The sequence below is a fragment of the Microcaecilia unicolor genome, chromosome 1 (genome assembly GCF_901765095.1).
Source record: "Microcaecilia unicolor chromosome 1, aMicUni1.1, whole genome shotgun sequence".
In the NCBI taxonomy this organism is placed as follows: domain Eukaryota; kingdom Metazoa; phylum Chordata; class Amphibia; order Gymnophiona; family Siphonopidae; genus Microcaecilia; species Microcaecilia unicolor.
Genome location: NC_044031.1, coordinates 746,196,584 through 746,340,762, shown reverse-complemented (window position 1 = coordinate 746,340,762; position 144,179 = coordinate 746,196,584). Strand labels below are relative to the sequence as shown.

General features: G+C 47.6%; 1 protein-coding gene and 1 long non-coding RNA gene across 2 annotated transcripts in view; both read left to right on the top strand.

The window, feature by feature from the left end:
• LOC115460677 overlaps positions 1-7,014 on the top strand; it is a 10,834-nt gene extending 3,820 nt beyond the window's left edge. Inside the window, exon 3 of the long non-coding RNA XR_003940536.1 lies at positions 6,870-7,014. This is a non-coding gene — a long non-coding RNA (uncharacterized LOC115460677). The remainder of the gene's footprint in view (positions 1-6,869) is intronic.
• A 74,078-nt stretch (positions 7,015-81,092) lies between these two features.
• Positions 81,093-140,696, top strand: LOC115462494 (nuclear apoptosis-inducing factor 1-like). Its single transcript, XM_030192492.1, has 5 exons — positions 81,093-81,338; positions 85,636-85,710; positions 87,457-87,842; positions 88,402-88,604; positions 140,643-140,696. The coding sequence occupies exons 3-5, from the start codon at positions 87,461-87,463 to the stop codon at positions 140,694-140,696; spliced, it is 639 nt and encodes a 212-aa protein (XP_030048352.1). The 5' UTR covers positions 81,093-81,338; positions 85,636-85,710; positions 87,457-87,460.
• Positions 140,697-144,179: the final 3,483 nt, after the last annotated feature.

Sequence of the window (144,179 nt, the reverse complement as noted above, 5' to 3'; positions counted from 1 at the left end):
CTGGGAACTTTTGAGGAATATAGCCAGGCAGGGAGTTTGTATACCATCTATAACGAAGTCTCTGTCCTTGACCATGCAGCTGGCTGGACATTAGGTCATCGTATGTAATTGGTCCACAGGTATCATCTGACGCTTGGATACCAAAGGTTTGGACTGAAGAAAGTTCAGGAGTTCTAAGAAGATCTCCAGAAGAGAGACACACCGGAAGATTTACAGGTGAACAGAATGCTCGGAAGAGCCAGAGACTGATTTTCCTAACACCAGTGAACTGTGTGCCTCGTAACAAAAAAATAGTAACATAGTAGATGACGGCAGAAAAAGACCTGCACAGTCCATCCAGTCTGCCCAACAAGATAAACTCATATGTGCTACTTTTTGTGTATACCTTACCTTGATTTGTACCTGTCCTTTTCAGGGCACAGCCCGTAGAAGTCTGCCCAGCACTATCCCCGCCTCCCAACCACCAGCCCTGCCTCCCACCACCGGTTCTAGCACAGACCGTATAAGTCTGCCCAGCACTATCCCCACCTCCCAACCACCAGTCCCGCCTCCCACCACTGGCTCTGGCACAGACCGTATAAGTCTGCCCAGCACCATCCCCGCCTCCCGCCACTGGCTCTGCCACCCAATCTCGGCTAAGCTCCTTAGGATCCATTCCTTCTGAACAGGATTCCTTTATGTTTATCCCAAGCGTGTTTGAATTCCGTTACCGTTTTCATTTCCACCACCTCCCGCAGGGACAAACTCACAGTGTCTGCTCAGCTACAACCTCAGGCCTTATCTAAGACTGTGTAATCTACATTCAGATATACCCTGGGACTTTTCTGAACTGAGACTCGCTGAGACCTCAGCTCGAGTCAGAGGAAAAAAGCCACTTCTCTACCATTGGGAGTCTGTCACAGACGGCAAGGTGAGATCAGGATTTATTACCTATAGACGGGGAAAATTAGTCCTTAGTTGTCTGAGAAAGATAGGTTTACGGCAGGACTTTTGCAGCTGATAACTGTATTTGCATAAGGCGTGTGATAAGTTCTTATAACAATCATTAGGAATTCATGATTGTACTGGGTTGTGTAATCACTCCTTAGTGCATTAGGATAATCAGACGATAATATATTTGGTGATAATCTAATTTTATAGCAAATTATTTTTGTATTTTGCTTGGCACTTTGCTTCACAACTATTTATATATATTTTTCTACCTAATAAATAACTATATCTAATATAATAATTCGCACCGCCAACGTTCTAAACCTGACTCTGTGGCAGCGTGGCAGTGAAGCCATGTATTGTTCATAGGGTTCGTAATCGCACTCCAGATTACTGCCCCGCCCTCGAGGGAACTCTGTATAGTTGCCAGGGAAAGAAATGCGGCATCAGAAGAAGGGACCAACCACAACCAATCGCACTCGCTCTCAGTGCTCCGCCCTCGGAGGGAAGGGAAGGCTGCATATAATATTCACCCACCGGAAGTTCGTTCCCTCTCTCCGAGTTCCAGGATCGTCGTCCGTCCCCCCTCCCTCCCAATTCCAGGGTCCCCCCTCCCTCCCAGTTCCAGGGTCGTCGTCCCTCCCTCGGTCCCTTCCAGTTCCAGGCCCCCTCCCTCCAAATTTTAAAACTCATCCTGACTTACCTTGCGCGGTAAAAAGCGTGCAGGCTCGGCACTTACTTCAGATTTCCCTTCTCTGTCTCAGCTCTGGTCCTGCCCTCATTTCCTGTTTCCACAAGGGCAGGACCAGAGCTGAGAGACAGAGAAGGGAAAACTGAAGTAAGTGCCGAGCCTGCACGCTTTTTACCTCTGCTGCCAGCCGCCATAACCCCGACGAGGTAAGTCAGGATGACTTTTAAAATTCTGAGGGAGGGGGCCTGGAACTGGAAGGGAGGGAGGGATGGACGAAGACCCTAGAACTCGGAGGGAGGGATGACGACCCTGGAACTGGGAGGGAGGGGGGACCCTGGAACTTCCAGGAATCTCCAGGCTAGCGACCCTCTCACCTTATCCTCTAGTATTTCTAATCTCCTCCCCTCCATCATGTCCTCCAAGTCTGTCGACAAGGCTGTCTCCGCTTACAATACCACTCTCTCCTCTGCTCGGAACACCCTCGCACCATCCACCCCCCGTCCCACAAGGCATACTAATCCCCAGCCCTGGCTGTCCCCTTGCATCCGATACCTTCGCTCCTGCGCCCGATCTGCTGAACGCCTCTGGAGGAAATCTTGCACCCATACCGATTTCCTTCATTACAAATTCATGCTTTCCTCCTTCCAGTCCTCCCTATTCCTTGCCAAACAGGACTATTACACCCAATTGACTAATTCTCTCAGCTCCAACCCCTGTCGTCTCTTTGCCACCCTTAACTCCCTCCTCAAAGTGCCCTTCGCTCCCACCCCCCTCTCTCTCCTCAATCACTGGCTGACTACTTCCGCGACAAGGTGCAGAAGATCAACCTTCAGTTCACTACCAAGCCACCTCCTCCTCTTCACCCTTCAACCCACTCCCTCAACCAACCAACCCAGGCCTCCTTCTCCTCTTTTCCTGATATCACTGAAGAGGAAACCGCCTACCTTCTTTCCTCCTCGAAATGCACCACTTGTTTCTTTGACCCCCATCCCCACCAACTTACTTAACACCAACTCTCCCACTGTCACCCCCCCATCTGTCATATCATCAACCTCTCTCTCTCCACTGCAACTGTCCCTGACACCTTCAAGCACGCTGTAGTCACACCACTCCTCAAAAAACCATCACTTGACCCTACCTGTCCCTCTAACTACCGCCCCATCTCCCTCCTACCCTTCCTCTCCAAGATACTTGAACGCCGTTCACAGCCGCTGCCTTGATTTTCTCTCCTCTCATGCCATCCTCGATCCGCTTCAATCCGGTTTTCACCCTCTACACTCGACAGAAACGGCACTCTCTAAAGTCTGTAATGACCTGTTCCTTGCCAAATTCAAAGGTCACTACTCCATCCTCATCCTCCTCGACCTATCCGCCGCTTTTGACACTGTCAACCATGAGTTACTTCTTGCCACACTGTCCTCATTTGGGTTCCAGGGCTCTGTTCTCGCCTGGTTCTCCTCTTATCTCTCCCACCGTACCTTCAGAGTACATTCTCAGGGATCTTCCTCCACCCCCATCCCGCTCTCTGTTGGAGTTCCTCAGGGATCTGTCCTTGGACCCCTTCTTTTTTCAATCTACACCTCTTCCCTGGGCTCGCTGATCGCATGGTTTACAATATCATCTTTATGCTGACAACACCCAGCTTTACCTATCTACACCAGACATCACTGCGGAAACCCAGGCCAAAGTATCGGCCTGCTTATCCGACATTGCTGCCTGGATGTCCAACCGCCACCTGAAACTGAACATGGCCAAGACTGAGCTTACTGTCTTTCCACCAAAACCCACTTCTCCTCTTCCTCCACTCTCTATCTCAGTCGATAACACCCTCATCCTCCCCGTCTCATCTGCCCGCAACCTCGGAGTCATCTTCGACTCCTCCCTCTCCTTCTCTGTGCATATCCAGCAGATAGCCAAGACCTGTCGCTTCTTTCTCTTTAACATCAGCAAAATTCGCCCTTTCCTCTCTGAGCACACCACCCGAACTCTCGTCCACTCTCTCATTACCTCTCGCCTTGACTACTGCAACCTACTCCTCACTGGCCTCCCACTTAACCATCTACCCCCCCCCCTTCAATCCGTGCAGAACTCTGCTGCACGTCTTATATTCCGCCTGGACCGATATGCTCATATCACCCCTCTCCTCAAGTCACTTCACTGGCTTCCGATCAGGTACCGCATACAGTTCAAGTTTCTCCTTCTAACCTACAAATGCACTCAGTCCACATCCCCTCATTACCTCTCTACCCTCATCTCCCCTTACGTTCCCACCCGAAACCTCCGCTCACAGCACAAATCCCTCCTCTTAGTACCCTTCTTCACCACTGCCAACTCCAGGCTGCGCCCTTTCTGCCTCGCCTCACCCTATGCTTGGAATAAACTTTCTGAACCCATTCGCCAAGCCCCCTCCCTGCCCATCTTCAAATCTTTGCTCAAAGCCCACCTCTTCAATGTGGCCTTCGGCACCTAACCCTTATGCCTCTATTCAGGAAATCTAGACTACCCCAATTTGACTGCCCTATTTGACTGACTGTACACTTGTCCTTTAGATTGTAAGCTCCTTGAGCAGGGACTGTCCTTCTCTGTTAAACTGTACAGCGCTGCGTAACCCTAGTAGCGCTTTAGAAATGTTAAGTAGTAGTAGTAGTAACTGGGAAGAAGGGAGGGGGGACCCTGGAACCCGTTTCATTTCAATGAGAAACAGGCCTTTTTTTACTACTATATATATATATTCCGCCTGTGGCATTGTTCATTCCTATCACAACAGCTAGCTTGGCAGTGGGCTTCAGAGGTACACCCCTTAGACAAGAGTCCAGAATATTGCTATCTTGTAATGTTATCTGATATACATATAAGTACCTCTAGCATGCCTACAGTTGTCCATGCTATATTGGGATGAGAGGATGAGACAGTGAGGCATATTTTCAAAGCACTTTGGGAGGCTAAGTTCCATAGGTTTCTATGGAACTTTGGGAGGCTAAGTGCTTTGAAAATGAGCCTCACTGAGTGTGTTTTTTCTTTGTTGAGTTTTAGTTGAAATGCGTTAGCCCAAGATTCCATGATGTTCAGACTGAGCTTGATTTCATTGGTGATTTCTGTCAGTTTGTATTTATATGGAATGTATATTGTGACATCGTCTGCATAGATGAAAGGGTTGAGGCCTTGGCTGGATAAGGACTTGGCTAGTGGGGTCATCATTAGGTTGAAGAGGATTGGTGATAGTGGTGATCCTTGAGGTACTCCGCAGTCTGCTTTCCACGGTGGTGATATGTTTGATTTCACCTGATATGTTCTTGTGGTCAGGAAACCCTTGATCCAGCTAAGTATATTTCCCCCAATTCCGAAGTAGACTAGTAGTCTTAGAAGTATATTGTGGTTTACCATGTCGAATGCACTATACATGTCGAATTGGAGGAGAAGGATGCTTTTGCCTGTTGCTATTTCCTGCTTGAATTTGGCTAGGAAAGTGATTAGGACTGTTTCAGTACTGTGGAGGGGGTGGAATCCTGATTGGGATTCGTGTAGTATTGAGAATTTGTTTATGTAATCAATTTGTGTGCACACAATAATGTTACCGGTGTATCAAATCTTCGCTAGTATCGCTGCTCTCTTGCGTTCGGTACCTTGGTCTTCTCCACATCCACGTTTCTTCGGTTGGCAAGGTCAGCTCACCTGCTCAGGAACTCCAGGATACCTACTTCTCTGACTCAAAGAACTCAAAAAATGAAAATCCTGACTCCCTGTACTCGTTGTGTGTGCTAACCTCAATCAGTATTTTCTTTGGCAAGGGACCTTGTGGGCTAACTAAATTCAAATAAAAAGATAAGCAAGAGAAATTCCTATCTAGCCCTCCCAATACATGACCCCTTTTTTTTCGTTTTGTTATATACTCTCTACTCAAACTGATGGACTGATAAACTAAACCTCCTACAGGCAGGCCCTTAACTGCAGGCGCTCACAGGGCTCGAGGCTTAGGCTGGGCAGGCTCGCTTAGGTGTAGACACTCGAACTAGCAGGCTTCTGTGCTGGATCCTCCTGAAGCAGACACTCTAAAAAAAAGTTCTTTTGGAGTCTGGGTACTCATTGCGAGGGGGGGGGTGTCTCTCTGTCTCTCTCTTTGTGGGGCTTCTCCCCTTTCCAGATAGGCCTATTCTTTTCAGGACAGGCAGTCACACAGCCAGCTTTCTCCTCTCTGGACAGGCAAGCACACACATGGAGCGATGCGTTGGGTGGACTTCTCCGGGATTCAGGGCCCTTGCCACGCTGCTCTCTATTCAGCTCTGCACTGCTCCCAACACGTCTCAGCTCCCCAGTGTGGTCCCTCTTCCTCCTCTGCTTCTCTCTCTGCCTGAAGAATGGCCTTTGTGGCTACTGCTACAGCACCTCTTCTTGGCCCCAGCTCGCCTGTTCCCCTGCAGCTCAGCTCCTCTTTTGTCCCCGGCTCGCTCCAGACCCCCTTCTCCTCCTCCTCCTCCTCTGTTCCTGTCTGCTTTGGTGCCTGGCCCCTTACAGGCTGTTCTCTCTCTTCTTCTGGGGCTCGTCAGTGGGTCCTTCTCTTGCAGCCTGCAGCTCACTCCTGATTGGGTTTGATCTTCTTCTCCTCCAGCCTGCAGCTGCCTCTCTTGCCTGAGCTTGCCATTCTCTTCCCCTGCTTGCAGCACACTCCTGCCTGGATCTGATCTTCTCCTCTCAGAGCATGCTTGCAGCTTTTTCCCTTTGCCTGGGCTTGTCTTTCTCTCTCCCTCCCAGGTTGCCTCTGGCTTGCTATTCTTTTTCTGCTGTTCCACCCTTCCTGTCCCCTGGATTGGCTTGAAATTCGCGCCAATCTGTGGGTCAGGTTGCCTCCTGCCACCTCATTGGTCCAAATGCATGCCCTTTAACAGGTCCTGGGTCCTATTGTCCACCTTCCACACTACCCCTCAGCCTTGCTCCACATGCCCCTCAGACTCCCAGCTTTCCCTGGGGCCTCAGACAGCCAATCAGGAGCCTTGTAACAGACTTCACTGCACATCCCCCCACAGTTACAAACTCATAAAATTTAAACACACATCTAGCATCTATGGGCACCTGAGTTCTTAGTTTTATAACAGCGCTAGAGCTTTTTAAACACTTTAAACATTTTAATTAAAAGGTGTCAGTGCTGTTTCTGGGCTGCCCTGAGCCCTCTGTACCACCCTGTCCTCTGCAAGGTGCCCCCCTCTCAGGAAAAGGGGGGGCAAGGTAAAGGCTTCTTTTTATATATTTACAGTACAATGGCACCAAAGCAACCACCCACCCGCAAGGATAATTTCAGCTACCCAGAAATTGAACTACTGGTTCAGGAAATACAGAGGAGGCACAAGCATCTCTTTGCTCCCACGGGCCAGAGGCTGGCTGCTACAACGAAGCAGAGAGAATGGGAGGCAGTAAGGGACCGGCTCAACGCGGTCTTCCACTGTGACAGAGATGTGGAAGACTGCAAACGGAAGTGGCGCCGGCTGAGGCGTCATGTCAAGAGGAAGGCTGGTGCCAACCCCCCAGCAGATGACACTGATAACTTGACCCCCTTTGAGCGCATCATTCATGGGCTCTTACCCCAGGAGGGGATCCACAACATTGGGTCCCTTGACACATCAGCACAGCCTGAGGGCTCAGGTAGGTTCACCATTAGGAAGCTGGGGTATCTGTTGTGCTGCACTACACTCTGTTACAGAAGTGGGGGACAGTGTGCTGCTCAGTAGGGGAACGGGTGAGAACACCATATGCAATGCAAATCACTATTCATTACAGACCATGGCACTGGGAGTAGCAGAGGGGAGGGGAGAGGATTTCCAGCAATGTCTGTGTAGGTTACCACTGTTTCACAGCTTTGGGGGCCTTCCCCATTCCCTCCTCTTTTCCCAACCCCAAACTCTACATATCTCCTTCCCACACCTCTGTGCTATAGTCACTGTGTCCTCTGCACTCCTTCCAAAGTTCTATGTCTACCCACCTGCCTGTGTGGCTCTCTTCCACGTCATTCTCTGTAGTACACTGTGCTCCTCGTCTCCAGCTCTGTACCATGTACAATGACATCTGTGGCTTGCCTGCCAATCCCATTCCTCACCATCTCTTTGTTGGGTCTTTGCGTGTGGGGCTATGTATATGAATGCTGAAAAACAAAAGTGGGTTATTTTGACCAACACACTTCCTCCCCTATTGCTATGTAGGTGATGACGTCTTAATAATCCAGTTGAAGGAAGAAGCTAGTCCTAGTGGCCACCAGTCCCAGCACACAGAGCAGCAAACCAGTGGGCCTGCACAAGAAAGCACACAGGACCATGGGGTGGAACAACAGGACCCAGCAGCAGCAGTGCCAGCTCTCCCTCCACCACCTACAGCAGAGGCTCTCCCTCCACCACCCGCAGCAGAGGCTCTCCCTCCACCACCCGCAGCCTTTGCCGATGGTGGCACTAAAGTAGAAGAGGAAGAAGATGCAGAATGGGGGGCACCTCCTCAGCAGAGGCCATCCAGCCTCGCCACACAATTGCTGGGCCAGAATGTGCACATGGAAGACTACCGGCGCCAGAAATTGGAGCTGCAACGGGAAGCACTCCAGGTGCAATGGGAAGCGCTCCAGGTGCAACGGGAAGCGGTACAGGCCCAACGTGAAGTGGTACAGCAGCTCCAACGGCTAGAGCACAGCATCGAGGGCCTACGCCGTGACCTGAAAGCACCTAGTACAGCCCTGATGCAGCAACAAGTAGCGTCTACTTCCACCATTGCACAGCAACCACCCGCTAAGAAGAGGAGCTTGAGATCCTCAACCTCCCCAGCCACTGGTCCAGCAGCCACCACACCAGCTCCCCTTCTGGGTCCTGTGCCCAGGTTGCAGGGCAAGCCACAGACCTCAAGGTGGCCGGACTTCCACAGGGCAGCTGAGGCAGCAGGCTGCCTTGTGGACACAGAGGAGGAGAGTAGGAGCTCATCAGAGGACTCTCAACAGAGTTCCCCTGCAGCACCAGCTGCAAAGGAACACGGTGGGAGGGGTAGGAGGGGACGGGGACAGAGTCAGAGGAGGGGGCGGGGAAAGTGAGGGGGGGTGAGGGATGGAGGGAGGGGAATATGCACAGAGCGGGTGATAGTGGTGGGAGGGCGGGTGGTGGTGTGTAAATACTATGTCAAAGAAATAAATGTCAACTAACTTTCACACAAAACTTGTCTTGATCAGTCTTTGCCTGGCTCTAACCCCCAGCTGGTGTGCTCTGCTCTGTGGGTGGGAGGTGGAGGGGGCTCCTCATCCTGTTCATTTGGGGCCTGCTACTGTGGTGGCTGTGGCTCTTCTGGGAGGGCCTGTCCTCTGCGCATTGTCAAATTATGTAGCATACAGCAGGCCAGGAATATCTTTGCCACCTTTTGGGGGCTGTACAGGAGCTCCCCTGCAAAACGGTCCAGACATCGGAACCTGTCCTTAAGTTGTCCGAAGGTGCGCTCGATGATGCCATGGGTGGTCCGATGTCTACTGTTGTAGTTCTCCTCTGACCCTGTTTGTGGGTGCACTATGGGGTTCATGAGACAACGTCGCTGTGGGTAGCCTCTGTCACCTTTGGGGAGAAGCAGGATGAGAAAGATGAGTGTGTATTGTTTCGAGCAGGTAACCTGTGGAGGTGGGGGGGGGGGGGGAATAGTGGGTTGTGGAGCGAGCTGGAGGGAGACAGTGCTGGGGGTTGCCCGGTGGAGGAGGTATAGTTTGGGCAGATCCATGCTACACTTACCTAGGACCATCCGTCGGTGATCTCCCCTCGCTCAAACCTGGGGAAGATGCCTGAGTGCTGCAATATATAGGCGTCATGGATGGAACCTGGGTATCGGGCACACACGTCTAGAATCTCTTCCTGGGTGTCACACACAACTTGCATATTGAGTGAGTGGAATGCTTTCCTGTTCCTATAAGTGGCCTCTCGTGCCTGGGGGGGGGGGGGGGGGTCTGAGTGTGACATGTGTGCAGTCAATGGCACCTATGACCAAGGGGAAGCGAGCTACGGCGTAGAAGTCAGCCATGTTGTTCTGCAGAGCCTGGGGGGTGGTGGGGAATGTGATGTACTCAGAGGTGTGGGTAAGGAAGGCATCAAGGAACTGGGTGAGGCAGTTAGAAATAGAAGCCTGGGTGAGGCCCGTGTTCACAGATAGGACAGACTGGAAACTCCCAAGTGGCCAGAAAAAATAGAGAAGCAGTGAACTTTAGGTCACAGGGATGGGGTTGTTCCTACAGGTCTTGGCTGCAGGAGGGGTTAGAGCTGGTAACAAAGGTGCTGAATGGCAGCCCTATCAAAGCAGTACCTAGTGAGACACTGCAGGTCAGTGAGGTCTAGGAAACTGCTACGGGGCCTGAAAACTCTGGGGCATGAGTACCTCCTGCGGTGCCTCCCCTCTTCCTCCAACATGTAAGCCACCTACTACTACTACTACTATTTAGCATTTCTATAGCGCTACAAGGCGTACGCAGCGCTGCACAAACATAGAAGAAAGACAGTCCCTGCTCAAAGAGCTTACAATCTAATAGACAAAAAATAAATAAAGTAAGCAAATCAAATCAATTAATGTGAACGGGAAGGAAGAGAGGAGGGTAGGTGGAGGCGAGTGGTTACAAGTGGTTACGAGTCAAAAGCAATGTTAAAGAGGTGGGCTTTCAGTCTAGATTTAAAGGTGGCCAAGGATGGGGCAAGACGTAGGGGCTCAGGAAGTTTATTCCAGGCGTAGGGTGCAGCGAGACAGAAGGCGCAAAGTCTGGAGTTGGCAGTAGTGGAGAAGGGAACAGATAAGAAGGATTTATCCATGGAGCGGAGTGCACGGGAAGGGGTGTAGGGAAGGACGAGTGTGGAGAGATACTGGGGAGCAGCAGAGTGAGTACATTTATAGGTTAGTAGAAGAAGTTTGAACAGGATGCGAAAACGGATAGGGAGCCAGTGAAGGGTGTTGAGGAGAGGGGTAGTATGAGTAAAGCGACCCTGGCGGAAGACGAGACGGGCAGCAGAGTTTTGAACCGACTGGAGGTGCATTTAGTGCCTCCATTTCCCCACACTACAGGTGCAGTGCAGTGACACCAGTGCTCACCTCTCCCTACCAACTTGGTGAAACACAGCAGCAACAAACAGAAGCTGACACTCACTCTCCCACCACCAACAAACAATGCGGTCACACACAGCAGAGCCACACTGCAAGCACTCTCTAACCCACTACAATCTCTCCTGCGACACGCTCTAACCACTCTCCAAGCAGCAAACAGTCTTCACAAATACGCTGCAGCACTACACAGGACAAAGAGAAGGGGTAGGGAAAGCTGAAAAGGTAAAACACAAATGAGGCAGGTGAGAGTGAAAATGATCCGACTACGGCACACAGACAAAGGTAACAGGTACTCAACAAACTCTCAGCTTTCTCGCCCAACAATGCACTTGCCACTCTCCAACTGCACAAAATTGCTAATGGGTCTAAGCACGACTTACCCCTTACCCTGGTCACTTTTATTTCAGGTCTAACTAAGGACGTCCATGTTCCCACTCATACTAAACTATTTTGCTAGCCGTTATACGCTGGGGGCGCCCATCTCGTAACGCCGCCCATAACACGCCATAGATGGGCGTCCTCACTCTGAGGGCATCCTTTCAGCCGTTTCGATTATTGGATTTGGGCGACCTTCTTTCACGGGGACGCCCATGTGCCTTTGTGTTGCTTTTTGGACGCCCTTTTCTTTCGAAAATGAGCCTCATAGTGTGATGTGCTCTATGTACTATTTTCCATATACTCACTAAAGCCCTTAAGTAAAGTGGCTGACGATCATGAGAGTTAGGCCCCCAATCACCCCCAACCTTTCCCAAAAACAAAACACAATGATGGAGATCCCGTAGCCCCAACATATGCACCCCGTCTATATACATCCAAAAATAACAAAGACTGTTTGTACCCCCAAAATTCCCCCACCACACACTCAGGCAACAATGGAGACTTGACAGGCCAACATACCATAATATCATCACCCCATTCTCACATACAAGAACAGTGACTCAAGGATGAGAGATCTTCATGTTCCTGACATAAATCCCTAGGCCCTTCACGTGCCCCCACTCCATACCCATTGCCCCTAGGTCTTAATAGTAAGTACATATAAGTACATAAGTATTGCCACACTGGGACAGACCAAAGATCCATCAAGCCCAGCATTGTTTCCAACAGTGGCCAATCCAGGTCACAAGTACCTGGCAAGATCCCAAAAAAGCTCAATACATTTTATGCTGCTTATCCCAGAAATAGCAGTGGATTTTCCCCAAGTCAATTTAATAATGGTCTATGGACTTTTCCTTTAGGAAGCTGTCCAGACCCTTTTAAAACTAAGCTAACTGCCTTTACTACATTCTCTGGCAACGAATTCCAGAGTTACACATTGAGTAAGAAATATTTTCTCCGATTCGTATTAAATTTACTACTTTGTAGCTTTATCGCATGCCCTCTAGGCCTATTATTTTTGGAAAGCGTAAACAAATGATTCATGTCTACCCGTTCCACTCCACTCATTATTTTATAGACCTCTATCATATCTCCTCTCAGCCGTCTTATCTCCAAGCTGAAGATCCCTAGACGCTTCAGCCTTTCCTCATAGGGATGTCATCCCATCCCCTTTATCATTTTCATCTCCCTTCTCTGTACCTTTTCTAATTCCACTATATCTTTTTTGAGATGCGGCGACTAGAATTGAACACAATATTTGAGGTGCGGTCACACTATGAATCGATACAAAAGCATTATAACATCCTCACTTTTGTTTCCATTCCTTTCCTACTAATACCTAACATTCTGTTTGCCTTCTTAGCCGTCGCCGCAGCACACTGAGCAGAGGATTTCAACGTATCATCAACAACGACGCCGAGATCCATTTCTTGATCGGTGACACCTAACGTGGAATCTTGAATACATAGCTATAGTTCGGGTTCCTCTTTCCCACATGCATAACTTTGCACTTGCTCACGTGAAACATCATCTGCCATTTAGACGCCCAGTCTCCCAGTCTAGTAAGGTCCTCTTGTAATTTTTCACAATCCTCTTGCGATTTAACAACTTTGAATAACTTTGTGTCATCAGAAAACTTAATTACCTCACTAGTTACTCCCAACTCTAGATCATTTATAAATATGTTAAAAAGCAGTGGTCCAAACACAGACCTCTGTGGAACCCCACTATCCATCCTTCTCCATTGAGAATACTGACCATTTCTATCCTTTAACCAGTTTTTAATTCACAATAGGACACTACCTCCTATCCCATGTCTCTCCAATTTATTTTGAATAATCCTTTCGAATATCGACCAGTATATTTTTTTCCAAAAAAAGAGGTCCATAGTACAAAAAAATATTTGGTTGCAAAGCACATTCTTTAAGTACTAGGACCTGATACTCAACAGAATGTATCCAGTTAGGTCTATCCAGATAAGCCCCCCCCCCCTCACCAGGTCAAACTTGGATTCTCAGCAGCACTCTCGTGGATACTGCTACTAAAAATCTGGTCAGACCTCTTTGGCACTATTCAAACAGTGCCAAGGAGGCCCAGGGGCAGAGTCTGGGAATAGCCATGAGTTATCTGGGTAGCAGCAATACTGAGCCCGATATTCAGACTGCAGGAGTTAGCCCAGCAAACTTCCATGGTCAGTTTTGAGCTTGGATATTTAATGCCGCTCTATTTCCGGTGACCGGCATTGAATATCCAGTTTATTTTTGGTTGGTTCAATCTTAACCAGCCAAGCTGATATTGAGTGGTGGCCAGTTAACTTTGAACCGACCAAAGATAAGCTGGTATTCACATGGCCAAATATGGCTGCCAAACTAGCGCTGAAATTCGGCAGATAGCCGCTAACTGCAAATTTTCAGCAGATCATGGCCGCGCATGTCCCGCTGAAAATTTGTGGATAGCCAGTTATGAGGCATTGAACCAGCCAGGTGCTGATCCTGACTGGTTAAATGCTTTTGAAGATTAGGGGAATTCAGTCTACTAACCAGGTAACTATCTGGAAGAAGATAGGACAGAAAAAGGCTATCCTAATTTCATCTGGCTGCCAGTCTGTATATTGCTGGTATCCAGATAAATGCCAGTAACTGCGTTATAACCAGAAATTCAGCACCAGTATCCAGGTATAGCCTAGTGTGAATATTCAGGTATAAAAAGCCTGTGGTGGCCAGCAATTTTTGAAAAGCAGACAGCAGCAGGCTGAATGTTGATCTGCTAGTTCCTAAGTCATTAGCAACAAAATGGATTTTAGTTGTTCTTCAAAATCAGACCAAAGGACACCAAAGATGAGAAGTAAAACTTTTATTGATGATTTTTAATGATGACTGTTTCAGCTCAAACGTGCCTGCCTCAGGAGTCTCTTGACGATATGGATGTGACAATCAAAAATGGGAAAGTCATCAAAGACTGAATTGAAAAGGAGTCTTAACAAAAACCGTTTCAAAGTTTGGAAGTCTCAAACCGTTTGTCATTATCTGTTAGCTAATCACTGAGAATGCACAGTTTTGAGACTTCCAAACTTGGAAGGGGTTCTTTGTTAAGACCCCTTTGCAATTCATTCTCTGATGAGTGACACATTTTTAATAGTTACATTCACATTGTATATCATCAAAAGACGCCTGAAGCAGGCACGTTTGAATCGAAACACGGTGCTGTGTCAAGTCGTCATTAAGAATTATCAATAAAACTTTTACTTTGATATCCCTTGGTCTGATTTTGAGGTGCCAGCATCCATTTCCCACTCCTGTTCTTGTCTTGTGTTTCTTCCTGGGATTCTGGTGTTCTTTCCACGCTTGTGGATTATTTGAATTTTCAGTTGTTCTTAGCAGAATAATAAGGGGGTAGTTTATCAAGATGCTTATAGTCATAACATGCATTATATTCCCATAATGCACATTAATTTAAGATACCAGAGGAGACATCGTAATGAGATGCAAAGCATGCAAATGTTTGCAAATTGAATAACTCTGTAAATTGAATAACACAGCTTGCAATGAACACTGTAACCTGTGTTATTCCTGGAGAAATAATACCAGTTTTTAGCTGGCATTAATTTTCCTGGCTAAGAACATTGGGCCGCACTTAAAAACAGAAGCTGCCCCATCCTTTCCCCCCTAAACAGACCCCTGGCATCAGAGTCTCCTCCCCAATCAGAACCCTGCCACATCAGAACACTCTTCCCCCAATGACAAGCTCCCTCAGGCAGCTCCTACAGAATGACAGGGGGATGGGAACCCTCAGTAACCGCGGGGAAAGGGACAGGGACAGAGCTTTCAGGGACAGGGCGGGGACAGATCCCACAGGGACAGGGACAGAGCTTGCGGGGATGGGGCGGGGATAGATCCCACGGGGATGGGGATAGAGCCCACAGGGATGGGGACAGCCCATGAGGACAGGGACAGATTTTGTCCATGTGTCATTTTCTACTTTGAAGCCTCTTAATAAACTGGAGTGTTATTTATGCTTGAGTAATGCAGACGATATTTTGATTTTTTTGAAAAAACAAGCAGACATGCTGGCCACAACTAGCAAAATTTGCTTGGGGGATCCTGTATATCCTGCTACCAATACATCTTCTAAGAAGACATCTTGTATTGCAGGAATGACTGTGGAAGACAGGAGAGCTAGACTGAATTCCGAGATTGTTGATGACTTCTTATTTATCCACAGATTAAAAAATCTTAACAGTGCTTCATAGGGCATATTTCTCCCCTCTAGGTCATATAGAACTGGTTGTATTTTGTACCCCTGGACATTTTAACAGGGTGGATTAGGATTCCTTGGGGTAGTAGAAATCAGCTGTTGTTGGGATTGGAAGGGTAGAGGGGTGGTGGTGAGGAGGGTTATTATAGCTGCTCGCTGTTATTATTGTTTTCTATTTGTAATTTATACACAATAGTTGCACAGCATATTGTTCCTTTTTATACTTTAATAAAAAGATTTAAATATAAAATCGTAAGTGTTGAAGGCATCTGCAGATGAGGACAGAGCCCACGGGGACAGGGCGGGGACGGAGACAGAACCTGTGGGGACGGGGACGAACTTTGTCCCTGTGTCATTCTCTAGCAGCTCTGCACTTCCCACGGACCCCAGAGCCTACTCAGAGGAGATCCTGGAGGTCTAGGGGTGGGGTTCAGGAGTGGTCTCCCTCTGCTCCCACCGAGTCCTGCTCCAGGAACAATAAAGGCACTGATGAACCCTAGTGCTAGTCGTACCAGTTCTCAAATAATTTATTTATTTATTGCATTGGTAGCCCACATTTTCCCACCTATTTGCAGGTTCAATGTGGCTTACAGAGTTTGGTTATGACATAATCATTCCATGATTTCAGACACAATTAGTGATGTACAAAGATTAGGTGAGGGAAGAGAAAAGGAAGGTGTTAGGCAGGATATAAGGTGGACTGTAATAATTGGGTGAGTTGGTGAGGTAGTTTTGTACGGCTATGGGTTCTCTTTGTAGGCCTTGTTGAATAGATGTGTCTTCAGAGATTTGCGGAAGTTAGTTATTTCATCAATAGCTTTCAGGGCTGTAGGTAATGCATTCCACAACTGCGTGCTCATGTAAGAGACGGTGGTGGCGTGTATCAGCTTATATTTTAATCCTTTACAGCTGGGGAAGTGCAGATTGAGAAGTGAGCGAGATGATCTTATGGCATTTCTGGGAGGCAAGTCCACAAGGTTTAGCATCTGCGTGAATGATTTTGTGTACAATCGTGCAGATCTTGAATGCAGCTCGTTCCTATATTGGGAGCCAGTGAAGTTTCTCTCTTAGGGGTTTCACACTTTCATATTTGGTTTTTCCAAATATGAGTCTGGCGGCGGTATTCTGGGCTGTTTGGAGTTTTTTGATAGTCTGTTCTTTGCAGCCAGCGTATAGTGCGGATCCTTGGGGAACTCCACATTCAGGTATCCATGGGGGTGATGTGTCCGCCTTCGAGGTTACTCGGTATGATCTTGTGGTCAGGAATCCTTTGAACCATTCTAGAACTGTACATCCTACTCCGAAGTATTCTAATATATGTAATAGTATTCCATGATTAGAATCACTGCTGTTTGCTAAGAGCCAGCGGAGGACCAAGCTTGCATATTACACAGATCTTTGCATTCTCCATGGTTTCTGTGCCTGCGCACTCTCTCCTCTGCAGGGGTACAACTAAAAGAAGAGGTAAACAGAAAGCAATAAAACCTTGACTGCTGCTAGAGCAGTTCCTGTTTTTGCTTTATATATTTGGATTGGAAAGAACAGGTTTCATTGCATCAATCCATGGTTATGTCTCTCTCATTAAGCACTAAAAAGGAAATAGTATGCACATTAGGGTGGACACACTAACATGGAGATGAAAGGGTCTCACGGTCCATTGGTCACCCTGAAATTGCACAGTGCTAACGACTCAAAAATTGAGAATTTGTACTAAGTTGTACTAACACAATCAGTTGCGCCATTGACATTTTCGATAACAGTCAACAGGGCTAAGAGGTAACCGTGGGCTGCATGAGAGAGATAAGGGCGTCACAATGCTTGCCGACCGCAGCACTTATAAAATATAAGCACAAAGAGGTCTTTGACGGAGTCCTCCTTATTAAAATGTATGGAAGATTGCCAACAAATTTGTACTGTATGTGAAAACAATTTATAACCCAAGACTGCCCAAGGCTGACTATTTCCTAAGCTATTACCACGCAGGGCAATGATAAATGTACATTTTCATACAGGGTAATGCTGAAGACCAGAGCAATCACTGGATACTTAAAAGATCCGGGACACAGGCAGATGATTCTCCTTTCCCTGGTGAATGGAATGTGCTTGAAAAAGTAAATAAAATGCACAGATTTAAAACTTGTTTCAGATTTCATTATCACCTTGTGTATGATGAGCAGGATGGTTCATGCAGACGCGTGTACTTTGTTAAGGGACTTCTTAGAAATGTACTCTCTTATAATTTATTTAGTTATTAAGATTTATTAACTGCCTATGAAGAGTACACAGTGGAACTTTGATACAACATGCCCCGCAATAACATGAATCTGCATATAAAGCGATTGTGTCTTGGCTTACAAAACAACAGGGGAAGACCTCTACGCAGATCAGACAGAACAGGGGCGAACTGACCATTCGGGCAACCAGGCAGTGCCTGAGGGCCCAGAGGCTCTGCCTGGATGCCCATCATACACTACAGCCCTCCCTGGTCCTACCTTTAAAGGTGCAATGGTGTTGATCTAGTGGCCTCTGCAGGGGGATACATGTTCTTTCCTGCCTGTTGTGCTGCCGTTATACCCCCTGCCCGGCACCGCCATATTTAAAAAATGGCGGCCGATACTCCCTGTGGAAGTCTCATGAGACTGAGACCCACGTGATTACCGGGGGAAGTCTCAGCTGCCATTTTGAAAACACAGTGATGCCAGCAGGAGGGGGAATAGCGGCAGCACAGTGGACAGGAAAGAACATGCTCTCCCCCCACCCCCGCAGAGACCACTAGTCCACCAGGGCCCTTCAGGTAGGACCGGGGCAGCGGAGGGGTCGGCTGTAGTGATTGGGGGCGGCAGCACAGTGGTAGGGGGTTTCAGGCAGTGGTTGGGCGGGAAGCCCAGACTACCCTGAGACAGAACTCCAAAAAACTACAGGAAGTCACACAACTTCAGATGTATAGGGAGAGCAAGTAATCTTTATTCCAAAGCACCAACAGAAGATACTTAGCTGCCACTCTTTTTTTCCTTAGCAATTTTGTTAGACCCGATACAGGCGGTGTCATCAACAAGGTCACCGAGAGACATAGCTGGGCCAGAGACGGGGCCGCAGCAGTAGCCCCCCCCCCCCCAACACACACACACACACTTGGGCCACTGCCATCCTCTGCCTGCCCTGCCCCCTCACTTGGGCCGCTGCCCCCCCCCCCCCCCCGCTTGGGCCACTGTCATCCCCTGCTCCCCCCGACTTTGGCAGCTGCCGCCCCTGCCCCCTGATCTTCCTGTGACAGCTTCTCCCTCAGCCTGTCACTCTCCTGCTCCTGTGTGCCGGGACCCGAGTTATCATGTTGATGCAATGGGAGTAAAAACGGCAAGTACACACATAAGTGCATTTAGGCACTATTCTATAACTGGGCACCTAATTGTTCTTATATGTAACTTCAAAGGGAGCATTCCCATGGGAGGGGCATAGGTGGTCAAGCCAAAGTGAAGTAGAGGTTGACACAAGGACCAATCAACACAGGGAATGCTGCTTAAGGTACTTTATTGAAGACACTAGACACACTTGATCTGACACGGATACAACCCTCTTCCTCAGGGGTCACCAAAATTCTTTTAAAAGGCAAAAAATGCCCTTGTGACTGGTACAAAAAGAAGGTGAACACAGCAACAGTATCCAAGCATAAGATGCCAACAGAACGCAGGGCAGCATCTCAACCTTGTTTCCGTAACAGAGGGGCATAAGTGGGTCATAGGTGTTCCCATTATTTTAGCGTGTGCTTTATAGAATACTCCCATTTGAACATTAATTTGCAGTAGACATGTCCATCTATACCAGCCATAGACATGGCAGAAGTGGTTATGCCTAAAGTTGGTGCTTAAATGACAAATTATGCCAGGATATCATCCCATGGTTTTCAGTACCATCTCTATGCTGACAACTCCCAGATCTACCTCTCTACCCCCGAAATCTCAACCAGCATCCAGACCAATGTATCAGCCTGCCTATCTGATATCGCCTGGATGTCTCAAAGTCATCTGAAACTTAACATGGCCAAAACCGAGCTTTTCATCTTTCCCCCTAAACCCACCTCGCCTCTTCCCCCTTTCTCTATTTCTGTGGATGGCACTCTCATTCTCCCTGTCTCATCAGCTCGTAACCTTGGGGTCATCTTCGACTCCTCTCTCGCCTTCTCTGCTCACATTCAGCAGATTGCCAAAACCTGTCATTTCTTTCTCTATAACATCAGCAAAATCCGTCCCTTCCTCTCTGAACACTCTGTCAGAACCCTTATCACCTCTCGCCTAGACTATTACAACCTGCTTCTCACTGGCCTCCCACTTAGCCATCTCTCTCCTCTTCAATCAGTCCAAAACTCTGCTGCGCGACTCATTTTCCGCCAGAGTCGCTATGCTCACATTAGCCCTCTCCTTAAGTCACTTCACTGGCTCCCTATCCGTTTCCGCATTCAATTGAAACTTCTCTTACTGACATACAAGTGCCTTCACTCTACCGTTGCCAGTACCTCTCCACTCTTGTCTCTCCCTACGCCCCCCCTCGGATACTCCGTTCTGTGGATAAATCTCTCGTCTGTCCCCTTCTCCTCTACTGCTAATTCCAGACTCCATTTCATCTTGCTGCACCTCACACCTGGAATAGACTTCCCGAGCCTGTACGTCTAGCCCCGTCTTTGGCCGTTTTCAAATCCAGGCTAAAAGCCCACCTCTTTAACGCTGCTTTTGACTCCTAACCACTACTCACTTGCCCTGTACCCTTTTATCCCCACCCCTCTTTAATTCCCTTACCTCTTAGTTGTTCTGTCTGTTTGTCCTATTTAGATTGTGAGCGCTTTGAGCAGGGACTGTCTTTTCGTGTGTAGTGTACAGCGCTGCGTATGCCTTGTAGCGCTATAGAAGTGATAAGTAGTAGTAGATTCCAACAGATAAGGCATTCTAATGTGGCATTATAGAAAACTGGCCGAGCACCCTAATTTTAGGTACCTAAATTTGAGCATCTTTTATTGAATTGACCCGTATACCCTTAAGCCAGCAAATGGAGTCACTATTGTTCAATGGCTGTCAAGCTTTCCTTCCTTCATGTGGAATGAGACCTTCTTCTCCATAGTATTCTCAGCCCATTCCAGCTCAAAGAATGACAACAAGGTATGGGGCTTGAACCTGTGTCTTCTGTACACCGGGGCAGCTGCTGGGCTAAGAATGTATATGAACAATTAAGTATCAAACTCAAATTAGGTCAATTTCAGCAAATGTGGATTTTGCCCAGATTTGCTGGTGAACCCTGGCAGATTTTCCAGGCAACTGTTTGGATGTTTAGAAGATTCAGAGAGGACTTCAAGGTTTTGTAGAAAAATGCATCTTTTTCTATGAGTGGTGGTGTATCAATTCAGGCTTTTGGGTTTGTTGTAGGCTGGTGATGAACCATTTCTAAACAGGTTATAGGTATATCTAGTGGTGCTACAGAAATGATTATTAGTAGTTAAAAAATTGGAATTATGGTCAGTGAAGGAGGAGGACGACGCTGTTTGGAAGAGCTATATTACTATTGTTCATTGTACTTATTATAAAAAACTAGTAAAAAAGGCCTGTTTCTGACAGAAATGAAACGGGCGCTAGCAAGGTATTTCTCGCAGTTGCAGCTTGGCTTCCAGCCTCTCTCCCTGTCATGTGAATTACAGGGCCCCCTCCCAGTTGTCAGAGTTGCATGCTCCCCTGGTCTTGGAGTTGTTGCTGACCGTCCCTCGTTCTCTGTCGTCTGAGTTGCAGGACGCCGTCTGTGTCCTCCGAGTTCAAGGCCCTCCTGCTTCCCTGTCCTCTGAGTTCAAGGGCCAGCCCCTGGTCATTGGCTGCCTCGCTATCCTCCTTTACACGCGAGGGCAGAGCAATGGGAATTGAGTTAGAAACCAAGCCATGCAGACGTATAATGTTGGAGATAGAAAATATTATATAGGATTGTTGAAAAGAAAGGGAACGATGAAATAGTAAAATGTTTAATAGAAATATAATATTTGCTTACATTTGCAATATTTCGTTATCAACAATATTTTTTGTGAAAACTTTGTTACAAAGAAGGAAAAGCTTTCCTTGTTCAGGACCATCTAGGTGATGCATGTGGGAAAAAAGAACCCGAATTATAGCTACGTCATGCAAGGTTCCACGATAGGAGTTATGGACCAAGAAAGGGATCTGGGTGTCGTCGTCGATAATACACTGAAACCTTCTGCTCAGTGTGCTGCTGTGTCTAGGAAAGCGAATAGAATGTTGGGTATTATTAGATAGGTATGGAAAACAAGTGTGAGGATGTTATAATGCTGTTGTATTGCTCCATGGTGCGACCGCACCTTGAGTATTGTGTTCAATTCTGGTCGCCACATCTCAAGAAAGATATAGTAGAATTGGAAAAGGTGCAGCGAAGGGCGACTAAAATGATAGCAGGGATGGGACGACTTCCCTATGAAGAAAGACTAAGGAGGCTAGGGCTTTTCAGCTTGGAGAAGAGATGGCTGAGGGGTGACATGCTAGAGGTATATAAAATAATGAGTGGAGTGGAACAGGTGGATGTGAAGCGTCTGTTCACGCTTTCCAAAAAGTCTAGGGGGCATGCGTTGAAACTACAGTGTAGTAAATTTAAAACAAATCGGAGAAAATATTTCTTCACTCAATGCATAATTAAACTCTGGAATTCGTTGCCGGATAACGTGGTGAAGGCAGTTAGCTTGACAGAGTTTAAAAAGGGGTTAGATGGTTTCCTAAAGGACAAGTCCATAAACCACTACTAAATGGACTTGGGAAAAATCCACAATTCCAGGAATAACATGTATAGAATGTTTGTATGTTTGGGAAGCTTGCCAGGTGCCCTTGGCCTGGATTGGCCGCTGTCGTGGACAGGATGCTGGGCTCGATGGACCCTTGGTCTTTTCCCAGTGTGGCATTACTTATGTACTTATGACTTTTACAATTGCATCAAATATGTGTTACAGAGAGAGAGAGTGTATGAGAGAAAGAGTGAGTCTGTGTGCGAGACAGAGATAGAGACAATGTGTGAGAGTGTGTTTGAGAGAGAGAGAGAGAGAGTGTCTGTGTGATACAGAGAGAGTGTGTGTGTGTGTGAGAGAAAGACAGTGAGTGTGACACTGTGTGTGACAGAGTGACAGTGTATGTGAGACAGTGTGTGCCTGTGAGACAGAGTGACTGTGAGAGTGAATGTGCAAGTGTGTGAGTGTGAGAATGAGTGTGTGTATGTATGTATGTGAGACACTGAGTGTGAGAGTTTTCACATAGATACAGTGTGTGAGACCGAGTGTGTGTGTGTGTGTGTGAGACAGAGAGTGTAAGAGAGTATGTGTGTGATACACAGACTCTGTGAGATCGAGTGTGTGAGAGTGACTGTGACAGATAGAGTGAATGTGATAGCATGTGAGCGAAAGCGTGAGTGTGTGAGACAGTCTATGAGAGAGTGTGTGTGTTTTAGATAGTGTGTGAGAGAAAGAGTGAGAGAGTATCTTTGAGAGAGAGTGTGTATGTGTGAGACACATACAGTGAGAGACAGAGAGAGAGAGAGAGCGTGTTAGAGACTATTGTATGTGTGAGAGAGAATGAGTGACAGAGCGAGAGATAGAGTGTGTAACCAGGGACCTCTCTAGGTGCAGCCAAGGATAGAACAATCTCCTCCAGCCACAGGCTTCCGGTACAGTCAAGAAATAAATGTTCACCAGCAACTTCAATCTTAAGGACTTTATTCCATGCAGGTTTCTAGTAGACCTAATACACAGTTCCAACAGCAGTATTCACCTTCAATCATAAGCACATGTAAGCCACCTGAAAGTGGGTGGCAAATAGTCCCCTTTAAACGGTAGGCTATCAGCACATACCATGATTCAATACAGGCTCACAGTCGGCTGCAGACTGGGCTCTTTATCCAGTGCACAGTAACAGTAGTTCAATTCCAAATAAAAGCAGTTCATTCAGTTCATCATCACAGTTAAACCACAAAGCAGAAGTTTCTATCTTCTACTCTCTTTACCTTCATGATGGGTTCAATATTTTAGGGATTTCTCATACCCAAGGGATTCCACCTTACATCCGCTTCACTGGTAGATTCAATACTTTAGGGACCTCTCTTACCCAAGGGTTTTCAGCCTGCAAATACTTTTGGGACTTTCTCACACCAAAGGGATTTCACCCTGCCTCTGCTTCACTCTATCTACCCTCTTCTTCCCTTCTCGCTCTCCCTCTTCATCCCTGGGACTCCTTCCTACCTGCCTAATCAATCCCTGGCTTCTGTTCTCACAACCAATCATTCTCCTCTCATTAGCCTTCCCCACACCCACACCTGCTGAGTTAAGCATTAGACTAATGATGAGCTCCTGCACACAGGGTTTCCTATCTCTCTTTCCCCCTAGTGGCAGCCCATCTACACGTCCTGCTGCTTACACCCATGTCTTCTCCCATTGCAGCTAGGAGTCCAGTCCGGGTTCCTCATCTCACCTCCTGGCTCCTTGCCTGCAATGCCTTCTGGGACTTGCATTTCAGACTGAAACTGTCTTAATCCAACTATCCTGGATATGACACACAAGTGTGTGTGTGTGTGAGAGAGAGACAGTGTGCGAAACAGAGTGCATGTGTGTGTGAGAGTGCGAGTGTGTGTGTGACAGTGGATGTTTCTGAGAGAGTGTGTGTATGAGAATTACACTGTGTGCAAGTGTGTATATGAGACAGAGAGAGAGTGTGTTAGAGATTCAACTGTGTGCGAGTGTGTATGTGAGAGAGAGAGTGATAGAGTGTATTTGAGACACAGCGTGTGTGTGTGAGAGAGAGGCAGAGTTTGAGACAGTGTGTGATACTGTGAGAATGTGTGTTACAGAGAGAGACAGTGTATGAGAGAGTGAGTCTGTGTGAGAGACAGAGATAGAGACAATGTGTGAGAGAGTGTGTTTGAGAGATACAGTGTGTGTATGAGAGAGAGACAGAGTGTGTCTGTGATACAGAGAGAGTGTGTGTGTGTGAGAGACTGAGTGTGTGAGACAGTGTGTGACAGTGTGTCAGTATGTGTGTGATAGAGTGAGAGTGTATGTGAGAGAGAGAGGCAGTGTGTGCGAGTGTGTGTGTGATAGTGTCAGAGAGTGACTGTGTGTGAGAGTGAATGTGCGAGTGTGTGTGCGCAGGACAGAGTGAGACTGTGTGAGAATGAGTGTGTGCGAGTGTGTATGTGAGACACAGTGAGAGTGTTTTTCACACACAGTGTGTGTGAGAGACAGAGAGTGTGTGTGTGTGTATGAGACAGAGTGTGAGAGTATGTGTGCGATACATAGACTCTCTGTGAGACTGAGAGAGTGTATGAGACCAAGAGTGAGTGTGTGACAGATAGAGAATTAATGTGATAGAGTGTGAAAGAGTGTGTGAGACAGTCTGTGAGAGACAGTGAGTGTGTGTGTGAGAGAGAGAGAATAAGTGACAGAAATAGTGTGTGAGACGGAGAGGCAGTGTGTGTGTGAGAGACACTGTGTGTTTTACATAGATAGAGAGTGTGTGTGTACAATGAGACACAGATAGTGTGAGAGTGAGAAAGTGTATCTTTGAGAGAGTGTGTATGTGAGACAGTGTGTGTGAGACACAGTGGGTGTGTGAGAATTACACTGTGTGCAAGTGTGCATGCGAGACAGAGAGATAGCGACAGAGTGTGTGTGAGAGAGAGTGTGCCCCTCCTACTCTCTGGTCTCAGGACCCTCCTCCCCCCGGTCTGAGGACCCCCTCCCCCCTCCTCTCTCATCTCAGGACCCCTCCTCTCTTGTCTCAGGACCCCCTCCCCCATCCCACACTCCTCTCTGGTCTCAAGACCCCTCCTCCTCTATGGTCTCAGGACCCGCTCCTCCTGTCTGGTTTCAGGACCCCACTCCCCCCTCCTCTCAGGTCTCAGGACCTTCCCTGCTCTCTGGTCTCAGGACCCCCCTTCTCTGTGGTCTCAGGACTCCCTCCCCCCTCCTCTGTCATCTCAGGATCCCCATCCCATGTGGTCTCAGGACCCCCCTCCCACACTCCTCTCTGGTCTCAAGACCCCCCTCCTCTATGGTCTCAGGACCCACTCCTCCTGTCTGGTTTCAGGACCCCCCTCCTCTCAGGTCTCAGGACCCCCCTCTGGTCTCAGGACCCCCTCCCCCTTCCTCTCTGCTCTCAGAACCCCCCCCCCCCCCCCGCTCTGGTCTCAGGACCCTCCCTCTCTCCTCTCAGGTTTCAGGACCCCCTCCTCTCTGGTCTCAGGACCCTCACTCCCCCCTCCTCTCTGGTCTCAGGGCCCCACTCCCCCCTCCTCTCTCATTTCAGGACCCCACTTCCCCCTCCTCTGTCGTCTCAGGACCCCCTCCCCCCTCCTGTCATCTCAGGACCCCCACCCTGCGGCTCCCTCCTTCTCTGTCTGTGGCCTCCGACTTAAAGCAGAATATGTGCTGCTGCCCCTCGCCTTCGTTAGTGCTGGCTGTTGTTAAAACCTTTTTACCTCCTGCAGCGCCGGCAAGAGTGAAGGGGAGCACACACAGACGCCGCTTCACAGTGCCTTCACTTTCTGTTCTGTTGTTCCTCTGGTCCCAGCCTTCCGCAAACAGGAAATGAGGGTGGGACCAGAGGAACAGCTGAAACAGAAGTGAAAGCAAAGGCAGTCAGAAGCAGCGTCTGTGCGTGCTGGACTTCAGTGTTGCCGGCAGAGCGCAGAGCAGGAGGTAAAACGTTTTCAACAATAGCTGGCACTTACGAAGGGCTGGGGCACCCGCACATGTCCTGCTTGCAGTCGGAGGCCACAGAGAGAGAGGGAGGGAGGCGCTGGGAGGTGGAAATTGGAGGAGACGGGGGCGTGGTACTCGTATGGGAGTGGGGCCGTTGGACTGCAGTGGGCCCGGAACTCGGACGGACAGCAGTAGAAGGAGGGAAATAGGGGGTCATGGAACTCGGGGGGGGGGGGGGGGGCGTTTGTTTACTCACCTCACTTCCCATTGGTCTGCCCTATGATGTCATCCCCAGGGCGGACCAATGGGAACTGTGTTACGAACCCAGGCAGCCATACGGAGGTGCAAATTATTATATACGATGAATAAAGAAATATAATTTTTTTAAAAATGTACACCTTCTGGTGGGTCATCAAGCCAGAAGGGTTATTTTTTTTAGCCTACATCTTAAAGACCAGGCAGCTTATAGGCTTGTTATATCTGTATGGGACTATGTTTTCCACCTCCCAATAACTTTTGTGTCCTTTCTTAACCCAAAGTTTTAGGAAATCAAGGGATGTGTACTAGAAAGTGGACTCCATTAGTTCTGCATGAAACTTTCATTTAGAGGAGATCCTTGAAAGAACTCTTCAAAATGTGACCGAACAGTTATTTATTTATTTAAAACTAGCCGTTAAGCCCGTTAAAATGGGCGATATTTCCAGCTACCCTCCTCGCCGCCGCTCCCTCCCCACTTCGTGCCGGGCCCCCTGCACTGACCTGACAGTGCCTCTCACCTCCGTGTGAAAGCGCTGCAGGCAGCAGCAGAGAGGTGAGAGGCGCTGTCAGGTCAGTGCAGGGGGCCCGATACGAATGGGGGCATGAGCGGCGGCGAGGATGGGGGGAGGGTGGAGCTTGGTGCGCGCGATGTTCGTTTCCAGGCGGCAGCGTCCGACAGTCCGACTCCGTTTCCCTCTCTGTTCCGCCCTCTGATGTCATCACATCTTGACGCGAGGGCGGGACAGAGAGGGAAGTCTCTACTGTGCATTTGCAGGTGAGTCGGTCACTTGCCGTTTATATGTTTGATATTTATAGCACACATTATAAAACATATATACAAATAATAAACATAAAGTCACATAAAACAACACCAACGATGAACTCATGTATCATAAAAAAACAACATTAATCATATTTCAAACACAACCATCAAGGACAACCAAATGACTGCTGAAATAGGTAAGCTTCTAGTAGCTTCCTAAATAAAAAAAGATGATGTCATCTCTCTCAAATGAAGTGAAAGTTTATTCCAAAGTCAGTGTAGTGGACCACAAGTGAAAGTACTCAAAAGCAACGATGACCAAATCCTCTCTGTAGCAGTTCTGATTTGTGTTAGTCAAGACTTAGAATGAATGCAGACAGTTGAAGTAGCTGTGGTTCCAACGGATCAGACTTATTTACAGATGAAACAAGTTGCTCCATAGGTACAGTTTGAGCGTAGACGATGTATCAGTTATCTGTGCAGAACACAATGGATTCCACTTCAACATTCCATTTCACAAACCACAGATTTTATATCCCCGCTTCCTTTGAAAAACCTTCCCCTTTAGTGTAGGTTTAACTTGGATCTTTGGAATCCAGTAGACCAGTGTTCTCCATTCTGACCCTAAAAACAGTTGGCTGAAGTGCTCTTCAAATCCTGCAAAAATGCATCAACTTGCGGATAGCGCACTAAGGGGTCCTTTTAAAAGACACGCTAGTGTTTTTAGTGCGCACTAAAAATAAGCATGCGCTAAATGCTAGAGACACCCATATAGTTCTATGGGCATCTCTAGTGATTAGCGCACACTAAAAACGCTAGCGTGCCTTTTAAAAAAAAAAAAAAACTAAATGTTTGAAAAAATGAATGCCATACGCCAGGCATGAACAAAGGTTGGTATAGGGCAGGAAAAGGGCCTACTACGCCTGTGCCATACGTACATACATACAAGCAAAGGACAGGTCAAAAGTCAGGACTCATATTCATATTTAGATGCACATTGTACTGCAACGGTATGAAGCTAGAGTAGCATTTAACTCGTATAGACTTATATGTGTAAGTTTGAAATATTTTGCTGGCCCTCAGAGTTGTCTCATCTTCACATTGTGGCCCTTTGCACAAAAAAGGTTAGAGACCACTGCAATAGACCAACCATTGTCACATCTTAAATCAGATTTCAGAGAAAGGGTCTAGAATTTTAACGTGTGTGTGGCTTCTCTCTAGCTCTCTCAAGGAATGATTCTTCCCACTCATTCTCCAATGAATACTTCCCTTTCTTTAGAAAGTGATACACATGTTACTTCCAGTGGTATCATATAGAAAGATTTTATGCTACTTTTAAATGCAGAGATACTACATTATCCAGCTCCAGGCTGGAGATTTTAGGACAGTCCTGGATTTCTGACCACCTCATCCTGGTGCATTATGCAGCTATGTTTTAATTGTTCTTTGGTGTGACTGATTCCTTTCCCGTTATTTTGGCGTTCCTTTCTTTTTCATATGTTTTTAACTATTTTGTAAACTGCTTTGATTTAATTGTTAAAAAAACTGATTCATCAAGTGTAAATAAACATAAATTTGCAACCCTGATTTTAATGGGCAGGATCAGACACTACAAGTCCCACACTGCTTTGGAATCCAAGTTCAAAACCAGGGGTGTTCCAAAATCTCTGTAAGTTAAAGCTGCCAACTGGATCCAGTCCTGGGTTTACCCCGTTGCATACAGGGACATGTAGTTCTGATTTCCCCGTTGCATTCCCTAAGAAAAGCAAGACTACAAGTCCCAGCATGCACTGGAGTAAACCCAGGACTGGATCAAGCCTGTCCTGTGAATCTGGATCCAGTTGGCAGCCTTACTGTAAGTGTGAGTAACATCTGTACTCAATGGAAACAACGTACACACATGGGTACGTACTCTATTCAGGAATTCTGATCATTACTAGTTTTCATTTCTCTCTCCAATCTTTCCTTTTTTAGATTTTGCTCACATCTTTCTCAGTGAGCTACATTTATGGGCAGATGATCAGAAGCAAATGCACGTGCTAGAGGCTATTAGCCCCATACTAGTGCCTGCATATGCTACCGTCCCAAGATCAGATTTCCAGAGCGCGTGAAACAACGCGCTCATGGGCTCTGAACGCAGCTAGCATGCAAATGCATGCTAAACAGGGCTCTTAGCACAAGGAGAATGCAAAAGCATGCTAAGCAATTTCCTCCCCCAAAGATCAATGAGCAATGAGCCAAACATTGGCACGCTGTCTGCGGCAAACCCTACGCCAGCTCTGAGCTGCCATTAGGGTTTATATAATTCTTCATTTGGGGACAATGTTCCTTTATATTTATTCATTTTGTACACAAGTCCATGCGTATTTATACTCATGGTGTTCGACCATAATCTCATTACGATCAAATTTCATTTTATTTATGCTTTCATTTCATGGTCCATTTCAAAATGTGTTTAATTTGTTCTATACATCACAGCATGGTCTGCTGTTTTGTATTACAGAGTATTTGCACTACAGTGTAATTAATAATAATCATTTGTTTCACAGTAAAATACATCATAGTGTGGTGATTGGTTCATCTGACAATATATCACATCTATATAAGTTTTTGCTTACTGTATACATTTTTTGTTTATACATTTGTTGTTTTTAGACTATCTGTATGTGTTCTCCACCATATACTGCGTAAGTAATATCCTATACTTTTGTTTCACTAGGGCATTCATTATTATATACTTACATTTACCAATTCTTGCCAAACACCTTCTGTACACTGGTGTTTTTAAGTTCAGTCATCATACTATGGTCATACAGCAATCGCTGCTTTTTGTTTCATCTATTTGTGTTGTGCACTGTTCAACCCCAAAGCGCATGGGGCATCTAAATGGCAGATGACGTTTAATGTGAGCAAGTGCAAAGTGATGCATGTGGGAAAGAGGAACCCAAATTATAGCTACGTCATGCAAGGTTCCACGTTAGGAGTCACGGACCAAGGAAGGGATCTAGGTGTCGTCGTTGATGATACGTTGAAACCTTCTGTTCAGTGTGCTGCTGCGGCTAAGAAAGCAAATAGAATGTTAGGTATTATTAGGAAAGGAATGGAAAACAAAAATGAGGATGTTATAATGCCTTTTTATCGCTCCATGGTGTGACCGCACCTCGAATATTGTGTTCAATTCTGGTCTCCGCATCTCAAAAAAGATATTGTGGAATTAGAAAAGGTGCAGAGAAGGGCGACGAAAATGATAAAGGGGATGGGACGACTTCCCTATTAGGAAAGGCTAAAGCGGCTAGGGCTCTTTGGCTTGGAGAAAAGGTGGCTGAGGGGAGATATGATAGAGGTCTATAAAATAATGAGTGGAGTTGAACGGGTAGATGTGAAGTGTCTGTTCACGCTTTCCAAAAATACTAGGACTAGGGGGCATGTGATGAAGCTACAATGTAGTCAATTTAAAACGAATCGGAGAAAATGTTTCTTCACTTAACGTGTAATTAAACTCTGGAATTCGTTGCCAGAGAATGTGGTAAAGGCAGTTAGCTTAGTGGAGTTTAAAAAAGGTTTGGACGCCTTCCTAAAGGAAAAGTCCATAGACCGTTATTAAATGGACTTGGGGAAAATCCACTATTTCTGGGATAAGCAGTATAAAATATTTTGTACATATTTGGGATATTGCCGGGTATTTGTGACCTGGTTTGGCCACTGTTGGAAACAGGATGCTGGGCTTGATGGACCTTTGATAATACGGTCAGGGATGCCCAAATCCTGAAATTTGGTCGTCCTTAGACTTGGTCGTTTCTGATTTTCAGCGATAATCGAAACGAAGGACGTCCATGTTAGAAACAACCAAATGCAAGCCATTTGGTCATGGGAGGATCCAGCATTTGTAGTGCACTGGTCCCCGACATGCCAGGACACCAACCGGGCACCCTAGGGGGAACTGCGTGGACTTCATAAATTACTCCCAGGTACATAGCTCCCTTACCTTGTGTGCTGAGCCCCCCAACCCCCCCTAAAACCCACTACTCACAACTATACACCACTACCATAGCCCTTACAGGTGAAGGGGGGCACCTAGATGTGGGTATAGTGGGTTTGTGGTGGGTTTTGGAGGGCTCACATTTACCACCATAAGTGTTACAGGTAGGGGGGATGGGCCTGGGTCCGCCTGCCTGAAGTGCACTGCACCCACTAAAATTGCTCCAGGGACCTGCATACTGCTGTGATGGACCTGAGTATGACATCTGAGGCTGGCATAGAGGCTTGCACAAAATATTTTGACAATACACTCAACAACTATTGCACTTATATTTATCTTTATTACATCAATTAATCTCATAAACTTAACAATTATTGTCTAAAATCCCCATCCATTTATCATTCATTCATCCATTCACTCTAATTCAAATCTAATATCAAAAAACTGTTATCAAACTCTATAACATTAGAATTCCCGGAATCATGGTATCACATATAATTTTTTAACAAAATATACCATTTTCAATAGCAACACTGGTGTGAAACTTGTTAATTACAATGTCAGTCAAAGCACTTTTTCTTCATTACGATCTTATCTTAATCTGTTCATAACCTGATGTAAACTCCTGTAGCCGTGTGAAAATCAGTCCATTGATTAAGTCAATTACCCACCACAGTAGGTTTAAAGCGAAGATATATATCGTAAACCACAACTGATTTACTGTGTGCTGTAATCCTGAATGACAATAGTTCCATTCACCGTAACTCCACTCTTCACGGGACTAATGTTGAATCTTTTCCTTAAATATCAAACTGCTTCACTGAAGCTGTCCTCTCATTTGTTTACTGAAACAATTGTACACGGACCCTACACGATCGTGTTTCGCAAAATTTGCGTCTTCAGTATGCGCATGTGTGGGCGTCTTTTGAGGCGTTGCCACCAGCACATCCAGGATTGTTGAATGTTTGGCCACTTGTAGAGCCGGTAAGAGTTTACAATATCGGGTTTTAAAAGGGTTTAAACAATGTTTGAAAAATAAAAATGTATGTTATTATTGTTGTTTTACTTAGATTACTGACCCCTGAAGACGCAAATTATATGTGATACCATGATTCCGGGAATTCTAATGTTATAGAGTTTGATAACAGTTTTTTGATATTAGATTTGAATTAGAGTGAATGGATGAATGAATGATAAATGGATGGGGATTTTAGACAATAATTGTTAAGTTTATGAGATTAATTGATGTAATAAAGATAAATATAAGTGCAATAGTTGTTGAGTATATTGTATGAATTTAGTACAACTATTTATTGAATGATACCTTAGACAACATTGTGACAAAATATTTTGAAAGATGTTTTTTCAGGGTGGGAGGGGGTTAGTGACCACTGGGGGAGTAAAGAGGAGGTCATCCCCCATTCTCTCCGGTGGTCATCTGGTCAGTTCGGGTACCTTTTTGTGCCTTGGTCATAAGAAAAACACGACCAGGTAAAGTCGTCCAAACGTTCGTCAGGGACGTCCTTGTTTCTTTCGATTATGGGTCCTAGTGTTAGGCACGCCCAAGTCCGGTCTTCGCTACACCTTCGACACGCCCCCTTGAACTCTGTCCCTGCGACGGTGGGGGGTGTGGCTAGTGGTTGGGAGGCGGGGCTAGTGCTGAGCAGACTTCTACGGTTTGTGCCCTGAAAATGGCAGATACAAATCAAGGTCAGGTATACATAAAAAGTAGCACATATGAGTTTATCTTGTTGGGCAGACTGGTTGGACCGTGCAGGTCTTTCTCTGCCGTCATCTACTATGTTACTATCCTGCTTATTTTCGAACGAGAAGGCCGGCCATCTTCCGACACAAATCGGGAATTTGCCGTCCTTCTCCTAATGCCGGCCAAATCGGCATAATTGAAAGCCAATTTTGGCCGGCTTCAACTGCTTTCCGTCGCGGGGCCGGCAAACGTTCAAGGGGGCGTGTCGGTAGCATAGCGAAGGCAGGGGCGTGGTTAACAAATGACCGGCTTCGGCCCATAATGGAAAAAAGATGGCCGGCCCTGACGAGCATTTGGCCGGTTTTACTTGGTCCATTTATTTTTAGGAGAAAGTCTCAAAAAGGTGTCCCAAATGACCAGATGACCACCGGAGGGAATCGGGGATGACCTCCCCGTACTCCCCCAGTGGTCACGAACCCCTTCCCACACTAAAAAATAAAAATTAAAAACTTTTTTTGCCAGCCTCTATGCCAGCCTGAAATGTCATACCCACCTCCATGACAGCAGTATGCAGGTCCCTGGAGCAGTTTTAGTGGGCACTGCAGTGCACTTCAGGCAGGCGGACCCAGGCCCATCCCCTCCCCACCTGTTACACTTGTGGTGGTAAATGTGAGCCTTCCAAACCCCCCTCCCCCAAACCCACTGTACCCACATCTAGGTACCCCTCTTCACCCATAAGGTAGTGTTGTACAGGTGTGGGTAATGGGTTTTGGGGAGCTCGGCACCAAAGGGAAGGGAACTATGTACCTGGGAGCAATTTGTGACGTCCCCTGCAGTGCCCCCTAGGGTGCCCGATTGGTGTCCTGGCATGTCAGGGGGACCAGTGCACTACGAATGCTGGCTCCTCCCACGACCAAGTGGCTTGGATTTGGCCGAGTTTGAGATGGTTGGCTTCGGTTTCCATTATGGGCGAAAACCGAGGCCGGCCATCTCTAAGTCCGGCGATCTCGACATTTAGTTCGACCTAATTGTTGAGATTTGGCTGACCCCAACCGTATTATCGAAACGAAAGATGGCCGGCCAGCTTTTTCGATAATATGGTTGGCTCTGCCCCTTGCCAGAGCCGCCCTTAGAGATGGCCGGCCATCTTCGATTATGCCCCTCCACGTTACATAATGGGGAAAGCACATTTCCTGAATATTTCAGTACCCATATGTCCCACACTACTCCTGCTCGCTGAGCTGGTGCAGCACATCTCTCTAGGTACCCTGGTCATTTTAGATTTTAAAAATACGCTTTTTCCTGTTCACACTGCAATTTTTATTGCTACATTTGTACCCCCCCCCCCCCCCCCCCGCCCGCTTTCCCACTCATGGCAGGCTCAATGCGGCTTACATGGGGCAATGGAGGGTTAAGTGACTTGCCCAGAGTCACAAGGAGCTGCCTGTGCCTGAAGTGGGAATCGAACTCAGTTCCCCAAGACCAAAGTCCACCACCCTAACCACTAGGCCACTCCTCATAAAAAAAAAATCCAAAAAATAATTAATTAAATTTCCCAATCACTATCCTATAATTTTCCTAACATCCTCCTCCATCCTATTTCACCATTAAAATTCCCAAATGCGCCCCCAGAGATGCGCAGCTCCTTAAAACGTCTTCTAACCGCTTTTCCCCATAAAACACCACTAAATTTATTTTTCTTTTGGTCCAACCCTCCTAGCGTATCCAAATAAGACTCCTGGATACTCTGGTTAACCAAAAGAAATTTAAAACAATTTTTCACCGGGGCTCTGCCCAACACACACTTCAATTTAAAATTAACATTTAAATAACATAAGCTTAAAGGGCTTCTTACCTGCTTCCCCTTACATAATGCCTACCACTTTCACCCTTCAAATCCATCAAGGACTGCCATCAGAAATCCGTTTGTTTTTTTTAAGCCAAAGAAACTGTTTTTCCCTGACTTCACTTTCAGGCCTACAAAGTGCTTCAGAGCCATACTGAGCATGTGTGAAGTTTGCATTACCCAGTAATGCTCTGCTTGCCTTCACCCTCACTGATGTCTAACATTTGGACGTCCCTCCCTCCTGGTCTCTCTCAGCCAATCACAGCATGCTTAGCTGTTACTGGTAACAACTAAATGCGCTGTGAATGGCTGAGAGAGACCTGGAGGGAGGGACGTCCAAAAAGTTTTGATTTGGCCGTCCTCGCACATCCCGATCCTGGGGGGGGGGAGGGGGCGCAAGCTGAAAATAACCTTGGAGGGTCTGAGAGAACTGTGGTTGTGGTCAGTTCAGGCAGGTAAGAAAAACAGGGCTGTCCTTTTTTTTTTTCCTTCTTCATTGTCCTTCCTAATTGCCTGATGTAAGCCTGCCTTTAACATGCAAAGCAGTAAACAATGGAAATGTTACACAAGGGAAGAGCAGCAGCACTTAAATTAACTGGGGCTCTTTTCAGCACTCTTCCTCTTTTGAGGTTTCAGGCTGCTGACAAGTTTTCTGCTTGTCAGGGACGTCCTTTTTTGTTTTTTTTTTTTGAGTGAAGGACGTCCTTGGCATGTGAAAGTCTGCAATGATTATGGGGACCACTTTTTTTTTTTGAGTGAAGGACATCCTTGGCATGTGCAGAGCAGCCAGCATAACACATGGCTGCGCTATGCATGCTCAGCTGGCCGACTGGCTTGGAAGGAAATCCCATGCAAATGAGCTAGCAGCGACCAGCTCATTTGAATGTGATTTCCTTGATGCATTCCCGTTTCTTACTGATTCCCTAAGGAATCGGTAAGGGAAGGGCTTTAACATAGTAACATAGTAGATGACGGCAGAAAAAGACCTGCATGGTCCATCTAGTGTGCCCACGATAAACTCATGTGTATACCTTACCTTGAGTTGTACCTGTCTTTTTCAGGGCACAGACCGTATAAGTCTGTCCAGCAGTATTTCCCGCCTCCCAACCACCAGTCCCGCCTCCCATCTCCGGCTCTGGCACAGTCCCCGTATAAGTCAGCCCTCCCCTATCCTAGCCTCTCAACCACCAACCCCTCTTCCCCCCGATTTTTTAGTGCATCTACCCCACAGTCACAAACTTTCCCAGCTCTAGCCCTGAACTTCTCTGAAGCCACCCCCCCCCCCCCCCCGGGTGACTACCCCAAAAATGAGCCAAAATAAATCTGACATACCCTGTACTCCTCCAGACCCCTAAAAGAAACCAAAAATGCCTCAGACCGCCCCGAAGCCCAGTAAAGTTACCAGCAGCTCCGGGAAAAAGGTAAGAAAACTTTTATAACCCTATTACATACAGACTGGATGTGTTCTGGCTGTTACTTGCTTTGTTTAGTTGTGTTGCCGAGATCAGTCATTTAGGTTGGATCGGTGAGCATAGGCGCCGACTCCGTGGGTGTTGTGGGTGCTCGAGCACCCCCAATATTTCACCCACCGGAAGTTCGTTGCCTCCCTCCCTCCGAGTTCCAGGGTCGTCGTCCCTCCCACCCTTCCAGTTCCAGGCCCCCTCCCTCCAAATTTTAAAAGTCACCTTGACTTACCTCGTCGGGGTTACGGCGGCCAGCAGCAGCGGTAAAAAGCGTGCAGGCTCGGCACTTACTTCAGTTTTCCCTTCTCAGCTCTGGTCCCGCCCTTGCGGAAACAGGAAATGAGGGAGGGAGGAAGGGAGGAACGACGACCCTGGAACTGGGAGGGAGGGAGGGGGACCCTGTGGAACTCGGAGGGAGGAGGGACCCTGTGGAACTTGGAGGGAGGACCCTGTGGAACTCGGAGGGAGGGGGGACCCTATGGAACTCAGAGGGGGGGGGACCCTGGAGAGGAGAGAGTACCCTGGAACGGAGGGAGGGGGGACCCTGGAAATCGGAGGGAGGGACGGACCTTGGAACTTGGAGGGGGGCTCTGAAACTTGGAGGGAGGGAAGAGGAGGGGGTATGCACCACCTGTTAAAAAAAAATGTCAGCACCCCCAATCATTTTGAAAAGTTGGCTCCTATGTCAGTGGGGTATGCCTTTTCGAATAGATTAGTCTTTAGTAATTTACGGAAGCTTAGGTGCATAAGTACATAAGTATTGCCATACTGGGAAAGACCAAAGGTCCATTGAACCCAGCATCCTGTTTCCAACTGTGGCCAATTCAGGTCACAAATACCTGGCAAGGTCCCAAAAATGTACAAAACATTTTATACAGCTTATCCCAGAAACTGTGGATTTTCCCCAAGTCCGTTTAATAATGGTCTATGGACTCTTTCTTTAGGAAGCCATCCAAACCTTTTTTCAACTCTGCTAAGCTAACCGCCTTTACCACATTCTCTGGCAACGAATTCCAGAGTTTAATTACACATTAAGTGTGGTAGTACGTTGTCTTCACGGTTGTTGGTAGTGCGTTCCACACTTGTGTGCTTATGTAGGAAAAGCTGGATGCGCAAGTGGATTTGTATTTAAGACCTTTGCAGCTTGGGTAATGCAGATTTAGATATGTTTGTGTTGAGTTAGATATGTTTCTGGTTGGTAGGTCAATAAGGTTTTGAGGGGGTAAGCAAACATGTGGACAATGGGGAGCCGGTTGATATTGTATATCTGGATTTTCAGAAGGCGTTTGACAAAGTGCCGCACGAAAGACTCCTGAAGAAATTGCAGAGTCATGGAATCGGAGGTAGGGTATTATTATGGATTAAGAACTGGTTGAAAGATAGGAAGCAGAGAGTAGGATTGCGTGGCCAGTATTCTCAGTGGAGGAGGGTAGTTAGTGGGGTCCCGCAGGGGTCTGTGCTGGGTCCGTTGCTTTTTAATGTATTTATAAATGACCTAGAGATGGGAATAACTAGTGAGGTAATTAAATTCGCCGATGACACAAAATTATTCAGGGTCGTCAAGTCGCAGGAGGAATGTGAACGATTACAGGAGGACCTTGCGAGACTGGGAGAATGGGCGTGCAAGTGGCAGATGAAGTTCAATGTTGACAAGTGCAAAGTGATGCATGTGGGTAAGAGGAACCCGAATTATAGCTACGTCTTGCAAGGTTCCGCGTTAGGAGTTACGGATCAAGAAAGGGATCTGGGTGTCGTCGTCGATGATACGCTGAAACCTTCTGCTCAGTGTGCTGCTGCGGCTAGGAAAGCGAATAGAATGTTGGGTGTTATTAGGAAGGGTATGGAGTCCAGGTGTGCGGATGTTGTAATGCCGTTGTATCGCTCCATGGTGCGACCGCACCTGGAGTATTGTGTTCAGTACTGGTCTCCGTATCTCAAAAAAGATATAGTAGAATTGGAAAAGGTACAGCGAAGGGCGACGAAAATGATAGTGGGGATGGGACGACTTTCCTATGAAGAGAGGCTGAGAAGGCTAGGGCTTTTCAGCTTGGAGAAGAGACGGCTGAGGGGAGATATGATAGAAGTGTATAAAATAATGAGTGGAATGGATCGGGTGGATGTGAAGCGACTGTTCACGCTATCCAAAAATACTAGGACTAGAGGGCATGAGTTGAAGCTACAGTGTGGTAAATTTAAAACGAATCGGAGAAAATTTTTCTTCACCCAACGTGTAATTAGACTCTGGAATTCGTTGCCGGAGAACGTGGTACGGGCGGTTAGCTTGACGGAGTTTAAAAAGGGGTTAGATAGATTCCTAAAGGACAAGTCCATAGACCGCTATTAAATGGACTTGGAAAAATTCCGCATTTTTAGGTATAACTTGTCTGGAATGTTTTTACGTTTGGGGAGCGTGCCAGGTGCCCTTGACCTGGATTGGCCACTGTCGGTGACAGGATGCTGGGCTAGATGGACCTTTGGTCTTTCCCAGTATGGCACTACTTATGTACTTATGTACTTATATATCCCGGGGCTTCACCGTAGATAATTTTGTGGACCGTGGTACAGATTTTAAATCAATACGTTCTTTAATTGGAAGCCAGTTTAGCTTTTCACGGAGAGGTTTTGTGCTTTCAAATCGTATTTTTCCAAATATAAGTCTGGCTGCTGTGTTTTGGGCTGTCTGAAGTTTCTTTAGGATTTGTTCTTTGCATCCCGCATAAATTCCATTACAGTAGTCAAAGTGGCTTAGTACCATTGATTGTATCAGGTTACGAAATGTTTCTCTCAGGAAGAATGGTTTCACACATTTAAGTTTCCACATTGAATGGAACATTTTCTTTGTTGTGGATTTCACTTGGCTCTCTAGTGTTAAGTTGCGGTCTAGTGTAACACCAAGGATTTTCAGGTTGCCTGAGATAGGGAGGTTATGGTCTGGGATGTTGATGTGTGTGGGGTTGTGTAGGGGTATTTACCTGAGATCTCACCTTTGCTGGTCTGGGCCTATACAACCGCAAAGCAAAAAGGGGTTCACAATATCCATAAAATTGAACAGCGCAAAAGAAAGTGGAAAAGAAACCAACTTCAAGAGATCAATCCAAACTCAGGGTAAGATGCTCCAATAAGCAATTTTATTTGGACCCTACACGGTCCGTATTCCGGCTTTTAAAAAAGCCTTCATCAGTCTAGAAAATAACATATACATAATTAAATTTAATACATAAAAATTAAAATAGACAAGATATATAATACACTTGTGCCATGAATATATATTTTCTGAGGTATGTTTTTATAGAGTTTTCAAATAATTTTTTTATTTATTATTAATTTCTTTATTATTAATTTGTATTACTTCTAATCTCTTATCTCTGATGTATCAGTGGATTTATTGTAATAGTTATACAATAATTTTCATTTTATCGAATTACATCTACTCTATTAATTTAATATATCGAATGTGTAATTTTACATATTTTTTCTATATATGTTGTTTGTTTTGATTTTTAAACTTCTTTATATATCTTGTCTATTTTAATTTTTATGTATTAAATTTAATTATTATGTATATGTTATTTTCTAGACCCCTGATGAAGGCTTTTTTAAAAGCCGAAACACGGACCGTGTAGTGTCCAAATAAAATTGCTTATTGGAGCATCTTACCCTGAGTTTGGACTGATCTCTTGAAGTTGGTTTCTTTTCCACTTTCTTTTGTGCTGGGCCTATACAAGCCTGAACCATTCTTATAACAATATGGATTCTTCAGCCTGTGCCCTGAATACATCTGTAACTATCAGAATCTGGCTTTCTTGCCAAGACCAATTAATGCTGAGCATTTCAAGATTACTTCATGTGTAAACTAGTCGTTATCTCCTGGGAACTTTTGAGGAATATAGCCAGGCAGGGAGTTTGTATACCATCTATAACGAAGGCTCTGTCCTTGACCATGCAGCTGGCTGGACATTAGGTCATCGTATGTAATTGGTCCACAGGTATCATCTGACGCTTGGATACCAAAGGTTTGGACTGAAGAAGATCTCCAGAAGAGAGACACACCGGAAGATTTACAGGTGAACAGAATGCTCGGAAGAGCCAGAGACTGATTTTCCTAACACCAGTGAACTGTGTGCCTCGTAACAAACTCACAGTGTCTGCTCAGCTACAACCTCAGGCCTTATCTAAGACTGTGTAATCTACATTCAGATATACCCTGGGACTTATCTCTGAACTGAGACTCGCTGAGACCTCAGCTCGAGTCAGAGGAAAAATCCACTTCTCTACCATTGGGAGTCTGTCACAGACGGCAAGGTGAGATCAGGATTTATTACCTATAGACGGGGAAAATTAGTCCTTAGTTGTTTGAGAAAGATAGGTTTACAGCAGGACTTTTGGTCTGTGTATTCAGCTGATAACTGTATTTGCATAAGATGTGTGATAAGTTCTTATAACAATCATTCGGAATTCATGATTGTACTGGGTTGTGTAATCACTCCTTAGTTAGTGCATTAGGATTAGGGTTACCATATTTTGTCCTCTGAAAAAGAGGACACATGTTCCGCCCCCCCGCCCCGCCCCCTATCTCCCCCTCCCCCCCCCGGGTCAACTCCCCTCCCCTTACTTACTATCTACTGCCCTGGTGGTCTAGTGACCTCTTCGGGGCAGGAGAGAGCCCCCTCTTCCCTGCTCGGAGCTCTGTCCTTGCCCTGCATCCTGATGCTGTGACAGTCCCGGGATTCAAAATGGCCACTGAGAGTTGAAGTCTCGCGAGGCCGCTTCAACTCTCGGCGGCCATTTTGAATCCCGAGACCGTCGCAGCAACAGAATGCAGGGCAATGCAGCGCTATGGGCAGGAAAGAGGGAACTCTTTCCTGCTCCCAAGAGGTCACTAGACCACCAGGGCAGTAGATAGTAATTAAGGGGAGGGGAGGCTTGGATAGGCCCGCCGCCCGCCCGTTTCTCCAGAAATCTGGACAAACGGGCAGACTGGCAAAACCCGTCTGGATGCCCGGACATGTCCGGGTAAATACGGACGTATGGTAAACCTAATTAAGATATATTTGGTAATAATCTAATTTTATAGCAAGTTATTTTTGTATTTTGCTTGGCTCTTTGCTTCACAATTATTTATATACTAGTAAAAAAGCCCCGTTTCTGATGCAAATGAAACGGGGGCTAGCAATGTTTTCTTCTGTGTGCATGTGGGAGTGTGTGTGTCCCTGCCCTCTGTCTTCTCTTCCCTCCCCCCTCTGAGTCCTTCACTGTTACAGAGCCAGCGATTTGATTTCGTGCTCTGCTGTTTTCCTTCACTGACTGTGTTACAGAGAAGGTGGGGCAGACACTCATAGGGAAACCGGATATCTCGCCCCCTTCACACTTCCGGCTGGAGGCTTCATAGAACGTTGGTGTTGCCTTTTATATAGAGAGATATTTTTCTACCTAATAAATAACTATATTTCTCCGAGGACAAGCAGGCTGCTTGTTCTCACTGATGGGTGACGTCCACGGCAGCCCCTCCAATCGGAAACTTCACTAGCAAAGTCCTTTGCTAGCCCTCGCGCGCCCGCGCGCACCGCGCATGCGCGGCCGTCTTCCCGCCCGAAACCGGCTCGAGCCGGCCAGTCTTCTTTTGTCCGCACTCGGTACGGTCGTGTTTTCGCCGTGTCGAGCCCCGGAAAGTCGACCTCGCGCGTCCAATTTGTTTTGAACGTGTTTTTTTCCTTCGGGAAAGCTTTGTCCTAGTCGGGAAGTGCTCCGGAAACCCCCCGCCGGGTTTCGTGTAAATCCTCCCCGTACTTCCAGCTTTTTTGCCCCGGTAAGTTTTCTTTCGTCGTCGGGGTAGGCCTCTTTCGGCCTCGGTCGAGATTTTTTCTCCCTCTAAATTTGGTGCTTCAAATTTCGCCATTTCGGCTTTTGATTTCGCCGGCGTGATTTTTCCGCCCATGACATCGAAGCCTTCCAGCGGCTTCAAGAAGTGCACCCAGTGCGCCCGGGTTATCTCGCTCACTGATCGACACTCGTCGTGTCTTCAGTGTCTGGGGGCCGAGCACCGCCCTCAGAACTGCAGTCTGTGTTCCCTGCTTCAAAGGCGGACTCAGGTAGCGAGACTAGCCCAGTGGAACGTGTTGTTCTCGGGCTCTTCGTCGGCATCGGCACCGGGATCTTCGAGTGCATCGACGTCGTCAGCGTCCAGACCATCTTCCTCGGCCGCCCCTGCATCGAGTGCATCGAGGCATCGGGCCTCTGCATCGGCGCCGAGACATCGGATAGCTGCATCGACGTCGGTGGTACCAGGACCTCGTCTGCTGATGTCGTCGGACGGTGGTGCATCGGGTGGAGTGCAGGTGAGGGCTGTCCATTCCCCTGCTGGTGGCGGTGAGCCCTCGGGTGGGTCTCCGCCTACCCTGAGGGCTCCTGCGGTACAGCCCCCCCGAGATCGACCTTCTTCAGTCTCGGCCCCGAGGAAGCGACGGATGGATTCGACGTCCTCCTCGTCGGTGCCGGGGAGCTCCGGTGACATGCTTCGGAAGAAATCGAAGAAGCATCGACACCGGTCTCCTCCCCGTGTCGGCACCGAGAGCTCTGGGTCGCCGAGGGATTCGGCACCCAGCAGGCATCGGCACCGAGAGGACCGCTCACCCTCTGTTCAGGAGGTGTCGATGCGCTCCGCTCTGGACAGCCCGGAACAGCCTCCACGCCCGGATACAGGTACTGACGTCGACGCCTGCATCGACCTCTCAGCCTTTCTCTGCAGCCGCTCTAAACGAGAGCCTCCGGGCCGTTCTCCCAGAGATTCTGGGAGAGCTGTTGCGCCCTACCCCTCCGGTACCGGCGGTGCTTGCGCCACCGGTACCGTCGAGCGTGGCGCCGGCTGGCCCATCGCCCAGGTTGAGGTCCCCGACGTCGGTACCGCGTGCGGTACCGACCGCGGCCACCTCCCAGGAAGGCTCCCCGACTACGTCGGCGGAGGGAGCTTCGCCGATGCGGGCGAGGGAGTCTACCTCTCGACGCCCCCATCGTGGACGGGGTTCCACGGAGTCGAGCAGGGCGAGGTTGCAGACACAGGTCCGTGAACTTGTGTCTGACACCGAGGGTGAGGCCTCGTGGGAGGAAGAGGAAGATCCCAGATATTTCTCTGACGAGGAGTCTGAGGGTCTTCCGTCTGATCCCACTCCCTCTCCTGAGAGACAGCTTTCTCCTCCCGAGAGTCTGTCTTTTGCCTCCTTTGTCCGGGAGATGTCTACGGCCATCCCCTTCCCGGTGGTTGTGGAGGACGAGCCCAGGGCTGAAATGTTTGAGCTCCTGGACTATCCTTCTCCACCTAAGGAAGCGTCCACTGTTCCCTTGCACCATGTCCTGAAGAAGACATTGCTTGCGAACTGGACCAAGCCATTAACTAATCCCCACATTCCCAAGAAGATCGAGTCCCAGTACCGGATCCATGGGGACCCAGAGCTGATGCGCACTCAGTTGCCTCATGACTCTGGAGTTGTGGATTTGGCCCTAAAGAAGGCTAAGAGTTCTAGGGAACATGCTTCGGCGCCCCCGGGCAAGGACGCTAGAACCTTAGACTCCTTTGGGAGGAAGGCCTACCATTCCTCTATGCTCGTGTCCAAGATCCAGTCTTACCAGCTCTACACGAGCATACACATGCGGAATAATGTGCGGCAGTTGGCGGGCTTGGTTGATGCTCTTCCCCCTGAGCAAGCCAAGCCTTTTCAGGAGGTGGTCAGGCAGCTGAAGGCGTGCAGAAAATTCCTGGCCAGAGGAGTTTATGACACTTTTGATGTTGCGTCCAGGGCCGCTGCTCAAGGTGTGGTGATGCGCAGGCTCTCATGGCTGCGTGCCGCCGACCTGGAGAATAGAATCCAGCAGCGGATTGCGGACTTGCCTTGCCGTGCGGATAACATTTTTGGCGAAAAAGTCGAGCAGGTGGTAGAGTCTCTCCACCAGCGGGACACCGCATTCGACAAGTTCGCCCGCCGGCAGCCTTCAGCTTCTACCTCTACAGGTAGACGATTTTTCGGGGGAAGGAAGACTGTTCCCTATACTTCTGGCAAGCGTAGGTACAATCCTCCTTCCCGACAGCCTGCGGCCCAGGCTAAGCCCCAGCGCGCTCGCTCTCGTCAGCAGCGTGCGAATCAGCAAGGCCCCGCGGCTCCCCAGCAAAAGCAAGGGGCGAGCTTTTGACTGGCTCCAGCAGAGCATAGCCGACATCCAAGTGTCAGTGCCGGGCGACCTGCCTGTCGGAGGGAGGTTGAAAGCTTTTCACCAAAGGTGGCCTCTCATAACCTCCGATCAGTGGGTTCTCCAAATAGTCCGGCAAGGATACACCCTCAATTTGGCCTCTCAACCTCCAAATTGTCCACCGGGAGCTCAGTCCTACAGCTTCCAGCACAAGCAGGTACTTGCAGAGGAACTCTCCGCCCTTCTCAGCGCCAATGCGGTCGAGCCCGTGCCATCCGGGCAAGAAGGGCTGGGGTTCTATTCCAGGTACTTCCTTGTGGAAAAGAAAACAGGGGGGATGCGTCCCATCCTAGACCTAAGGGCCCTGAACAAATATCTCGTAAAAGAAAAGTTCAGGATGCTTTCCCTGGGCACCCTTCTCCCCATGATTCAGCAAAACGATTGGCTATGCTCTCTGGACTTGAAGGATGCCTACACACACATCCCGATACTGCCAGCTCACAGACAGTATCTGCGATTTCAGCTGGGCGCACGCCACTTCCAGTACTGTGTGCTACCCTTTGGGCTCGCCTCTGCGCCCAGGGTGTTCACAAAGTGCCTAGCTGTGGTAGCAGCGGCGCTTCGCAGGCTGGAGTGCACGTGTTCCCATATCTCGACGATTGGCTGGTGAAGAACACATCCGAGGCAGGAGCCCTGCAGTCCATGCAGATGACTATTCGCCTCCTGGAGCTACTGGGGTTTGTGATAAATTACCCAAAGTCCCATCTTCTCCCAGTGCAGAAACTCGAATTCATCGGAGCCCTGCTGGATTCTCGGACGGCTCGCGCCTATCTCCCAGAGGCGAGGGCCAACAACTTGTTGTCCCTCGTCTCGCGGGTGCGAGCGTCCCAGCAGATCACAGCTCGGCAGATGTTGAGATTGCTGGGCCACATGGCTTCCACAGTTCATGTGACTCCCATGGCCCGCCTTCACATGAGATCTGCTCAATGGACCCTAGCCTCCCAGTGGTATCAGGCCGCCGGGGGTCTAGAGGACGTGATCCACCTGTCCACGAGTTTCTCGAATCCCTGTATTGGTGGACGATTTGCTCCAATTTGACTCTGGGACGTCCCTTCCAAATTCCTCAGCCTCAAAAAGTGCTGACCACGGATGCGTCTCTCCTGGGATGGGGAGCTCATGTCGATGGGCTTCACACCCAAGGAAGGTGGTCCCTCCAAGAAAGCGATCTACAGATCAATCTTCTGGAGTTGCGAGCGATCTGGAACGCTCTGAAGGCTTTCAGAGATCGGCTGTCCCACCAAATTATCCAAATTCAGACAGACAATCAGGTTGCCATGTACTATGTCAACAAGCAGGGGGGCACCGGATCTCGCCCCCTGTGTCAGGAAGCCGTCAGCATGTGGCTCTGGGCTCGCCGTCAAGGCATGGTGCTCCAAGCCACATATCTGGCAGGCGTAAACAACAGTCTGGCCGACAGGTTGAGCAGGATTATGCAACCTCACGAGTGGTCGCTCAATTCCCGTGTGGTGCGACAGATCTTCCAGGCGTGGGGCACCCCCCTGGTGGATCTCTTCGCATCTCAAGTGAACCACAAGGTCCCTCAGTTCTGTTCCAGGCTTCAGGCCCACGGCAGACTGGCGTCGGATGCCTTCCTCCTGGATTGGGGGGAAGGTCTGCTGTATGCTTATCCTCCCATTCCTCTGGTGGGGAAGACTTTGTTGAAACTCAAGCAAGACCGAGGCACCATGATTCTGATTGCTCCCTTTTGGCCGCGTCAGATCTGGTTCCCTCTTCTTCTGGAGTTATCCTCCGAAGAACCGTGGAGATTGGAGTGTTTTCCGACCCTCATCACGCAGGACGAAGGGGCTCTTCTGCATCCCAACCTCCAGTCCCTGGCTCTCACGGCCTGGATGTTGAGGGCGTAGACTTTGCCTCTTTGGGTCTGCCAGAGGGTGTCTCCCGCATCTTGCTTGCTTCCAGGAAAGACTCCACTAAGAGAAGTTACTTCTTTCATTGGAGGAGGTTTGCCGTCTGGTGTGACAGCAAGGCCCTAGATCCTCGCTCTTGTCCTACACAGACCCTGCTTGAATACCTTCTCCACTTGTCTGAGTCTGGTCTGAAGACCAACTCCGTAAGGGTTCACCTTAGTGCAATCAGTGCATACCATTACCAAGTGGAAGGTAAGCCGATCTCAGGACAGCCTTTAGTTGTTCGCTTCATGAGAGGTTTGCTTTTGTCAAAGCCCCCTGTCAAGCCTCCTACAGTGTCATGGGATCTCAATGTCGTTCTCACCCAGCTGATGAAACCTCCTTTCGAGCCACTGAATTCCTGCCATCCGAAGTACTTGACCTGGAAGGTCATTTTCTTGGTGGCAGTTACCTCGGCTCGTAGAGTCAGTGAGCTTCAGGCCCTGGTAGCCCAGGCCCCTTACACCAAATTTCATCACAACAGAGTAGTCCTCCGCACTCACCCTAAGTTTCTGCCAAAGGTTGTGTCGGAGTTCCATCTGAACCAGTCAATTGTCTTGCCAACATTCTTTCCCCGTCCTCATTCCTGCCCTGCTGAACGTCAGCTGCACACATTGGACTGCAAGAGAGCATTGGCCTTCTATCTGGAGCGGACACAGCCCCACAGACAGTCCGCCCAATTGTTTGTTTCTTTTGATCCCAACAAGAGGGGAGTGGCTGTAGGGAAACGCACCATATCCAATTGGCTAGCAGATTGCATTTCCTTCACTTACGCCCAGGCTGGGCTGGCTCTTGAGGGTCATGTCACGGCTCATAATGTTAGAGCCATGGCAGCGTCGGTAGCCCACTTGAAGTCAGCCACCATGGAGGAAATTTGCAAAGCTGCGACGTGGTCATCTGTCCACACATTCACATCTCATTACTGCCTGCAGCAGGATACCCGACGTGACAGTCGGTTCGGGCAGTCAGTTCTTCAGAACCTGTTTGGGCTTTAGGATCCAACTCCACCCCCCGAGGGCCCTGTTTGTTCTGTTCCAGGCTACACTCTCAGTTAGTTGGTAAATTTTTAGGTCAATCTCAGTTATGTCCTCGCCGTTGCGAGGCCCCATTGACCAATGTTGTTGTTTTGAGTGAGCCTGGGGGCTAGGGATACCCCATCAGTGAGAACAAGCAGCCTGCTTGTCCTCGGAGAAAGCGAATGCTACATACCTGTAGAAGGTATTCTCCGAGGACAGCAGGCTGATTGTTCTCACAAACCCGCCCGCCTCCCCTTTGGAGTTGTGTCTTCCCTTGAAGTGTATTGTCTTGCTACATACTGGACTGGCCGGCTCGAGCCGGTTTCGGGCGGGAAGACGGCCGCGCATGCGCGGTGCGCGCGGGCGCGCGAGGGCTAGCAAAGGACTTTGCTAGTGAAGTTTCCGATTGGAGGGGCTGCCGTGGACGTCACCCATCAGTGAGAACAATCAGCCTGCTGTCCTCGGAGAATACCTTCTACAGGTATGTAGCATTCGCTATTCCACCTGTGGCATTGTTCATTCCTATCACAACAGCTAGCTTGTCAGTGGGCTTCAGAGGTACACCCCCTAGACAAGAGTATTGCTATCTTGTAATGTTATCTGATATACATATAAGTACCTCTAGCATGCCTACAGTTGTCCATGCTATATTGGGATGAGAGGATGAGACAGTGGGGCTCATTTTCAAAGCACTTAGCCTCCCAAGGTTCCATAGAAACCTATGGAACTTAGCCTCCCAAAGTGCTTTGAAAATATGCCTCAGTGTGTTTTTTCTTTGTTGAGTTTTAGTTGAAATGCGTTAGCCCAAGATTCTATGATGTTCAAACTGAGCTTGATTTCATTGGTGATTTCTATCAGTTTGTATTTATATGGAATGTATATTGTGACATCGTCTGCATAGATGTAAGGATTGAGGCCTTGGTTGGATAAGGACTTGGCTAGTGGGGTCATCATTAGGTTGAAGAGGATTGGTGATAGTGGTGATCCTTGAGGTACTCTGCAGTCTGCTTTCCACGGTGGTGATATGTTTGAGTTTGATTTCACCTGGTATGTTCTCGTGGTCAGGAAACCCTTGATCCAGCTAAGTATAATTCCAATTCCGAAGTAGTCTAGTAGTCTTAGAAGTCTATTGTGGTTTACCATGTCGAATGCACTAGACATGTCGAATTGGAGGAGAAGGATGCTTTTGCCTGTTGCTATTTCCTGCTTGAATTTGGCTATGAGAGTGATTAGGACTGTTTCAGTGCTGTGGAGGGGGTGGAATCCTGATTGGGATTTGTGTAGTATTGAGAATTTGTTTATGTAATCAATTTGTCTGCACACAATAATGTTATCGGTGTATGCTGCTCTCTTGCGTTGGGTACCTTGGTCTTCTCCACATCCATGTCTTTTCGGTTGTCGAGGTCAGATCACCATCTCAGGAACTCCAGGATACCTACTTCTCTGACTCAAAGAACTCAAAAAATGAAAAACCTGACTCCCTGTACTCGTTGTGTGTGCTAACCTCAATCAGTATTTTCTTTGGCAAGGGACCTTGTGGGCTAACTAAATTCAAATAAAAAGATAAGCAAGGGAAATTCCTCGAGGCTTAGGCTGGGCAGCTCGTTCCACAGGGCAGGCTCGCTTAGGTGTGGACACTCGAACTAGCAGGCTTCTGTGCTGGATCCTCCTGAGGCAGACACTCTAAAAAAGTTCCTTTGGAGTCTGGGTACTCAGTGTGGGGGGGGGGGTCTCTTTGTGGGACTTCTCCCCTTTCCGGATAGGCCTCTTCTTTACAGGACAGGCAGTCACACGGCCGGCTTTCTCCTCTCTGGACAGGCAAGCACACACACGGAGGGATGCGCTGGGTGGACTTCTCTGGGACTCAGGGCCCTTGCCATGCTGCTGTTTATTCTGCTCTGCGCTGCTCCCAACATGTCTCAGCTCCCCAGTGTGGTCCCTCTTTCTCTTCTGCTTCTCTCTCTGCCTGAAGAATGGCCTCTGTGGCTACTGCTACAGCTCCTCTCCTTGGCCCCAGCTCGCCTACTCCCCTGCAGCTCGGCTCCTCTTTTGCCCCCGGCTCGTTCCAGATCCCCTTCTCCTCCTCCTCTGTTCTGTCTGCTTTGGTGCCTGGCCCCTTATAGGACTCACCAGTTCTCTCTCTTCATCTGGGGCTCGTCAGTGGGTCCTTCTCTTCCAGTCTGCAGCTCACTCCTGCTTGGGTTTGATCTTCTTCTTCTCCAGCCTGCAGCTGCCTCTCTTGCCTGAGCTTGCCATTCTCTTCCCCTGCTTGCAGCACACTCCTGCCTGGATCTGATCTTCTCCTCTCAGAGCATGCTTGCAGCCTCAGGGTTGCAAGGTGGAAAAATTTTTTCCCACCCAAACAAGCCCAAATCCAGCCCAAAACCCGCCCAAACTCAAACCCCGCCCCCGCCCCCCCCCACCCCCCGCCATCACCCCGCCATCATCAACCCCGCCTCCCCCATCATCGGCCCCACCTCCCCCGTCATTGGCCCCGCCCAGAACGTCACTAACCCCGCCCCCTGCAGCCGAAAAACGCGCCTAAAAAACCGCCCAAAAGACACAAAAGAAGCCCAAAAAACCGCAACCCGCCGCGGGCAAAACTTTCCTGCGGCGGGTCGTGGAAAACCGCCCAATTGGGCGGTAAAACCGCCCACCTGGCAACACTGAGCCTCCTCCCTTTGACTGGGCTTGCCTTTCTCTCTCCCAGGTTGCTTGCCTCTGGCTTTTCTGCTGTTCCACCCCTCCTGTCCCCTGGATTGGCTTGAAATTTGCGCCAATCTATGGGTCAGGCTGCCTCCTGCCACGTCATTGGTCCAAATTCATGCCCTTTTAGCAGATCCTGGCTCCTATTGGCCACCTTCCACACTGCCCCTCAGGCTTGCTCCATATGCCCATCAGACTCCCAGCTTTCCCTGGGGCCTCAGACAGCCAATCAGGAGCCTTGTACCAGACTTCACTGCAAATCCCCCCACAGTTACAAACTCATAAAATTTAAATACACCTCTAGCATCTATGGGCACCTGAGTTCTTAGTTTTATAACAGTGCTGGAGCTTTTTAAACACTTTAAAATTTTAATTAAAAGGTGTCAGTGCTGTTTCTTGGCTGCCCTGAGCCCTCTGTACCTCCGTGTCCTCTGGCAGGTGCCCCCCTCTCAGGGAAAAGGGGGGCAAGGTAAAGGCTTCTTTTTTATATATTTACAGTACAATGGCACCAAAGCAAGCACCCACCCGCAAGGGTAATTTCAGCGACCCAGAAAATGAACTACTGGTTCAGGAAATACAGAGGAGGCACACGCATCTCTTTGCTCCCACGGGCCAGAGGCTGGCTGCTACAACGAAGCAGAGAGAATGGGAGGCAGTAAGGGACCGGCTCAACGCGGTTTTCCACTGTGGCAGAGATGTGGAAGACTGCAAACGGAAATGGCGCTGGCTGAGGCGTGATGTCAAGAGGAAGGCTGGTGCCAACTCCCCAGCAGATGACACTGCTAACTTGACCCCCATCGAGCGCATCATTCATGGGCTGTTGCCCCAGAAGAGGATCCACGGCATTGGGTCCCTTGACACATCAGCACAGCCTGAGGGCTCAGGTAGGTTCACCATTAGGAAGCTGGGGTATCTGTTGTGCTGCACTACACTCTGTTACAGAAGTGGGGGACAGTGTGGTGCTCAGTAGGGGAACACCATATGCAATGCAAATCACTATTCATTACAGACCATGACACAGGGAGTAGCAGGGGAGAGGGGAGAGGATTTCCAGCAATGTGTGTGTAGGTTACCACTGTTTCACAGCTTTGGGGGCCTTCCCCACTCCCTCCTCTTTTCCCAACCCCAAACTCTACATATCTCCTTCCCACACCTCTGTGCTATAGTCACTGTGTCCTCTGCACTCCTTCCACAGTTCTATGTCTACCCACCTGCCTGTGTGGGTCTCTTCCACGTCATTCTCTGTAGTACACTGCGCTCCTCGTCTCCAGCTCTGTACCATGTACAATGACATCTGTGGCTTGCCTGCCAATCCCATTCCTCACCATCTCTTTGCTGGGTCTTTGCGTGTAGGGCTATGTATATGAATGCTGAAAAACAAAAGTGGGTTATTTTGACCAACACACTTCCTCCCCTATTGCTATGCAGGTGATGACGTCTTAATAATCCAGTTGAAGGAAGAAGCTAGCCCTAGTGGCCACCAGCCCCAGAACACAGAGCAGCAAACCAGTGGGCCTGCACAAGAAAGCACTCAGGACCATGAACCACAGGACTCAGCAGCAGCAGCAGCAGCGCCAGCTCTCCCTCCACCACCCGCAACAGAGGCTCTCCCTCCACCACCCGTAGCAGAGGCTCTCCCTCCACCACCCGCAGCCTTTGCAGATGTTGGCACTAAAGAAGAAGAAGAAGATGCAGAATGGGGGGCACATCCTCAGCAGAGGCCATCCAGCCAGAGGAGGCAGCTACTGCGCCTCGCCACACAATTGCTGGGCCAGAATGTGCACATGGAAGACTACCGGTGCCAGAAATTGGAGCTGCAACGGGAAGCGCTCCAGGTGCAACGGGAAGCGCTCCAGGTGCAACGGGAAGTGGTACAGCAGCTCCAGCGGTTGGAGCACAGCATCGAGGGTCTACGCCGTGACCTGAAAGCACCTAGTACAGCCCTGATGCAGCAACAAGTAGCGTCTACTTCCACCACTGCACAGCAACCACCTGCTAAGAAGAGGAGCTTGAGATCCTCAACCTCCCAAGCCACTGGTCCAGCAGCCACCACACCAGCTCCCCTTCTGGGTCCTGTGCCCAGGTTGCAGGGCAAGCCACATACCGCAAGGTGGCTGGACTTCCACAGGGCAGCCGAGGCAGCAGGCTGCCTTGTGGACACAGAGGAGGAGAGTGGGAGCTCATCAGAGGACTCTCAACAGAGTTCCCCTGCAGCACCACCTGTAAAGGAACACGGTGGGAGGGGTAGGAGGGGAAGGGGACAGGGCCAGAGGAGGGGGCGGGGAAAGTGATGGGACATGCTGGGAGGTGGGGGGTGAAGGTTGGAGGGAGAGGAATATGCACAGTGCGGGTGATGATGGTGGGGGGGGGGGGGGGGTGGTGTGTAAATACTATGTCATAGAAATAAATGTCAACTTACTCTCACACAAAACTTGTCTTCATCAGTCTTTGCCTGGTTCTGACCCCCAGTTGGTGTGCTCTGCTCTGTGGGTGGGAGATGGAGGGGGCTCCTCATCCTGTTCATCTGGGGCCTGCTGCTGTGGTGGCTGTGGCTCTTCTGGGAGGGCCTGTCCTCTGCGCATTGTCAAATTATGTAGCATACAGCAGGCCAGGAATATCTTTGCCACCTTTTGGGGGCGGTACAGAAGCTCCCCTGCAGAACGGTCCAGACATCGGGACCTGTTCTTAAGTTGTCCGAGCCTGCGCTCAATGATGTCACGGGTGGTCCGATGTCTACTATTGTAGTTCTCCTCTGACCCTGTTTGTGGGTGCACTATGGGGTTCATGAGCCAACTTTGCTGTGGGTAGCCTTTGCTGTGGAGATTGAGGAATGTGCGTGATGATCTTTTTGCGTTCCTAATAGGCAGGTCTATAAGGTCTGACATGTAGGTCGGGGCTTCCCCGTAGACGATTTTGTGGACCAGGGTGCAAACTTGAGTCAGTGTAGTTTTTCTCTTAGGGGCTTGGCGCTTTCGTATTTCGCTTTCCCAAATATGAGTCTGGCTGCTGTTTTTTGAGCGGTTTGAAGTTTCTTAATGATTTGTTCTTTGCATCCGGCATAGATGGCATTGCAGTAGTCTAGATGACTTAACACCATTGATTGTTCTAGGCTGCGGAATACTTCCCTTGGGAAGAAAGGTTTGATTCTTTTAAATTTCCACATTGAGTAGAACATTTTCTTTGCTGTATTTTTCGCATGGTCTTCGAGTGTGAGATTTCGGTCAATTGTGACTCCCAGTATTTTCAAGCTGTCTGAGACCGGAAGTGTGTAGTCTGGGGTGATTATGGTATTGGTTTTGTTTGTGTTGTATTCTGAGGACAGGATGAGACATTGTGTTTTTTCTGCGTTTAGCTTTAATTGGAATGCGTCCGCCCATGAGTTCATTATTTGGAGGCTGTGTGTGATTTCATTTGTGATTTTGGTTATGTCTTGTATGAACGGGATGTATATCATGACATCGTCTGCATAGATGTACGGGTTGAGTCCTTGGTTGGATAGTGAGTTGGGTAGGGAAAGCTGAAAAGGTAAAACACAAATGTGGCACACAGACAAAGGTAACAGGTACTCAACAAACTCTCAGCTTTCTCGCCAAACAACGATTCAGCTTTCTCTCCCAACAACGCTCTCGCCACTCTCCAACTGCACAAAATCGATAATGGGTCTAAACACAACTTCCCCCTTACCCTGAGCGTCATAGTGTGATGTGCAATATGTACTATTTTCCATATACTCACTAAAGCCCTTGAGTAAAGTGGCTGACGATCATGAGAGAGTTAGACCCCCAATCACCCCCAACCTCTCCCAAAAACAAAACACAATGATGGAGATCCCGTAGCCCCAACATATGCACCTCTTCTATGTACATACAAAAATAACAAAGAGTGTTTCTGCCCCCAAAATTCCCCCACCACACACTCAGGCAACAATGGAGACTTGGCAGGCCAACATACCATCATATCATCACCCCATTCTCACATACAAGAACAGTGACTCAAGGATGAGAGATCTTCATGTCGCTGACATAAATCCCCAGGCCCTTCACATGCCCCCACTCCATACCCATTGCCCCAAGGTCTTAATAATAAGTACATAAGTATTGCCACACTGGGACAGACCAAAGATCCATCAAGCCCAGCATTCTGTTTCCAACAGTGGCCAATCCAGGTCACAAGTACCTGGCAAGATCCCAAAAAAGCTCTATACATTTTATGCTGCTTATCCCAGAAATAGCAGTGGATTTTCCCCAAGTCAATTTAATAGTGGTCTATGGACTTTTCCTTTAGGAAGCCGTCCAGACCCTTTTAAAACTCCGCTAAGCTAACTGCCTTTACCACATTCTCTGGCAACGAATTCCAGAGTTACACGTTGAGTAAGAAATATTTTCTCCGATTTGTATTAAATTTACTACTTTGTAGCTTTATCGCATGCCCTCTAGTCCTAGTATTTTTGGAAAACGTAAACAAATGATTCATGTCTACCCGTTCCACTCCACTCATTATTTTATAGACTCAGCCGTCTTATCTCCAAGCTGAAGATCCCTAGACGCTTCAGCCTTTCCTCATAGGGATGTCATCCCATCCCCTTTATCATTTTCATCTCCCTTCTCTGTACCTTTTTGTAATTCCACTATATCTTTTTTGAGATGCACATTAATTTAAGATACCAGAGGAGACATCGTAATGAGATGCAAAGCATGCAAATGTTTGCAAAACACCTCATTACTTTGTAAATTGAATAACACAGCTTGCAATGAACACTGTAACCTGGAGAAATAATACCAGTTTTTAGCTGGCATTAATTTTCCTGGCTGAGAACATTGGGCCGCACTTAAAAACAGAAGCTGCCCCATCCTTTCCCCCCTAAACAGACCCCTGGCATCAGAGTCTCCCCAATCAGAACCCTGCCACATCAGAACACTCTCCCCCAATGACTAGCTCCCTCAGGCAGCTCCTACAGAACGACACGGGGTGCGAACCCGCAGTAACCGCGGGGATGGGGACGGGAACAGGGCAGGGACAGAGCCCAAGGGGACGGGGACAGAGCCCACGGGGATGGGGCAGGGATGGGGACAGGGACAAATTTTATCTGTGTGTCATTTTCTACTTTGAAGCCTCTTAATGAACTGGACTGTTATTTATGCTTGAGTAATGCAGACAAAGATATTTTGATTTTTTTTAAAAACAAGCAAACATGCTGGCCACAATTAGCTAAATTTGCATGGGGGATCCTGTATATCCTGCTACCAATACATCTTCTAAGAAGACATCTTGTATTGCAGGAAGGACTGTGGAAGACAGGAGAGCTAGACTGAATCCTGAGATTGTTAATGACGTCTTATTTATCCACAGATTAAAAAATCTTAACAGTGCTTTATAGGGCATATTTGTCCCCTCTAGGGCATATAGAACGGGTTGTATTTTGTACCCCTGGACATTTTAACAGGGATTAGGATTCCTTGGGGTAGTGGAAATCAGCTGTTGTTGGGATTGGAAGGGTAGAGGGGTGGTGGTGAGGAGGGTTATTATAGCTGCTCGCTGTTATTATTGTTTTCTATTTGTAATTTATACACAATAGTTGCACAGCATATTATTCCTTTTTATACTTTAATAAAAAGATTTAAATATAAAATCGTAAGTGTTGAAGGCATCTGCAGATGAGGACAGAACCTACGGGGACAGAGGCAGAACCTGTGGGGACGAACTTTGTCCCCGTGTCATTCTCTAGCAGCTCCGCACTTCCCACGGACCCCCAGAGCCTACTCAGAGGAGATCATGGTGGCCTAGGGGTGGGGGTCAGGAGTGGTGTTGATCTAGTGGCCTCTGCAGGGGGAAACATGTTCTTTCCTGCCTGTTGTGCTGCCGCTATACCCCCTGCCCTGCACCGCCATATTTTAAAAATGGCAGCCGAGACTCCCTGTGGAAGTCTCACGAGACTGAGACCCACGTGACTACCGGGGGAAGTCTCAGCTGCCATTCTGAAAACACGGTGCCAGCAGGAGGGGGAATAGCGGCAGCACAGCGGGCAGGAAAGAACATGCTTCCCCCCCCTCCCCCGGCTGTAGTGATGGGGGGGGGGCAGCAGCACAGCGGTAGCGGGTGTCAGGCAGCAGATGGGCGAGGGGCCCAGACCACCCTCAGTACGCCCATGACACAGAACTCCAAAAAGGTTGAGGAAGTCACACAACTTCAGATGTATAGGGAGAGCAAATAATCTTTATTCCAAAGCACCAACAGAAGATGCTTAGCTGCCACTCTTTTTTTCTAAGCAATTTTGTTAGACCCCTGATGCAGGCGGTGTCTCTGCCAAAAAACACGGACCTGTGTCAGGTCGTCTTCTGTTGGTGCTTTGGACTAAAGATTATTTGTTCTCCCTGTATGTCTATTTTTAGATTGGGTGGCAGAGCCGGTGGCGGGAGGCGGAGATGGTGGTTGGGAGGCGGGGATAGTGCTGGGCAGACTTATACGGTCTGTGCGAGAACTGGTGGTGGGAGGCGGGGCTGGTGGTTGGGAGGCGGGGATAGTGCTGGGCAGACTTATACGGTCTGTGCCAGAGCCGGTGGTTGGGAGGCGGGGCTGGTGGTTGGGAGGCAGGGATAGTGCTGGGCAGACTTATACGGTCTGTGCCAGAACTGGTGGTGGGAGGTGGGGCTGGTGGTTGGGAGGCGGGGATAGTGCTGGGCAGACTTATACGGTCTGTGCCAGAGCCGGTGGTGGGAGGCGGGGCTGGTGGTTGGGAGGCGGGGATAGTGCTGGGCAGACTTATACGGTCTGTGCCCGGAAAAGGACAGGTACAAATCAAGGTAAGGTATACACAAAAAGTAGCACATGTGAGTTTATCTTGTTGGGCAGACTGGATGGACCGTGCAGGTCTTTTTCTGCCGTCATCTACTATGTTACTGTGTTTGGAGCTGTGTGACTTCGTTTACTTTTTTGGAGTTTTATCTTGTGTTGACTTCCCTTTTTTTACATACAGGGTTTTTTTTTGCCACATATCAATTTATGGTTCAGTTGGGTTCATGGTCTATTGAGCCAGCTATAACGCAACCCCGCATTTAACGCGATGACAGTTTATGGATCCCAATCATAGCGTTATATTGGGGTTCCACTGTGCAGGGGCTCTTTTACTACAGAATGTTACGCCCTTAATGCACAGTTAGCACATGCAAACGTATTAAAGCGGTTTGCAGTATTTTGTCTGTTTGGATGCGTAAACCAGCTCATTCCTGGTTATTAAAAAATATTTTTAGGAAGGGGCACATCATGGATGGAGCGTTGGTGTGGAAGTGTGAACCAGCTAGTGTGCTATCATTAATGTATGTTATCTGACTAATGCAGAGTTCATTTGAAAGCATTTAGCACCTCCTACATGGTAACAACAGCATACAACCTGCAATAAAATATATTTTAAAAATCCTCGAAAATTGCTGTGTTAAATCTGGGCTCAGCTTGTGGTAAAATCGTGCATAATCACGCATTAAACCCAGATTCCAGTGCATTTTAGTAAAAGGGCCCCATAGCTTGATATAAACTACTTATATAATAGCAACAGTATAACAATGACTGTCAAGCGTAATACAGTTAGAATAGTGAGATAAACTTAGATGGGCAAATTAAATCCTAATAATGTCTTATAATAGCAATAATCCCATAGTGTCAGGAATGTGCACATTTAAAACAGCACACCACAGTACAACATCTATACGTGCAGATGCTTACCAAAAAAATAGCTGATATTGGACTGTTGTGACAATTTTCTATCTGCAGTGTCAAAGGAACTGCAGCTAAATTGCAATTCAATCTACCAAAAGGACAGCCAGATAAAGAAACCTTAGTGTTGCAGTGCCAGCTACAGAGATTCTGAATTACATATCTCCCCCCACCGTCAACTCATCATATGAAGATTTAGCATTTTCCTTGTATACAAAAGGGCCTTATCTGGTTTAATAATATGTAATATACAATAAATTGGTTTGGATTGAAATAGTATAGTTTGTAAATAAAATGAACAGTAATATGCAATATGCCAGTAGTTGTGTAGCAGGAACAGCTTTGGTTAAACTTTCCAACAGCTGTGGTTCCAATACCACATCCTAATCCCCATACCCTGTCCCAGTAGTCCCTTCCCCAACAAGGTCACCGAGAGTCATAGCTGGGCCAGGGATGGGGCCGCTGCAGCAGCCCCCCCCCCCCCCCCACACACACACTTGGGCCACTGCCATCCTCTGCCTGCCCTGCCCCCTCACTCGGGCCACTGCCCCCCGCTCCCCCCACTTGGGCCACTGTCATCCCCTGCTCCCCCCGACTTTGGCAGCTGCCGCCCCTGCCCCCTGATCTTCCTGTGACAGCTCCTCCCTCAGCCTGTCACTCTCCTGCTCCTGTGTGCCGGGACCCGAGTTATCACGTTAATGCAATGGGAGTAAAAACGGCAAGTACACACGTAAGTATATTTAGGCACTATTCTATAACTGGGCACCTAATTGTTCTCATATGTAACTTCAAAGGGGGCATTCCCATGGGAGGGGCATTGGTGGTCAAGCCAAAGTGAAGTAGAGGTTGACACAAGGACCAATCAACGCAGGGAATGTTGCTTAGGATACGTTATTGAAGGCACCAGACACACTTGATCTGACACGGATACAACCCTCTGCCTCAGGGGTCACCAAAATTCTTTTTTAAAGGTAAAAAATGCCCTTGTGACTGGTACGAAAAGAAGGCGAACACAGCAACAATATCCAAGCATAAGATGCCAACAGAACGTAGGGAAACATCTCAACCTTGTTTCCGTAACAGAGGGGCATAAGTGGGTCATAGGTGTTCCCACTATTTTAGCGTGTGCTTTATAGAATACTTCCATTTGAACATTCATTTGCAATAGACATGTCCATCTATACCAGCCATAGACATGGCAGAAGTGGTTATGCCTAAAGTTGGTGCTTAAATGACAATTTATGCCATGCTTCCAACAGATAAGGCATTCTAATGTGGCATTATAGAAAACTGGCTGAGCACCCTAATTTTAGGTACCTAAATTTGAGCATCCTTTATTGAATTGACCCCTATACCTTTAAGCCAGCAAATGGAGTCACTATTGTTCAATGGCTGTCAAGCTTTCCTTCCTTCACGTGGAATGAGACCTTCTTCTCCATAGTATTCTCAGCCCATTCCAGCTCAAAGAATGACAACAAGGTATGGGGCTTGAACCTGTGTCTCCTGTACACCAGGGCAGCTGCTGGGCTAAGAATGTATATGAACAATTAAGTATCAAACTCAAATTAGGTCAATTTCAGCAAATGTGGATTTTACCCAGATTTGCTGGTGAACCCTGGCAGATTTTCCAGGCAACTGTTTGGATGATTAGAAGATTCAGAGAGGACTTCAAGGTTTTGTAGAAAAATGCATCTTTTTCTATGAGTGGTGGTGTATCAGTTCAGGCTTTTGGGTTTGTTGTAGGCTGGTGATGAACCATTTCTAAACAGGTTATAGGTATATCTAGTGGTGCTACAGAAATGATTATTAGTAGTTAAAAAATTGGAATTATGGTCAGTGAAGAAGGAGGAGGATGCTGTTTGGAAGAGCTATATTACTATTGTTCATTGTAATTATTATAAAAATGAATAAAGAAATATAATTTTTTTTAAATGTACACCTTCTGGTGGGTCATCAAGCCAGAAGGGTTTTTTTTTTTTTTTTTTTTAGCTTACATCTTAAAGACCAGGCAGCTTATAGGCTTGTCATATCTGTGTGGGACTATGTTTTCCACCTCCCAATAACTTTTGTGTCCTTTCTTAACCCACATTTTTAGGAAATGTTAGATAATCAAGGGATGTGTACTAAAAAGTGGGCTCCATTAGTTCTGCATGAAACTTTCTGTTAGACTAGATTTTTATCCAATATGATTTCAATTTGTAAGTTGTCATTTAAAGGAGATCCTTGAAAGAACTTTTAAAATGTGACTGAACAGTTATTTATTTAAAATATTTATAGCACACATTATAAAACATAAATACAAATAATAAACATAAAGTCACATAAAAAAACAACATTAATCATATTTCAAACACAACCATCAAGGACAACCAAATGACTGCTGAAATAGGTAAGCTTCTAGTAGCTTCCTAAATAAAAAAAGATGATGTCATCTCTCTCAAATGAAGTGAAAGTTTATTCCAAAGTCAGTGTAGTGGACCACAAGTGAAAGTACTCAAAAGCAACGATGACCAAATCCTCTCTGTAGCAGTTCTGATTTGTGTTAGTCAAGACTTGGAATGAATGCAGACAGTTGAAGTAGCTGTGGTTCCAACGGATCAGACTTATTTACAGATGAAACAAGTTGCTCCATAGGTACAGTTTGAGCGTAGACGATGTATCAATTATCTGTGCAGAACACAATGGATTCCACTTCAACATTCCATTTCACAAACCACAGATTTTATATCCCCGCTTCCTTTGAAAAACCTTCCCCTTTAGTGTAGGTTTAACTTGGATCTTTGGAATCCAGAAGACCAGTCGTCTCCAACACATGGCCCAAAGTCCTCCATTGTGACCCTCAAACAGTTGGCTGAAGTGCTCTTCAAATCCTGCAAAAATATATCATCTTGCCCACTCGGATAGCGCACTAAGGGGTCCTTTTATAAAGACACGCTAGTGTTTTAGTGCACACTAAAAATAAGCATGCACTAGATGCCAGAGACACCCATATATTCCTATGGGCATCTCTAGTGTTTAGCGCACACTAAAAACGCTAGCATGCCTTTATAAAAGACCCCCTAAATGTTTGAAAAAAATGATTGCCATAGGCCAGGCATGAATACTCTGGAGGAAAGGAGAAACAGGGGTGATATGATACAGACGTTCAAATATTTGAAAGGTATTAATCCGCAAACGAACCTTTTCCGGAGATGGGAAGATGGTAGAACTGTTGGAATAATGTATTGTATTTTACATGCATTGCCTGTCACCAATTTTTTCTCTGTGATTACTCTGTGACCTCTGATGTAAATTGCTTAGAGAGGTCACACCCATGCAACTTCCTGTGGGGGTTAGGCACAGCACATGGAGCTCATGATCTCTCCTAAGCTGAGAGGATCTATGGTGGTGTGAGCATCCATTACCATCTAAGCACATGGAAAGAGCTGATAATCCAAATGTATAGTATTATGTATATATAAGCCTGTCTGAATATAATCTAACTACAAACTGTGAGTAAACAGATGTTTTGTTACTTCAACTTTAAAGTGACTCAGCAGTGAATTATTCTGGGGTGTATGAGAGAGATGAAGAAAAGAAAGTAACATTTCTAAAGCTGAAGCTGTGTGTATAAAATCTGCTAATTATTTACTACAAATAATCCAACAAAAGGGTTATGGGCCCAGGCCAGGAATTGAAAAAGAAGAGAAATATTACCAGGCAGTAAAAAAGCCACATTTTTCTCTTAAGTTTTAAAAGAAAGATTCAGTCTGTCTCTCTCTCCCCCCACACACCAAACAGAAGGCTAAGAAAATGGCTGAGGGAGGAAATTCACCATTTTTCTACTCTCTCAAGGTGCCTAAATTAACTGAATTTAATTATCAGCAGTGGGAACTAAGATTCAGATGTCTCCTTCAAGCAAAGAAATTAAATATATGCTTAGACCAAAACAGAACAGCTGAAAATATGGCTGAATGGGACAATGCAAACTATTATGTGAAGTGCATGTTTTTGGAAGCTCTCTCAGAGAAACAAGCCATATTAGTGGAGGGAAAAGTTACACCAAAGGACATTTTATATAAACTGAGAACTATGTATGCAACTACATATGCAAAACAGCAACCAATTTGGTTGGCAGAGTTGAATGAAACCAAATTAAGGGATAAAAGTAAATGTAATGATCACATTATGCATCTTATGTCTTCATTTCAAAAGCTAGAACTTTCTGGAATTCCCATGTGTGATGCATTGAAAAGAGCATTTCTTTTTACCTCACTATCAAAGAAGTTTGATGTTTTTAGGTCTGTAAATGAAGCCATTGAAGGGCAATCTTTTGAACAGGCAGCATCAAAACTGAGGCAGGAATGCATAATTGATGATTCTGAGGAGTTGTGTTCTCAAAGCAAGTCAGAGAGAAATGAAACAAATTTCTTGGCAAAGAACAGAGGAAGGCGGAGCTATGGGAAAACTCCACCCAAGGGCAAGCTGATTTGCTACTCATGTGGAAAGGAGTGACATGTATCTAAATGGTGTAAGGAAACACAAAACACTCCCTCTAGCTCACCTAAGCCAATGGAACAAAAGAATTCTCCAACCAGGAAATGTATGAAAGACAATAATAAACATAAGAGCTTTCTAATGGCAGAAAAATCTTTGACTATGGTAAATAATAATTCAAATGAAAGTACTTGGATTTTGGATTCGGGGAGCACATGCCATTTAACCAATTGTAAGGATTTCTTTCAGGAAATGTGTCCAGAAGAAGGTATTCTTAAAACTGCAAACGCAGGGACTACTCAGATCCAAGCAAAAGGCATTGGATTCTTAAAATGCAAAGTGTCTAATGAAGTTAAAGAAATTCCTGTAAGTGATGTCTTGTATATTCCCCAAGCAGTTTGCAATATGCTTAGTGTATCTACATTAGATAAGAAGGGATTTGTGATTCATTTTGAAAACAGTAAGTGCACAATCTCTAAAAATGATGAAGTGTATGCTGAAGCTTTTATGCATAATGATGTTTATAAACTGAGCATTTCAGGTGAAGCCTCACATATGGCGCAAGTAAGGAAGAATGATGGTAAATGTAGTCTGGAAATCTGGCATCGCCGCCTGGGACATCGTGATTTTAAGGTGATCCAGGATCTTTACAGTAGGCAACTAGCCACAGGCATTCAAATCAGTGCAGGTACTGGTAAAATGGAGAAATGCATAGACTGTGTTACTCAAAAAGGTGTGAGACCCTCATTTCCTGCATACACAGGAAATAGGAGTAATAAAGTACTGGACTTAATACACAGTGACTTATGTGGACCGTTTAATATCCCATCATTGGGAAATAACAGATTTGTGCTAATATTCTTGGATGATTTCTCTAGATACTGTGTGGCCTATTTGCTGAAAGAAAAAAGTCAAGTCACAGACATGCTGAAGAAATACGTAGCCATGGTGAGCAATAAATTTGAAAGAAAACCAAAGGTTCTTCAGACCGACAATGGTGGTGAGTTCACTTCACAAAGCATGCGCACATTTCTAGAACAAGAGGCATTCAGCATATCACAACAGTAGCTTATACACCAGAGCAAAATTCTGTTGCAGAGAGAAAATTTAGGTCACTTGTGGAAATGACCAGATGTATGCTGTCAGATAGCAATCTCCCTAAAAGACTATGGGGGAAGCCATTCTCACAGCAGTGTACCTACAAAACAGAATGCCAACTAAAGGCGCTGAGCGCACACCACATGAGACATGGCATGGTAGGAAGCCAAACCTGTCACACATAAGAACATTTGGAAGTACAGCATATGCTCATGTACCAAAGCAAAGAAGGCATAAGCTGGATTCCACAACAGAAGGGGGCATTTTAGTTGGCTATGCTCCAGGACACAAAGGATATAGAATTTTGAATCTGAAAACTGGCATTGTTGGCATAAGACATGTTACATATTTTGATGAAAACAAAAGGGTTGATAAAGGCTGGATTATCCCAGATGAGCCTTATCATCCAGAATATGAAACTAGAACCATAATAGACATGCCAGTGTATATAAATGCCATACCAAGGCAGATGTCTGAAAGCAACTCATCTGTATCTAACGAGGAACAGGCAGAGGAAGCAGACACAGAAAGGATCATCGCAGGAGACAGTACAGTTGGAGAAGGGGAATCAATTGGAGAAGGACTCTCAGATTTAGAGGATGCGGAAAGGTTAGACCAACCTGTTGTCAGACGCTCATCCAGGGAAAACAAAGGTGTTCCACCCCCAAGACTGTCTTACCTAACAAAGTCAGCAGAAGCTCAAGAGCCCTTAACATGGGATGAGATTGAGAAAATGCCAGCAGAAGAAGCTGCTGAATGGCATAAAGCAGCACAGGAAGAAATTGATGCATTGCATAAAAATAATACTTGGATTCTTACAAAATTACCTCCTGGCAAGAAAGCTATAGGATGCAAATGGGTATTCAAGTTAAAAAGGAATGCACAAGGAAAAGTGGAAAGGTATAAAGCCAGATTAGTCGCAAAGGGATATCTTCAAAAATATGGAGAAGATTTTGATGAAGTGTTTGCACCTGTAGTGAAACACACGACAATCAGAACACTTCTGAGCATTGCAGTCTCAAAAGGCATGCAAGTCAACCACATTGATGTGAAAACAGCATTTCTTCATGGAGATATAACTGAAGACTTGTACATGGAACAGCCAACAGGTTTCATAAATACAAAACAAAGACAGCTAGTGTGTAAATTAAACAAAGGTCTTTATGGATTAAAGCAAAGTGCAAATGTTGGAATGACAAATTGCATGAAATATTGACAAATTTAGGATTTAAGCAAGGTGAAGCAGATAAATGCTTGTACACTAGGTGCAGAAATGGACAATATGCATACATTTTAGCTTTTGTTGATGATCTGCTCATTGCAAGCGAAAGTGAGCAAGAGTACAAGGACATTGTAAAATATTTAAACCTGAATGTTGAGATAAAAGAACTTGGTAATGTGTCATACTATCTTGGTATAGAAATTGAGAAACAAAATGATGGTTCTTATCTTCTAAGCCAGAAGCAGAAAATAAATGAGCTTATTGAAAGTTTAGGTATGCAAGATGCCCAAGTTGTAAGCACTCCCATGATCACTGATTTTCTGAAGGATGAAACAGTAAGAGAACCTTTACCAGATAACATCCAATATAGATCAGCCATAGGTAAGCTTTTATATCTAACTACCACATACAGGGCTGATATAGCAAATGCAGTAGGAATTTTGAGCAGAAGGGTCAGCTCACCTACCAAATCAGATTGGACTGCAGTTAAAAGGATGGTAAGGTATTTAAAAGGTACCATTGATTGTAAATTAAAGATTTCAGCCAATAGTAATCCAAAACTAATATGTTACTGTGATTCAGATTGGGCAGGGGATCATTCTGATTATAAATCCACAAGTGGATATGTGTTTATGTATGGAAATGTACAAATTTCATGGGCCAGTCATAAACAAAGTATTGTGAGTCTGTCTTCTACAGAAGCTGAATATGTGGCCGTATCAGAAGCATGCAGAGAACTGATGTGGATTGAAAAACTTTTGCTGGATTTTGGAATAGCTGAGCAGAGACCAATCCAGATAATGGAAGATAATCAGAGCTGCATCAGACTGTCACAGAATGACAAGGTTCAGTCACGCACCAAGCACATCGCAACGAAATATCACAACGTGCGAGCACTGGCAAAAGAAGGGGTCATCAGTCTAGACTATTGTCACACCAGTGAGATGACAGCTGACATCATGACCAAACCGTTACCCAGAGAACGTTTTGAGAATCTGCGAATAAAGCTTGGACTTTGTGTGAATTAATAATTGCATGACAGTTATGCATGAGAAGGGGTTTGTTGGAATAATGTATTGTATTTTACATGCATTGCCTGTCACCAATTTTTTCTCTGTGATTACTCTGTGACCTCTGATGTAAATTGCTTAGAGAGGTCACACCCATGCAACTTCCTGTGGGGGTTAGGCACAGCACATGGAGCTCATGATCTCTCCTAAGCTGAGAGGATCTATGGTGGTGTGAGCATCCATTACCATCTAAGCACATGGAAAGAGCTGATAATCCAAATGTATAGTATTATGTATATATAAGCCTGTCTGAATATAATCTAACTACAAACTGTGAGTAAACAGATGTTTTGTTACTTCAACTTTAAAGTGACTCAGCAGTGAATTATTCTGGGGTGTATGAGAGAGCTGAAGAAAAGAAAGTAACATTTCTAAAGCTGAAGCTGTGTGTATAAAATCTGCTAATTATTTACTACAAATAATCCAACAAAACAAACGAACCTTTTCCGGAGATGGGAAGATGGTAGAACGAGAGGACATGAAATGAGATTGAAGGGGGGCAGACTCAAGAAAAATGTCAGGAAGTATTTTTTCACGGAGAGAGTGGTGGATGCTTGGAATGCCCTCCCGCGGGAGGTGATGGAAATGAAAACAGTAACGGAATTCAAACATGCGTGGGATAAGCATAAAGGAATCCTGTGCCGAAGGAATGGATCCTCAGGAGCTTAGTCAAGATCGGGAGGCGGGGCTGGTGGTAGGGAGGTGGGGATAGTGCTGGGAAGACTTATACAGTCTGTGCCAGAGCCGGTGGTGGGAAGCAGGACTGGTGGTTGGGAGGCGGGGATAGAGCTGGGCAGACTTGTACGGTCTGTGCCAGAGCCGGTGGTTGGGAGGCGGGGCTGGTGGTTGGGAGGCGAGGATAGAGCTGGGCAGACTTATACGGTCTGTGCCAGAGCCAGTGGTTGGGAGGCGGGGCTGGTGGTTGGGAGGCGGGGATAGTGCTGGGCAGACTTATACGGTCTGTGCCCTGAAGAGCACAGGTACAAATCAAAGTAGGGTATACACAAAAAGTATCACATGTGCAGGTCTTTTTCTGCTGTCATCTACTATGTTACTATGTATAGGGCAGGAGTAGGGCCTACCACGCCTGTGCCATACGTACATCATACAGGCAAAGGACAGGTCAAAAGTCAGGACTCATATTCATATTTAGATGCACATTGTACTGCAACGGTATGAAGCTAGAGTAGTATTTAACTCGTATAGGCTTATATGTGTAAGTCTGAAATATTTTGCTGGCCCTCAGAGTTTTCTCATCTTCACATGGGGCGTAGCCAGACACCCAATTTTGGGTGGGCCTGGGCCCAAGATTGGTGGGCAGAAGTCCGCCTGTCCCACAAGTGATTTGGTCTCTTCCTCTGTTGCCTGCATGCTATACGGTCTCTCAAATATCCCCCCGACACCAAACACACATACCTTTTAAATAGCAGATTTTCACCAGCAGCAAGCAGCAACTAATACATGCTGCTCATGTTGGCCCCACAGCTATCCCTCTGATGCAACTTCCTGATTCCACTTAGGCGGGAATACATCAGAGGAAAGGCTGTGGGGTCAGTGCAAGCATACTGTATGTATCAATCACTGCTCAGTGTAGATGAAACTCTACTATTTACAAGGTATGCAGGAGGGACAGTTGTTAGGAGTTTTCGGCTGGGAGGGCTTGGAGATCCCTGCCAGCCACATCATAGGTATGCTGGCCACTGCTTCACATTGTGGCCCTTTGCATAAAAAAGGTTAGAGACCACTGCAGTAAACCAACCATTGTCACATCTTAATCAGATTTCAGAGAAAGGGTCTAGAATTTTAATGTGTGGCTTCTCTCTAGCTCTCTCAAGGAATGATCCTTCCCACTCATTCTCCAATGAATACTTCCCTTTGTTTAGAAAGTAATACACATGTTAGTTCCAGTGGTATCATATAGAAAGATTTTATGCTACTTTTAAATGCAGAGATACTACATTATCCAGCTCCAGGCTGGAGATTGTGGGACAGTACTTGATTTCTGACCACCTCATCCTGGTGCATTATGCAGCTATGTTTTAATTGTTCTTTGGTGTGACTGATTCCTTTCCCGTTATTTTTGGTGTTCCTTTCTTTTTCATATGTTTTTAACTATTTGTAAACTGCTTTGATTTAATTGTTAAAAAAACGATTCATCAAGTGTAAATAAAACATAAATTGCAACCCTGATTTTAATGGGCAGGATCAGACACTACAAGTCCCACACTGCTTTGGAATCCAAGTTCAAAACCAGGGGTGTTCCAAAATCTCTGTAAGTTAAGGCTGCCAACTGGATCCAGTCCTGGGTTTACCCCGTTGCATACAGGGACATGTAGTTCTGATTTCCCCATTGCATTACCTAAGAAAAGCAAGACTACAAGTCCCAGAATGCACTGGAGTAAACCCAGGCATGGATCAATCCTGTCCTGTGAATCTGGATCCAGTTGGCAGCCTTACTGTAAGTGTGAGTAACCCCTGTACTCAATGGAAACAACGTACACACATGGGTACGTACTCTATTCAGGAATTCTGAGCATTACTAGTTTTCTTTTCTCTCTCCAATCATTCCTTTTTTTTATTTTGCTCACATCTTTCTCAGTGAGCTACATTTATGGGCAGATGATCAGAAGCAAATGCAGGTGCTAGAGGCTATTAGCATACTAGTGCCTGCATGTGCTACCGTCCCATGATCAGAGCCCCAGAGCGGGTGATGCAACGCGCTCACGAGCTCTGAACGCAGCTGGCACTGGCATGCAAATGCATGCTAAACAGGGCTCTTAGCACAAGGAGAATGCAAAAGCATGCTAAGCATATTCCTCCCCAGTGATCAGCGAGCAACGCGCCAAACATCGGCACGCTATCTGCGGCAAACCGTACGCCAGCTCAGAGCTGGCATTAGGGTTTATATAATTCTTCATTTGGGGACAATGTTCCTGTATATTTATTCATTTTGTACACAAGTCCATGCGTATTCATACTCATGGTGTTCGACCATAATCTCATTAAGATCAAATTTCATTTTATTTATGCTTTCATTTCATGGTCCATTTCAAAATGTGTTTAATTTGTTCTATACATCATAGCATGGTCTGCTGTTTTGTATTACAGAGTATTTGCATTACAGTATAATTAATAATAATCATTTGTTTCAGAACAAACTATATCATAACGTTGTAATTGATTCATCTGATAATCACTTCGAAATACATAAGTTTTTGTTTACTGTATACATTTTCTGTTCATACAATTTTTGTGGATAGACCATCTGTATGAGTTTTCCATCATATACTGCATAAGCAATATCCCACAATTCTGTTTCACTAGGATATTCATTATTATAAGTTTACGATTAGCATTTTTTTTGCCAGATTCCTTCTGTACACTGGCGTTTTTAAGTTCAAAGTCATTATACCACGGCCGTGCACAGGGGCGTAGCTACATGGGGCCACGGGGGCCTGGACCCCGGTAGATTTGGCCCTGGACCCCCCTGCCGACGACCCTCTCAACCCCCCTCCCACCACCAACCCTCTCCCGCCGCAGCCGTCAGCTACCTTTGCTGGTGGGGACCCCAACCCCCAGCCGAGGTCCTCTTCTTCTGGCGCAGCCGCGTTGCTGGCTCATCTGCAAGGCTTCGTTCTGATTCTGTGAGTCTGACTCACAGAATCAGAACGAAGCCTTGCAGATCAGCCAGCGGCCGCGTTGCTGGCTGATGTGCAAGGCTTAATGTATAAAGAGAGGAGAAGGTTGGGTTGAAAGTGGAGCAGATCTTTAGTGTTTAAGGGGGGATCGGAGCTAATGTGGGCATGGTGGCTACAGCCCCCGCTCTCCAACGGACTTGCTGCAGGTTCTTCCCGTGCGGTTCTGTTGCAGCCGACCGACGCTCCGCCCCCCGGAGCTTCCGGACCATCGCCAGCAAGCTCAGGACCCAGCGGAGGTTGTGAGTGATGAGGCCAGGGAGAGCGAAGCAGAGGCTCACTGCAGCCGAGCCATGACGGAAAGCAACGGGACGGTGGCGGAAAGCCCCAGAGCCGGTGGCCGAGAAGTCAAGGTCGTGATTGTGGGCGATGGGGGCTGCGGGAAAACGTCTCCCCGAGGTGAGCATCTCGCTCGTGTCGTAGGACACATGTTCTTTCACTGTGGCGCTCTTGTCTGCGCACGTTAAATACAGAGACTGTTCAGTGCTGATGCTGCACAGAGGTTATTAGTAATGTATTACATTTTTAACATTATAAATGCAGACAGTGCTGATCCCACACGTTAGCACAGCAGGGGCGTACCTACGTGGGGGGGGGGGGGTAAAAAATGGCAGGGGGGGTCGGCTAAAATGTGCCCCCTCACCTCAGGCTCTGGACCCCCCTCCCTCCGAAGTCTGGCTATGCCCCTGGCAGTAATCACTGCTTTAGATTTCATCCATTTGTGTTGTTCACGGTTCAACTCCAAGGCTCTTGTGTAATTGTTCCCACTATATTGTATTACAGAGTATTTGCACTACAGTGTAATTAATAATAATCATTTTTTCACAATAAAATACATCATAGTGTGGTGATTGGTTCACCTGACAATATATCACATCTATATAAGTTTTTGTTTACTGTATACATTTTTTGTTTATACATTTGTTGTTTTTAGACCATCTGTATGTGTTCCCCACCATATACTGCGTAAGTAATCCTATATAATAAAACGCACCTGCATTCTTGCTCTCTGTATCCATCTCCTGAATTGACGTCACGTACTTCCGGGTGTGTCACAAGCAGAAGTGACCAACCACACGAGGTTTCTCGGCTTCAGAATGTTGGAGGTGCATTCTGTTAAATAGGATTGGTCAGTTCCTTGAAGCACAGCCAGAGCTCAGCATCCTGCACAGTAACGCTCAGCTGCCTCTCCGTGGGGTCTGCCCACCTGCAACTCGCTCTCCACGGCGCTGATCAGCTGATCGACACGGCACTGAGGTAGACTCTTCCCGCCGCCAGCGCCACTCTCCACGGGTCCAGCGCTCATTCTCTCGCCACGCCCACCCGAGACAACACAACAACGCACGCGCGCGGAGCCAATTACACCCTCGCACCAATTTAGCTTCACACAGTTCCCTTTCCCCTTCCCCTTTCAGATATGCCTGCGTCTCGCCAAACACAGCACCGCGTGGGCTACATCAAAGAATCGACCGCAAATCAGGTAAGATTTCAGTCTCCTCTCAGTTCAACAGTACCCCCCCCCCCAGGGGGGGGAATGGGGGGGAGGGGGTCCTGAGACCAGAGAGGGGGGGTGGAGGGGGTCCAGAGACCTCAAAGGGAGGGGAGGGTGATCCTGAGACCAGAGAGAGAGAGAGGGAGGGGGTCATAACCAGGGCTCTGGAGTCGGAGTCGTGGAGTCAGAGTCAGCAGCAATTTTGGGTATATTGAGTTGGAGTTGGAGTCGGCAAAAATGTACCGACTCCGACTCCTCATACATTTGAATAAAGTACTTCTCTGCTGTGAATAAAGCTTAGTACCTAGTTGTTTCACTAGTGTGAAGTCCAGCTGAACTATTTTGCTGGAGAGCTTCCCTCTGCTCAGTCTCCCTTTGCATTTCTTGACCTGCTGTAGAGCACCTCCTCTCTGACCCCACAGTGAACTTAAGCTCCAAGAGAAGATCATTCAGCACACACAGATAAGGCAACAGAGAGACTCCACCCAACTTCCTCTCTCTCTGCAAGAAGAGCTTTATATTTTAGTGGAAGTGGCACACCATTCACAATGGCAAAAAGAATGTCAGGAAACATGACAAAGTCTGCTGTTTATGAACACTTTACAATATCAACAGATGGGAAACATTATGTATGTCAATGTATTATAGAAGATGATGATGGTGAAAAAGCATGTGATGCAAAAATTAGCAGTTTCAGTGGTTATGAAAAAAATGCACCTACAAGAGCATCAAATTTAAAAAGACACTTGCAGCGTTTCCATCCTAAAGTGTTAGAAGCTGTGAATGAGAAAGATAGCAATGAAAACATTCCATCTACTTCAGGGTCAATAAAAGATCAGAAATCTACTGGAGACCAGACACAACTATCAAGATTTTTTACAGCTGACAAAGTTACTATAACAATGACACCAGAAAAATTCAAAAACCACATCATTGAAATGGCAGTAAAGAATAGTATACCACTATCTTTTTTTTTAACAACCAGCCTTTTTAGGCTTAAATGGAGAAATGGCTAAAAAGCTTGGAGTTTCTCTGGAACGAGAAAGTATAAGGAAACTTATACTTGAAGAGGCCAAATGTAAGAAGGAAGAACTAAGAAAAAGTCTGAAGGGACGTTTTGTCTTTATTAAAATGGATGCATGCACACGTCACAGAGTCAATTATTTTGCAATTAATGTTAGATTTGCTGATGAAAACAAAAAAACAATAACCCAGACATTAGGAGTAAAGGACACTCAGGCACATCATACCAGTGAGTATCTGCAGAAGTTAGTGGAAGGTGTTTTAGAAGATTTTGAAATTAAAAAGCAACACATTCTATGTATTGTAACTGATAATGCTTCAAATATGTTAAGCACAATTGAAAAAATGAAGGAAGTTGATGAAGAAAGCAGCATACAAATATCAGAAGATGACAGTTCTGCAATTCAAGAAAGCTGTGAAAGTTTGGATGATATTGCTGAAGAAGCATCTAAGCTTATTACCATTCAACATATGCGTTGTGCTGTTCATACTCTGCAACTAGCAATAAGAGATGGATTGAAGGATCGTCATGCGGCTACACTAATTAGCAAGTTGAGGAAAGTAGCTGTTGCAGCCAGGATCCCTAAAACAGAAGCTATTCTGAAGAGACGTGCTGGAAAAGGAGCCATTTTGGATCAAGCAACGCGCTGGGGAAGCACTTACTTGATGATAAAGCATTTGCTTGAACTAAAAGACTTTCTTGAAGAACTGGACAATGTAAATGTTTCATTAAAAGAAAACCAGTGGGCTCAAGTTACAGAATTAGAAAGGCTACTTTCTTACCCTTTGCTGTTACCAAGAAGCTGCAATATGAAGATTTAACACCTGGTAAATTCTTCTTGGAATGGAAGGGCTTGATATATAACCTTAACAAAAGTGGGGGGTTAATTGCTGATGGCATTGTATCTTCAATGAGGAAAAGAGAGGAGCTCTTGCTGGATAATCAAATTCTCTTAGCTGCTATTTATGTTGATCCAATGAGCCGAATTTTGTTGAGCAGTGACCAAATTGCTACAGGAAAACAGGCACTTTATGACATAGCAGTTCGCATGAAAGGGTTGCTACCTGAAACTCATAAACCACTGGATGAAGCTAAAGCTATAAAAACTGGTGGTAATGGTAACTCAGGTTCATCCTCTTCAAATGAAGAAGAGAATTTTCAAGCCTATTTGGACAAAATGGAAGCTTCAAAAGCAAAGCGATGTCGGTTAAGCATGGAAAAGCAACCTGTAAATGTCCATATAAAGAAATTCATGCAAGAGTTTTTTAAAGGATTAAAAGAAGTGGAAAAGTTTGACTGCTCATCAAAACTGACTATAGAAGAAGCCATCATTGTTTATCCAGAGATTGTCAGTGATGCAGCTAGAACCGTAACTGCAATGCCACCCACCCAAGTCAGTGTTGAAAGACTGTTTTCAGCACTGAAAATAATCAAATCAGATTTAAGGGCTTCTATGAAGGAGGATCTGGCAGAAGCAATTCTGTTTCTAAGAACAATATATTAGTTAATTTTGGATTATGTTTAACAGCTATTCTACAGCTATATATGCCAAGTTTAAATAATATATAAGTTGTTTTAGGTTTTCCAAATGTTTTTGGTTTATGTAGGTTAACTTTGATTTTGTTCTAGAATTTCCAAAGGATGTGGTTGTTCCAGATTTTTATACTTGCTAATGCTATGATGACTTTATACTTGATAAAAAAAAACCAATAAATATAACCTTGTTTTTTTATGTGTGTTTTTTTGTTTAAACTTTAGGATTAATGAATATTTATAGTTTCTTTAATAAATAAAATAAAAAGTCACAATGACATAGATTTTAAACCCAAATATTAACATGCAGCCTTGCATGCTGCACTCTTTCAGTCAACATGCAAAAAAAATACATATTAAAAACTGAGGAGTCGGGAGGAAGTGACGTCACCGGGAGAGATGGCAGCCTAGCTTGGAAGCTCCGTCTCCTCGCGCTATATTTCAGCTTTAAACAGCAATAAAAAACGGCAGCAAGCGTGAGAAAATAGCGATATCAGCTTATTAAATTCTCCCTTCAACAGAATTGGCGATGAGCAAAACTCCCGCTACACGCAAAAAAGAGAGTGAGCGGTCTGAGAAAATCATGGCGGGAAAAAGCGCCAAACGCCACGAGACACCAGAGCGAGCCTCGCATTCCGACTCCGAATCGGCCCAGTCTCAGGCTGAGCAGCGACACCCGCCCTCCAAAAAAGGTATCCCAACTGAACTGCGGAAGTTCTTAGTGAATATTCAGGCAGAGATAAAGCAGTCGAAGGATGAAATTCTGGAACGCATGGATTCTTTGAGCACAGATCTCCGTGAGTTGGGGGGGCGGGTGGAAGATGTAGAACTTAAACTAGAAGAATAGGCAGAGACACTGCTTAAACATAACGAGAAGCTGCTTGAACTGGACAAACACCGACTGGAACTAGAATATAAGATAGATGATTTGGAAAATCGAGGGAGGCGAAACAACCTTAGGTTTCGGGGGGTGCCAGAAGGAGGAGAAATAGAGAACGTTACACAGATTGTGCAGACGATATGTGCCTCTTTACTTGGCCCAGAAGCTGGAGAGAATACCGTGGAACTGGACAGAGCGCATAGAGCGCTTGGAGCTCGCAAAGAACAGCAACAGCGAGATATTATTGTCCGCTTCCACAAATATGAAACCAAGGAATTGATCATGACAAAGGCGCGGAAGGCGCAGAATCTGGAGTTTGGAGGCGCAAAGGTATTGGTGTATCAAGATTTGTCGCAATATACCTTGCAGCAACGACGACAAATGAAACCAGCCCTAGATATTTTAACAAAACATCAAGTGCAATACAGGTGGGGCTTCCCGTTTTCTTTGAACTTTACCCTGAAGGGTAGCAAATATCGTGTGCGATCCTTACAAGAAGCCTGGGAGGCCTTGCACGCGGCAGAGCTGGTGAACTCGGCTATCCCACCAGGTGAGCTGGCATCATCCACCATGGCTAAGCTTCAGGGCTGGCAAAGAACATCGGGGCGACGTGGCAACAATAAGAGATGATTGGACAGATTCCAGTTCAGAAAAAAGACATTTGGACTGAGTAAATGGACATAGATATATGTCATTCTGCCTGGTTCCCGTTGGTCTGCCAGGAGCTGTTCAAACAGGCGACCAAGTCTGGTGGATGACCAGCTAATTATTGCTGTGAGGTGAGGGTTATGGGACTATAAGTTTGATTGAATTGCACAAATGACATGATGTGGTTGGCCGAGGCTGGAAGTGTATAGATACACCTTATAGGAACTAACACTATGTTGAAGGGGGATGGACAGGGTTGTATACCATAACGGTTGAATGCTGGAATGCAACTGGGCGGGGGGAGGGGATGTCTGGCTGGGGTGTTGGGAGTGTTGTGACCCACTTACTCGAAACCCATCTAGGGGTTTTACACTCCTGGCTGGTGTAACAGTGGGGAGATGTTGGGGAGGGACTGGGGGAACGAGACGAGGGAGGGTTGTGGGGGGAGGGAAGACATAGGTAACAATTATTGCTATACTGACCTGTGCTGCTCACAAAGGGGATGTACATTGCTTTTATTCTCTGCAGACCTTAGCTTTTCTTTACACACTAGGACATGTGTCCTGAGCTGAAGATAGTCTCCTATAACGTCAAGGGACTTAACATGCCTCAAAAAAGACAGAAGCTCTATGGGGAACTCCACCGTTTAAAACCACACATAGTTCTATTGCAAGAAACACACCTGCGTCGCAAACACGAGAAATTTCTCTCCTGCCCTGGTTACTCAGGGGTCTACTGCGCATCCGGGGCGGATTCAAGGAGGGGAGGAGTGGCGATATTGATGCACTCTTCACTGGGGGCCCAGGTGACGCAGACTAAAAGAGACCCTGGGGGGCGTTTTTTATTTTTACAACTTACGCTAGACCAAGTAGTCCTCACGGTAGCATCAATATATGCCCCAAATTCTGGACAAGGGGAATTTTTTAACAAAATTCGAACCTTATTGGGGACCTTTACTACGGGGGCGCTTATACTTGGGGGCGACTTCAATGCCGTTATGAATCCAGGACACGACCGCTCTGGGGCAGTTAGGACGGAGGGGCACAAAGAAGCGCGATCGCTGGCCTCGTTGGCTTATTCCCTGGGACTCTTAGATCTTTGGAGACTGACACACCATACAGAAAGGGATTACACTTACTACTCTCCGGTACATGAAACATACTCCCGTATTGACTACATCTTCCTAGACACCACATTAGTGGAATTAGGCCCGGACGCTGGAATTGGTAGTATGACGATATCTGATCACGCCCCAATATGGGTCACTCTCCCAAACATTCAGACTGAAGTGAAAGACAGACGCTGGTCTCTGAACGCGAGCCTGTTGCAGGATGAGCAGGTGGTGGAGGGCTACAAACAGGTGTTTAAAGATTACCTCGACCACAACTTAGCTTCTGGCCCACCGTTGCATGTGGTGTGGGACGCTTTAAAGGCGGTGTCCAGAGGACACTTTTTGCAATTGGCTAGTACGCGTGCAAGGGCCCGTAGATCTCGCTTAAACGCATGCATAGGACGTATACAGGCACTGGAGCAACAGCACAAGGCTGGTCCCTCGCCACAAATCTGGGATGCCCTGTGTAGGGAGAGAATGGCGTTGGATTCGATGTACTCGGAACAACTTGAGCTAATAAGGGCGAGACAGGGTGTACAATCATATGAATTAACTAACAAAGCTGGGCGCCTATTGGCAATGCGATTGCGAAGACAGAAAGTGGATAGAATGATTAAGCAGGTGAAAGATAGAGGGGGTGGTTTGTTGCGTCATTCGGCACTCATTCGCCAGCGCTTCAGAGAGTATTATCAGAAGCTCTACGAGCAGGAGATTGAACCTCCTAGGGAAAAAATAGATAACTATTTGCAAGACAATGATCTCATCCCTTTAGCTAAACAACACCAGGAACTGTTAGAGAGGCCTGTTACACCTAAAGAGGTCCAGGAGGCGATTGGAGGTATGCCCTCAAACAAGTCTCCGGGGCTTGACGGCTTCCCCAACGAGTTCTACCGGACATTCGCCATTGAATTGGCCCCCTTGCTTGCAGATATGTTTAATCAGGTAGGGGTGGGAGGAAACCTGCCACGAACAATGCTGGAGGCCTGGATAGCGGTGATCCCAAAGCCCGGCAAAGATCCCACTGAATGTGGCTCTTATAGGCCTATATCTGTACTAAATGCTGACATTAAAATTCTGGCTAAAGTCCTTGCTAATAGGCTGGCACCGCTCATGCCAACCTTAGTGCACCCTGACCAAGTGGGCTTTGTTTCCTATCGAAAGGCGATGGACAATATCAGACGCACTTTAGATCTTATATACTTGGCCAAGCGAAACCAGAGACCATTGTGCCTCTTAAGCCTAGATGCAGAAAAGGCCTTCGACAGGGTCCACTGGCCCTTTATGTATAGGACCTTGGAGACTTTGGGGTTTGGCACACGTTTCAGGGGCTGGATACAAGCATTTTATTCCTTTCCCAGAGCTTGCATTAAGATTAACGGCAGTCACTCAGATTCATTTTCCTTGCATAGGGGCACAAGACAGGGTTGTCCTCTTTCCCCTCTTTTGTTTGCTATTGTCATGGAGCCATTTGCCTCTAAGGTTCGGAAAGATCCGCTGATTGCAGGGCCTACTGTGGCAGCGAGAATGCATAAAATGGCACTCTTTGCGGACGATGTTTTGCTGTATATTACCCGCCCCCACGACGCACTCCCTAGGCTTACTCAACTTATTGAGGAGTACTCTGTAGTATCGGGCTTTAAAGTCAACATGACAAAGTCTGAGGCCCTGAATATCTCTCTACCGGAAGATACAGTTGCAGAACTTAAAGCTGCTCATGCTTTTCGGTGGGCGGGTAGACACATTCGATACCTGGGGGTGAACCTCACTTCCAACTTGTCTGACTTATTCTCCGCTAACTATAAAGGCCTGGTTCGAGCCCTTGCGGCAGACATGGAACGCTGGGGTGATCTAGAGGTCTCCTGGTTCGGTCGTATAGCAATTCTTAAGATGAACGTCTTACCTCGAATCTTATACTTATTCCAGGTGCTGCCTGTAATGATGCCCAGACGATTTCTTGCCTCTTTGCAAGATAGAATTGTGCGTTTCGTCTGGGCAGGAAAACATCCTAGGCTGTCTCGTGCCCTGTTGTATCAAGGGAGACGTCGGGGAGGCCTGGCGGTCCCAAATGTCTTCTGGTACTATCGGGCGGCCCAAGGAAAGGTAGCTTTGGAATGGTATCAGGGATACCCGGACAGACAATGGGTGCACTTGGAACAACATTCTGCAGGTACGACACCGCTGGGTGCGCTTATGTGGCTACCAAAGCCATTTCGCAAGCTTGCTGAGAGCGTCTGTCCCTCGGTGGAGGTTACCCTTCACTATTGGGATAAGTTGTTTCCGGGGGGCAGGTGTACTTTGACACGTTTGGCCCCTATAGCACACAACCTGTTATTCCTGCCTGGGACGACGGAGGGCTCGGTCATGAGGTGGTACAGGGAAGGGCTACGAACATGGGACCAGCTGTTTGATGGAGACACTCTCCTTGAATTTGGAGAGCTGCAGTCACGAAACTCTGGGGTGTTGAGAGACGATTTTGCATACTACCAACTAGCTCACTTCCTTCGCACCAAGGCCGTTACTATGGTAATTAAGCGTACCAAAGGCTACTTAGAGGAGATATGTGAAAAGTTAACCACTTCTAGAGGCTTGATAGGCACACTTTACAAATATATCACTACGCAAAACCCTGTGTATGAGTGTCATAGGAGGGCTTGGGAGAGGGATTTGGGGATGACACTGGATGTGCCGGGGTGGGAGAGAATAGAACGTGAAGCGACAAGGGTCTCCATACACGTCCCGCTAAGGGAAAATGCTATGAAGGTGCTATACAGATGGTACCTTACTCCTGACCGCCTCCAGCGCATATACCCAAATACATCAGGACTTTGCTGGAGGGGGTGTGGTATGAGGGGGACGATGGGACACCTTTGGTGGAATTGTCATAAAGTGAGAGCTTTCTGGAAGGCGGTTCAAAACAGGCTGCAGAGCTGGTTACAAACACCCATTCCTTGGGCCTCGACGGTGTTTCTTTTTGCTGCAAAAGTAGAGGGCATGCCGGCTGCGCAGCATAAGCTGCTGAGGCAGGCGGTATGTGTTGCCCGAGTGACAATTGCACAGCACTGGAAACAACAGGGGGTCCCGTCGGTTAAGAGATGGCACAATAAACTGAAACATGTGTGCGAGATGGAAAGACTCTTGGCAGTCAGGAGACATCAAACGCACAAGTGGCATGATATATGGCAGTTCTTTGTTAATGCAGTAGGTAATGTTTAGAACAGGCACATGTGAGAAGTGTGAATGACGCACAGTGAGACAGTCGTGAAGGGCAGGGAAATAGAAGGGGGTGGGAGGGATTGGGTAGGTTTTAATAAAGGATGGAGGCGGTTGTTTAGATGGGGGATGGGGGGGGTAATGTTTTCATTATTAAAACAAAATAACAAAAAGTTGAAGTTTCTACAGTTATATTTCACTGTTGTACTGTGGCAGCAAACTGCACTATTTGGGTCTCATCTTGTCTGGACTACATTGTAAACATACCAGTGCAGAGCGATGAATATTGTATATTGTTTATTGCAAATTTTCAATAAAAGACTTCTTACAAATAAAAAATAAAAAAAAAACTGAGGAGTCGGAGTCGGAGGTACCATAAACTGAGGAGTCGGAGTCGAAGGATTTTTGTACCGACTCCACAGCCCTGGTCATAACACCGGAGAGGGAGGGAGGGGGGGCCTGACACCAGAGAGAGAGGGAGGGGGGCCTGACACTAGAGAGAGCGAGAGGGAGGGGGAGCATCTCTGTCACACACACAAACTCTCTCACAGCCAGTGTCTTTCTCTCTCTCACTCTCACACACTGTCTCTCACACACTCTATGTCTCACACTGTATCACATTCACTATGTATCACACAGTCACTCACTCACACACTCTCTTGGTCTCATGCACTCGATCTCACAGACAGTCTGTGTCACACACACTCTCTCTCTCGCACACACTGTATCTGTGTGAAACACACTCTCACACTCACTGTGTCTCACATACGCAATTGCACACACACTCATTCTCACACACACACTTTCTCTCACACAGACACACTCGCACCCAGACTCACTCTCTCTGTCACACACGCACACATTCACTCTCTCTCGCTCACGCAGTCACTCTCACATACACTCTCTCAAACATACACACTACGAGGAAAACCTTGCTAGCGCCTGTTTCATTTGTTTCAGAAACGGGCCTTTTTTACTAGTATCCTATAATTTTGTTTCACGAAGGCATTCATTATTATATACTTACATTTACCAATTCTTGCCAAACCGGGGCAGAGGGAGCAGGGAACCAGCGGAGCCGACACCCCCCCCCCCCCCCTTCCTACACCACTACAGTACTGCCTCCAGAAAGACTCTGTGTTATCAGCTGACTCCACAGATGTAAAACTTTTTTTTCTCTGCCAGCATAGAAAAAAACCTTCCTGTCAGTTCTCTTCTTCCTATCCTTCTCCCCTTTTACCCAAGCCGTAGTCAAGGAAACCACTCAGATGACATCATCTGTCCCTTCCGAGCCAATCAAACTCTCCAGCACTTAAGTTGCAGTTTGTGCTGAGAATATGGAATCCGACTTTCCCTGGTGTCAGCTCCATTTTAAAAACCACAAGTCCCACAGACTTTAATGGAAAAATCATTTCCTAAATATTTTGACACCCGCACATGTCATACCCCTCCCGCTCGCTGAGCAGGTGTAGCACATCTCTCCCGGTACCCTGATAACTGCAGAATTTAAAAATACATATTCCACCGACCGCACCGCGTTTCCCCCCCCCTCCCCAAAAAACAAAACAAAACCATAAAGTAATTCATAAAATTCTCTGGGTTACCATATGGCTCTAGAAAAAGGAAGACAGATTGAGCCAGTCTGGGTTTTACTTCCATTACTTTCAATGGAAGCAAAACCTGGACTGGATCAATGTGTCCTCCTTTTTCTGGAGCCATATAGTACATCCCCATCCTATATAACCATTGGAATTCCAAAACGCACCTCCAAAGATGCGCAGCCCTCTAAAACTGTGTATCTCCCTAAAGACAATTTAAAAACAATATTTTATTTTGGACAGATTCCCTTAGCTCACCCAAAAAGGACCCCCAAATGCCCGTACTATCAAAAAGAATCTAATTAATTAATCCTCACCAAAGCCCTGTTCAGGCCCAGATTTCAGGCCTACTCAGAGCTTCAGAATCTTACTGAGCATGTGCAGAGCTTGCCATTACCCAGTCATGCTCTCTGCCTGTCCTTCACTTAAAGCCAGCCAGCCATCAGGGCTGGTCATAAACACTTCCTGCCCCTAAAAATGTCCCAAAAGGAGCCAGGAGTATCATGCACCCCCTAATAGGGTCTCCAAATACACAAAAGGATTTAAAACTGGCCTCTGATCTCCTCCTGAATACATCTCAGAATGCTTAGGATCATCTCTGCAGCCCTGAAGACCCCTCCAGCACTCCAAAAGAAAAAGGTAACTTTTGTATTTTGTTTTTAACCATACTATACTCTCCAGTTCAACACCTTTAAGGTGTTCTCTCAGAGCAAGCCTCCCAAAACTTTACTGGCTCTTACCCAACTCAGGGGTAGATGCACTAAAAAAAATCGTTAAAGCCCTTCTCTTACTCATTCCATGGCTAATCAGTAAGAAACGGGCATGCAGCAAATGAGCTGGTCACTGCTAGCTCATTTGCATGGGATTTCATTCCAAGCCAGTTGGCCAGCTGAGCATGCGCAGAGCAGCCAAGCGTTATGCTGAAAAAAAACAAAAGTTGCCCCCATAATCTTTGCAGACTTTCACATGCCAAGCACGTCCTTCACTCAAAAAAAACAACAAAAAAAAAGATGTCCCTGACAAGCAGGAAACTTGTCAGCAGCCTGAAACCTCGAAAGAGAGAGTGCTGAAAAGAGCCCCAGTTAATTTAAGTGCTGCTGCTCTTCCCTTGTGTAACATTTCCATTGTTTACTGCTTTGCATGTTAAAGGCAGGCTTACAAAAGGCAATTAGGAAGGACGCTCTGAAGAAGAAAAAAAAAAAAGAACTTCCCTGTTTTTCTTACCTGCCTGAACTGACCACACCACAGTTCTCTCAACAGCCCCTCCAAGGTTCTTTTTAGCTTGAGTCCCCCCCCACACACACACACACACAGGATCCGGACATGTGAGGACCTCCCTCTCTCCAGGTCTCTCTCAGCCAATCACAGCGCATTTAGATGTCAGCTAAACGTGCTGTGATTGGCTGAGAGAGACCTGGAGGGAGGGACATCCAAAAAGTTTTGATTTGGATGTCCTCATAGATCCCGATCCTGGGGGAAGGGGGCGCAAGCTGAAAACAACCTTGGAGGGGCTGTTGAGAGAACTGTGGTTGTAGTCAGTTCTGGCAGGTAAGAAAAACACGTCCGAGAAGGACACCCATCACAAAAGCTGAAGGAAGACATCCAGCTCGTGTTAGGCACTTGGACGTCCCTGACAAGCACTTGGATGTTTTTTTTTCCTTCCGATTCCCGCGCAGCAGCCCCAACGTGAGTTGCAGACCTCCCGTTAGGTTTTCCACGGTACGGGGATCGGAAAACGGTAGTGCATCGCATCGCATATACATTATAATACTAATTTGCTCATCTGCATTCCGTTTTCGTTGGCTGCTACCGTGACAGGAAACTGCCCTTTTGTGCATGTCCTGGTTTACTACTTATTTATTTATTTTTATTTATTTTATTGCATTTGTATCCCACATTTTCCCACCTATTTGCGGGTTCAGTGTGGCTTACAATACATTGTAAATAATGGAAATGCAGTTAGTTACAATCAGTTATGTATTCCATTGTGAGAAGTTAAGCGAGACAAAGTCAAGGTGTCGTTAGGGAATAGGTCAAGGAAAAGAACAATGGAAAGAGACAACTGGAAATCGGTAGGGTGATAAAACCTTAGCAAAAGGATAGAACCAGTTTAAAAACCACGTTGCTGGCTTGTTAAGTTTAGTGCATCTAGCCCTCAGTTTCTGTGTCTCTTAGACCTCCCTTATATAAAAACAAACCCTTTTTTTCTATATTGAGGGTATTAGGACAACTTTTCTCCTACCTGAGCAGCTTTCTAACCTCCCTTCACTATCAAGCCAAACTGTAACCCTGGAAACTAGAATTGAATGACATCATCTGTCCCTCTGGAGCCAATCAAAACCTTCACCACAGATATTACAGTTTCCACTGTAAACATGGAACTTGGAATTCCCTGCTGTCAGCTCCATTTTGAAAGCAAAAAGTGGGAGGCGGGGCTAGTGCTGGGCAGACTTCTACGGTCTGTGCCCTGAAAATGGCAGATACAAATCAAGGTCAGGTATACACAAAAAGTAGCACATATGAGTTTATCTTGTCGGGCAGACTGGATGGACCGTGCAGGACTTTCTCTGCCGTCATCTACTATGTTACTATCCAGCTTATTTTCGAAAGAGAAGGACGCTCATCTTTCGACACAAATCAGGAGATGGGCATCTTTCTCCCGCGGGCGCCCAAATCAGTATAATCGGAAAAACATTTTGGGCGCCTCCAACTGCAGTCGGTTGCGGGGACGAACAAAGTTCACGGGGGCGTGTTGGAAGCGTAGTGAAGGCGGGACTGGTGCGTGTTTATCGGCCGAGAAGAGATGGGCGTCCTCTGCCGATAATGGAAAAAAGAAGGGCGAGAATTTGGTCCACTTTATTTGGTCCTTTTTTTTTTTTTAGGTTCAAGTCACAAAAAAGTGCCCGAACTGCCCAGATGACCACCGGAGGGAATCGGGGATGACCTCCCCTGACTCCCCCAGTGGTCACTAACCCCCTCCCACCCTAAAAAAACAACTTTAAAAATTTTTTTTGCCAGCCTCTATGCCACCCTTAAATGTCATACTGCGGTCCATCGCAGCAGTATGCAGGTCCCTGGAGCAGTTTTAGTGGGTGCAGTACACCTCAGGCAGGCGAACCCAGGCCCATCTCCCCCCCCCCCCCCCCCCCCACCTGTTAACTTGTGGTGGAAAATGGAAGCCCTTCAAAACCCATCAGAAATCCACTGTACCCACATGTGGGTACCCCCTTCACCCCTTAGGGCTATGGTAGTGGTGTATTGTTGTGGGGAGTGGGTTTTGGGGGGGCTCAGCACCGAAGGTAAGGAAGCTATGTACCTGGGAGCAATTTGTGAAGTCGACTGCAGTGCCCCCTAGGGTGCCCGGTTGGTGTCCTGGCATGTGAGGGGGACCAGTGCACTACGAATCCTGGCCCCTCCCACGACCAAATGCCTTGGAGTTGTTCGTTTTTGAGGATGGGCGCCCTTAGTTTCCATTATTGGCGAAAACCGAGGGCGCCCATCTCTACAGCCGGCGATCTCAGCATTTAGGTGGACCATCTCTAAGATGGAACGAAATGTTGAGATTTGGGCGTCCCCGATCGTATTATCGAAACGAAAGATGGACACCCATCTCGTTTCGAAAATACGGTCAGCCCCGCCCCTTCACGGCGCCGTCCTCGGAGATGGGTGCCCTTAGAGATGGGCGTCCCCGATCGAAAATGCCCCTCTATGTTACATAGCCTATAATAGGGAAAGCACATTTCCTGAATATTTCAGTACCCATGTCCCACACTACTCCCGCTCGCTGAGCTGGTGCAGCTCATCTCTCTAGGTACCCTAGAGATTTTAAAAATACGCTTTTTCCCATTCACACAGTGTTTTCCTAAAAAAAAGTCCAAAAAATAATCAATGAAATTTCCCAATCACTATCCTATAATTTTCCTAACATCCTCCTCCATCCTATTTGACCATTAAAATTCCCAAATGCGCCCCCAGAGATGCGCAGCCCCTTAAAACTCCTTCTAACCGCTTTTCCACATAAAACACCACTAAATTTATTTTTCTTTTAGTCCGACCCTCCTAGCTTATCCAAATAAGACTCCTGGATACTCTGGTTAAGCAAAATAAATTTAAAACATTTTTTTCCCGGGGCCCTGCCCAACACATACTTAAATTTAAAATTAACATTTAAATAATATAAGCTTAAAGGGCTTCTTACCTGCTTCCCCTTACATAATGACTACCACTTTCACCCTTCAAATCCATTCAGGACTGCCATCAGAAATCTTTTTCTTTTAAAACAGCCAAAGAAACTGTTTTTCCCTGACTTCACTTTCAGGCCTACAAAGTGCTTCAGAGCCATACTGAGCATGTGCGAAGTTTGCATTACCCAGTAATGCTCTGCTTGCCTTCACCCTCACTGATGTCTAACAAGATTGCCAGATGGGCGGTTTTCCCGCCCAATTGACCCGCTGTAGAAAATATTTGACCGCTGCGGGTTGCGAGTTTTTGGGCTGCTTTTATTTTTGCCGGGCAGTTTTTTTTTCTCTGCCGGATGCGGTTTTTCACCCTGCGGGGGGCGTGGTTAATGACGTCGGGGGGGGGGGGGGTGGTTAATGACGTCGGGGAGGGGGGTGGTTAATGACGGGGGCAGGGTTGGTGACGGCGGGGGTGGAGCTGATGATGACGGTGGTGGAGCTGATGACGGCGGGGGTGGGGTTGATAGCGGGGGTGAAGCTGATGAGGGTGGGGCGGAGTTGATGATGGCGGGGGTGGGGGTGTGTGGTTTTTGTGCTGGGAAAATTATTTAAATCTGGCAACCCTGATGTCTAACCAGACACAGTGACTGGGCACAAACTTTCCCAGCTCTAGCCCTGAACTTCTCTGAAGCCAACCCCCAGAGTGACTAATCCAGAAATGAGCCAAAATAAATCTGACATACCCTGTACTCCTCCAGGCCCCTAAATGAAACCAGAAATGCCTCAGACCGCCCCTGAAGCCCAGTAAAGTTACCAGCAGCTCCGGGAAAAAGGTAAGAAAACTTTTATTACTACTTCATAACCCTATTACAAACGGACTGGATGTGTTCTGGCCGTTACTTGCTTTGCTTAGTTGTGTTGCCAAGATCAGTCATTTAGGTTGGATCGGTGGGGTATGCCTTTTCGTATAGATTGGTCTTTAGTTATTTACAGAAGCTTAGGTGGTCGTAAGTTGTCTTCACGGTTGTTGGTAGTGCGTTCCACAGTTGTGTGCTTATGTAGGAAAAGCTGGATGCGTAAGTGGATTTGTATTTAAGACCTTTGCAGCTTGGGTAATGCAGGTAAATGAAGCAGGTTTCCAAATACATCAGGCTTCCAATAAAGCAGGTTACTCTCACCTCCAACACCCTTCCAAACCCTCAGGAGCTGGCCATCCCTGCCTTGGAACTCTCCCACTCCATGGAGGCTTCTCCCCCCTCCTGGGATTTCTCTCCCCTATGATCTACCCCTCCTTCCATATAATCCATCCAATCATCTTCTTCCTTCTCCATGGGCCCCTCTCTATACCAGCTGGGCCGCATGGTATATTGATTGCGTATCCAGGGGAACTGAGCTTCTTCCCTCTGCCTCCCCCTGGTGGGGGATGAAATTATAGGCTCAGCCTGGCTATCCCCCTGGCTCCCTCTGCTGGAGCTGGGAATCCATTCCCTTGTTTCCAGATTACTCTCTGCCTTCCTCCTTGCAATGGCTTCTGTACTTGTATTTCAGGGTCTAAATGCTTCATCCTAGCCACCCTGGCAGTAGCCTTGTCACAAGGGCCCTTGCCACGCTGCTCTCTATTCAGCTCTGCACTGCTCCCAACACGTCTCAGCTCCCCAGTGTGGTCCCTCTTCCTCCTCTGCTTCTCTCTCTTCCTGAAGAATGGCCTCTGTGGCTACTGCTTCAGCTCCTCTCCTTGGCCCCAGCTCGCCTGTTCACCTGCAGCTCGGCTCCTCTTTTTCCCCCGGCTCGTTCCAGACCCCCTTCTCCTCCTCCTCTGTTCTGTCTGCTTTGGTGCCTGGCCCCTTATAGGACTCACCACTTCTCTCTCGTCATCTGGGGCTCGTCAGTGGGTCCTTCTCTTCCAGCCTGCAGCTCACTCCTGCTTGGGTTCAATCTTTTTCTCCTCCAGCCTGCAGCTGCCTCTCTTGCCTGAGCTTGCCCTTCTCTGCCCCAGCTTGCAGCACACTCCTGCCTGGATCTGATCTTCTCCTCTCAGAGCATGCTTGCAGCCTCCTCCCTTTGCCTGGGCTTGCCTTTCTCTCTCCCAGGTTGCCTCTGGCTTGCTATGCTTTCTCTGCTGTTCCACCCCTCCTGTCCCCTGGATTGGCTTGAAATTTGCGCCAATCTATGGGTCAGGCTGCCTCCTGCCACCTCATTGGTCCAAATCCATGCCCTTTAGCAGATCCTGGCTCCTATTGGCCACCTTCCAAACTGTCCCTCAGGCTTGCTCCACATGCCCCTCAGACTCCCTGCTTTCCCTGGGGCCTCAGACAGCCAATCAGGAGCCTTGTAACAGACTTCACTGCACATCCCCCCCCAGTTACAAACTCATAAAATTTAAACACATCTCTAGCATCTATGGGCACCTGAGTTAGTTTTATAACAGTGCTGGAGCTTTTTAAACATTTTAACTAAAAGGTGTCAGTGCTGTTTCTGGGCTGCCCTGAGCCCTCTGTACCTCCCTGTCCTCTGCAAGGTGCCCCCCTCTCAGGGAAAGGGGGAGGGCAAGGTAAAAGCTTCTTTTTTTATGTTTACAGTACAATGGCACCAAAGCAAGCACCCACCCGCAAGGGTAATTTCAGCGACCCAGAAATTGAGCTACTGGTTCAGGAAATACAGAGGAGGCACACGCATCTCTTTGCTCCCAGGGGCCAGTGGCTGGCTGCTACAACGAGGCAGAGAGAATGGGAGGCAGTAAGGGACCGGCTCAACGCGGTTTTCCACTGTGGTAGGTATGTGGAAGACTGCAAACGGAAGTGGCGCTGGCTGAAGTATGATGTCAAGAGGAGGGTTGGTGCCAACCCCCCAGCAGATGTCACTGCTAACTTGACCCCAATCGAGCGCACCATTCATGGGCTCTTGCCCCAGCAGGGGATCCACGGCATTGGGTCCCTTGACACATCAGCACAGGCTGAGGGCTCAGGTAGGTTCACCATTAGGAAGCTGGGGTATCTGTTGTGCTGCACTACACTCTGTTTTACACAAGTGGGGAACAGTGTGGTGCTCCTCAGTAGGGGAAGGCGTGAAAACACAACATGCAATACAAATCACTATTCATTACAGACCATGGCACCAGGAGTAGCAGGGGGGAGGGGAGAGGATTTCCAGCAATGTGTGTGTAGGTTACCACTGTTTCACAGCTTTGGGGGCCTTCCCCACTCCCTCCTCTTTTCCCAACCCCAAACTCTACATATCTCCTTCCCACACCTCTGTGCTATAGTCACTGTGTCCTCTGCACTCCTTCCACAGTTCTATGTCTACCCACCTGCCTGTGTGGGTCTCTTCCACGTCATTCTCTGTAGTACACTGCGCTCCTCGTCTCCAGCTCTGTACCATGTACAATGACAACTGTGGCTTGCCTGCCAATCCCATTCCTCACCATCTCTTTGCTGGGTCTTTGCGTGTGGGGCTATTTATATGAATGCTGAAAAACAAAAGTGGGTTATTTTGACCAACACACTTCCTCCCCTATTGCTGTGCAGGTGATGACATCTTAATTATCCAGGTGAAGGAAGAAGCTAGCCCTAGTGGCCACCAGCCACAGCACACAGAGCAGCAAACCAGTGGACCTGCACAAGAAAGCGCACAGCACCATGGGGTGGAACCACGGGACCCAGCAGCAGAGGCTCTCCCTCCACCACCCGCAGCAGAGGCTCTCCCTCCACCACCCGCAGCCTTTGCCGATGTTGGCATTAAAGAAGAAGAAGAAGAAGATGCAGAAGGGGGGGCACCTCCTCAGCAGAGGCCATCCAGCCAGAGGAGGCAGCTACTTTGCCTTGCCACACAATTGTTGGGCAAGAATGAGCACATGGAAGACTACCGGCGCCAGAAATTGGAGCTGCAACGGGAAGCGCTCCAGGTGCAACGGGAAGTGATCCAGGAGCAACGGTTAGCGCTCCAGGTGCAACGGGAAGCACTCCAGGTGCAATGGGAAGCGGTACAGGCCCAACGTGAAGTGGTACAACAGCTCCAACGGCTGGAGCACAGCATCGAGGGCCTACGTCGTGACCTGAAAGCACCTAGTACAGCCCTGATGCAGCAACAAGTAGCGTCTATTTCCACCACTGCACAGCAACCGCCCGCTAAGAAGAGGAGCTTGAGATCCTCAACCTCCTCAGCCACTGGTCCAGCAGCCACCACACCAGCTCCCCTTCTGGGTCCTGTGCCCAGGTTGCAGGGCAAGCCACAGACCTCAAGGTGGCCGGACTTCCACAGGGCAGCCGAGGCAGCAGGCTGCCTTGTGGACACAGAGGAGGAGAGTGGGAGCTCATCAAAGGACTCTCAACAAAGTTCCCCTGAAGCACCAGCTGCAAAGAAACACTGTGGGAGGGATAGGAGGGGACAGGGCCAGAGGAGAGAGCGGGGAAAGTGATGGGGCATGCTGGGGGGGGGAGGAGGGAGGGGAACATACACAGAGCGGATGATGGTGGTGGGAGGGGGGTGGTGGTGGTGGTGGTGGTGGTGTGTAAATACTATGTCATAGAAATAAATGTCAACTTCCTCTCACACAAAACTTGTCTTGATCAGACTTTGCCTGGCTCTGACCCCCAGCTTGTGTGCACTCTGCTCTGTGGGCGGGAGGGGGCTCCTCGTCCTGTTCATCTGGGGCCTGCTGCTGTGGTGGCTGTGGCTCTTCTGGGAGGGCCTGTCCTTGCACATTGCCAAATTATGTAGCATGCAGCAGGCCAGGAATATCTTTGCCACCTTTTGAGGGCTGTACAGGAGCTCCCCTGCAGAATGTTCCAGACATCGGAACCTGTTGTTAAGTTGTCCGAAGGTGCGCTCGATGATGCCATGGGTGGTCCGATGTCTACTGTTGTAGTTCTCCTCTGACCCTGTTTGTGGGTGCACTATGGGGTTCATGAGCCAACTTCGCTGTAGGTAGCCTCTGTCACCTTTGGGGAGAAGCAGGATAAGAAAGATGAGTGTGTATTGTTTCAAGCGGGTAACGTGTGTGTGTGTGTGTGTGTGTGTGTGTGTGGAGGGGGGGGGGGGAGGAATAGTGGGTTGTGGAGTGAGCTGGAGGGAGAAACTGCTGAGGGTTGCCCGGTAGAGGAGGTACAGTTTGGGCAGATCCATGCTGCACTTACCTAGGACCATCCGCGGGTGATCTCCCCTCGCTCAAACCTGGGGAAGATTCCTGAGTGCTACAATATAGGCATCATGGGTGGAACCTGGGTATTGGGCACACACGTCTAGAATCTCCTCCTGGGTGTCACACACAACTTGCATATTGAGTGAGTGGAATGCTTTCCTGTTCATAAGTACATAAGTAATGCCACACTGGGAAAAGACCAAAGGTCCATCGAGCCCAGCATCTTGTCCACGACAGCGGCCAATCCAGCCCAAGGGCACCTGGCAAGCTTCCCAAACATACAAACATTCTATACATGTTATTCCTGGAATTGTGGATTTTTCCCAAGTCCATTTAGTAGCGGTTTATGGGCTTGTCCTTTAGGAAACCGTCTAACCCCTTTTAAAACTCTGCTAAGCTAACCGCCTTCACCACGTTCTCCGGCAATGAATTCCAGAGTTTAATTATGCGTTGGGTGAAGAAACATTTTCTCTGATTTGTTTAAATTTACTACACTGTAGTTTCATCGCATGCCCCCTAGTCCTAGTATTTTTAGAAAGCGTGAACAGACGCTTCACACCCACCTGTTCCACTCCACTCATTATTTTATATACCTCTATCATGTCTCCGCTCAGCCGTCTCTTCTCCAAGCTGAAAAGCCCTAGCCTCCTTAGTCTTTCTTCATAGGGAAGTCGTCCCATCCCCGCTATCATTTTAGTCGCCCTTCGCTGCACCTTTTCCAATTCTACTATATCTTTCTTGAGATGCGGCGACCAGAATTGAACACAATAATCAAGGTGCGGTCGCACCATGGAGCGATACAACGGCATTATAACATCCTCACACCTGTTTTCCATACCTTTCCTAATAATACCCAACATTCTATTAGCTTTCCTAGCCGCAGCAGCACACTGAGCAGAAGGTTTCAGTGTATTATCGACGACGACACCCAGATCCCTTTCTTGGTCCGTAACTCCTAACGTGGAACCTCCCCTCTTCCTCCCCTCTTGTAGCGCTATAGAAATGCTAAATAGTAGTAGTAGTAGTAGTAGTAACCTTGCATGACGTAGCTATAATTCGGGTTCTTTTTCCCCACATGCATCACCTTACACTTGCTCACATTAAACGTCATAAGTGTCTTCTCGTGCCCGGTGGGGGGGGGGGGGGACTGAGTGCGACATGTGTGCAGTCAATGGCGCCTATGACCGAGGGGAAGCGAGCTACGGCGTAGGAATCAGCCATTTTGTTCTGCAGGGCCTGGGGGGTGGTGGGGAAAGTGATGTACTCAGAGGTGTGGGTAAGGAAGGCATCAAGGAACTGGGTGAGGCAGTTAGAAATGGAAGCCTGGGTGAGGCCCGTGTTCACAGATAGGACAGACTGGAAACTCCCAGTGGCCAGAAAAGATAGAGAAGCAGTGATCTTTAGGTGCACAGGGATGGGGTTGTTCCTACAGGTCTTGGTTGCTGGAGGGGTTGGAGCTGGTCACAAAGGTGCTGAATGGCAGTCCTATCAAAGCAGTACCTAGTGAGACACTGCAGGTCAGTGAGATCTAGGAAACTGCTATGGGGCCTGAAAACTCTGGGGCGTGAATACCTCCTGCGGTGCCTCCCCTCTTCCTCCAACATGTAAGCCACCTGTGCATTTAGTGCCTCCATTTCCCCACACTACAGGTGCAATGCAGTGACACCAGTGCTCATCTCTCCCTACTAACTTGGTGAAACACAGCAGCAACAAACAGAAGCTGACACTCACTCTCCCCGACAAACAATGTGGTCACACACAGCAGAGCCACACTGCAAGCACTCCTGCCACACCCTCTAGCCAATCACTCTCCAAGCAGTCTTCACAAACACGCTGCAGCAGTACACAGGACAAAGAAACAAACTACCAACAGGTAAGGGAATGAAATATGAACTTGGGACAGTGAATGGACAGGGATTGGGAGAGGGGATGGGGAGATAGAGGAAGGAGTAATGGTGTCTGGGTTTGGGGGCTTGAAGGGGTACGGAAAGCTGAAAAGGTAAAACACAAGTGAGGCAGGTGAGGATGAAAACGTTCCAACTGTGGCACACAGACAAAGGTAACAGGCACTCAAAAAACTCTCAGCTTTCTCTCCAAATAACGCTCTCGCCACTCTCCAACTGCACAAAATCGCTAATGGGTCTAAACACGACTTCCCCCTTACCTTGGTCGCTTTTATTTCAGGTCTAACTAAGGACGTCCATGTTCCCACTCATGCGAAACTATTTCGCTAGCCATTATACGCTGGGGGCGCCCATCTCGTAACGCCGCCCATAACACGCCCCCTGTGGGGACAACCATAGATGGGCGTCCTCACGCTGAGGGCATCCTTTCAGCCCTGTTTCGATTATTGGATTTGGTCGACCTTCTTTCACGGGGACGCCCATGTGCCTTTGTGTAGCTTTTTGGACGCCCTTTTCTTTCGAAAGTGAGCCTGATAGTGTGATGTGCTCTATGTACTATTTTCCATATACTCACTAAAGCCCTTAAGTAAAGTGGCTGACGATCATGAGAGTTAGGCCCCCAATCACCCCCAACCTCTCCCAAAAACAAAACACAATGATGGAGATCCCGTAGCCCCAACATATGCACCCCTTCTATGTACATACAAAAATAACAAAGAGTGTTTGTGCCCCCAAAATTCCACCCCACACACTCAGGCAACAATGGAGACTTGGCAGGCCAACATACCATCATATCATCACCCCATTCTCACATACAAGAACAGTGACTCAAGGATGAGAAATCTTCATGTCCCTGACATAAATCCCTAGGCCCTTCATGTGCCCCCACTCCATACCCATTGCCCCAAGGTCTTAATAATAAGTACATAAGTATTGCCACTCTGGGACAGACCAAAGATTCATCAAGCCCAGCATTCTGTTTCCAACAGTGAGGTCACAAGCACCTGGCAAGGTCCCAGAAAATACATTTTATGCTGCTTATCCCAGAAATAGCAGTGGATTTTCCCCAAGTCAATTTAATAATGGTCTATGGACTTTTCCTTTAGGAAGCCGTCCAGACCCTTTTTAAACTCCGCTAAGCTAACTGCCTTTACCACATTCTCTGGCAACGAATTCCAGAGTTACACGTTGAGTAAGATATATTTTCTCCGATTTGTAATAAATGTATTACTTTGTAGCTTTATCGCATGCCCTCTAGTCCTAGTATTTTTGCAAAGCGTAAACAAATGATTCATGTCTACCCATTCCACTCATTATTTTATAGACCTCTATCATATCTCCCCTCAGCCGTCTTGTCTCCAAGCTGAGGAGCCCTAGATGCTTCAGCCTTTCCTCATAGGGATGTCATCCCATCCCCTTTATCATTTTCATCTCCCTTCTCTGTACCTTTTTGTAATTCCACTATACCTTTTTTGAGATGCGGCGACTAGAATTGAACACAATATTCGAGGTGCGGTCGCACTGTGAATCAATACAAAAGCATTATAACATCCTCACTTTTGTTTCCATTCGTTTCTTACTAATACCTAACATTCTATTTGCTTTCTTAGCCGTCGCCGCAGCACACTGAGTAGAGGATTTCAACGTATCATCAACAACGACGCCGAGATCCCTTTCTTGGTCGGTGATTCCTAACGTGGAATCTTGAATACATAGCTATAGTTCGGGTTCCTCTTTCCCACATGCATAACTTTGCACTTGCTCACATTAAACATCATCTGCCATTTAGACGCCCAGTCTCCCAGGCTAGTAAGGTCCTCTTGTAATTTTTCACAGTCCTCTTGCGATTTAACAACTTTGAATAACTTTGTGTCATCAGTAAACTTAATTACCTCACTAGTTACCTCACATAAACTCTAGATCATTTATAAATATGTTAAAAAGCAGTGGTCCAAACACAGAACCCTGTGGAACCCCACTTTCCATCCTTCTCCATTGAGAATACTGACCATTTAACCCTACTGTCTGTTTTCTATCCTTTAACCAGTTTTTAATCCACAATAGGACACTACCTCCTATCCCATGACTCTCCAATTTCTTCTGAATAATCCTTTTGAATATCGACCAGTATATTTTTTTCCCAAAAAAGAGGTCCATAGTACAAAAAATATTTGGTTGCAAAGCACATTCTTTAAGTACTAGGACCTGATATTCAACAGAATGTATCCAGTTAGGAGTGGCTTCTATCCAGATAAGCCCCCCCCCCCCCCCCCCCCCTCACCAGGTCAGACCTCTTTGGCACTATCTAAACAGTGCCAAGGAGGCCCAGGGGCAGAGTCTGGGAATAGCCATGAGTTATCTGGGTAGCAGCAATACTGGGCCCGATATTCAGACCGCGGGATTTAGCCCAGCTAACGCCCATGGTCGGTGCTGAGCTTGAATATTTAATGCCGCTCTGTTTCCGGTGACCGGCATTGAATATCCAGTTTATTTTTGGCTGGTTCAAACTTAACCAGCCAAGCTGATATTGAGTGGTGGCCAGTTAAGTTTGAACCGACCAAAGATAGGCTGGTATTCACATGGCCAAATATGGCCACCAAACTGGCACTGAAATTCGGCAGATAGCCGCTAACTGCAAATTTTCAGCAGATCATGGCCCGGCCTGTCCCGCTGAAAATTTGTGGATAGCCAGTTATGAGGCATTGAATCAGCCAGGTGCTGATCCTGACTGGTTAAATGCTTTTGAAGATTAGGGGAATTCAGTCTACTAACCAGGTAACTATCTGCAAGAAGATAGGACAGAAAAAGTCTATCCTAATTTCATCTGGCTACCAGTCTGTATATTGCTGGTATCCAGATAAATGACAGTAACTGCATTATAACCAAAAATTCAGCACCGTTATCCAGGTATAGCCATGAATATTCAGGTATAAAAAGCCTGTGGCGGCCAGCAATTTTTAAAAAGCAGACAACAGCAGGCTGAATGTTGATCTGCTAGTTCCTAAGTCATTAGCAACAAAATGGATTTTAGTTGTTCTTCAAAATCAGACCAAAGGACACCAAAGATGAGATCTAAAACTTTTATTGATGATTTTTAATGATGACTGTTTCAGCTCAAACATGCCTGTCTCAGGAGTCTCTTGACGATATGGATGTCACAATTAAAAATGGGAACGTCATCAAAGACTGAATTGAAAAGGAGTCTTAACAAAGACCGTTTCAAAGTTTGGAAGTCTCAAAACCGTTCGTCATCATCTGTTAGCTAATCACTGACAATGCACAGTTTTGAGACTTCCAGACTTGAAAGGGGGTCTTTGTTAAGACCCCTTTGCAATTCATTCTCTGACGGACACATTTTTAATAGTTACATTCACATCGTATATCATCAAAAGACTCCTGAAGCAGGCACGTTTGAATCGAAACACGGTGCTGTGTCAAGTCGTCATTAAGAATTATCAATAAAACTTTTACTTTGATATCCCTTGGTCTGATTTTGAGGTGCCAGCATCCATTTCCCACTCCTGTTCTTGTCTTGTGTTTCTTCCTGGGATTCTGGTGTTCTTTCCACGCTTGTGGATTATTTGAATTTTCAGTTGTTCTTAGCAGAATAATAAGGGGGTAATTTATCAAGATGCTTATAGTCATAACATGCATTGTATTCCCATAATGCACATTAATTTAAGATACCAGAGGAGACATCGTAATGAGATGCAAAGCATGCAAATGTTTGCAAAACACCTCATTACTCTGTAAATTGAATAACACAGCTTGCAATGAACACTGTAACCTGTGTTATTCCTGGAGAAATAATACCATTTTACCGTCCCTGATGGTATTTTCGAAACGAAAGATGGACATCCATCTTGTTTTGAAAATACGGGTTTCCCCGCCCCTGGATTGGGACTTTTGCAAGGACGTCCAAATCGAAACTTGGACGTCCCTTTCGAAAATGCCCCTCCTCGTATACACGATCATCACCTGGTTTAAATAATGTACTATTAAAGTATCTACTTTTGTTTTTTATGCTTTTTAAATTTAATATTATGACATGATACTCCTACTCATTGACAAATGGATATATTGTTTCATGGTACACTATCTATAGATACCATTTTATGTTTATTTGGAGATACATGTTCAATCATGTCCTTCTTTGATTATTTTCATCAAATTTTATTATTCTTACTCCCCTGTAAGTTTTCAACAAATATGTATGTTTAGATATTCAATCAATATATCGTTTATTTTATCTAATTGTATTTATTTTGTATCATTCCACACCCTTTTATATCTTTAAGTTTTAATATATTTAATGTTCTGTAGACCCCTGAGGCAGGCACTTAATACCGAAACACGGTGCCATGTTGGGCCTTGTATACAACAATAATAAAGTGTTTTTGCTATCGATAAGTCATGTGTCCTTGATCTCTCTCCAGCCTTCTCCAGCTTCAAACTATTGTTAGCTGACAGAGTCCAGTATCTCTATAAGCTTTTATAAATATTAAGCTTTCAACTTCCTTCAAAATATCAGATAATTTTGCTCCATTCAGATGCCATTTGGCAAATAAATTCTAACTAAATGGTGCCATGATTTGGAATACACTTCCTAGCCCTAGCTTTTATGGCAATTGTTACAGCAGGAGCATAAAGCAACTCCTGCTGAGATGATCACAGAGTTCTTGTAATTTCACTCCTTTTCAGCAATAAAGATAAATTATTACCTGCATCATTTTTTTAAATAAATTAAACACCAGACGTATATATTTGAAAGTGACACGCTGTTTGATGGGCAGCCAGTGTAGTTCTTTCCTAACCAGTTCTTTCTCTTAACACCCTTCAGCAACGATCTCTACATAGTTGCCTGCACTTTCTGTGTTAATTTTCCTAACTTGTAGAAGTCTCGTTCCTCTCTTCCTTCGGAGCCCTTTTACTAAGCCACGATAAAAAGTGGCACACGCTACTTTTAGCACACGGGGTTCCCGTGCACTGAGGCCACTTTTAGCGCTGCAGTAAAATGGCTGCATTTTACTTTTTCATGTAATGGCCATGTGCTGATTGTAGCCTAGTGGTTAGTGCAGCGGACTTTGATCTTGGGGAACTGGGTTTGAGTCCCACTGCAGCTCCTTGTGGCTCTGAGCAAGTCACTTAACCCTCCATTGCCCCAGGTACAAATACATACCTATATATACTATGTAAACCACTTTGAATGTAGTTGCAAAAGCCACAGAAAGGTGGTATAGCAAGTCCCATTTCCCTTTCCGTATTTGAGATTCTATATGGAATGTTGCTAGTGGAGGAGTGGCCTAGTGGTTAGTGCAGTGGAACATGGAATGTTGCTACTATTTGAGATTCTGTTGCTTCTATTGGAGATTCTACATAGAATGTTGCTACTATTGGAGATTTTACATGGAATGTTGCTACTATTTGAGATTCTACAGGGAATGTTGCTATTCCACTAGCAACATTCCATGTAGAAGCGTACGTGCAGGACGTCAGACTCACAGAAACAGAAGCCTGCACGGCCGCATTGCTGATCTGCAAGGGCAGGCTTCTACATGGAATGTTGCTAGTGGAGGAGTAGCCTAGTGGTTAGTGCAATGGACTTTGATCCTGGGGAACTGGGTTTGATTCCCACTGCAGCTCCTTGTGACTCTGGGCAAGTCACTTAACCCTCCATTGCCCCTGGTACAAAATAAGTACCTGAACATATGTAAACCGCTTTGAATGTAGCTGCAAAAACCTCAGAAAGGCAGTTTATCAAGTCCCATTTCCCTTTCCCTATTTGAGATTCTACATGGGATGTTGCTACTATTTGAAATTCTACATGGAATGTTGCTATTCCACTAGCAACATTCCATGTAGAAGCCTGCCCTTGCAGATCAGCGACACGGCCGCACAGGCTTCTGTTTCTGTGAGTCTGACGTCCTGCACGTATGTGCAGAACATCAGACTCACAGAAACAGAAGCCTGCGTGGCCGCATTGCTGATCTGCAAGGGCAGGCTTCTACATGGAATGTTGCTAGTGGAGGAGTAGCCTAGTGGTTAGTGCAGTGGACGTTGATCCTGGGGAACTGGGTTTGATTCCCACTGCAGCTCCTTGTGACTCTGGGCAAGTCACTTAACCCTCCATTGCCCCTGGTACAAAATAAGTACCTGTATATACTTTGTAAACCACTTTGAATGTAGTTGCAAAAGTCACAGAAAGGTGGTATAGCAAGTCCCATTTCCCTTTCTCTATTTGAGATTCTACATGGAATGTTGCTAGTGGAGGAGTGGCCTAGTGGTTAGTGCAGTGGAACATGGAATGTTGCTACTATTTGAGATTCTGTTGCTTCTATTAGAGATTCTACATAGAATGTTGCTACTATTGGAGATTTTACATGGAATGTTGCTACTATTTGAGATTCTACATGGAATGTTGCTAGTGGAAGAGTAGCCTAGTGGTTAGTGCAGCAGACGTTGACTGTGGGGAGCTGGGTTTGATTCCCACTGCACCTCCCTGTGACTCTGGGCAAGTCACTTAACCAGTGGCATAGCCACAGGGGTCTGAGCCCCCCCCCCCCCCCCCCCAAAAAAAAAAATTTCCTCTGGGTTCCTGGCTTTGCTGCTGGGGGTCCCCAACTCCTGCCAGCTGAAGCGCTGTCCTGTTGCCTGCCCTGCTCTGTCTTCTCCTCACATCCGGCACACTCCTTTTAGTGAAACTGAGAATGCTCAATTTCACTAAAAGGAGCGTGCAGGACGTGAGGGGAAAATAGTGCAGGGCAGGCAACGTGGCAGTGCTGGAGACCAGCACTGGACATGGCTTTAGCTGGTGGGGGTTGGGAACCCCCGCCAGACAAGGTATTTGCTGCAGCAGTGGGTGGGGTGCAGCAGGGGGGGCAGCGGCGGGGTGGCTGGCCAAATTGTGCCCCTCCACCTTGGGCTCTGGCCCCCTCCCACCGCAAGGTCTGGCTATGCCTGCACTTAACCCTCCATTGTCCCCAGGTCCAGGTGGTGGGAGACAGGGCTAGTGGTTGGGAGGCGGGGCTAGTGCTGGGCAGACTTCTACGGTCTGTGCCCTGAAAATGGCAGATACAAATCAAGGTCAGGTATACACAAAAAGTAGCACATATGAGTTTATCTTGTTGGGCAGACTGGATGGACCGTGCAGGTCTTTCTCTGTTGTCATCTACTATGTTACTATCCAGCTCATTTTCGAAAGGGATCGCTGGCGATCTTCCGACACATATCGGGAGATCGCTGGTGATCTCCTGATCCCAGTCAAATTGGTATTATCGAAAGCCGATTTTGGCCGGCCCCAACTGCTTTTTCATCGCAGCGCTGGCCAACCTTCAAGGGGGCGTGTTGGTAGGGTAGCGAAGACGGGGCGGAGGCGTGGTTACGGGATGGCCGGCTTCACCTTATAATGAAAAAAATGGCCGGCTCGAACGAGCATTTCGCCGGCCAGACCTGGTCCATTTATTTTTAGGACCAAGTCTAAAAAAGTGCCCCAACTGACCAGATGACCACCGGAGGGAAGTGGGGATCACCTCCCCTTACTCCCTCAGTGGTCACCAACCCCCTCCCACCCAAAAAAAAACAAACTTTTTTTGCCAGCCTGTATGCCAGCCTGACATGTCATACCCAGCTCCTTGACAGCAATATGCAGGTCCCTGGAGCAGTTTTTAGTGGGTGCAGTGCACTTCAGGCAGGTGGACCCAGGCCCATCCCCCCCCCCCCACCTGTTACACTTGTGGTGGTTAATGTTGAGCCCTCCAAAACCCACTGTACCCACATGTAGGTGCCCCCCTTCACCCCTTAGGGCTATGGTAATGGTGTAGAGTTGTGCGGAGTGTGTTTAGGGGAGGATTTGGGGGGCTCAGCACCCAAGGTAAGGGTGCTATGCACCTGGAAGCTATTTTTGTTTTGTTTTTTAATTTTTAAGTGCCCCCTAGGGTGCCCGGTTGGTGTCCTGGCATGTCAGGGGGGCCAGTGCACTACAAATGCTGGCTCCTCCAACGACCAAATGCCTTGCATTTTGCTGGGTTTGAGATGGCCGGGCCCGGTTTCCATTATGGCTGGAAAACGAAGCCGGCCATCTCGTATAAACCCGGTGAGCGATTTGGCCGGTGCCAAGAGTATTTTGAAAATACGCTTGGCTCCACCCCCTCGCCGAGCCGGCCCCGAAGATGGCCGGCGCCGTTCGATTATGCTCCTCCATGTAAACCGCTTTGAATGTACTACTACTACTACTATTTAGCATTTCTATAGCGCTACAAGGCGTACGCAGCGCTGCACAAACATAGAAGAAAGACAGTCCCTGCTCAAAGAGCTTACAATCTAATAGAAAGGCGGTATAATCAAGTCCCATTTCCCTTGGCTGTTAGTGCAGAAGCCTTTACTGCCACCTATTTACAAGGTAGTAATTGGGAGGCACAAAGCAGTGTACCTGCGTTACCTGATTAGTGCAGCCATTGGCGTACTACCGCGGAATGCCTTGGCATGTGCTAGTGCCTACTGTAGCTTACTAAAAGTGCCCTTTTGTTTTTCCTTGACCACTTGGAAAGCAGCGTGTTGCTAAATGGCGGAAGATTGATCTTACGTAAGTTTTGTACCTCCATGTTAATAGAAATGGACAGGGATGTGTTTCCAGGACTTAACTCTCAGCCTCCACCTCACGCATTCATCCCATGTCCTGCTTTTCTTATATAGATTTTTCTGTGAGGCAATGATTTAGCTGTTCTTACAGCTGTACCCAATTAGATATGGTGATCTGGCCTTCAATGACATTGTACCTATTAACCCACCTTTCAGACTTTAAATTATTTCCCTGATTCACCTCAAATGCTTAATTTATCTGTCTTTCTTGATTAGATCTATAAATTCCTCCTCCCCCCCAAAAAAAGAGGGGGGGGGGCTAAATACTTCCACTCAAAAATGTAATAAAGTGAAAGCTATTACCACAGGGAACAATAACCTAATAACGAGCTGAGAGTCATATTACAGTGTTAAATATTTTTCATTTTTGAGAACGTTTGTGATAATTTTTGAAAAGCATCAGTGTAAGAAGGTTGATGAACATGTGTACATAAGTAATGCCACACTGGGAAAAGACCAAGGGTCCATTGAGCCCAGCATCCTGTCCACGACAGCGGCCAATCCAGGCCAAGGGCACCTGGCAAGCTTCCCAAACGTACAAACATTCTATACAATCAAGCCATTGTGACATCACTAATGAGGTTGGCTCTTATTGGTGGAATGAGCCACTATGACATCACAATAGGTTAAATCACTGCTCTATGTAATAAAGTGAGCCAAGTAGAGGACATAAGTACATAAGTAATGCCACACTGGGAAAAGACCAAAGATCCATCGAGCCCAGCATCCTGTCCACGACAGCGGCCAATCGAGGCCAAGGGCACCTGGAAAGCTTCCCAAACGTACAAACATTCTATACATGTTATTCCTGGAATTGTGGATTTTTCCCAAGTCCATTTAGTAGCAGTTTATGGACTTGTCCTTTAGGAAACCGTCTAACCCCTTTTTAAACTCTGCCAAGCTAACCGCCTTCACCACGTTCTCCGGCAACGAATTCCAGAGTTTAATAAAGCGTTGGGTGAAGAAAAACTTTCTCCGATTTGTTTTAAATTTACTACACTGTAGTTTCATCGCATGCCCCCTAGTCCTAGTATTTTTGGAAAGCGTGAACAGACGCTTCACATCCACCTGTTCCACTCCACTCATTATTTTATATACCTCTATCATAAAGGTCATAAAGCTGTAACACGTAATGTAATTAAAATCAGCGAGTTATCTAAATTTCAACATGTGCTATTCATTTATGTGTATTATGTGACATGATAATTATAGTATCTAAGGGGCCCTTTTACTAAGGAACATAGGTGCCTACGCGCATACAATGCATGTCAAATTAGAACTACCGTCCGGCTACCGCATGCACCTGGGCAGTAATTCTAATTTTTATGCGCATCCAATACGCATGTCCGAAAATATTTTAAAATTTCTACTTCCATGGCGCTAATCGGGCGGTAATTGGCAGTGTATGTGCACAGATGATTATCGCCCTGTTAACGCGTGAGACCTTACCACAAAGTCAATGGGTGGCAGTAAGGTCTCAGGCCCAAAACGGATGCACGCCAATTTTTATTTTGTCGCACGTCCATTTTTGCCCCCAAAAAGTGGCCTTTTTTGCAGGTGCGCTCAAAAATGGACTTGCCCGCATCCAATGCATGCGTCTACACCAGCGCAAGCCATTTTTCAGCGCACCTTAGTAAAAGGGCCCTTAAATGTCCAAAAGTTCTTAAAGTATCCAACACATGCAAAAGTGCATTTCCAATCATGTAAATCTAATTAAAATCAGTGAGTTATCAGAAACAGTACTACAAATCATGAGACCAGGGCCACCGAGAGACTGGGCCGGGCCCCGCCTCTGCCGCCACCCCCGAGGTCATCATCGTCGCTGCCCCCCCTCCGTCCACCACCGGGCCGGGCCCCCCTGAATTCAAATCATAGCGCCTCACCTCGACCTCGCTCCGTGTGAAAGAAGCGCAGCAGCGGCAGTCTGCAGATCGCCTCCCTTTGGGCCTTCCCTCCCTGTGTCCCGCCCTTGTCAGACATAACTCCCGCCCCGCCTCCCCCGAGATCGCCACAGCCACTGCTTCCCCGTCCCCCCCCCCCCCCCCCGAGGTCGCCGCCGTTGCTCCCCCCTCCATCCGCCACTGGGCCGGGCCCCCTGCATTGAAATCGCAGTCTCACCTCCGTGAAAGCAGCGCTGCAGGCAGCAGAACGCCTCCCTTCAGCCCTCCTTCCCGCCTTGTGTCCCGCCCTCACGGAAGTTACGTCAGACGAGGGCGGGACACTGGGGAAAGGAGGGCCGAAGGGAGGCGTTCTGCCTGCAGCGCTGCTTTCACGGAGGTGAGACTGCGATTTCAATGCAGGGAGCAGGCAGTTGACGATGGAGGGCGGGTGAGACTGTGGCGCCAGGCCCCCCTTGGAGGCCTGGGGAATTTTGTCCCCCCTGCCCCCCCTCTCGGTGGCTATTGGCATAGCCAGACCTCGGCGGGAGGGGGGTCCAGAGCCCAAGGTGGGGGGGCCCCAATTTAACCCGCCTCCCCCAGCCGCTGACCTTCCCCCGCCACTTTTGACCTGCCGCCGCCGCAAGGTACCTTTGCTAGAAGGGGTCCCCAACCCCCGCCAGCCTTAGTCTTCTTCAGCGCCGGTCTCAACCACGTTTCCTGATCTGTGCTGTCACTGAGTCCTGACGTCCTGCACTTTTTTTAAGTGAAACAGTTTCACTTAAAGGAACGTGCTGGATGTCAGGACTCACAGCACGGATCAGCGAATGCGCCGGAGACAGGCGCTGAAGAAGACTAAAGTTGGAGGGGGTACCTTGCAGTGGCGGCAAGTCGAAAATGGCAGTGGGGGGGGGGGGGGGTCAAAAGTAGAGGGTGCCAGGACTAAATCTGTGGGGGCCCATGCCTCCGTGGCCCCACCTAGCTATGCCCCTGTGTTAAAGCAGTGAATATCCGGGTATAAGCAGTCATCTGGAAGTTAACCAGGCTCCGGCTGATATTCAGACCAGTTCCTGAATAAATTTATTGCATAAAGTTTGGAAGCCTTTTTGCTGTACTAACTTCCCTCCATTTTAAAAAGTCATGCTAGAGACTGCTGAGCAGAAATGCCGACCCAGCCCATTCTGGGCTGTGTTGGCATTACTGCACAGCAAATGCTAACGTAGCTTTGTAAAAGGGGGGAGGGTATGCGGTTACTTAGGGGCCTTTTACTAAGCCGCATAGGCGCCTACGTGCACCCAACGTACGCCAGTTTGGAACTACCGCCTGGCTACTGCATGGCCTGGGCAGTAATTTCACTTTTTACATGCATCCACTACGTATGCCGGAAATTTTATGGTATGTGTCGCTAACCGGGAAGTAATCAGTAGTATACGCGTGCCGATTACTGCCCGGTTAATGCGTGAGACTTTACCACTAAGTCAATGGATGGCGGTAAGGTCTCAGGCCCAAAATGGACACGTGCCAATTTTTATTTTGCCGCATGTCCATTTTCAACCCCCCAAAAAAGGCCTTTTTTGCAGGCGCGTTGAAAATTGGGCCTGCGTACGTCCAATACATGCGTCTACACCAGCGCAGGCCATTTTTCAGCGCACCTTAGTAAAAAGACCCCTTAGCCTGTTATCAGTCTGAAAATTACCACTAACTGGTGAAGTAAGTGTTCTATACATGTTCCACCCCCCCCCCCCCCCCCCAGCCCACGTCTAGCCTAACTGGTTAGGAGATGGCTGGTTAGTGACGATATTCAGTGGTAGAAACTGGTTAAGTTGTGCGGAATATCATAGGCCGGGTCACTCAGCAGGGTTTGATGCCTGGTTAAACCCTTTTGAATATCGGGCCGGGTTAACTAGACTGTGCCACTGAATATCGGCACTGATCGCCCCCACACTATCAGAGCAGTGCTGGGGTGGTCTGGGCCAAGGAGGAGCTGGCTCTTATCTCCGCATAGGCAATATTCAGAGCCAGTTCCCGGACAGTTAACAGAGCAGATAGGACCGCATAAAAAACAGTCCTATCTTTGCCCGGTTACCTATCCGGGAACTGGCCCTGAATATTGCCTATGCGTAGATAAGAGCAAGTGCATCAGTGCATGCTTTTGACGCACACTGAGGGCCCCCCCCCCCCCCCCCCCTTTTACAGCAATGGGTAAAAGGCTATCTTTCTTTGAGGAAAAGAAATGACCACGTGGTAAGTGAAACGCTTGCCTCGTGGCCATTTCAGGGGGAGCACTTGCCATCACCCACTGAGGTGGCGGTAAGGGCTCCTGCACTAACCGTGGTATCCGGGCAGCACACAGTAGTACCCGATTGCTGCCGGGTAAACACCAGCGCTACAAAAATAGAAAATATTTTTGTAGAGCCGTAAATGGTGCGCACTTTGGGTGGGAAGTACTATCAGGTTCCTGTGGTAGCCCGGCAGTAGTTCTGGATTGGCCATGGCAAGAGTATTGCCACGCACCAACCCTTTAGTAAAAGGGCCCCCTCAATGTTATAGATGCAGGCAGATGCACAAAACCAAATTAGTGCCAATTTACTTCAATAATTGTTAAGGCCAATTAATTGATAGCTAATGGCTTGTTAACCAATTTAGTTGTGCACACATCTTAGGTCTGCACTGAACACTATTTGGCTAATAATAGACATTATTCCATGTTAGTCACTGACCCTACATGCACTAATTCCCAAAGCTGCAATATTTATTTATTTAGATTTTGCTCACATCTAAGTTTGTACCTGAGGCAATGGAGGGTTAAGTGACTTGCCCAAGATCACAAGGAGCAGCAGTGGGATTTGAACCAGTCACTTTGGGATTATAAGACTGGTGCTCTAACCACTAGGCCACTCCTCCACTAGCAACATTCCATGTAGAATCTCAAATAGTAGCAACATTCCATGTAGACCAACACTCCATGTAGAAGCCTGCCCTTGCAGATCAGCAACGCAGGCTTCTGTTTCTGTGAGTCTGACGTCCTGCACATACGTGCAGGACGTCAGACTCACAGAAATAGAAGCCTGTGCGACTGCATTGCTGATCTGCAAGGGCAGGCTTCTACATGGAATGTTGCTAGTAGAATAGCAACATTCATTCCATGTAGAATCTCATTCATTCCATGTAGAATCTCAACTAGTAGCAACATTCCAGAATCTCCAATAGTAGCAAAAGCAACATTCCATGCCCAAGATCACAAGGAGCAGCAGTGGGATTTGAACCAGCCACCTCTGGATTGCAAGACCAGTGCTCTAAACACTAGGCCACTCCATCCTATCACTAACCCAAACTTCCAGTGTAAAGATCTGTAAGCCTCAGTGATACTGTGCCATTGACATTGTCATTTCTATAAAGATGTGCTCTCGTGCCACATTATAGTTTATTACGGAACGCCCAGGAAGTGGCATAACTAATCATACTGACTGATAGAAGAGAAAGGGAAGTGAAAATGCATGACCACACCTGTAAAATGAAAATGCGTTTATAAATTATAATACAAATTTTAGTTATGGTTCAGCACATCTCAGGCACAATTCCCAGACTAACTTTGTCAAGCGCATTCTGTCTGAAACAGCCTGAACAGAGGCAGCTTAGAGAAAAAAAAAAAAGCTTTCTGGTGGAAGGAAATGCGACATCTCCACTCTGTGCTACATGACAAGATATTCCATTTCATGCCTCGGCAGCCAAAGGAAGGGAATAGATTTTTCTACAAATAATTTTAAATTATGGAATCCATCAGAAGAAATAAATGACCCAAAAAGATAGCAACTTAGTAAATGACGGCAGATAAAGACCTGAACCGTCCATCCAGTCTGCCCAACAAGATAAACTCATTTTACATGGTATGTGATACTTTATATGTATATCTGAGTTTGATTTGTCCCTGCCTTTCTCAGGGCACAGACCATAGAAGTCCACCCTGCACCGGTTTTATTCTCCAAATACCGGCGTCGCCACCCAATGTCCACTAAGATTCCATAGATCCATTCCTTCTAAACAGGATTCCACGCATGTTTGAATTCCATTACCGTTTTCATCTCCACCACCTCCCGCAGGAGAGCATTCCACGTATCTACCACCCTCTCTGTGAAAAAAATACTTTCTGACATTACTCCTGAATCTGCCCCCCTGTAACCTCAATTCATGTCTTCTAGTTCTACCATCTTCTAATCTCCGGAAAAGGTTCGTATGCGGATTAATACCTTTCAAATATTTGAATGTCTCTATCATGTCACCCCTGTTTCTCCTTTCCTCCAAGATGTATATGTTCAGGTCAGCAAGTCTCTCCTCATACAGTTTGCAACGCAAATCCCATACCATTTTCGTAGCTTTTCTTTGCACCGCTTCCAGTCTTTTTACATCTTTAGCCAGATACGACCTCCAAAACTGAACACAATACTCCCAAGTGGATCATTTTTCAAAGATAATTTTTCCTCTTTACTTTCCTTAAAATAGTTTTCTGATTTGGAACTTTCTTATCGGTATGACATTAACCAGGTTTTCTCTAGCTCTGGAATATAAAAAGACTCTTGTTAGAAAGGACCTCCATCTGGGTGTTGATCTCCCTAAGTCAATTAAATTTAAAGTCAGTTAAAAATGATAAAGGGGATGAGACGACTTCCCTATGAGGAAAGGCTAAAGCAGCTAGGGCTCTTCAGCTTGGAGAAAAGACAGCTGAGAGGAGATACGATAGAGGTCTATAAAATAATGAGTGGAGTGGAATGGGTAGACATGAATTGCTTATTTACTCTTTCCAAAAATACTAGGACTAGGGGATACGCAATGAAGCTACAAAGTAGTCAATGTAAAACAAATTGAAGAAAATATTTCTTCATTCAACGTGTAATTAAACGTTGGAATTCTTTGCCAGAGAATGTAGTAAAAGCAGTGGCGTTCCTGGGGGGGGGGGGGTGCGGTCCGCCCCGGGTGCACGCCGCTGGGGGGGTGCCGTGCACGCCTGTCCTCCGTTGTTCCATGCTTCTTCTCTGCCCCGAAACAGGTTACTTCCTGTTCCGGGGCAGAGAAGAAGCATGGAACAACGGAGGGCAGGCGTGTGCGGCACCCCCCCCCCCCCCCAGTGGCGTGCACCCGGCGGGGGGGGTCCTTCGTGGGGGTGTCCTTTCGCCTGGGGGGGGTCCGCACTGCATCGGGGGGGTGCTGCACCCGGGGGGCGGGGCGCATCGGCGATCCGCCCCGGGTGCCAGCCCCCCCAGGAGCGCCACTGAGTAAAAGCAGTTAGCTTAGCGGGGTTTAAAGGAGGTTTGGATAGCTTCCTGAAAGAAAAGTCCATAAGCCATTATTAAAATGGACTTGGGGAAAATCCACTGCTTATATCTAGGATAGGCAGTATAAAATGTATTGTACTCTTATGGGTTCTTGCCAGGTGCTTGTGACCTGGATTGGCCACTGTTGGAAACTGGATATTGGGCTTGATGGAACTTCGGGCTGGCCCAGTATAGCAATACTTATGTACTTATGTAATGTTTACCCTCATTTTCCCTGGGGGAAGATTTGCATTTTCACTGTTCTAGATTGGCTATAGAGAGAGTCATTAAAACTGCATGGCCTGTCTTATTTCAGTTGTGACTAGTTTCCCACAGGGATAAATTAAGATATGGTACAAAGAAAGAGAATACAAAGGGAAGAGGTTTTCTGAAAAGTATTCCAGCCATGATGCAAAGTTAAAAAAAAAGAAAGAAAGAAAGAAAGAAAGCTCACAAAAATAACAATACACAATTTTAATAAACTCAATACTGGCAAGCTACGGAAAACAAGCAAGCTGTTGAGAAGATGGGAAGAAGATGCACATTTTGCTTAAACTGTTTCAATTGGGGAAAGCTTGGCCTGTGTGTGGTGTTTTTTTCATTCCAGAATGTTCTACTGGTTCTAAGTATTCACCTAATCCATTATTAAAAAGGAATTTGCAAATGTGCTGATTAGCAATTAGTTAATTGCCAATCAGGCTGCAGTGTTCTTAAAAACATTTTAACCCTTGAAAACTGCTTAGTTTTTCTTAATAGATTTTAATTTATTTCATTAATAAAAAGGAAGCATCAACGTGGAGGGGCATTTTTGAAAGGGACATCCAAGTTTTGATGAGGACGGCTTCGCAAAACGTCCCGATCAAGGGGCGGGGAAACCCATATTTTCAAAACAAGATGGACATCCATCTTTCGTTTCAATAATACAGTCAGGGACGTCCAAATCCTGAAATTTGGTCATCCCTAGATTTGGTCGTCCCTAGACTCGGTCGTTTCTGATTTTCAGCGATAATCGAAACCAAGGACATCCATGTCAGAAACGACCAAGTGCAATCCATTTGGTCGTGGGAGGAGCCAGCGTTTCTAGTGCACTGGTCCCCCTGACATGCCAGGACACCAACCGGGCACACTAGGGGGCACTGCAGTGGACTTCATAAATTGCTTCCAGGTACATAGCTCTCTTACCTTGTGTGCTGCGCCCCCCCCAAATCCCCCCCCCCCAAACCCACTATCCACAACTGTACACCACTACCATAGCCCTTATGGGTGAAGGGGGGCACCTAGATGTGGGTACAGTGGGTTTTGGAGGGCTCGCTGTTTCCTCCACAAATGTAACAGGTAGGGGGGATGGTCCTGGGTCTGCCTGCCTGAAGTGCACTGCACTCACTAAAACTGCTCCAGGTACCTGCATACTGCTGTGATGGACCTGAATATGACATCTGAGGCTGGCACAAAATATTTTGAAAGATATTTTTTGAGGGTGGAAGGGGGTTAGTGACCACTGGGGGAGAAAGGGGAGGTCATCCCCGATTCTCTCCAGTGGTCATCTGGTCATTTCGGGCACCATTTTGTGCCTTGGTCGTAAGAAAAACACGACCATGTAAAGTTGTCCAAGTGTTCATCAGGCACATCCTTGTTTCGATTATGGGTCGAGGACGTCCAAGTGTTAGGCATGCCCAAGTCCCGCCTTCTCTACGCCTCCCAAACGCCCCCTTGAACTTTTGGCGATCCCTGCGATGGAAAGCACTTGGGGACGTCCAAAATTGGCTTTCGATTATACCGATTTGGGCGACTCTGGGAGAAGGACATCCATCTTCCGATTTATGTCGAAAGATGGGCGTCCTTCTCTTTTGAAAATGAGCCCGTCATTCAGATAAACAATAAAGCATATAAATATACATCTGACCCAGAGACAGAAAGATGTATTTAGCAAAGGCACATTCATCAAAAAGGCTATGTGAAAAGGAAGTATGCTGACAACATGACTGTACAAAAATACCCAAGAAAGAAAAATAAAGAAAAGAAAATAACAGCTATCCACTGTCGCTTCACCTCCCCCTAGAAATAACAATTACAGCAGCAGAAAAGACTCACAGATAACAAGACAAGTCACAGGTTGGCACTTAGGGGTCCTTTTACTAAGCCACATTGGGGCCTACGTGCGCCCAACGCGTGCCAATTCTGAGTTACCGCCCGGCTACCACGTGTGCCAGGTGGTGATTTCATTTTTGGTGCACATCCCCTATGTGCACCAGAAAATAATTTTTATTTTCTGTGCGCAGCGCTATTGGGTGGTAAAAGGCATTTGATGCGCGTGAGACCTTACCGCTAAGTCAGTGGCTGGCGGTAAGGTCTCCGACCCAAAATGGATGCGAGTCAATTTTCATTTTGCCGCATGTCCATGTTCGGTCAAAAGTTTTTTAAAAAACAAGCATTTTTACAGTGTGCTGAAAAATGATTCTGCGTGCGTCCAAAACACGCGCCTACACTACCACAGGCCATTTTTTTCAGCGTACCTTAGTAAAAGGACCCCTTAGAGAATACCGGTTGGTCAATGAGGCAGTGTTCAAGGTTCTTACCAGGAGAAAAGAAAGAGAAGGAAAGACGGAAAGAAAAGATGAACGAAATACCACAGACCGCAGAACAGAGTTTGAGTCCCCAGAGAGCCTATGTTCAAAGCTTTGGAGCAAAAGCCAACAGCGCAAACCCCATAGCAAGACAGTGGTGCAGAAACTTAGGTAACCAATGCTCAAATCAAATTACATTCAAATTTTGTGCATGCACTCACCAGTGCTGTTCTTCTGCGCCTTTAAATATAAACTTGTCAAAAATTATTTGTACTTAAATTTTTGAAAGGCTCATACTTAAGTGCAGAAAAACAGATGCCAACGCTAATTGGCAAAAATGAGAATTTATGCACATACATTGCTAAGCGTATTCTGTAATGTACTGCACCTAAATTCTAACGCGCACGAGCAAAAAGGGGCATGGTTAGAGGCGTGGAAATGGGCATTTTGCGGGCATTCCAAAATCTACACGCGTTGTTATAAAATATAAGCGAATGCGCATAAATCCATGCACAGGGATTTACACTAGCTTTTCATTGGCATCAATGGACGCACGTAGATTTAGTTGCATGAACTACACCTAAGCATATTCTAAATACCATGTGGAGATTTATGTGCAGTATTTAGAGTATGCTTAGGTGTGATTGCCTAACACATGTTAATTTTAGGTGTCATATATAGAATCAGTCCCTAAATGCCTCTCCTATTTTATTTAATTGTATTATTGTAAACCGCGATGATGGCATGTACCCTTTGGCGATATATCAAGAAATAAAGAGACTTGAATTACTGCACCCTAACTTAGAGCGCCAGACTTATGCCTGATGAAACTTGCTGTAAATGCTAGGTTGGGCATGGAGACCCAGTATTCCGTAACAATGCGCGTAACATTTTGGAATGCCCCTGACACACCCACGGTCTCCCCGTGGCCTTGCCCCCTTTTGCAACACACGTTATAGGCGTTAGGTGCCCTGCCTTACACAACTGCGCACAACCAGATGCGTGCACAAATTATAATGGCTGCCAATTAACATTGGTTGATAGCACCCAATTCTTGATGGTTCAGAGCTCATTATTCAATTATTTTGTACGCAAGAAAATTTGGGCATGTAAATCTGGGCACCATATATAGAATCTGGGGGTAGGTTCTGATCATGGGAATTCATCTAGTGTAAAAGTGCTGATTAAACTAGCCAGCAAATTGATCGATAGGAGGCAAGCAGAGCAGACTAGAAGAAATTGGTTGTCACAGGAGGAAGTTGACCCACAAGAAAATGTTCCACTCAATGTGGAAACTCAAACGCATGAAGCAATTCTTCCTGAGGGAAACATTTCGCAGCCTGATACAATCAATGGTACTAAGCCACTTAGATTACTGCAATGGAATTTATGCGGGATGTAAAGAACAAATCTTAAAGAAACTTCAGACCGCTCAAAACACGGCAGCTAGGCTTATATTTGGTAAAACGCGATTTGAAAGCGCAAAACCCCTCCGCAAAAAACACTGGCTCCCAATCACAGAACGCATCGCCTTCAAAATCTGCACCCTGGTTCACAAAATCATCTACGGAGAAGCCCCAAGTTACATGACAGACTTGATCAATTTACCAATTAGAAATACATCTGAAATCAACACGATCTTATCTAAATCTGCACTACCCAAGCTGCAAAGGACTTAAATACAAAACAACTTACACATCTAGTTCCTACACAACTGTGGAACGCATTACCAAAAGCCTTGAAAACGACATATGACCACCTAAAATTCCGGAAATCACTAAAAACCAACCTGTTTAAAAGGCATACCCTATCGATCCAACTTAAATGCCTAATCTCTGCAACACAACCAAACTAAAGCACGTAATGGACATAACACAACTCTCCCGTTCTCCGATTCCCTAATGTGGCTGTGCCACATGAACTTGATCTTACCACAACATCACCCTGTATTTGTTCACACCGGAGCCTGCAATGGCCTCTCCGGTACTATGTAAGCCACATTGAGCCTACAAATAGGTGGGGAACATGTGGGATACAAATGTAACAAATAAAATAAAAAATAAATAATGGCATCTGGGTGCCCTGGTTGTTTTATAGAATACTAATGTAACCCAGCACAGGCACGCCTATCAGTGAGGCACCAGCAGTTACTTCAGCCCTGTACCTGGGGTAACTGTGAGCAACCACATGCAGCAAGTACCTGGCAAGATCCCAAAACAGTACAATACATTTTATGCTGCTTATCCCAAAAATAAGCAGTGGATTTTCCCCAAGTCCATTTTAATAATGGTTTATTGGCTTTTCTTTTAGGAAGCTAGCCAAACCTTTTTTTAAACCCTGCTATGCTAACGGCTTTTACCACATTCTCTGGCAACAAATTCCAGAGTTTAATTGCATGTTGAGTGAAGAAATATGTTCTCCAATTTGTTTTAAATGTACTACTTTGTAGCTTCATTGTATGCCCCCTAGTCCTAGTATTCTTGGAAAGAATAAATAAGCAATTCACAGTGTTACATGCCCCTCTCATACTCCACTCACATGTCTGTTTGGAATAGCGGTTAGGGCTGTGTGGTCTGAATACAAGGGACATAGGTTTGATTCCCACTGTGGATGTTTGTGGTTACTCTTTTATTTTTCTGTGTTTCTGTAGTATCTGAATAAGAGAGCTTGGGACAAGTACATAGGATCTCTAAGGGAGTGATAGAGAGAGTAGATGGCATGGATCAGCAGACTGGATAGACTACATGGTCTTTATCTGCCTTCATTTTTCTATGTTTCTATGGCTCACTTACACACACCTATACAGAACAGTGTGGAGTCCATTTTCTGCCACTTACGTTCGTAAGTGTGCACTTATCCACAAGCGGTATGTAGCATTAGGGGCTTACATATTGGGTCAATATTTCAAAACATTTACAGGTACAAATCAAGGTAGGGTATACACAAAAAGTAGCACATATGAGTTTGAATGGTTGGGCAGACTGGAAAACTCTTTTTATTGGAAAAAACTAAAAACAAATAACATACAAATCAAAAACAAGCCCCTAGCTATACACAGTCCTCCTATCTATGTACACCCCCTCCCCCTCCTCAATAGTACAGTGGAAACTGTTTATTAGAAAGACCAAAGAAAAAAACCGGACATGCAAATCAAACCCCAGGCTCCTAGCTAGACATGGTCTGCCTATCTATGTACACCCCCTCCTCAATAATACAATGGATCAACCCCCCCCCCCCGACCCCCCACAACCCCTTCAGACAACTGGCACACAATCCCCTGGGAAGCATGTCCCCTCATGGCGGCTTAAGCCTCACGTGTCTCCACCACCTCGAAGCCACCCCCACCCCTTTTTCCACCCTTTCCCACTTCGCCGCTTCCTGCACCGCCCTTACCACATCCCAGCTGACTACCTCCGCCGGCCGGACCTCCTGGTACAGGGACACCCTGCAGCGCGCCATCCAGAGGCAGTACCGCAATATCACCGAAATCAGAAAGCGTGTTACCGGATCCCCGCGTCCCTCTCCACCCTCTGGGCCATACACCCAGTCCGCATAGCTGTAGTTGCGGAAACTGGGGATCTGCAGCAACGAGGAAACCCGGTCAGAGACCTGGACTGTAAATGGGCACCTCACCAGGAAATGCTCCATCGTCTCTTCAGTTCCAGCACATTCCTCCCGTGGGCACCCTCTATCCCGCACATTGCGATATTTCAAATTTCCTCGGACGTACAGTCTACCGTGAAAGGACAGCCACGCCAGGTCTTTATACTTCACCGGGATGCGGTTCGAAGCAATCAACCGTAACCCCTGCTGCATCCGTGGGGCCGGCGCGTCCCTCAGCGCCAGAGGAGCTGAGAACACCTGCGCCCGTACTCTGTCCATCCAGACCCCCCGTTGTCCTGCCTTCACCTCCCCCACCGTCAGCCCCACACCCTCACCAATTTCACTAGGGTCTTGCAATAACTCACCCCCCGGAGCCCCCCTTCGCAGTGCCACTACCCTCCCCCCCTCCCGCCATAGGTCCCAATATCTCGGCCACCACTGCAGGACACTCCTAGCCCACCCCGGTGGCTCCCGCCCTACCGCCCTCCCCAGATTGAACTGCAGGAACAAAGCGCTGAAAAACAGGACTGGGTTTATCATGCCCACCCCCCCCCCCCCTCCTAGGCAGATAGGTAACATTCCGTTTTACCGGATTCGTCCTGTTGCCCCAGAGCAGCCGGAAGAACACCCCATACAAGGCCGTGTACCGGCTCTCCGGCAGCAGGCAGATGTAACTGACGAACAGAAACAAAGGAACTAAGTGTGCCTTGATGAGCTGTACCCGCTCCCCCATGGTCATTTTCCACCCCTTCCATCTATCCACCCTCCCCTTCACTTCTTGGAGACACCTATCCCAGTTGTAGAGCCTATAATCCCCCTTCTCGAAGTATATTCCCAAGACCCGTATACGTTCCACAGCTGTAGGAAACCTACCTCCCAACTCAAATTGCAGCCCCTGATCCCCAACCCACAGGCTATTGGACTTTTGAAAATTGACCTGCGACGCTGTTGCCTGCGAGTATTCCTGGATCAGGTTCTGCAATCTACCTCCCTCCCTCTGGTCCGCTACCCACACTGTAACGTCATCTGCATACGCCACGACCCTTAACTGGTTATTGTCCCCCACCTCCACCCCTTCCAGCCCCTCCGCCCCCCCCTTCTCCCGCCGTCTTATAAAGGGTCGATGGCGTATGCATACAACAGCGGGCTGAGTGGGCACCCCTGTCGGACCCCTGCCCCTACCTCAAACCCCTGCCCTCTCCACCCGTTAACCAGGGGAAAACACCCCGCATGCCGATAGAGTAGCTGTAATTGCTCTATCCAACCCTTCGGAAACCCATAGCGCTCCAGAATGCTCCATAGGACACCCCACTGCACTCTATCAAACGCTTTTTCCTGGTCGAGTGTTACCAACAGCCTACCATGCCCTCCCACTCTACTGCGTTCTACCCCCTCCCGCACCCACGCTGCAGCTTCCAAGACCCCTCTCCCTTTAACCCCACATGCTTGCGAGGCTGCTAGCAAATCCCCAGACACCTGCCTCATTCTCTGGAATAGCATTCGCGCAAAGATTTTTCGATCCGTATTAAGCAGTGCTATAGGCCGCCAGTTGGCCAGCATCGCCGGGTCCTTCCCCTTACTTAGTAGGATAAGAGCCGCCTCTGTCAAGGAACTAGGCAAGGAACCCTCCAACTGGGCTGCCCCCCATACCCTCACCAGGATCGGCACCAGCTGCTCCTTAAAGGCCTGGTAGAACTCAGTTGTTAGCCCATCCGGCCCCGGCGAGGTCTTCCTGTGGAGCGCCCCGATGGCTTCCTCCACCTCCTGTTCTGTCCACGGGTTCAAGAGGGCCTGAAGCTGGGGTCCCCCGTGACCTATCCCCGGGGTTCCTTCCACATAACACTCCATCTGCTCCATATCAATCTGCTGGGCTGAAAGGAACGCCGCAAAGTGGTCCCTCACTGCCCCCAGAATCCCCTCCTTGGTGTCCTGCAGGACCCCCTGTGCATCCCGCACCCCCTCCATCACCCTGCGCGCCCTCCGCTCCCGGCAGCATGCGAAGGGGTCCGGGCTACACATTTTCCCGAAGTCCCGCTCATACACCAAGGAGGTGTAGCGGTTGTACTGTACCTGCTCCAGGAGTGCTTGGAGATCATGTATTTCTTCCTCCCTCCCCCCTTGTGAAATCAATGTGTCCCTCTTTTTCTTTATTGCCATGCCCAACTTTGTCCTTTCCCTCCCCTCCCTTCTCGCCTGTCTGAGAAAGAATCCCCGCGTTCGTCTTTTCACTGTATCCCACCACTCCCCCAATGACTGAAATGCCCCCTGCACTGACACCTGATCTTCCAAAAACCGGCGGTACTCCTCCCGCACCTGCTCGCTACCTAACCACTTTAAATTTAGTCGCCATAACCCCCTCCCTGGCCTCTGCGCTGCCGCCCCCCCCACCTGAAGGAGGACCATGTGGTGGTCTGAAAAGTCCACGTCCACGGTTCGTGGACCCCCCAGACAAACCCCCTTCTTTACCAGGAATCTATCGATTCTACTTTTACACTGCCCTCGAAAGAACGTGAACCCCTCCTGTTCCTCACAGAAGGCCACATGCGCGTCTACCAGCTCTGCCTCCCGCATGATCCCTGCCAGCCTCACCCCGTCATAGCCCACCTGTACCGATCGTCCCCCACTATCCTTTTTCCGCAATATGGTGTTAAAATCTCCCCCCCAGACTACTTGGCGCGAAGTGTATAGGTAGGGCTTGATCTTCCCAAAGAGGAGCACCCTTTCCTTCTTGCTTTGGGGCCCGTACACATTCACCACCCTCAGTGCTCTATCCTCCCAAATCGCATCCACAACAAGACATCTCCCCACCCCCAGCTCCACCACTCGCTGAATATTCACCCGGTGGGACTTAAATAAGATCCCCACCCCACCATACCTCTCCCCCGCCAACCCCCACACCGAGGGACCCCACTTCCAGGCCCGCCTTGCCCGCCTGATCACCTCAATGGACCGCAGCCGAGTCTCCTGGAGCAGGAAGCAATCTGCTTGGACCCTCGCGAACCAGTCATACGCTAAACCCTGCTTCTTCGGAGAGGCGATGCTGGCCACATTCAGCGTGGCAAATGTCAACACTAAGCCTGCCATCCTCATTGCGAGTCACGGGTCTGCTCACTCCCAACTTCTTTCCTTATCTCCTGGGATACCCCCTTTTTACCCTGAAGCAGGTCCTCTGCTATGCGGTCTACATCATCCCCTGCCAGATCCCCCTCCCCCCCCCGCAGCCGTCCTGTCTGCACCTTACCCCCCCCTCCCCCTTTCTTCCTTCCTTTCTTCTTTGCTCTATCCGGACCCACCCCCTGATCCCTCCCTCTCCCCTCTTCACCCCCGCCCCCTACCTCCTCCTCCGAGTCCTCCACCTCCCCCAAGTCCTCCAAGTCCTCCAGATCCTCCTCTAGCTCCACTCTGTCCCCCCAAGCCTGCACTTGGGCCTTCACCACCTGCCCGGCCCCCTCAGCTTTCCTCTTACTCCCCTTTCCCCTCCCTCCCTCCCTTCCCTCTTCCTCCTCCCTCACCCCTCCCCCTCCCCCCAGAGCCTTCCCGCCCTTCTTCCTACCACCAGTACCCTCCTCCAGTGCTTCCTCATATTTCCGTTTGCCCTCTCCAATCCCCCCTGCCGCCCCCTCTTCCTCCATTAACTCCACCTCTTCTCCTTCCCCCTGTTCTTCCTCCTCCCTCCCAACCTCCCTATCCTCCTCCTCCTCCTCCAACACCTGAAATCTGTTCCTCCCCCTCTTCCCCTGCAGCGACCCCTCCCTGCCCACCCCTCCTTTCCCCCCCCCTCCGAAACTTCCCTTTCCTCTGTGGCACTTGTACCCACTCCCCCTCTCCCCCCTGCTCCACTCCTGACCCAGCCCCCTGCCGCCCCCCCTCCTGCATCCCCTCCTTCTCCCCCCCTTGCCCCTCCCTGCCTATCACCCCCCTGCCCTATCCCCTCCTCCATTACCCCCCCTCCCCGTCCATTCCCCCACATATCCCACTCGTTATGGGCCGCCCTAGGGCAGTTCCGATATGCATGGCCTAACCCGCCGCAGAGGTTGCACCTGATCGCGGTGCAGTCCTCTGTGGCATGCTGATCCCCGAATCTTCCACACTTTACCACTGGGCATGACATGCTGAAGTGCCTAAACGAACCACATCTGAAGCACTGCCGCGGCTGCCCCTTGTAAAAGCACAGTATCCTGTCACGACCGATAAAGGCAGCCGAAGGAATGTGCTGGACCACATGGCTCTCCTGTCTCAATTTGACCAGGGCTCCCCAACCTCCTGCCCAAACCCTGCTTGGATCCGGTAACTTTGTAAGTGGGGATCTCAGCTCCGCGTACCTCTGTAGCCAGTAGGCTAAATCTGCCCCAGAGATAGACTCATTTCTCACGAGCAGGGTGATCTGCACCAGGTCCGGCTTGCTGACTGGAATGGCCCTGAGGTCCCGCCACTCCCCCTTTCCCCTCACCCCCTCGTACCTTTCCCAGAATATTTCCATCCCCCTCTGGGTCATGAAGCTCAAGTCATATTCTGGGATGTTGATGGGGTGTATACACGCGTAAAAGTCCTCGGGTATAAACCCCATCCCCATCACCAGCCTCAAGACCCGATCCCTGGAGGGCATTGCCCCCTCCCCTATCCATTTGAGCTGTACCACATTTCGCCGCTTAGGCAGCTGTCCACCCCCTGTCCCCGCTCCCCCCCAACCCCTCCCTGGGCCCTCAAAACCACCCGATCTCCCCCCCCTCCCTCCTTCCCCCTCCCTGGACTACTGCCGCAAAGGACTTGGACCCCAGCCCCCACCGCCCCCCCTCCACACTTGTTCCAGCCCTTCCCTCTGCCTCCCCCCCCTTCTGTCCCTCTGCCCCTCCCCTCATCCCTCTCCCTTCCTCAATATCCACCGCCCCCTCCCCCTCCCGTTGTCCCCCGTCCCCTTCCCTCTCAGACAAACATCCAGCAACGTCCATAGTCAGTTCTGCGGCTTGGGCTGCCTCCAACTGATTGTCCTGCCCATCACCACTTCCTGGAACGTCCCTGCTCGTCCCTGCCACTGCAGGCTCCAGCCTCTGGGCTAATCGCCTCCTCTCCTCTGTCTCCTGGCGATACTCTGGCACCTGCCCAGTCAGGTCTGCAGCTGGCGATACCAGACTCCCTGCTCGCTCTGCCCCCGAACTCCCTCCAACCTCCGGCACCAGGGGCGAAGCCTCCGGAACTCCGCCGCTCCCCTTGGCTCCTCGCTCCCAGCCGTCCTGCTGGCAGGTCTGCTCCACCACCCGCTGCACATCTGTTAGACTTGCCATGTCCACTTCTGTAGTCAACGAAAGTCTCTCAACAATCGGGTTACTTCCCCCTTGCTTCTGGTGCAGTCCCTCCTGCGTTCTCCCAATGGCTGGCGCTTCCCGGGGGCATGGCTTGTCTGTTCCTGATTCCGCCACAGGCTGGCTGTTAGCACCCCCCGATTTCACCTCTTGTAATGGACAGCTGGTCAAATGAGCTCCCAGCTGCTGCCCGCTCCTATTCCTCTCTCTCCGACCCCTCTCCTGTAAACCGCCAGCTACTCCATGCTCAGGGAAGACATCCCCTGCTCCCGGACTTCGTGTGCGGGGCTTCTCCAGATGCCATGCTGCTTCGGTTTCCACTTCAGTCATTGCAGACCCGGCCAAAAATACCGGAGTCTGCCTCTGCTGACCCTTTTCCAACAGGGCCTCCTTCACGGCAACTGTCTCTGCTGTTTGCACAACTGCAGGTAAGCCCTCTGAGACTTCGACCACCACCTCTGTAGAAAACAGGCTGCTACCTGCGTCTCCCTCTGCTGCCTCCATTATCTGGAGTTTTGAAAAGTTACTGAGTTCTGTCCTCCCCTCCACAGGTAGGATCTCTACTCCAGCCCCCACCTCAGAGCCATGTCCTGCCGCTGCCTCCTTATCCTCTGGCTGCTGGGTAAGTGCTCTAGACTGTGTTGCCAACTGTCTCATGTATTTTAAAGTGGGGTCACCTCTGAACCCAGACAACTCTTTTGAGTCTAATGCTGCTGAAGACACTGAAGCTTGCTGCAACTGTAGTGTTCCTGAACCCCCAGACTGTGGTATTGAAGCCATCCTTTCTCGGTTAACATAGAGCTCCCTCAAAGGATTCACAGAGCCCTTTTTTAAACAGTTCAACAAGTGTTCTTTTTTCCCCAACAACTTTGATATCCGGGCTTCCTCTTTAACATACATTTGTCTGTGCTCCGCTGGGGCAAATTTACACATAGTTCTTGCCATTTTCAGACGTTTTCCTAGCTCCACTACTTCTTTTTCCACCAGCTTAACTCGTCTTACAATATTTACCACACTACTTGCTGTATCATCAGGGTCATAGCTCACTTCAAGGAACTCCTCATCTGACGATCCACTCTCCTCACTCTCACTCTCAGCTGCCTCCAGCAAAGGCTTCTGGCAAACTTCCATCGCCTCTTCCTTCTCCCTTCCTTGGAAGCGCCCTTCTGGGGCCTGTACTATCTTCCTCCCCCCTCCACTGTCTTCTCGCTTACCTTCCGCAAGCTGGGCCATGGAGGGGGAAATGCTCTGGTGGCCTCCACTGGGCTGCTTCTCCCTTCGGTCCACTGGACTCCTTTCCCTTCTCCCGGTAGTCAAACCAGAGAGAGAGCCACTCCTTTCGGCCTTCTGGTCCCGGGCCCCAGGAGGCCCCATAGCCTGGGACTTTCCTGAGGCCTTCTCCCCAGGGACCCTCCTCATCTTTGGGGAGGGAGCTAGGTCTCACTCCCTTTCCACTGGAAGTCAGCAGAGCTCTCTAAAACACCTCCTTCCTCCTCAGCAGACTGGATGGACCGTACAGGTCTTTTTCTGCCGTCATCTACTATGTTACTATGATTAAAACTGGTATTTAACCCAGGGGTGTAGCTAGGTGGGGCCATGGGGCATGGGCCTCCACACATTTAGTCCGGTCCCCCTCTACTTTCGACCCCTCCGCCGACCCTCCCCCGCCACTTTCGGACCCCCCCCCCAAGGCACCTTTGCTGGCGGGGGTCTCCAGCGCATTCGCTCACTTCGCTGATCTGTGCTGTGAGTCCTGACGTCCAGCACGTTCCTTTAAGTGGGAACGTGTAGGACGTGCAGGACAGGACTCACAGAACAAATCAGCGAAGTGAGCGAATGCGCCGGAGACCGGCGCTGAAGAAGACTAAGGCTGGCGGGGGTTGAGGACCCCCATCAGCAAAGGTACCTTGCAGCGGCGGGGGGGGGGGGGGAGGTGTTGAAAGTGGAGCAGGAGGGTCGGCGGCGGCAGGGGGGGTCGAAAGTGGCGGCTTTTGGAGATGGGCTTAAATGTGCCCCCCCCCCCCACCTTGGGCCCTGGACACCCCTCCCGTCGAGGTCTGGCTACGCCCCTGGTTTGACCATGTAAATCCAACCAGATAAAACACCTCCCCCTTCCATCTCTCAGCCCACTGTCCAACTACAGGTTCACACAAAACTACCAGACAAACGAATACTGGCTTGGAGTTTACCCCGGATGGGGATTTTGAGTTTATCTAGCAAGCATGATAGTCAGTACTAGCCTGCTAATGTGTCTGGCTTAAGGAGATAGTTACTAATAAGCTTTAAGGGAATCATATGAAATATTTGTCTCTTAATGCTTGTTAAACGGGATTATTGTGCAATATATTACTGTAATGCATGTTGGTAATAGTTACCATGGGGCACATAATGACGAGATGCAAAGCATGCAAATGTATGCAAAACACCTCATTATTATGTGAATCAAGTAATGCTGCTTCTGGTGAACTCTGCAAGTTGTTTTATTTCTGAAAATACCAGCTTAAAGCTGGGGGGGGGGGGGGGGGGGGGTTCATGTGTGGAGGTCGACATTGAGCACTGAAACATATCTCTGAAGGACATTACCCCCTGAGGCAGCAGGATTTGGCACCGCGAAACAGTGGCCAGTGTCGGGGAGACCCTGTTTCACCACACAGAAGTTAAGTGGTTTTTATGAAAACTAAAATTTTAAAAATTTGAATATTTGACTTAAAATTAGGGGAGGTTTTTAGAGCCAGTAATTGAAAGATAGAGGTGTGTTTGAAAATAACATGTCTACTTCTGAGGCTTTTTTCCTCCTGCTTCAAGAACTTTATTGGGCGATTTCTTAAGAAACTTGTACACTGAATCGGTGGAGTTATATTGGGTTTATTTGATGTTATTTACTTCACCCCTTATGTTGGAGATTTGTGGGGTTTTCCTCCCCACAGCTTCGGGCCCCTAACTCATGGCCTGATGCTCTGGAGAACAGTCTTAAAGGGGGCTGGTGTTAAGTTCTTCATGCACGGGCATGTGTGTACCACCCCCTACCTGAAGACATATGCGACCCCCCTCCAGTCAAGCTCCTCACCTTCTTTAAAGACCCCCTGGTGATGTTGGCAATGTACCCAACCAGTCTTGAAATATGGACCAAGGAGTCTAACATGTGCGCTTGTCGGAAGGCCCAGCAAAACCCTGCAGTGCAATAAAGGTGAAAGTTGGTGCATTGACTGAGTTGGGATTTTGCCACACCTGGTGGCAGATGCAGCACCAGCTCTTCCTGTGCTCCCTACCAACGAGGTTGATCATGAGCACTCGTGATAGGACCCTAAAGATGGTAAATTATGCCTGGGCAACGTAAAGCCAAGAAAACGCTTGCAGAGGTCTATAGTATTCCTGATATGCCAACTAGGCATCTGATCTGGGTATAGATGCAAAAAGTAATTGAACCATATAATAGCTGGTTCCCTGTGAAGTTTCCCTCAGGCGTCTAGGGTAACAGGGCAGGAGTGATCTCAAGATGCTTCTGCCCCTGCTGGCACTAGGTTCAAATGGCACCAGCTGAACTCTAGCTGTAGTCTTGTGGTACTACCACTAGAGGTCAGCCTGTGGCATTTGAACCTGCTACCAGAAGGGCAGAAGTGACTGGGGAGGGCTTGAGTTGAGGGGGCTCACACATGCCTTTGTGTGAGACAGTGGCGTAGCCAGACCTGACATTTTGGCTGGCATCTGATGTCTTGGTGTCCTCTTTCCTCAATTTATGTTTAGCAGCACCCCTCTCTCTCCCTATCCTATGCTTACTCCATGCCCAGTTTCTCTTCTCTGTGCCCTGTCTCTCCCTTTTCTCTTCCCTTCCTCCTGCACCCCTACCCTGGGTCCATTATTTCTCCCCTTCTCTCTTATATTCCCCCCCCCCCTCCACACACACACACACACACACACACACACACACATTGTGGCATATCTCCTGCTTTCTCTCCATGGATCTTGTGGCTCTCCTTCTGTGGTCTCTTCCCTCTGCCCCCTTCCCTGGATCTAGCATCTTTCCTCTCTCTTCCCCTCCCATCTAGTCCCAATGGCCAGCAGCACACCTCTCTCTCTCGCTCTCTCTCACCACACAAATGGATTCCCATCTCCACTCCTGAGTCCAGCACCCTTCTCCCTCAAGCATCACTAGCGAGTTCACTCCACCTGTCACCTCCCTGGGTGCTCCCATCTGACCCGATCACTGGCAGCACTGCAGCTGTGACCATAGCAGACCACCCTCGCCGACATCAGGATTTTCCCTGTAGGATGTCCGAGTCCCGCCTGCGCAGAAACAGGAAGTTGCGTGTTAGGAGGTGGAGCACTGCAAAGGGAACACTCGTCTATTGGCAGCCACGGCACTGGAGGCAGTCTATCACAATCACACAGCCAGTGACAGCGATCAAGCCAGGTGGGAGGACCCAGGCAATCGATACTGCCGCCTGGGGAGGGGGGCTGTGGAACAAGGCAATTTAAGAAGCATCGCTGGACTCAGGGAAAAAGGGGGAGATGAAAAGGGAAGAGAGTTGGGAAGCTGAATGGACGATGACTGCGAATTTCCCGATGAATGCAAGATAGTTGGTCTGATGTTGGGAGTCAGTAGCGCGGGGCCCCTGGGCGGGCCTGAGCCGAGATTGGATGGGCCTGGACCCACCCAGGCCCACCTGCAGCTACGCCCCTGGTGTGAGAAGGTGGGCAGCTCAACTGGATGAGGGTGGTGCGTGCCCATGTACATGCAAGAAGAAGTTAATTCCAGCTGATTTAAGAATGCTGGCAGTAACATTGGCCTGCAGGGGAGAGTTATGCAGTTTGTAAGGTTGATTGCCAATTGCATTATTCATGTACTGTGGGAGTCACTAAGCTGCGGTAAAATGTCAGATTTTAATCCAGTTTAATAACTCGCCCTTTTTGAGTCCTCCCACAAATAGCTATCCTAAATCTGATCACACAAATTGTGTGCGATCAGATATATTCAGATGTTCAGCCACACATTTAGTCAGTTAAGAATGGCTGAATACACAAGAGCTACTTGGTTGTCTTTGGTCATTTCTGCAGCAGCTGAATATTGAGTCCTCGATGTTCATGCGTCATTAGCACTGAAAGTACCAGCCAATGAACGCACAGACTCATGCACAATGCCAAGCCACGTTATGCATCCCTGTAAAAAGACTAAAAAAGATGAATGGACCTGTCTTGATATCGATCCATTTCCAGTGCAATGGAAATGCAAAACGTAGCTGTCCTTGTTTGAGCAGTTTCTTGAAATAAAGGAATGGAACTGAAATGCAGCGTAGCGTTTGAAAAGCAGAAGACGTGGCAAGCCGAACTTTCAGAAACACAACGTATGCTATAGAGGGACCTGAGGATTCAAGGGGAAAGCGTTACATTATCTTCCCAAAGCGAAATGTAAAAACACATATAAATTTGTTTTCTTGGATTGTACAAGAAGTGCCTGTACTTTCTGCTGAACCCTTATCCACACCCTTGTCGCCTCTCGCTTGGACTATTGCAATTTACTTCTCACTGGTCTTCCGCTCAGCCATCTCTCTCCTCTCCAATCTGTCCAAAATTCTGCGGCACGACTTGTTTTCCGCCAGAATCGTTATACCCACACTAGCCTGCTCCTCAAGTCACTTCACTGGCTCCCTGTCCGCTATCCGCATTCAGTTTAAACTTCTCGTACTGACCTTTAAATGCATCCACTCTGCAGCCCCCCCATTACCTCTCCGCTCTCATCTCTCCCTACATTCCTCCCCGTGAACTCCGCTCACTAGACATGTCTCTCTTGTCGTCCCCCTTCTCCTCCACTGCTAACTCCAGGCTTCGCTCCTTTTCTCTCGCGGCACCTTATGCCTGGAATAGACTTCCTGGACCTATACGTCTAGCTCCATCTCTACCCTGTTTTCAAATCTATGCTGAAAACCCACCTTTTCACTGCTGCTTTTGGCTCCTAGCCACAATTGCCCTCCCCTTGTCCCTTCCTCCCTTCTCGCCCATTACTTCCCTCACCTGTAACTGTCTTGTCTGTCTGTATTATTTAGATTGTAAGCTCTTTTGAGCAGGGACTGTCTCTTTGTATCCAGCGCTGCCTGCGTCTGGTAGCGCTATACAAATGCTAATAATAATAATATATAACAGAAAAAGTAAATGGCTTATGTCGAGCACCTTAGAATATGTTTAAATATTTTTTTCCACCTTAGACATTGAAACTAGGGCATATCATCGCATTTTGAAGTTGCACAATGAGTAAGAAGGTCTAGAAGAATCAAATAACCTAATCAGGCTATATTAAGAAGGAAATGTACCCAGTGCATGCACGTGTTTTTTTTTTTTCTTCAATTAGCATAAAACACATTCAGCAGTCAAAACATTCTGTTTCAAAACCGCACAGGTTGTAACTAACTCGTGACTTGCAAGCTTTTTTTTTTTTCGACATAGTTTGCTAAATGCAACAAATCAAACATATAAACGGCGAGTGACCGTACTCACTCGCAAATGCGCAGTAGAGACTTCCCTCTCTGCCCCGCCCCCGCTTCAATACGTGATGACGGGGGCGGGACAGAGAAGGAAGTCTCTACTGGCATGCTGCAGACGTCGGAACCGCTCCCCCTCCCCCGGAGTCGCCGCCGCCCATCCAACTGGCCTGAGCACTGTGAACTTACATCAGCATGCAGCAGCAGGCACATCAGCAAAGCTGCCGTCGGGCTTCCTTCTCTGCCTTTGTCCCGCCCTCGCTGACGTTACATCACACGAGGGCGGGACACAGGCAGAGAAGGAAGCCCGCCCCGACGGCAGCTTTGCTGATGTGCCTGCTGCTGCGTGCTGATGTAAGTTTACAGTGCTGCTCGGGCCAGGTGGAGGAGCGGCGGCAGCGACTCCGGGGGGGGGGGCTCGGAAACCCCCCCCCCCTTCCAAAAGTAGCCCGTTTTCACGGGCTGAACGGCTAGTAAAAACATACAGTAGGGGGCAAATTCAGCGGAGTTACCAACTCGTAATTTAAATTGATGCATTTCTGAACTTCTGTGTAGCCAGAACATTGCCATTTACGCATATATGTATACACATATGATAACTGTACAATCCCAAATAAACTCCACTGTAACAGTGGTGAAGAAATTCTTTACGACATTGAATTGTGACTCATACACCTTATTTTAAAAAAGGAGGGGAAAAAAAAGCCTCAGAACTCAATCGGTGTTAATTGTCATGTACGCCATCAGCTGTCAATGAATTGGCTTTTCAAAAAAAAAAAAAACACCTCCTAATCTTCACTTAACTTTATAAATTTCAAAATTCTTATATTTTACATAGTAACATAGTAGATGACGGCAGAAAAAGACCTGCATGGTCCATCCAGTCTGCCCAACAAGATAACTCATATTTGCTACTTTTTGTGTATACCCTACTTTGATTTGTACCTATGCTCTTCAGGGCACAGACCATATAAGTCTGCCCAGCAGTATCCCCGCCTCCTAACCACCAGCCCTGCCTCCCAACCACCGGCTCTGGCACAGACCGTACAAGTCTGCCCAGCACTATCCCCGCCTCCCAACCACCAGTCCCGCTTCCCACCACTGGCTCTGGCACAGACCGTGTAAGTCTGCCCAGCACTATCCCCGCCTCCCAACCACCGGCTCTGGCACAGACCGTACAAGTCTGCCCAGCACTATCCCCGCCTCCCAACCACCAGTCCCGCTTCCCACCACCGGCTCTGGCACAGACCGTGTAAGTCTGCCCAGCACTATCCCCGCCTCCCAACCACCAGCCCCGCCTCCCAATCTTGACTAAGCTCCTGAGGATCCATTCCTTCGGCACAGGATTTAGTATGAAGTTTTAATATGCATTCTTTTACATAACTTCAGGGGTCACCCCAGTTGACATTTAACTGAAGTAAAAGAATGTATATTAAAATTTTATACTAAAAAACATTTACAAAAAATGGAAGAAATTTGAAATTTATAAAGTTAAGTGAAGAATAAGTGAAGTGAAGATTGGGAGGTTTTTTGAAAAGCTGATGATTGAGAGCTGATGGTGCCCTGGAGAATGGCACAAACGGCTAGCGCAGGGCATCTTTTACTGCAGCTTAGTAAAAGGGACCTTATCAGGGGCATTTTCGAAAGAGAAGGACGCCCATCTTCAGACACAAATCGGGAGATAGGCGTCCTTCTCTCACGGTCACCCAAATCGGCATAATCGAAAGCCAATTTTGGGCGTCCCTAACTGCAGTCTGTCGTGGGGATGACCAAAGTTCCCGGGGGAGTGTCGGAGGCGTGGTGAAGGTGGGAATGGGGCGTGCTTAAGAGATGGGCGTCCTCGGCCGATAATGGAAAAAAGAAGGGCGTTCCTGACGAGCATTTGGTCGACTTTACTTGGTCCATTTTTTTCACGACCATGCCTCAAAAAGGTGCCCAAACTGACTAGATGACCACCGGAGGGAATTGGGGATGACGTCCCCTTACTCCCCCAGTTGTCACCAAACCCCTCCAGCCCTAAAAAAACGTTAAAAAATTTTTTTCCCAGCCTCAAATGTCATACTCATCCATCACAGCACTATGCAGGTCCCTGGAGCAGTTTTAGTGGGTGCAGTGCACTTCAGGCAGGCAGACCCAGGCCCATCCCCCCCACCTGTTACACTTGTGCTGCTAAATGTGAGCCCTTCAAAACCCACCTGTAACCCACTGTACCCACATGTAGGTGCCCCCCTTCATCCCTAAGGGCTATGGTAGTGGTGTACAGTTGGGGGGTTGGGGGGCTCAACACCCATGTTTAAGGGAGCTATGCACCTGGGAACAATTTGTGAAGCCCACTGCAGTGCCCCCTCGGGTGCTCAGTTGGTGTCCTGGCATGTGAGGGGGACCAGTGCACTACGAATGCTGGCTCCTCCCACGACCAAATGCCTTCGATTTGGTCGTTTCTGAGATGGGCATCCTCGGTTTCCATTCTCGCCGAAAACCGGGGACGACCATCTCTAAGGATGACCATCTCTAAGGTCGACCTAAATGTTGAGATTTGGGCGTCCCCGACCGTATTATCGAAACGAAAGATGGGACGCCCATCTTGTTTCGATAATAGCGGTTTCCCCGCCCCTTCGCTGGGACGTCCTTAGAGATGCCCGTCCTTAGATATGGTCGTCCCCTTTCGATTATTCCCCTCCATGTGACCTATAGAGTGAGGCAAAAAAAGTAACCCCCTTCAATTTTTTTTTTGCAGTTTTCTCAGCAAATGCTTGGAATTTCAATGAGAAAACTTTAGGTATTTATTTAGTTATCACTAGCCGTTCAGCACGTAAAAACGGGCTAGTATAGGAGGGGGGGTTTGAAAGGCCCCCCACCCTGCCGCCGAGTTCGCCGCTGCCGCTCCCCCTCCGAGTTCGCCCCGGAGCCGTCACCACCCACATTCCACCCGGTCGGGCCATCGCTCCGCTATTGAAACAGCGAGGGCACGCAGCACACAGCTCTACTGCTGAGCTGCCGTGGCCTTCCTTCTTCTCTGCCTGCGTCCCACCCTCGTGTGACGTAACGTCGTCGAGGGCGGGACACAGGCAAAGAAGAAGAAGGAAGGCCGACGGCAGCTCAGCAGTAGAGCTGTGTGCTGCGTGCCCTCGCTGTTTCAATAGCGGAGCGAGGGCCCGACCGGGTGGAAGGTGGGTGGTGATGGCTCCGGGGCGAACTCGGAGGGGGAGCGGCAGCGGCGAACTCGTTGGCGGGGTGGGGGGCCTTTCACCCCCCCCTCCTATACTAGCCCGTTTTTACGTGCTGAACGGCTAGTGATAACTAAATAAATACCTAAAGTTTTCTCATTGAAATTCCAAGCATTTGCTGAGAAAACTGCAAAAAAAAAATTGAAGGGGGTTACTTTTTTTGCCGGGTGGAAGGTGGGTGGCGGCGGCGACTCCGGGTAGGGGGAGCATTAGCGACGGCGGTGTCCCTCGCAAATGCACAGTAGAGACCCTCTCTGTTCCGCCCTCGTCATCACGTATTGACGCGGGGGCGGGGCAGAGAGAGTCTCTACTGCACATTTGCGAGTGAGTACGACACTCGCCATTTATATATATTGATACTTACATATTACTATTAAACAACATCTAATTATCTTTTGCTATGCTGATGTTGCTGACATTTTAGCATTACTACCTAGCGAATTCAAGAACATAACATAAGAGAACATAAGAGTAGGCCATACTGGGTCAAACCATTGTCATTTAAACAATACAATTAACAATGTGTCAGAATCTCGCAGTCACGTCAACAAATTGTCTTCACAGTGCTGAGCTTCCAGTGCTTGAGATGAAATGCAGCCACTATCGCCTTTGCTCCGAAACCTGGATTCTCATTTTGTCCGCTACCAACACTGTGCCCGTGATTGCGTGTTCCAATCCAAAATGTTTTTAAAAGAAATTATCATGTTATCGAATACAAATTATTCAAAATCAAATTATTGTTTGCAAAAGTCTATGTCACTGTGACAGCCCCGCCTCCCGATCTTGACTAAGCTCATAAGTACATAAGTACATAAGTACATAAGTAGTGCCATACTGGGAAAGACCAAAGGTCCATCTAGCCCAGCATCCTGTCACCGACAGTGGCCAATCCAGGTCAAGGGCACCTGGCACGCTCCCCAAACGTAAAAACATTCCAGACAAGTTATACCTAAAAATGAGGAATTTTTCCAGTCCATTTAATAGCGGTCTATGGACTTGTCCTTTAGGAATCTATCTAACCCCTTTTTAAACTCCGTCAAGCTAACCGCCCGTACCACGTTCTCCGGCAATGAATTCCAGAGTCTAATTACACGTTGGGTGAAGAAAAATTTTCTCCGATTCGTTTTAAATTTACCACACTGTAGCTTCAACTCATGCCCTCTAGTCCTAGTATTTTGGATAGCGTGAACAGTCGCTTCACATCCACCCGATCCATTCCACTCATTATTTTATACACTTCTATCATATCTCCCCTCAGCCGTCTCTTCTCCAAGCTGAAAAGCCCTAGCCTTCTCAGCCTCTCTTCATAGGAAAGTCGTCCCATCCCCACTATCATTTTCGTCGCCCTTCGCTGTACCTTTTCCAATTCTACTATATCTTTTTGAGATACGGAGACCAGTACTGAACACAATACTCCAGGTGCGGTCGCACCATGGAGCGATACAACGGCATTATAACATCCGCACACCTGGACTCCATACCCTTCTTAATAACACCCAACATTCTATTCGCTTTCCTAGCCGCAGCAGCACACTGAGCAGAAGGTTTCAGCGTATCATCGACGACGACACCCAGATCCCTTTCTTGATCCGTAACTCCTAACGCGGAACCTTGCAAGACGTAGCTATAATTCGGGTTCCTCTTACCCACATGCATCACTTTGCACTTGTCAACATTGAACTTCATCTGCCACTTGCACGCCCATTCTCCCAGTCTCGCAAGGTCCTCCTGTAATCGTTCACATTCCTCCTGCGACTTGACGACCCTGAATAATTTTGTGTCATCGGCGAATTTAATTACCTCACTAGTTATTCCCATCTCTAGGTCATTTATAAATACATTAAAAAGCAACGGACCCAGCACAGACCCCTGCGGGACCCCACTAACTACCCTCCTCCACTGAGAATACTGGCCACGCAATCCTACTCTCTGCTTCCTATCTTTCAACCAGTTCTTAATCCATAATAATACCCTACCTCCGATTCCATGACTCTGCAATTTCTTCAGGAGTCTTTCGTGCGGCACTTTGTCAAACGCCTTCTGAAAATCCAGATATACAATATCAACCGGCTCCCCATTGTCCACATGTTTGCTTACCCCCTCAAAAAAATGCATTAGATTGGTGAGGCAAGACTTCCCTTCACTAAATCCGTGCTGACTTTGTCTCATCAGTCCATGTTTTTGTATATGCTCTGCAATTTTATTCTTAATAATAGCCTCCACCATCTTGCCCGGCACCGACGTCAGACTCACCGGTCTATAATTTCCCGGATCTCCTCTGGAACCTTTCTTAAAAATCGGAGTAACATTGGCTACCCTCCAGTCTTCCGGTATTACACTCGATTTTAGGGACAGATTGCATATTTCTAACAGTAGCTCCGCAAGTTCATTTTTTAGTTCTATTAATACTCTGGGATGAATACCATCAGGTCCCGGTGATTTACTACTCTTCAGCTTGCTGAACTGACCCATTACATCCTCCAAGGTTACAGAGAATTTGTTTAGTTTCTCCGACTCCCCCGCTTCAAATATTCTTTCCGGCACCGGTGTCCCCCCCAAATCCTCCTCGGTGAAGACCGAAGCAAAGAATTCATTTAATTTCTCCGCTACGGCTTTGTCCTCCTTGATCGCCCCTTTAACACCATTTTCGTCCAGCGGCCCAACCGACTCTTTGGCCGGTTTCCTGCTTTTAATGTATCTAAAAAAGTTTTTACTATGTATTTTTGCTTCCAACGCTAATTTCTTCTCAAAGTCCTTTTTTGCCCTCCTTATCTCCGCTTTGCATTTGGCTTGGCATTCCTTATGATCTATCCTGTTACTTTCAGTTGGTTCTCTTCTCCACTTTCTGAAGGATTGTTTTTTGGCTCTAATGATTTCCTTTATCTTACTGTTTAGCCACGCCGGCTGACGTTTAGTCTTTTTTCCCTTTTTTCTAATACGTGGAATATATTTGTCCTGAACCTCCAGGATGGTGTTTTTAAACAGCATCCACGCCTGATGCAAGTTTTTTACTCTGCGAGCTGCTCCTTTCAGTCTTTTTTTCGCCATTTTTCTCATTTTGTCGTAATCACCTTTTCTATAGTTAAACGCTAGCGTACTCTTCCTTCAATGCCAATATCAAAACCGATCATATTATGATCACTGTTATCAAGCGGCCCTCGTATCGTTACCCCCTGCACTAGATCATGAGCACCACTAAGGACTAAGTCTAGTATTTTTCCTTCTCTTGTCGGCTCCTGAACTAGCTGTTCCATGAAGCTGTCCTTGATTTCATCAAGAAATCTTATGTCCCTTGCGTGTACAGATGTTACATTACCCCAGTCTATATGCGGGTAATTGAAATCCCCCATTATTATTGTGTTGCCCAGTTTGTTTGCGTCCCTGATTTCCTTTAACATTTCCGCATCCGTCTGTTCGTCCTGGCCAGGCGGACGGTAGTACACTCCTATCACTATCCTTTTCCCCTTTGCACATGGAATTTCAATCCACAGTGATTCCAAGGAGTGTTTTGCTTCCTGCAGAATTTTCAATCTATTTGATTCAAGGCTCTCGTTAATATACAATGCTACCCCTCCACCAATCCGATTCACCCTATCACTACGATATAATTTGTACCCCGGTATGACAGTGTCCCACTGGTTATCCTCCTTCCACCAGGTCTCAGAGATGCCTATTATATCTAATTTTTCATTTAGTGCAATATATTCTAACTCCCCCATCTTATTTCTTAGGCTCCTGGCATTCGCATATAGACATTTCAAACTATGTTTGTTGTTCCTAAGTACATCATGCTTAGTACTTGACAGTATTAATTGGCAATCTTTTGTCTGATTTTTATTGTTATTTAAAGATACCCGATCTACTACAATCTCTTTTGCAACCTCACTATCAGGATACTCTATCTTCCCTGTTATGGTGATATCTTTGAAAGATACCTTATCCCGAACCATGCTCTTTTGAGCGACTGTCGGCCTTCCCCCCATTTCTAGTTTAAAAGCTGCTCTATCTCCTTCTTAAACGCCGATGCCAGCAGCCTGGTCCCACTCTGGTTAAGATGGAGCCCATCCTTTCGGAATAGGCTCCCCCTTCCCCAGAATGTTGCCCAGTTCCTAACAAATCTAAAGCCCTCCTCCCTGCACCATCGTCTCATCCACGCATTGAGACTCTGGAGCTCTGCCTGTCTCTTGGGCCCTGCGCGTGGCACAGGTAGCATTTCAGAAAATGCTACCCTGGAGGATCTGGATTTCAGCTTTCTACCTAAGAGCCTAAATTTTGCTTCCAGAACCTCTCTCCCACATTTTCCTATGTCATTGGTACCCACATGTACCAAGACAGCGGACTCCTCCCCAGCACTATCTAGAATCCTATCTAGGTGACACGTGAGGTCCGCCACCTTCGCACCAGGCAGGCAAGTCACCAGGCGATCCTCACGTCCACCAGCCACCCAGCTATCTATATGCCTAATGATCGAATCACCAAGTACAACAGCTGTCCTAACCTTTCCCTCCCGGGCAACATTTGGAGATGTATCCTCGGTGCGAAAGGATAATACATCCCCTGGTGGGCAGGTCCTGGCTACAGGAGTACTTCCTACTTCACCAGGGTGATGCTCTCCTTCTAGGAGACCTCCCTCCTCCAAGGTAGCACAGGGGCTACCTGACTGGAGGTGGGACTTCTCTACAACATCCCTGTAGGTCTCCTCTATGTACCTCTCTGTCTCCCTCAGCTCCATCAAGTCTGCTACTCTAGCCTCAAGGGAACGGACACGTTCTCTGAGAGCTAGGAGCTCTTTGCATCGGGCACACACATATGACACCTCACCAATTGGGAGATAATCATACATGTGACACTCAATGCAAAAGACTGGATAGCACCCCTCTCGCTGCTGGACTGCTGACTCCATCTTAGTGTTTTTTGAGTTTTTCCGTAATTTAAAACTTGCTAAAGTATTAAGGATATCAGCCTATCACTAACTTACAGTTCCTCCTTTAAACCCCAATCTTCAAGTTCCGAAAGCACAAGCAAAATTTGTTCACTTACCAGAGAAATATCCTCTTCTCCCAGAACTTATTAGAAGGAAAGTTTTCGCGCGCCGTTAGGCGCGCGGCACCTTGAGCAGAGGCCCCGAGTGGATCGGAACGGACCTGGGAGTCACTCTGGCGAAGGCTCCGAGGATATGCAGATGAGCTGCAAGTCCTCCACGGCACCTGAGAAGGCAACCGGTGGGAGAGCTGGGCACCTCTCAACCAAGAAAAGGCTTACCAGGGGTTAGGCCGAAGCCAGCATTCCTCCCCCTGAGGGTCACCTGATCCTGGCTAAGAAGTACTAAGAATGGATCCTCAGGAGCTTAGTCAAGATCGGGAGGCGGGGCTGGAGGTTGGGAGGCGGGGATAGGGCTGGACAGACTTGTACGGTCTGTGCCAGAGCCGGTGGTGGGAAGCGGGACTGGTGGTTGGGAGGCGGGGATAGTGCTGGACAGACTTGTACAGTCTGTGCCAGAGCCGGTGGTTGGGAGGCGGGGCTGGTGGTTGGGAGGCGGGGATAGTGCTGGACAGACTTGTACAGTCTGTGCCAGAGCCGGGGTTGGGAGGCAGGGCTGGGGAGGTGAGGATAGTGCTGGGCAGACTTATACGGTCTGTGCCTGTGCCAGAGCCGGTGGTTGGGAGGTGGGGCTGGTGGTTGGGAGGCGGGGATAGTGCGGGGCAGACTTATACGGTCTGTGCCCTGAAGAGCACAGGTACAAATCAAAGTAGGGTATACACAAAAAGCAGCAAATATGAGTTATCTTGTTGGGCAGACTGGATGGACCGTGCAGGTCTTTTTCTGCCGTCATCTACTATGTTACTATGTTACATCATTAACAGTAAGCCGGTACCCCATTTTGTTTCAAATAATGGTAGTTTTACTGTGCAAACATTTTTGAACGCGTGAAAATAACTGGGTAAACGCAGATAGCAACAACAAATAATGCTGTAAAATTTCAAATTTGTTTTGTTACATTTGTACTCTGCGCTTTCCCACTCATGGCAGGCTCAATGTGGCTTACATGGGGCAACAGAGGGTTAAGTGACTTGCCCAGAATCACAAGGAGCTGCCTGTGCCTGAAGTGGGAATTGAACTCATTTCCCCAGGACCAAAGTCCACCACCCTAACCACTAGGCTACTCCTCCACTAGCAGCATTCCATGTAGATGTCGGCCCTTGCAGATCACCAATGTGGCCATGCAGGCTTCTGCTTCTGTGAGTCTGCCGTCCTGCACATACGTGCAGGACGTCAGACTCACAGAAACAGAAGCCTGTGCAGCCTTCTACATGGAATGTTGCTAGTGGAATAGCAACATTCCATGTAGAATCTCCAATAGTATCTATTTTATTTTTGTTACATTTGTACTCTGCGCTTTCCCACTCATGGCAGGCTCAATGTGGCTTACATGGGGCAATAGAGGGTTAAGTGACTTGCCCAGAGTCACAAGTTGCTGCCTGTGCCTGAAGTGGGAATCGAACTCAATTCCTCAGGACCAAAGTCCACCACCCTAACCACTCCTCCACTGTTGCTGCTATTTGAGATTCTACATGGAATGTTGCTATTCCACTAGCAACATTCCATGTAGAAGTCGGCCCTTGCAGATCACCAATGTGGCCGCGCAGCCTTTTGCGAGTCTGACTTCTTGCACGTATGTGCAGGATGTCAGACTCACAGAAACAGAAGCCTGCGCAGCCTTCCACTTGGAATGTTGCTAGTGGAATAGCAACATTCCATGATTGTAGAATCTCCAATAGTATCTATTTTATTTTTGTTACATTTGTACCCCGCGCTTTCCCACTCATGGCAGGCTCAATGCGGCTTACATGGGGCAATGGAGGGTTAAGTGACTTGCCCAGAGTCACAAGGAGCTGCCTGTGCCTGAAGTGGGAATCAAACTCAGTTCCTCAGGACCAAAGTCCACCACCCTAACCACTAGGCCAGTTACTGAGAAAACAGCCAAAACCTCTAGGGGGTTTCCTTTGCCTCACCTTGGCCCGTGCAGTTTCATATTCTGTTTTGTGACAATAATGAATGTGTTCCCCTTGAATCCTTTGGTCCCTCTACAGTATGAGAAGTGTTTCAGGCGGTGCTTAAATGCAACAGAGCAGAGCAGAGTTTGAAGGTGGACATACACATTGGCGGAGTGTGGGCAAGGTGTAGAGCCAAAGCCTGTCTATTCATAGAATTACCTTCCATATGTCATCTTTGATTTAGGACCATGATATGAATTGTATAATATGATCCATTTTGAAAAGAGCTTCCACATAATTTGATCTATCATCACAACTGGTTAATTGTGCTGAGCAGTTTTCATTGACCTCCTAACACATTCCTGTCACCTCCACCAACTTTTGCAGATAATTATCCTTAAATGCAAATGACAATTATTAGTGTACCTTTCCTTAAAGTGAACTCCAGCAATCTGCATGGTTGACCTTTGCTGTCACCTTTACCCTAATTCTCATCTGTTACTTTTCAGTGCTTCTGCTGCTAGTACAGTAGGCCATGTCAATTTTAATGCTCCCTTTCTCTCCTAAACGGGGGGGAGGGGGGGGGGGTTCACATAGTCTTCACTGATGAGAAAAACCCTCCCCCTCAATTATTCCTTACTTTTTCAGATCGGAAACATCTATTTCATCGTGTAGCTCTGAGAGAGGCCCCTGTATAATATTATAGGACACTCATGCATTTAGAGACCCCCCCCCCCCCTTGTAGAAGAAAGCACAGAGTAAATCTGGGCGTGCACCAAAGAGATCAAGAGACAGGAAAGAAAGAGGAGACCAGAGGTAGGAATGAAAAACAAAATGGGCTTAATGGAATGTGATATCCATCTAACTTCTTAATTGGGCAACTTAGTGCTTCTAGGGATGTTCAGATGGAAAAGACAGATCTCTAGATGAGAGGATTTTTTATCAGCTTCCAGATGTGAGTAAATGGTGGTAACCAATAAGAAAAATGGGTCAAAGGAGATCTTTGACTCCCTAGAGATGTCCCACATTTACATGCTAAAGTGCCACATTTAGGAACTCACACCTGCTAATGATATACTCCATGCTGTAAGTGGATGCCGATGCCATTATTCAATTATTGCTTAGCAAGTATCATTTTGGCACCTAACATTAGCAGGCTTATTTTCGAAAGAGAAGGGCGCCCATCTTTCGACACAAATTGGGAGATGGGCGTCCTTCTCTCAGGGTCGCCCAAATCGGCATAATCGAAAGCCGATTTTGGGCGTCCCCAAACTGCTTCCCGTCGCGGGGACAACCAAAGTTCCCGGGGGCGTGTCGGAGGCGTAGTGAAGGCGGGACTGGGGCATGCCTAACAGATGGGCGTCCTCAAGTGATAATGGAAAACAGAAGGGTGTCCCTGATGAGCACTTGGCCAACTTTACTTGGTCCATTTTTTGTTATGACTACCTCAAAAAGATGCCCGAACTGACCAGATGACCACCGGAGGGAATCGGGGATGACCTCCCATAACTCCCCCAGTGGTGAATAACCCCCTCCCACCCTGAAAAAAGCTTTAAAAACTTTTTTGCCGGACTCAAATGTCATACTCGGGTCCATCGCAGCAGTATGCAGGTCCCTGGGGGGGGGGGGGGAGGTGTGTGTGTGTCGGCGGAGGAATAGCAAAGGCATGGCCGTCCTTCTTTCAAACATTTTGGACATCCTGAACTGCCCCCCACCCCCCAAGGACGGCCAAATTTCAAGGGAGTGAAATGGAGTGGAGTGGAGGAGTGGCCTAGTGGTTAGAGCACTGGTCTTGCAATCCAGAGGTGGCCAATTCAAATCCCACTGCTGCCACTTGTGATCCAAAATCCAAATAAATAAATAAATAAAGGGGGTGTTAGAGGCATAGCAAAGGCATGGATGTCCTTCTTACAGAAACATCCACATTTTGGATGTCTTCAACTTCCCGTCGCAGGGATGGAGGCATAGCGAAGGCGCCTAACACTTGGACATCCTTCACCCATACTAAAAAAAAAAAAAGACATCCCTGACAAGCACTTGGACGTTTTCACCCGGACTTGTGTTTTTTAAGGTTGTAGACGGCTATTATACACGCAGCTTGTCTGCATGTATGAAACCGTTTTTGGCATGCGCAGAGCAGCCACGCATAATGCTTGGCTACTCTGCACTGGCTTCCCCTTCTTAGGAAGGAAATCGTGTGCAAATGAGCTAACAGTGAGCAGCTCATTTGCATGTGATTTCCTTCATGCATGCCTGTTCCTTTCCAAATCGCTAAGGGATCGGTAAGGGAAGGGCTTTTTCCATTCAGTTAGTGCATCAGTTAGTCCACTGCAGTGCCCCCTAGGGTGCCCGGTTGGTTTCCTAGCATGTCAGGGGGACCAGTGCACTACAAATGCTGGCTCCTCCCATGACCAAATGAGTTGGATTTGGTCGTTTTTGAGATCGGCGTCCTCGGTTTCCATTATCGCCGAAAACCGGGGACGGCCATCTCTAAGGTCGACCATCTCAACATTTACGTCGACCATCTCTAAGGTCGACCTAAATGTTGAGATTTGGGCGTCCCCGACTGTATTATCGAAACAAAAGATGGACGCCCATCTTGTTTCGATAATATGGGTTTCCCAGCCCCTTTACAGAGCTCTCCTGCGAGGACAGCCCCAGGAAAACTTGGGCGCCCCGTTCAATTATGCCCCTCCACGTGCCCCTTATAGAATTGCCCCCTTTGTACCTTTTTCTATGACTTTCTTAATTCATTCCTCAATAAGTTCTAAGAATGCTAATCAGAGGAGCATAATTTCATTCACTTGGGCTTTGGAAAAGCACTGGCAATCCTCCATTGAACTTTCTGATCTGCTGTGCAACACCACTACAAGCCCGTTTTTCAACCTACATGAAAATGCATGAACAAGTCTCAGAGAATCCTTATAGAGCTTGGACAATGCAGACTCCTTTGATCATTGTAGCAGATTGTATATGCTGGTCAGGTACCAATGAGGTTTTATGATCTGTCTTAGAAATTCACACGCTGTGCTGATGGTATTATATCCCATGGTTATGATGAATCCTCATATAAGCAATAACCTGCTCGTGTGAGATGTTCTCCAACCTCCTGGGATTCTTTGGTTTGTACACAGGTTATCGAAACAGTTTGACTATCTTCCTTTGGCTAATAAACTCAAGTTTGTGCCTAGGAGAGAGGGTGAGTGGAAATCAAAGCTCCAGGTAAGCCTGTGTGAGAGCAGGTCTTGCATGAACTGGATTCTATTATGAAACCTGAATGTTTCTCAAAATTTCATCTAATAAGAACATAGCTCCTTTATCTGTATTTTTTCTTTTCTTTTTTAGAAGTCATTCTGGATTGAAAGAATAAAGGGCCCTGTACTCACTACTAACTACTACTACTAACATTTCTAAAGCGCTACTAGGGTTACGCAGCGCTGTACAATTTAAACATAGAAGGACAGTCCCTGCTCAAAGAGCTTACAATCTAAAAGACAAGAGAACAATCTAAAGACAAGTGAACAATCTAGAGGACGAGTGAACAGTTAATCTGATAGGGTGGATAGATTGGGGCATTCTATATTTCTCAAGCGGTTAGGCGCTGAAGGCAGCATTGAAGAGGTGAGTTTTAAGCAGAGATTTGAAGATGGGTAGGGAGGGGGCATGGCGTATGGGTAAAGGAAGACTGTTCCAGGCATAGGGTGAGGCAAAGCAGAATGAGCGGAGCCTGGAGTTGGCAGTGGTGGAGAAGGGTACTGAGAGAAGGGCTTTGTCCTGTGAGCGGAGGTTACGGGCGGGAACATAGGGGGAGATGAGGGTGGAGAGGTAGTGAGGAGCCGCAGACCGAGTGCATTTGTAGGTAAGGAGGAGGAGCTTGAATTGTATGCGATATCTGATCGGAAGCCAATGAAGTGATTTGAGGAGAGGGGTGATATGAGTATATCGGTTCTGGCGGAATATAAGATGTGCGGCAGCGTTCTGAACGGATTGAAGGGGGGATAGATGGCTGAGTGGGAGGCCGGTGAGGAGTAAGTTGCAGTAATCGAGGCGAGTGGTAATGAGAGCGTGGACGAGAGTTCTGGTGGTGTGCTCAGAGAGGAAAGGGTGAATTTTGCTGATGTTGAAGAGGAAGAAGCGACAGGTCTTGGCAGTCTGTTGGATATGCGCAGAGAAGGAGAGGGAGGAGTCGAAGATGACTCCGAGGTTGCGGGCAGATGGGACGGGGAAGATGAGGATGTTATCAACTGAGATAGAGAGTGGAGGAAGAGGAGAAGTGGGTTTAGGAGGAAAAACGAGGAGCTCGGTCTTGGACATGTTCAGTTTAAGGTGTTCAATGGTCTAGGAGAAGCTCCTGCCTAATTAAAGCATGCTGAGCAGGTTGGGAACTGAGCAAAGCAGCTGAATATCTCCTTTTCTCTACTGTGGCACTGTCCAGGCAGTGCTGGGGCTGTTCTGGAAGTTATGTGGCCATCAGCAATATCTCAATCCGAGAGCTTAGTTGCAGAGGTGTAGCTAGGCGGGTCGCCAGGGAAGCAGCCGCTTCCCCAGATGGACTTCCGATGGCACTGGCGCCTATTTTTGATGTGATCTGTCGCATTTGAAATACGCACCGGTACCGTTGGCAGTCTGCTCCCCCGCACCTTTAACCTGGCTACGCTTCTGCTTCTTTGGCCGTCTTTTCTATAGCCTGCAAGTGTGTGTATAACTTTCTCAGTGTTTTGTTTTTACCTCTTCTTAAGGCATTCTCTATCATCATTGTTATCAGCTGGCTTCTGTATGCACTGGCCAAGTGATTCTCTTTTATGCAGAGCTTGCAGAATTTTCCATATGCAGGGCATGTTTCCTTCTCTGCATCATGGCCGCCGTTACAGTAGTAGCATATGCCTACCACCGACGTGAGACTTACCGGTCTATAGTTTCCCACTTCTTCCTTGTCTCCACTTTTGTGAAGAGGGACCACATTGTTTAGCACGTTCGCTTTTATCTTCATCACTCTCCATATAGCCATTCTCATCATCTTTTAGTCTTGCAATTCCATTCCTATCTTTTCTCCTTTCTCCAATATATCTGGAAAAGGTCTTGTCACCTCTCTTTACATCTTTTATCTGTCGTCACTTACTATGTTATATGCTTTTTCTAGCTGGCTTCAAACCACCCGAAATCTCAGCAAAGTTGCAGCTGCTGGTGCTCTGACTTGGGCTGGGGCAACTACTGAACATTTTCTTCGCCAGTCATGTCCTTCACGTACCTAGAGGCAAGCTCGTTCACATAGCACATTGCGGTAGCATCATTCAGGGTTCACCTTTTCATCTGGAAGAGGTTCCACCACGTAGCGTCATCCCTTGATACCAATAACAATTCTATCATGTATGATCTACAGCCCCTCACTACCTCTCTACCCCTATCTCCCCGTACGCTCCTACCCGAATCCCTCCTCTCTGTTCCCTTCTCCACCATCGCCAACTCCAGGCTCTGCACTTTCTGCCTTGCCTCTCCTTATGCTTGGAATAAACTTCCTCAGCCCATATGCCATGCCCCCTCCCTGCCCATCTTCAAATCCTTGCTCAAAGCCCATCTCTTCAATGTCACCTTCGGCACCTAACCATTTCACCTCTACCCAGGAATCTAGACTGCCCCAATTTGTCTGTCCGCACATACTGTCCATTTGATTGTAAGCTGACTTCACATGTTGTCCAGTAGATTGTAAGCTCCTTTGAGCAGGGACTATCCTTCTTTGTTAATTGTACAACGCTGTGTAACCCTAGTAGCGCTTTAGAAAATGTTAAATAGTAATAGTAGTAAATCCTCTAAATCTTCATACTTGCATCACAAAGTAACATAGTAGCTGACGGCAGAAAAAGACCTGCACGGTCCATCCAGTCTGCCCAACAAGATATACTCTTATGTGCTACTTTTTGTGTATACTTTACCTTGATTTGTACCTGTCCTCTTCAGGGCACAGACCGTATAAGTCTGCCCAGCACTATCCCCGCCTCCCAACCACCAGCCCCGCCTCCCACCACTGGCTCTGGCACAGACCGTATAAGTCTGCCCAGCACTATCCCCGCCTCCCAACCACCAGCCCCACCTCCCACCACCGGCTCTGGCACAGACCGTATAAGTCTGCCCAGCACTATCCCCGCCTCCCAACCACCAGCCCCACCTCCCACCACCGGCTCTGGCACAGACCGTATAAGTCTGCCCAGCACTATCCCCGCCTCCCAACCACCAGCCCCGCCTCCCACCACCGGCTCTGGCACAGACCGTATAAGTCTGCCCAACACTATCCCTACCTCCCAAACAATCACTTTATTAGACACTTAATGTCTGCTAAATCTCCATCAAAGGATTCATTGTTTTGATTTTTTTGTAGCATATTATTCAAGATTAACTTTTCATAAGTTGCATTTGTTTCTCCGACGCAGTAATTTTTGAAAGCAGCCAAGATTTTGTGCTCATCAGTTTTGCCTTCCTTGTGTTTGAAGATCAGGTTCTTACAAAACTGTTTCCATGCCATATGCCACTGGCTTCTGAAATCCTTAAAATCTTTAGCGCAGTCCCCTGCCAAACTCAGTGGTAGTAGAAGTGGAATCAATGTGCAACTTTCCATGGCTAATTTACTTCTGGCATCTGACAGATAAACAGTCTCAACTACTTACTTTATTATTACTCACAGGAACAACAAGAACATATATTCTGCCCAAGTGCACATTCCACTTCCTAGAAGGATCATGGAAACTTAATGAACTGCCAGCATAACCCATCATAGAACATTCATTCATCCAGAAGCTTAGCTGGTGGTGGGAGGCAGGGCTGGTGGTTGGGAGGTGGAGATAGTGCTGGGCAGACTTATACGGTCTGTGCCAGAGCCGGTGGTGGGAGGCAGGGCTGGTGGTTAAGAGGTAGGGATAGTGCTGGGCAGACATACGGTCTGTGCCAGAGCCGGTGGTGGGAGGCAGGGATAGTGCTGAGCAGACTTATACGGTCTGTGCCAGAGCCGGTGGTGGGAGGCGGGGCTGGTGGTTGGGTGGCGGGGATAGTGCTGAGCAGACTTATACGGTCTGTGCCCTGAAAAAGACAGGTACAAATCAAGGTAAGGTATACACAAAAAATGGCTCATGTGAGTTTATCTTGTTGGGCAGACTGGGTGGACCGTGCAGGTCTTTTTCTGCCGTCATCTACTATGTTACTATTCAAGTATTTATATACCACTTAGATCCAAGCGGTTTACAGTTTCGTTTTACAGGTTCTGGGACTGCCCTAGCAGATTCACAATCTAAGTAGTACATTATACTACTGTTGTACCTGGGGCAGTGGAGGGTTAAGTGACTTGCCCAGGGTCACACGGAGCTGCAGAGGGAGTTGAACCTAGCTCAGCAGGATCTCAACCCACTGCTGACCATCAAGCAGCAGCAGGAATCAAACCCAGTTCTGCAGGTCTGCAACCCGCTACACTAACCATTAGGTCACTTCTCCATGCCTCACTGTATCTCCTCACAGTAACCCCCTTCCCAACATTCAGTCACCCCATAGTAGCACCCCACCACCACCACCACCACAAACAGACCTTCTCCCTCTCCCCCGAACATCAGTACCTTACCGTCCCCTAGCCCTGACTGCACCCAGGACTCCCCAAGAGCTCCCTGGTAGTCCAGTGGTATAGAGTGGTCCCCTCTGGTCCTGCCCCATCTGGTTCCAAGTGTCAAAATGGCACCAACAATCCCTAGCGGTATCCTCACAGTTCTATTGCAGGTGGCTAATTTTTCCCTGTGAGGTAGGTATCTGCCCTGGGTACTAAATGCAGGGTATATGTTGGGCAGATTCCTTGCATTTATTGCACAAGCTTTGCACTTGACTCAACTTAGCTTTTTAAGTTGTGGAAAGGACAAAAATCTACTCCATTTTCGTAAAGGGTCCTGTGAGAGAGTGGCTGTTAAAAGGCAGGGTTCCCTGAATGACACTCCCTCACTGAGGCTGAAACTGATGTATGGCAGGGAATAGCTTAGGTAACTTGCCGAGTCAGGGGATCAGAGAGAGTAGAAAGTTAAAAATCCTCTGGCAGGACAAAATAGGGAGGCCCTGAGGAAAGAAGAGAAGTTTTCCACCCTGTACCTCCACTACAGAAGTGTAAGCTGCAGAAGCTCCACTAAGGTAGGCCAAGTTTAACTTTGGACTTTATAGCTAAGTTAGGCCCAACTGTATTGAACACTGAAGGACAGAACTTTAACTCTCGGACTCCAGGTCAGAGACAAGCTGTTTATACTGTCTTTTTGAGA

Excerpts from the sequence above, each read along its gene's own strand:
- LOC115462494 (XM_030192492.1), top strand. The coding sequence starts at position 87,461 with ATGGCACCAAAGCAAGCACCCACCCGCAAGGGTAATTTCAGCGACCCA. Across the intron at positions 87,843-88,401 it reads AGCACAGGCTGAGGGCTCAG|GTGATGACATCTTAATTATC; the intron begins GTAGGTTCACCA and ends ATTGCTGTGCAG. Across the intron at positions 88,605-140,642 it reads CACCCGCAGCCTTTGCCGAT|GCATTCTCTATCATCATTGT; the intron begins GTTGGCATTAAA and ends CCTCTTCTTAAG.